At 35.3% G+C, this 126,052-nt stretch overlaps 6 protein-coding genes and 2 long non-coding RNA genes across 16 annotated transcripts in view; 4 read left to right on the forward strand and 4 right to left on the reverse strand.

The window, feature by feature from the left end:
- The window catches only part of LOC126824641 (uncharacterized), a 20,793-nt gene extending 1,473 nt beyond the window's left edge, over positions 1-19,320 (reverse strand). The window contains exons 1-9 of one of the 5 annotated variants that reach the window (XM_050553931.2): positions 19,063-19,320; positions 15,289-15,341; positions 8,826-8,934; positions 7,081-7,127; positions 5,010-5,041; positions 3,353-3,478; positions 1,138-1,398; positions 550-688; positions 1-223 (exon numbers count right to left, since the gene is read on the reverse strand). The exon at positions 1-223 is cut by the window's left edge and continues 280 nt beyond it. In XM_050553931.2, coding sequence (XP_050409888.1) covers positions 1-223; positions 550-688; positions 1,138-1,398; positions 3,353-3,478; positions 5,010-5,041; positions 7,081-7,127; positions 8,826-8,934; positions 15,289-15,335 — 984 coding nt within the window. In that variant the 5' untranslated portion in view covers positions 15,336-15,341; positions 19,063-19,320. Of the gene's footprint in view, positions 224-549; positions 689-1,137; positions 1,399-3,352; positions 3,479-5,009; positions 5,042-7,080; positions 7,128-7,905; positions 7,982-8,825; positions 8,938-12,990; positions 13,010-15,288; positions 15,342-19,062 lie in introns of those variants that run through there. The other 4 variants (XM_050553930.2, XM_050553934.2, XM_050553932.2 and 1 more) reach the window with 4 other exon arrangements.
- A 2,208-nt stretch (positions 19,321-21,528) lies between these two features.
- LOC126824651 (uncharacterized) lies at positions 21,529-24,442 on the forward strand. The gene is made up of 4 exons (XR_007681599.2): positions 21,529-21,641; positions 22,160-22,349; positions 22,789-22,884; positions 23,818-24,442. It is a non-coding gene; the product is annotated as an uncharacterized LOC126824651 (long non-coding RNA).
- A 4,359-nt stretch (positions 24,443-28,801) lies between these two features.
- Positions 28,802-31,302, forward strand: LOC126824649 (tRNA-specific adenosine deaminase 2-like). The gene has a single exon (XM_050553947.2). The coding sequence runs from the start codon at positions 30,782-30,784 to the stop codon at positions 31,292-31,294; it is 513 nt and encodes a 170-aa protein (XP_050409904.1). The 5' UTR covers positions 28,802-30,781; the 3' UTR covers positions 31,295-31,302.
- A 103-nt stretch (positions 31,303-31,405) lies between these two features.
- Positions 31,406-38,299, forward strand: LOC126824295 (uncharacterized). The gene is made up of 7 exons (XM_056101712.1): positions 31,406-31,842; positions 32,760-32,985; positions 33,440-33,610; positions 34,465-34,624; positions 35,016-35,146; positions 35,550-35,583; positions 38,289-38,299. Exons 1-7 carry the CDS (start codon positions 31,595-31,597, stop codon positions 38,297-38,299), a joined length of 981 nt encoding a protein of 326 aa, XP_055957687.1. The 5' UTR covers positions 31,406-31,594.
- Positions 38,300-38,522: 223 nt separating this feature from the next.
- Positions 38,523-55,143, reverse strand: LOC126824639 (AP-1 complex subunit beta-1). Of its 3 annotated transcripts, none has more exons than XM_050553924.2 (22): positions 55,073-55,143; positions 53,693-53,760; positions 53,223-53,328; positions 52,617-52,752; positions 51,886-52,131; positions 50,378-50,502; positions 49,732-49,800; positions 49,529-49,595; positions 48,556-48,710; positions 47,804-47,944; positions 47,088-47,253; positions 46,518-46,606; positions 46,010-46,112; positions 45,623-45,721; positions 44,876-45,132; positions 43,785-44,010; positions 42,407-42,499; positions 41,640-41,785; positions 41,074-41,203; positions 40,272-40,443; positions 39,427-39,581; positions 38,523-39,039 (listed from the first exon to the last, which is right to left on the reverse strand). In XM_050553924.2, the coding sequence occupies exons 2-22, from the start codon at positions 53,727-53,729 to the stop codon at positions 38,965-38,967; spliced, it is 2,793 nt and encodes a 930-aa protein (XP_050409881.1). In that variant the 5' UTR covers positions 53,730-53,760; positions 55,073-55,143; the 3' UTR covers positions 38,523-38,964. The 3 variants fall into 3 exon arrangements, with proteins under 3 accessions (XP_050409881.1, XP_050409879.1, XP_050409880.1); XM_050553922.2 differs by having other exon boundaries at positions 43,785-44,025; XM_050553923.2 differs by lacking the exon at positions 55,073-55,143 and adding an exon at positions 54,838-54,856 and having other exon boundaries at positions 43,785-44,025.
- Positions 55,123-64,923, forward strand: LOC126824643 (peroxisome assembly protein 12). 2 transcript variants are annotated; one of them, XM_050553939.2, is made up of 9 exons: positions 55,123-55,295; positions 56,409-56,542; positions 57,709-57,817; positions 58,804-58,907; positions 59,762-59,845; positions 61,049-61,266; positions 62,009-62,186; positions 63,517-63,605; positions 64,719-64,921. In XM_050553939.2, exons 2-9 carry the CDS (start codon positions 56,417-56,419, stop codon positions 64,834-64,836), a joined length of 1,026 nt encoding a protein of 341 aa, XP_050409896.1. In that variant the 5' UTR covers positions 55,123-55,295; positions 56,409-56,416; the 3' UTR covers positions 64,837-64,921. The 2 variants fall into 2 exon arrangements, with proteins under 2 accessions (XP_050409896.1, XP_050409897.1); XM_050553940.2 differs by lacking the exon at positions 55,123-55,295 and adding an exon at positions 55,369-55,513 and having other exon boundaries at positions 64,719-64,923.
- Positions 64,924-78,546: 13,623 nt separating this feature from the next.
- LOC126824296 (zinc finger MYM-type protein 3) lies at positions 78,547-80,365 on the reverse strand. Its single transcript, XM_050553495.1, has 2 exons — positions 79,428-80,365; positions 78,547-78,799 (listed from the first exon to the last, which is right to left on the reverse strand). The coding sequence occupies exons 1-2, from the start codon at positions 80,234-80,236 to the stop codon at positions 78,547-78,549; spliced, it is 1,062 nt and encodes a 353-aa protein (XP_050409452.1). The 5' UTR covers positions 80,237-80,365.
- Positions 80,366-105,050: 24,685 nt separating this feature from the next.
- Positions 105,051-119,655, reverse strand: LOC130010445 (uncharacterized). 2 transcript variants are annotated; one of them, XR_008788578.1, is made up of 5 exons: positions 119,616-119,655; positions 115,850-115,971; positions 112,321-112,500; positions 111,776-112,063; positions 105,051-110,362 (listed from the first exon to the last, which is right to left on the reverse strand). It is a non-coding gene; the product is annotated as an uncharacterized LOC130010445 (long non-coding RNA). The 2 variants fall into 2 exon arrangements; XR_008788577.1 differs by having other exon boundaries at positions 111,776-111,970; positions 119,616-119,643.
- Positions 119,656-126,052: the final 6,397 nt, after the last annotated feature.

Consider the following 126,052-nt stretch of genomic DNA (forward strand, 5'->3'; position numbering starts at 1 on the left):
GCTTGAACTACTACTACTGCCGCTACTACTGCTACTCCTGCTTCGGCTCCTAGAAGAGGTACTTCTATAGCTATCTGAACATGTGTCCTTGTCTCTTTGCTGATCATCGGGATCTTGGTTTTTTGATTCTGTTTCGTCGGAATTGTGTTTATTATCTTTTGCATCGACCAGATGATTGGTTTCCGGGGCGTCATTATCTCGACCTTTCTGATTATCTTCATTTCTACAAATAAATAAAGTTTAATATACTTTTCGAGTCCATCGGTAGTCCCTAGTAGTAATAACTGGTTACTGCGCGGGGTATAGGGCATACTTACCCTTTCCTGCTGCCACGCACAATTATGGGAATTTACGTGATTTTGCCGAATTTCTTCATTTAAGATCAAATGAATATAAAATCCCTCTGTTTAAGGTCCTCTCGGAAACAACTTTTATTTTATTAGGGGAGGGGGTGAAGAAAAAAAGAACACAGGTGAAATCCACACGTGTCTGCTTCTTGGCACGCACCCATGAATGCCGTACCAAATATAAAAGGAACTCCATACCAACCGTTTAATTTTCTTTTTTGATTTCTTCCTCTGTCTTAATGGAGTGAGGGAATAAGATGAGCGTCCAATACTAAGGTTTGTTTGTCTAGGTGATTTCAAGTATTTCCAATATTTGTCTATATCTCTCTTATTATACAAACCTGAAAACATAGAAAAGAATTAACTATAACCAATAGTTTTATTTCCAATACAGTTGACTTTAATTCTAAAGCCCCCCCCCCCCCCCAAAAAAAAAGAACCTTTTCAGTCCTAATATTTGATGAACATTGTCAAAATAATGGTTGTTTTTGTGTGTTTTACTTTTATTTTGTTTTAATTTTGATGCAACGGGCGAATCATAGGATTGTTATAAGTCGTATTCAAAGTCGCATTGCACTGCTCAAAAATGAATCCGTTTAGTTTATATCAATTTTTCGAACGCAATAACATAATAATCACATTTGCCCAGACTGCACGCTAATTCTATGATTAAAGACACAATAAATAAAACCATTAAATACTTAGTATGACAATATCTTAGAATTTATAATATCAACAGTTTAATTTCCTAAAGTCAACAAACAATAAAACTTTCTAAGATAATAATTACCCCTTCGTTCCTCTTTATCTAATACAGTGGCGTATTTATTCTGATTTATTGTCTGCAGGTTTTTTGTACTGTATATACGGGATATATTATATAGATAAAGGTTTTCACCATTCGTTAAATCAGGGCAATAGGCAACCGATTTGGATAAAACTTTCTCTGATAAAACTCGTTTCTTTCGCCTTCTAGGTTGTGTTAAGTTATAATCTATTGGATCGTGATGTTGACAGGACGTGTGACGTCTGTTATTAACAGCCGTATCATCTGTAAAATCAATAAAAGAAGTATAAATTAAAGGAGCAATCCCTGATTTCATCGAGTGTTTCTTAATACACGTTGGATCTAGATATGACGACATTTAAAGAAACAATCAATTTTATTTAATTTAATGACAATTGTCCCCAGTGTCATCCAATAAACGCCACTTTGTGTTACCTTTCTTAACGCATAAACTCTAGACATGTTCCTACCAGACACAAAATGGAAGCACTGGTCACCAACCACACATGAAAACTAACCATTATGTGTACTCCGTCGAAAAAGTTTAAACTGTTTCGTTGTCCAGTGCCTTACTAAAATCGGCACCAATTCGCCATCAAAATATAATTCCAAAGGCAAATATCTTTAAATCAAGAGTTTACCATTATTAGAAATTAAACAGCAGTTACATAATGAAATATAAGATGTTTTACTGCTCTTGACTGTTAGTTCTCCTTAATATCAATAATAAATACTTTATCCTATTGAACATAATTCATTTTACCGATAAAACAAAACCAGATAGCTACAACACAGCATTATTTACCACAGTATCGGAGGATTAAATTACCGAATATCGATCAGATCAGATAAGAATAAATTAATTATTAAACTACATAATCGTTTTCTTAGCAGTATTCAAAATATTTACAAATCGACGATTCTACTTTGTTCATAGGCACAGTAAGGAGGTATACAGGTTCGAATTTCATCGCTGATTGGGGAGGTTGAATGGCCGAATGGTTAGCACGTGCGCGCTGTATCATAAGGTCTGTCATTTGAATCAACTGTCGTGGTTTCGATTTCCCTGTTGTACGTGACAAGGAGTATGGTCGACTGTCCAACTTCGTCGGTTTTCTCCGGGTCCTTTGGTTTCCTCCCACTGCTTAAGAACCCTACGCGCAAGCGAATTAATGAAATAAAATTGAACCATATGTTAGTCCCAAAATGACCTAGTTTGTGTCGAGTGGACGTTAACCCCCCCCCCCCTCTCTCTCTCTCTCTCTGATTCCCGATTTCCACGTATTAATTCGCCATGTGCCTTTCCATACCATTTCTCTCGTAATTCCATTGACAAATAACCCCAATGTACTTTTGGACCTAATCGTTCAAAGACGAAAAATCTTTCTTTATCGACCAAGCGCCAAGACATATTGCTAAAGTGGCCATACCGTGACTCGAAACAGATTGGATATTTAAAAATAACATATCTTCTCAGTTTTTATTATGCAAGAGCTAAATCTGCCTATTGCAGGTCTTTCTTTAGGCCTGTAATATTTTCTAAAGTATTAATTAGACATTAATTAACTGATCCAGGCCTTAATCAACTCTCGATGGCATCAGATTTCTCCGATATTAAATAGATTAGAATGGTTCAGCGATACTTTGATTTAATCAAATATGGAGGACCGAGACTTAGCTTCGATCAACCAGTACGGTTGCACACGTCTGTCAAACCTTCAAAGGCTAATATCTTCGCTTGCCACAGAGTAATTTGAATGAAATTTTCAAATTATTCATTTTACATCATCTACTTTCGAACTATTATAGCAAGAATGGCTAGTTCTTTATCTAAATCTTACATAATGCATCTTTAATTGAAAAATGATATTTCTTTCTTAACACTGCATTAAGAAAGAGTCGCTGTATTTATAAAAACAGAAATATGGACCTTGAGGAATTGTACGCGCTCAAGTTTACCCAGTAGCAATGCGACCTCGGCATTAGGCGGGTGTGCAAAATAAAGTATTCGAAGATACGATTTGTCAAACAAAGGACATTTTCAGCCAAAAATAATATTTTTCGTGCAATAATGAGAGATTTATCGTGTCAAGGTACGATTTTCAGTTAATATTCATCATTCATTTTTAAAGAATTCCTTGAATCCACACCCCTTATATTATGTACTTGACATAAGAGATCACATATAGCTACAATGTCCGTGAAATAATTACTGTACCTGAGAACTTCATTGCTGGTCGTTGTGTATCATTAGTCCACGCTAAGGCAGTTTTGGGATGAGATTTCATCATTTCTGGATCTTCATTGAAACATTTCTGATGAACTCTTCTATCACAGGGGTATTCTATAAAAAGAAATAAGCAAAGTTCATAGATGAATTCTATAAAAGATCAAGAAAGTTCATTTAGTCTATTTCTAAGGTATTCTGTAAAATAGAACAAGTTCATTACACGGGTCTTTTATAAAGCAAAAACGATTTCATTTAGGCTATCACAGAGATATTCTATTACACAAGTTCATTTAGTCTATTTCAGGAGTATTTTATTACACAGAAACACAAGCTATATCAAATTCTTTACATGTATCCAATGAATGTTTGCTTAATCAAAAAATATGGATTTAAAATGAAAATATATCGCTAACAGTTGTTTTACACACTACATAGCACGAAATCCAATACCTGCTCTTTATCAGATGTCTAATACACAAATATCACAAAACGATTGATTAAATATGTATCAGTGTTTAAAATTTCTAAGCTATTAAAATAAGCAATACGTCGTCACAAAAACACTATTTAATATTTCTAAATCCATTAATTGCATGTATTTCGATATCCTTTTAAGTCTAAACTATTGCATATAGAAACGATAATTGTGAAACCCCGTACATAAACATTCGAAATGGTGAATTGCAGATAAGACAACACGTCTAGAAAATGGCCGTGTAGTTGAGCGGTTACTTTTATAATGAAATGAAATAAGAAGCCCTCTTTAAATAATTAATGGGTTACTTTGATATAATCACCCACTGAATAAAATACAGAGATATATAATTTAAAATTGATCTGTAGTTTCATGCAGAAGATTGATTCCATATAGTGTATTGCGATATATCAATAAAATACTTAAGTTTTTACATTGTTGTTCTGAATCCCAATGTAATAATGTTATCAACCATCCATGCATTACAGAAAGATATTGAATTTCTATATTGAAACGTCTTTATGACCAGAGATAAGCAAGTTTCGTCGAATTGACAAATTTTAAAGTTTCATCGCTGAACGCTTTCGTAGGAAAAACATTCACCGAACGAGAAACGATTTTAATATATTTTGTCATTTATTATTTTTCGTTATATGAGAAAATAAAATGAAGATAAACAATTGAAACGTATTTGAACAAGAGGGGACCAAGGCAGGAAAAGTGTTGAAATATATTGCTGAATGGTGCGAACCGCGAAAATCTTGAAGAATTACTTGGCCCCAGTGAAAAACACTACGCAAAGCGTCATCTAACTCTATAAAATTCTGAATTGTTTTCCTTTTTTGTTCTTGCTTGTTTCGTTTTTGTGTGTGGCATGGGTGTGGTGTTACGATGGGGTGGGAGGGAGGTGACAGAATGGTGGTTCCTGCTAATGTCCTCATTTACAATACATTTTTTTTTAGAACATGTGCGATTTACATCCAGAAAATCAGAATAGAAGCAGGAAGTTGTCTTAATATTACCATTAAAACAAATAGCCATTTTTCAAATTATGATTACTAACAATAAACAACTTTTACAGAATTCTGAAAAAAAACCCTTAAATATTTCTTTTCTGAAAAGAAATACAATAGGTCTTTTTTATATTGATTTGAATGTAGTTTCACTCACCCGTTGAAAAATGGCGGATTGGATCTGGAAGCCTGAAGTGAAAAGGTTGTCAAATATTGACGTAAAATAATAAAAAAGCTCTATTTAAAGTCAAAGATGTGAATTGAAAAAAACGAGTATATAGAAAATTAAATTAAATCAATTTCCAATTGAATAGAAACATCTTTTACAGTTTCTCAAATAAAATTACAAGATCATTACATGTAAAGATAGAGTCGGTCCTTATTGACATCTTTATAACTGCTTAGTGACCAAAAAGGATTTTCGAAAGAGTTTGGGGGGAAAAGAAGAGAGGCGGGGCGTCGTGTGTGGTGGTGGTGGTGATGGGGGGGGGGGGGGGGGGTAACCAGAACCCTGCTCAAGAACATTTAAAGGAGAATCACCCAGTATGACGAAGTAGAAGTTTTACGTCCGCTTCCACCTAACTGATATCGCAAACAAAAACCCCGTACGAAAGCATATTTTGATTTTGGCTATGTCTTTGGAAGTCTCAAAAGGGAGGGGGTAAGGTCAATTCCTGCACCTTTCTCGCTAAATGTGCCACTGGTTATAGTAGTTATACTTTATTTAGCCTTGGCGTATAATGGAATAGCCTTGATTGGGTCATATTGAAATCAATATACGATAATTTATATTTCAAGGGTAACGTGTGCAATGCGAAAGAGATAATTGAAGGTGATAATTGTACAAACAACGGGGTGTCTTCCTGCTGTCCAGGGATTTTGCATTACCAATTTTTTGCATAGAAACGTAACTAATGTGTTCCGAGATAAGATATAAGACTGCTTTACAAACCAGGAATGAAGTCTAGTAATAGGGTCAACAATAATATATATGTCTACATTTACATCTTGGAGGTAAACTCGCTTTAATTTTTATCAGAACTTTTACCTAGAACCTGATCGATTTATATTTGTGTTTTTTAAATCGAATCTTCAGCTGCTACTTTGGCAACTTGACTTGGCATGTTGATTGGCATGTTTATCAATACTTTCTCAATAGTTTTATCAGTATATTTAAGAGATAAGAGCTGCATTAAGTATGTACACATCAAATCGAATGTTAAATGATTCTAAAAATCGTTAAAGATGCATTATTGGAGATTAGATAAAGAGCTGGCAGTTCTCACTATAATAGTTAAAAACTAGATAATGTAAAGGGAATTTGCTGAAATCTTCAGTCAAATTGATCCACTCTGAACCGATAATTTAGCGATTGAATTTTAGGCCTAACCTCGATCATCATTACTAAAGACGGTACGATAAAAAAAAAACATAGTCTCGTTTATCTATTTTTTGATTTAATCATCAATGTGCGCTGAGCAGCAGATTGGATTCTAATCGAGTAAATATCGAAGGCAAGCGATGACATCGAGAGTTGATTATGGTCTGGATAAGTTAATTAATGTCTAATTAACAATTTAGATAAGATTTCAGACCTAAACAAAGACATGCAATAGGCAGATTTAGCTCTTGCATAATGTATGTTTAAAGTATCGTGCATAAATCAGGTTATTGATATAAGAATTATAAAGAGAGGGTTGAAGGGGGTGGTTTTGGTTGGGTGTTCGTTCGGGTTCTTTGATGCGGTGGTGTGGGGGAGGTGTGTGTGTGGGGGGGGGGGGGGGTCGGATGGTGTGTGTGTGGGGGGGGGGGGGCGCTGTTGGCCTAGGCGAGGAACGGGTAGACTTTAAAAAGTTACTATGTGTCTATGCAGATACAATTGGGATGGAACAGATACCTCCATCCCACTCCGTACACTGCTTCCGCCCCGGGAACCAAGACCTCTGTTAGTGAGTAGCCTTTTCCAAGATTAAATCAACACCGTTAATTCATTGGAAACGCAGAACGAGTCATGTGGATTGTTTCCTTCTTTAACAGTTTATTTCTGTGAGCTAGTATATGCATCCAGAAAGCGACTGGATATTTGGGATTATATATACTTGTAGGTAGAAAATATATAATCGCTGAAGGATTAAAGTATATATTGTAAGATTACGACACCCGGCGTTATTTCTTATGTAATAAATTTGATCTAGTAACCCAGTTGACAAGCAAACGAAAATACCTACACTATTGATCTTGATTTTGCAGATTGGCCACGAAGACGATTGTCATACTGAAAAATAAAAATAATCATAATATTCATTGTGGAATGCTTGCTTATTTACTGACGAGGGAGCGAAAGAGAGAGAGAGAGAGAGTGGGGGCGACCCGACGCCATGTGACGTACAAGTTAGGAATCTAAACCACAACAACTTGACTCAATGACAGCCCTTATGATCTAAAGCGCACTTGCTAGATCATTCGGTTCCCCTCACCCCCAAAATTTTCCCAGAATTCTCAAATGTGTATACCGCAGCTGTTAACTTTAATATCTGTTTTAGAATGAACATTTTCATTTAGTGCTGACTATAAAAAACTGTACGTCTATTATGAATTGAGATTCATGTAAGGAGGTAGAGAAATAAATTTATAGTAAAACCATGCTGATAAGTTCTGAAAAAATTTAGTTTTCCTTTTTAGCATTTCTATTACTTAGCATTACTTTTTACGTGGTGGTTGGATGATCGAGTGTTCTGTCGTATGCGCTGTAGATTATATATACAAGGCCTTTATATGTATGCAATGTTTTGACAAAGAGCATTGTCGTCTGTTTAACCATGTAAATCTTCTCTGGATACCCCACCCTACTTATTATATAACCTACAATAATATAAATTATCATACAAATGAAGGTAAACGTCCCCGTTGAAATATACCACAGTCTATTAGCAGCCTATTTTTCTCATACGTACAAGGACAGAGACTAAATCGCGACAATTCTTACGAAAACTGCCATTGCAAAGTGATTTCAGGTCCCTACATAATTATCTTGTTATTTCTAAAACACCTACCCTACTTTCTCTTCTCTTCGTCAACATTATTTATAAAATATATATAACTATAAAACACTTCCTGCGTTCTTCAATGTATTATAATATGTAATATTTGTTTATTTTAAACTCTATTGACAACCGCTGGGGTATAATTATATGATCTTGATTTAACGGTTGTTATGGTCGACTACAGTTATAAATAATCGCCAGGTAGAGGATAAATACACACCTGAAACCTGATCTGCTAGGTGTATCGTTATAATTGGATGTTATTTATCAAATAAGTCTCATGAAATGAAATGGGATTTTAACGTCCCACTATTTTTCTTCGGCTGGGCTAATAAAGACGGGCATACACCATACAGTGTACCATGACAGCAGCGCTACGGCCTACTCTTATAACGAATTCCAACTGCCAGGGGTTCTTTCGTCACACCCGAACGCCCTGTCCTGCACCACTGACAAGGGGGGAATCACGCCGGTAAATCCCGATGAACTTCCTTGGCCAACATAGATTCTTCAGGTCAGCTCACTCAGCCACCGCGGCTCCAAATATGTCTCATACATGTACATGCATATTATTCTGGATACAACAGTTTGTTAGGTAACGGAGAAGTTGTATAATGGTAGCACGCATACCGAACAGTGTGTACGGCACCCGTCACTACTTAAAGGCAGCATAACAATTTATTTTACTATACGAAAATAAAGATTTAACATATACAACGACTTACAACAGACGGGATAAAACAATGCGGGACTGCGAGGAAACGGTGAAAATGAAGGAAACCCATAGATTAGGTAGGTCACCTCGTTCCTTGTCACTTCAAAGTTTAGAATCAAACTCTCTACACTTATATCCAAGAAACTCACGAAATGGAGCCCCCTCCCCCCACATCCCATCCCCTTCTCACCCCACCCCTTACTAACAAACGTACCTTGCCACATCTATTATTAAGTAAGATAAGTTGTGTAGTGGTGTTTGATACATCATACACTGTTTGTATTGGTCTGTTCATATTCCTCCATTCTACATCATTATCAAACCTGCTGATATAAATATATAACATTTTGAATACTGTTTCGTACAAACGATACAGTTTATTACTACAAACAATACAATATATTAATACAAACAATACAATATATTACTACAAACAATACAGTTTATTACTACAAACAATACAATATATTAATACAAACAATACAATATATTAATACAAACAATATTATTTAATACAAATAATACTGAAAATTATAAACAATACAGTTTGATACAAACAGTACACTATGGCACAAACGGTACAATTTGATGCAAACCATTCTGGCACAATACACTTTCGTACAAACAATACCCTATGACAAAACATAATCTGATACAATTTAATTTTCTTTTTTTTCTTTTTTTAAAGCCAACTGATACAAACAATTTAATTTAATACAAACAATCTAATTTGATACAAATAGTTTGGGATAAACCATACTCCAATATCAGTTAGAGACTGACTTTAAAAGTTAAAAACCGTGTTCGTAACAATTATCCGTTTCGTCCTTTTTGTCTGAAAACCCTTCCTGTAAAAGATTCTAATAGAGACATTTGATTTTCTAGTATAAATATTTACACCACCTCTTTGTTCTGTTTTATTGATTAAATACAAATATTAGCTTTCCCATTACTTTATAATTGATCATAATAACAACATGAAAAGATACACAAAATTACACCATAATATAGAATTTCCTACTCTGTAATTGGCCATAATAACAAACATTAAAAGATACAAAAACTATACACCATAATATAAAAGTCCTACCGGGACAGAGGCAAGTGTGGTTTCTATTCATTTGAATTCTGTATCACATCACTGAATTGTCGATTTAGAATTTTTATTTTTTATTTGGGGCAACATGAAGCAGCGGCTGGGATTTGCTAGGGTCTTAAAAATTTAATCTCTAACATCTTCGAGAATGGAACACCTCTCCCTCTCGGCTACTTTTCTAAATGTTCTAAAGGAGTTCCGTGATTTTGGTAAAGCAGAACTTTAGCTATATGTTTGAGGGAAGTTCAAGAATAGATCTTTGTTCCGGGCATAAATGGTTAGAGAAAAGCATTGTGTTTGAAAAGGCTTCTAGTCAATATGGATTCAAAGTATAGACCATCTCTACACAAATATTAACATTTGATTGATTCGATGCTAAGTGGCCCAATCAGTATATATAATAGAACGGTAGTATATGCATACTCTTAGGTAATGGGACAGGAATGACCCGGGGTAGGTAATTATCACTCTCTGGCAGACTTGAAACTCTCCAATTAATTCAGATAGGATAGTTAGCAATGATTGATTGGGAAAGCAACATCAAACACAAAACATTAAAGACAATATACATTGAAACACAAACTAAGGGGTCGTCCACCCTTATTATCAAATTAACAAATTCATTTCTATCCAGATAGCTTGCAAACTAAATACATCAAACAATTATGACTGCGTTTAAATAAACATTATTTGTATGGGTTTTTTGGGTGCATGCTCTTAACAAGGCCGGATTTGTATTTTTTCAATGTTCGTACGCGGGGGAGGGCCGGATTTACATACTTGTGGGCCATAGGTCAAACTCGTCAGTTGGCCCCTAGATGATTCTGTATCCAATGTGCTGAAATTAGTTTCAGCGGACCCCCAGATACCCGCGGGTCCTAGGCTAATGGCCCACTATGCCTATTGGTAAAGCCGGCCTTGCAGTAGGCTATAATGGTTGAGGTTCAGAAAAAGGCATGATTGCGTCTTTAACCAAGCAACGCAGGCGAAAAAGAAACACGTCCCACTCGCTCTTCCGACCTGTAACCTAGGTAAAAGAAGAAGTTGAGGTTCAGAAAACGTGGAAGCAGACGTTAAACTATCAAGAGATAGATAACGGCTCAGAAACCCATTTAATAAGAAATAAAATGATATTTAACTATTGCCCTAGTGCAGCACTTATCTCTGCTTTACACTTTCGATAATCGATATTTTTAGCCGACTATAATTAACGATAAAAAAATTCAATCGGTAACAAGACTTAAATTTTAACGATAAAATAAAAACACGGAAAAAAATAAAAGCCATTATTCAGTTTCATATTGGTCAATATTTTCCTAGATTTTAACATGAGTTTCATGCTGATTTTATGATGATCAATACGAAATAAAAACAGTGAGATTATAAGAACTGTTTGTGTAAGGAAGGGTTTACATCAGTTCTTTAGAAATATATCAGTTATCTAACAATATGACCACATTTATATCAATAGTGAATATATAAAAGATCCAGTTAAGTCTCGGTACATTTCTAGTAAAAACCTGTATTGGTTCTATATAATTATATAATTATCGTCGACCATAATGAATAAAACTCTCTCCATTCAGACTTCGGGAATAGAAATATCTGACTGGCGTGTTGGAATAGATCATCCTCATGCACTTACTATTATAATATAATATAAAGAAAAGAGATAAGAGAAATGAGAAATGGGTGAGGGTGGGGTGTATACATACATTCAGAGTTATTTTCTGCTAATCAGTTTTATTTTCAAATAGATAATTCACAGACGTTTGGAAGATTCAGATAGTGATTATGTACAGGAAGTAATTAAAGCGGCTATTGATAAATAGAATGTTTGTCACATTGTTAAACTAAAAGTTTGTTGCATTGGGTAACAGAATGTTTGTTGGACTGAGTAACAGTATTTTGTAGCTTGAGTCACAGAAAAGCTATTAGATTTGGTAGTAGAATGTTCATTAAATTCAGCAAGTGTTTGCCAGATGAAGTACCATCTGGTTAAAATGGTTAAAGACGATTGTTAGATTGAGTAAAAGGGGTTTATAAAATTAAGCAACACAAGGATATTCAGAATGTTATTAGAGATTGTGTAAAATAATGTTTTAGTAAAAGAAACTTGTTGGACATTTGCTACAGTTTAAATTCGTTGCTGAATCGAAACCCGTATGGTTGTTAATCATAAATCGTTTTACGAAAGCCCAAATGGTTATAAGAAACAAAGAAAGCTAAAATTTATAGATTAATACAAATTGGGTTAAATTATGATATAATAGTTACTGGCACAGATCTGACATTTGATAATCTAAGAGATAATTCATACGTCCAGTGGATTTAGTATAGTAACCTATGTATCAAGTTACTGAGTAGTAATCAATACTCGTATGGACATTTAACATTATGTAGAGGAAGTACATCTTATTAATACATTGATTTCTACTTAATCTTATGTAAATAATTAGACATAGATTAATCGGAACAAATTGTCCTATTTCCCGTCTTTTAATTGAGTACTAACATTACATTGTTTTACTTGGAATGACAGCACTGACGGGAATACACAGTTGACATAGTGAGAAGCAAAGAACGTTTTAAAACTGAGCGTCAATAATAATTAGTTTTTCAGATTAAAACACTTGTATTGTGAACCGTTGTCGAAAAATAAACACTTTTAAACAAAGCAACAAAAGGATAACAGGTAATTTTAATATCATGGCCATACTTTTCTAATTATTGGCACTTAATTGCGATTCTAAAAAGAGATCTAAACAATCAATCAAATGTGAACTTGTGTTATTCAAAATGATCCCAAAGCATCGCGTTTCTTTAGTTATTCGTATTCACAATTCGCTATGATGCTGTTTCTTTGAAAATCGTTCATGTTGTTACATGAATGCATTCCTTTAGCTGTTCGTGTTAACAATTCCCATTCATAATCCCCGTTTCTCTGAAAAAAAGTTCATGTAGTGTTACATGGAGGCCGTGTGCACTGATATTTATGGGTATTTCTCACTTTACAGCATTGTTGTTGTTTTTTGTAATGATTGTAAAAGTATAATGAATGGAAGAATAATGACATTTTTCATTAATTTTCAGCGTTTGAACTATGTAATATTCTTTCAATTTCCTTCGTTTAATATGTCAATCATATTACCAAGAAACAACTTCTGAACGTGTGTGTTTCTGGCACACGGTGTTGATATTTTTAATATAAATCATAAAATGGACAGAATAAGTAGTTTCATGTAAATACTTATGTATATCATTAAATAAAATATATACATACCAGGAAAACAAATATATATCGTACCCAATACAAGACAAGACGGGCAAAGATGTATGCGTCGTGCCTAATAAAACTGTCAAAGTCGTAACTTAATTCGAAGCAATATTGAATTGAATAGTAAATCTTAATAATATATACACATACTTATGTATATCAGTAAATAAAGTATATATTACATACCAGGAAAACAAAGATCTATCGTACCCAATACAAGACAAGACAGACAAAGATATATATTGTGCCTAATAAAACAGTCAAAGTCGTAAATTAATTCGAAGCAATATTGAATTGAATAATAAATCTTAATAATATATACACATACTTTAAAAAATGAATGAACAACCTTGGAGTATATCAGTGAAAGGAGCCGTGAAGTAGTCGATTATTTGAGGTTAATTGACCGGCAGATTTATAATGTCAATCTGTTATACACTACTGTAAATGTGTAAAATTACACAATTAACTAATTAGCATATACACTATATTTATATATAGTATATTTTTGTGATTGAATAAAAAACATTATATTTTAGTTTTCAGAATTGTTTGTATACTACTATTGACTATAAAAAATATTATATCATACAAACCAATGTATTTTAATAACATATTGTCTGGCTATCGAATCATTCTATGCATTATAATATCTAAAGACGTCTATCAAGGGCAGACAGCTGGTTTAAAATTGGAATGAAGAAGTAAAAATTACAGATATCTTTTTTACCTTGCGGCTGTGTTTTATAATTCAATTTGACATGGAGACAAAAGCTGACGTTATGGGAGATTTAGTAAGACCCATTGTTTGATAATCGAAACAACGTTACCAAATCTTTATGCTTGAGGTAGTTCTATTTAACACGCGTAAATATAGCCCCAAATATCCAGGCAATATTTAGTTTACATTAATTAATTATTTGAAATAGCTGATATTTATATGATAAGGCGATATGCATAATATTAATCATTAATATTTATTCTCCATGTAGAGCAGAAAACAAAAATGACATAATATCAAATTCAGAAATCCAGCAATTCCCCTTTAAAACCCTATAACCTATTGTCTCATAATTCTTTCAAAGGGGGACTAAACTTCATTGTTATATAATATAGCGTGTGTATTTGTACTTATTGGTTGTGACGTATAATTTGTTTCCTAGCTTATAACAGACCACCAAATTCAATTTTTGAAGTGGATTTCATTAGTTTTCTGTAATAAGAGATTCAATTAAGCTTTCCGAACGCAAGTCGTAATGTCAAAATGTTTATTCAATAATACCCATTCATGCATTAAATGTTCTATCAATATTATCTAAAGTAGACGTTCACATTATTCAATACTGTATCGATATTAATACAATAACACCATTGACTATGTATTTTATGATTGACGGCACCTTGCTTCCCCATTAACCTGTTTCCGTATAGATTTAAAGTGTAATATCATATTTTAAAATTAACTAAAGCAACAAACCTCTGTTTAGACAAGGATATGTAAGTTTTAATTTTAATTCGTTTTTAGGCATATTCTAAAAAATCCCTATTATCTTTTTTTTTTCGTGTAGAAGAAACTTCATGGCACATTCATTTTAGTAAAGAAAGCGGATACAGTTTAAGCAATTTTTATGATGTGGAGATGTGGATGAAATTTTTTGCCCAGACAGCGGCATTTCGGAAATCTCTTTATTCAATCCCAGGGATCTTTTACGTGCGATAATTTGACGCGTCTGAAACATTGTGCCTACTTTCTTAGTCAAGATAAGTGAAATAAGGTTTAACGTCTTGCTTCAGTGGGGGAGCAATGTGGCTCAGTGAGTAAGACGCTGGCTCGCTAGCCTGGAATTTACGGGTTCGCTCCCGGTGTTGGCCGAGAAAGTTCATCGTGATATTCCGGCGTGATTTTCCCTTGTCAGTGGTGCAGGACAGCTGTCTAGTAGTTCGGATGGGACGACAAACGGAGGTCCAGTGTACACATTGCCGTGCACGTAAAAGATCCCTTGACAGCTGGAATTCGATATAAGAATCCCATATCGCCGCTGTCCGGGCATAATCTCCCTCATAGCACACTGTGTGGCGTATGCCCGTCTTCATTAGCCCATTTCTGACTTCACTCTACGAACTGGGATAATGAAGAAACGGACTGATAAGATAAAGTAAATCGATAAGGCAAACCAAATCGAATCTTACGTCAGCTTCAAAGTAAAAAAAAAACTATACCAAACAAAGACCTACACCGTTCACATATTTGAGTCGTGTTGTTCCGTAAGAGCTAAAACCTTTAAGGTAATTGGCAATGTTTACCTTTGATTTCTGTGTTTTTTTCTGTGATCAGATACAATTGTTGTCATGGTGACCTAAAATAATAAACAACAACACAATTAAAATCGCAAATTAAATTTGGCTAACATGAGATACGCTTCCACCACAATATATACCTTAAACGATTTTCCACTCCAAATTACCGGCGTTTGTGGTTGATTTCGGTTTGACATGTCTCATATGTCCCCTCCCATTCATCACAGGAAATGAAAGGGACATTTTATTACAATCTGAATAAAAATGAATAAAATAAGTACGTTGTCTGCGGTGTTGACAAGATTCAAACGCTTGAATGGAAGAAATAATAAAACTGTAAACGCTAATAGTTGCTCAGGTTCAGGGGCGTACATATCGATTATGTTTGGGAGGGGGCGGAGGTGTTAGCAAAAATGAGACCGACTGGTGCAAAGGCCCCTAATACGAGTAACGCAGCCACGAGCCGAATAACACAGATGTGAGCTCTGTAGGGCTACTCCTCCTGAGAAATTTTTGAACCTAGAGTCCCGGAAATGCCATTTCCGCTTAGTCAAATTTGACCACCGATCGGCGATTATGTCAAAATCGATCGTGTCCATCAGGTCAATTTCACACGCAACTCTATTGAGGAGTTCCTGTTTCATTCCTGAACGCATAGAAGTTACTAAATTGAGCTTTAAAAAACTGCCGCGTATTTTGATATATTCATACATATATTAATTATTTGGGGATTTTTTCCTTCTATTTTGGCATTGTACTCAACACAAACATCGTTTCGGACTCAGTTTGACGAGTTTTCGGACTTACTTGGCCACTTTTCTGACTCGGTTTCGGACTGAATAAAAGTTGAAAGACTGTATGTATATATTAGTAATAACTGTATTTTATTTCGTTTTAGGTGAGGCTGAAGACAGATCATTCACAATAAAAAAGAAATTAAACATTGTTAGTTTTCTTTTATTTATCCCTTAGAGACCCTACGCACTCGGTTTCGGACTCGATAAAAGACTTAGTAATAATTGTATTTTCTTTCGTTTTAGGTGAGACCGAAGAAAGATTATTCACAATGATAATTTATGTTTGATAAAATAAATGTATGTTTTATAAAATAAATCAAAGTCCGACTGAGGTTATCATTTCATCAAATGAATATGCCCGTTGTTATAAATCGTTGTTATCGTTTTATGCTATGTTATTTTTTTTCTAAATAGAATAGATTATAAAGTGAATTGACGTCAGTGTTCTATCATTCTATTAAACATACATTATGCAAGAGCTAAATCTGCCTATTGCAGGTCTGTTTTTAGGCCTGAAATGTTTTCTAAATTATTAATTAGACATTAATTAACTCATCTAGGCCATAATCATCTCTCGATGGCGACGGATTTCACCGATGTTAAATAGATTAGAACAGTTCAGCCATATTTTGATTTAAGCTAAAAATGGAGGAGCAAGACTTAGCTTCGAACAACCAATACGGTGGTTGAAATTATTGCACACGTCTTGTCAAACCTACAACGGCCAATATCTTCGCTCGCAATAGAGTAATTTAAATGAAATTTTCAAATTATTCATTTTACATTATCTATTTTAGCAAGAATGGCTAGCCCTTTATCTAAATCTTACATAATGTATCTTTAACTTGTCGAGGCCATATTTTTGGGAGTCCGAAATGACCCGGGACCGAAATGACATGGAATCGGTCACACCGCTGTCGTATCAGCCATATACGTACGAGGAAGATTTGTGACTAACGCTTCCAGTTTATTGTAATAAAATATTTAGGAAAACAACCGGAGTTGTAGTTGTAACTTAGTCACGGAAGAGAAAACAACGTGGAGATTAAAGACCCAGTGCTACACAAGAGATAATATGCAGTAAGAGTATTAAGCAGTTTTATTCAGAAATCGACCAAGACAGAGAGCTATTATTTTAACAATTAAATTTTTACAGTGCAGTTTAATGGTTCATAACTGCGTGTGGATAGTTGGGGGGGGGGGGTAAAGGGACTAAATCTCTTTTTTTCTGGCACCTAAAGATGGACACAAACGGGTCGTAACACATATGATAATGTAGGTGTAATATGAATGTATATAAACTGATTTACATTCAGTCGTGTCTGTTTTACTGTAATTTCTAATCAATTATGAATGACAGTCTTTGGCGTCTTGTTATTCCAGTCTACACAGGTAGCATTGGCACTCGAAAGCATTCTGGCATGCGATTCGTGTGCCAAATTTATTTTTGTTTAATTTTGTCTTAAACATTGGGTATCAGAAGCCCATCTTTTCACGGTAAGATAACAACATCCATGTTGATATAAATTGACCAATAAGTCGTGTTTGCAATGTTGCAGATTGTGTATGATATTGACTTTAAGGGCGTACAGCTCTATTTTTGGAACCTTGAAATAGACAAAAATGGTTCTAAAAGCACATTTTATTGTAATATGAATGTAAAGTTTATATTCAATTTTTGAAAAAAAATATTGTAATTTCTAATCAATTATGTTCGGTGAAATACGTGCTTAGTGCATTCGACACATTTTTAAAATTATTATTTTGTCGTTTGTGAATCAGCCTCTCCTAATTACTGCCACATTGTGTTGTAGGATATGTCTTAATTTGTTCATTACAAAATGGAACCCGAAATCATAGGGTACACAACTCGCGTACTGATTATAAAAAGTTAAGTGGGTCTTAAAATATTGGATATTAGATAACAACATCAACATTGACTGAAATAGATCAATATTGAATTCTAATTTCGAATATTATGGAAAATATTGAGTTAGAGCTCCTTTAAAGACTTGCCTCCTTTAAAACTGAGTTTTAGCGTCGTGTAGAGACAGGAATGTGATGGGGGTTTAATGTCTCGTCAATACAGTAATTCCGTCATTTTGAAACAAACCGGGGGTTGGATGGCACGTGCGCGCTGTATGATACGGTTTGTCATTAAGTCAACTGGCGTGGTTTCGATTCCCCGGTTGTACGTGACAAGGAGTAGGGTCGCCTGTCCAACCTCGGGGTTTTCTCCGGGTTCTCCGGTTTCCTCTCGTTGCTAAAGACCCCTACGCGCAAGCGAATTATTGAAATAAAATTGAAAAATGTGTTAGTCCCGAAATTACCTAGTATGTGTTGAGTGAACGTTAAACTCTCTCTCTCTCTCTCTCTTGAAACAAACCTGGCAAACGTGGTAATTGTATTGCCACTTTAACGATTTATTATGATATGTAATAGAGAATACTCATCTATCACTGGCTATGCACTCTCAGAAACAAACACTTATGTTCGTAATATGATCGCATGTGTAAGGCTCGATGAAATATTCGTCAATTTCAAGAGCTTGTGGGTATTGTTCGTTAAGGAGGTACTGGGAAAAATTCATGCAATTCGAATTCATCAGTGCCCTGACAAAAAATACTTAGGGTCTACTTTTTGAACATGCTCCCTAAGGCGGTAGTGTGGTTTTGTTTAGTCAACACACCTTGCATAACTCAATGCTCAATCAGTTAAATTGAAACCACTATGAAAGGCACAGCGACATTCTGACGATGGTAAATAAATATTATAACATTTGTAGTAGATCTATATGCATTTACATAGCAACACCACCCACCCCCTCCCCCCAGTTATATTACACGTTATAATCCTTAGTCTGATCATATATTCAGATATAAAAAGATACATATACTATATGATGTGTGATGTATTGATAGTATTACTAAAATTAAAACCATATCATTGAAATTATTACTTGAATTGAAATATTTCTACTTACTGAAAGTTTTATGTTAATCCCCTGAGCTGCTTTCAATAGGTGTGGATATCTTTAGTAATACCTCATAAATAATGATAATATATAACATATAGTCATGTAATGGTCGCTATAGGTGACGGTGAATGACTTACACTTCTAGTTTTGCTTAATACATATATATATACGCGGTACAATCACACGGATATTGCTAATATAACTGTCTAGAGTTTAACGTCTGTTTCTATTGCGGGTTATATCACTGGCAGTGTTCCCATCAAATGACATTTGTCCAAGACAGTCACTTAATAATACAACTGGAAACCTGCATAAAACACAGACACATTATAGGGCAGTGCTCTCAATACCAACTCTCATTACAAATGAAGAGTTAATAATAATAGTGGTAATATAAATGACTTCATGGATAACTATCTGTCTACTGCAATAATAGCACTGATTGCTCATTATATAAACTGTAGTCCCACCCATAAACAAAATAAGATTATAAGAATTAAATGATTAAACAACGACATATGGCTGAGATAGATCTATCTAAGCTTTCCGACAATTTGCCTTCTATTGCGTTGACTAATCAGCCTTTGTCAGGTTTTATGTTCATTAAAAGATTTATATCAGTCTATTACCTTGTATTGCTCATTATACGATCAGCAGGGAACTATGGTATTATAGTACAACATGCTATACCAGGTCGCTTTGTGGGAATAAATGCATGGATGAATGAAATGGTGGTTTTATTGAACGGCTTCACCAACCGGACTTTATTAAAACAAATATATGGCGATTTATACAAAACCGACAATTTTTTGTTGTTGTTTATATTTATTTACAGCATATTATAACAAATATGACAGATTACTAGTATATCAATTTATAACAAATTTCACAGATTACTATAATATTAATGTATAAGAAATGTATAAAAATATAATAAAATAAATATCATGTATTACTATAATATATCAAGGTATAACATGTATTTAAAGGGCGTATGGCCCTATTTTTGGAACCTTGAAATAGACAAAAATAGTTTGTAAATGCACATATGTAATATGAATGTATGTAAACTACAAAGTAATTTATATTCAATTTTTGAAAACAAATATTGTAATTTCTAATCAATTATGTTCGGTTAAATACGTGAACAGTTCAAATTGAACAGCACTCGTTTCCGCCAGCTCAATTAGTGCATTCTATAACACGTTTTTAAAATTATTATTTGTTCATTACAAGATGGCACCCGCAACCAAAGGGTACACGACTTGCGTACTGATTATAAAATGTTAACTGTGCCTTAAATATTAGGATCCTCTATATAGTTTCACGGCAAAATGATAACATCAATATTGATTGAAGTCTGATTTAATAGTCTACAGGGATGGGTCTATAGTATGGTTGAAATTGAATACCCCCCCCCCCCCACACCTCATTCCTCATTAAAATTTCCTTTGATGGCGGGATTGACCAACAGTCCAACCGGGGTGACCAAAATATACTTCCACGGTGTGTCGACATTATAACTAAATAAATAGTATTTGCAATGCATACGAGAACGATCACCCCGGATGGGTTTTCCCCTGTCAGTGATGCTGTGTTGGGGGTGGTGGTATCTGACAGGGAAATCGTGTATGTGTTCGTACGTGTTTAAGTTGCGCCAATAGAGACTTTTGGCAAGCGGAATTTTCCCATCCGTATCACGTATCCGTATCGTATACGTGATACGTTGCGTCAAAGTAGTTTTAGAGTTTTGGCAGATTTTTGCGTCGCGTACGTATGCGTCGATGAGCTGAGCTTAGTTCTATTATAACAGCATAGTGGCAGATATCTACCAAGATCACAATCAGTACTAGTCAAGTGCCTATTATAGTCTACAATTTCCCGGAGGGAATGAAGTCGCTCGGCAGTCGCCGAGCTATCAAACAAAATAAATGTCGAATCTTATTAAAAATCTTCGACTCGACTGTAATTTTTGGTTTCACTAATGTATCATTTCAGAAAGTTTTTACCCCTTTACCACAGAATAAAATCTTTTTGAGATTTGCAAGGTTCAGCCTCCCTAATTTTGCACGTAAATCAACCATCATGGTTAAAATCACATCAAATATACACCTTCGTGTTCTAGAATACACAAAGATTCATAATAACGCTATCATACAACATTTCAGCGTCTAAAAGTAGAAAAAAGACGGTAAAAAGACACGACAATGTTATACGGACCCTTTCCGTATGAAAGCTGTTCGATACGTTCTGCCGTATCCGTGTGCCGTATCACGTATGAGAAATACACACACATTGATGACGTCACACGCAAAATCCATACGGATACGCGATACGGACCAGAAATTTACGCTTGCCAAAAGTCTCTATTGGCAATCGGTTCACAGTAAACGCAATCCATGCCAAGGGAGGCCACTCCAGGATTATACTGTCGTCACGTTCTATTCAAAGCCAAATTTTCTTGCGTAATCACCTTGAAACAAATCGATTTCAACGTCTAGTTGCAATTCCATGGTTATTCCCATCAATAGTATATAAATAAATGAACAGAACCCTTTGTTTTGATGCTAGTCGTCACAGATAAGGTATGTTTCTTTGCATATATATTGTTAATACAGACTGACAATGATAATCTTTTAGGGGATCTTAACGGTTACTATAATTCGCAAATCTCTATATTTCCATTCTAGTCGGTTTACAAACAGAGATCGATGTGCATAAATCTATTTACATGAATTCGTTTAAACAATTCAATTCATTCATAACAGATTCCCTGGTTTATTTCGGTTTGGAGAAATGTTTTAGCAGTGACATCGTCGAAGGTAGCCTAGCTGCATGATCGGGTTCATTAAGTTAACTTTGATAGTCGTATGGGAAATATACCCCATTCTAATGATCACCAGTCCAATAATTCATCGATTCGTATTTGATGTGGCCCTACAAGTAAACGATTAGCCACAATCATTTAATTATCAGCATGAATAGTACTGTTGAAAGTGAAACTGGCCTTTTCGTACCATTTCAACGACCAGGTACTATTTGCCTTTTAGCCCCTTCTAAGACAAACTTTGAGACAGAAACGTACGGACCTTTTCTTTTTCAGTGAAAAATTATTATCAAAATGCGATATTTAGCGGCCTATGTTTTATCTGTACTGGGGGGTAAAGAATCTCCAACAGAAGAGAATATACAAACAATTCTAGGCAGTGTTGGCGTTGACTGTGATTCAGATAGAGTCAGTATGGTAATAAAACATCTCCAAGGAAAAAACATCGAGGAAATAATCAGTAATGGTACGTGGTTTTAAGTCAAATTTACAAGATGTATTGTGTTGGGTCCGGTAATTGGTCCGACGCCCTTTGATCGGATGATCATTGGTCAGACGCTTATATTGGTCTTCAGCTCATTGCTCTGACGCTTATTGATCTTTAGCTTTCTTCTGTACTTATTGGTCTTTGCACAGCTCATTGATCCCACGTTTATTGGTCTGGGACTCATTGCCCCGGCGTTTATTGGTCTCCAGCTCATTGTCCCCACGCTTATTGGTCTTTGAACAGCTCATTGGTCCTACGTTTATTGGTCTCGAGTTCATTGCTCCTACGGTCATTGGTCTGGCGTGCATTGCCCCTAAGTTTATGTCCGTCCGACGCTCATTAGTCCGATAAGGTAGGAGTGGAGAGCTGTAAAAGTGACGGGGCATGTCAGATGCTGATATTAATTTAATACTTACAGGTCAATCTTTGTTAGCTAATGTTTCTGGAGCTAGTTCTACACCTGTAACAATGTTAACAACAGAAGATGTGACAAAACCTCTTACAATAGCTAAAGGTATAGACGTTCATATAATAATTTGTTAATCCGAATGGATTTTATTAGACTTTCCAAATAATGAATGAATGATAATTAATGAAATTTGGGTAATTGATGGTATTGTTGGCAGAAACGAAACTTGCAAGACAACCACTGTAGCATCAACATTATAATCTAGCATTGAATCATACTGTTACACGATCGGTGATAAACATTATATTCCATCGCAAAGATCATTGGAATACATCGCAATACTAGCCACTGATATCCATTGTTGATTCTGATATCCATTGTTGTGGTTTTTTTAATGACAATTTGTCTCAACTGATATAAAGAGATTCGAAGGGGCCAAATTTGCCAGAATAAATGACATATAATTAACAAAACGTAGTCTCCCGTATTCATTAGTCAAATCGGTAAAGAAAAGTAGGACATCAAACCCCATTTCATTTCGCAAAACGTAATCTGTTGAAAAATTTTATTGGTCCAAAACGGCAGTTAAGGCCATGCCAAGTTTGCATTACTTTTTATGTACTTCACATCGCCGTCATTTTTTCTCTTGTAATTATCTGTCAATAAGTGATACCTTATTTACGAACATTGAGGCAAAGGTGATTTCTATCCTGATTCGTTTTGTTACATTGCTGTCAAATGAATACTTTTTAGTCCTCTTAGTGGCCTTCTCGTCACAGTGCGCATTTAGATTCTTCACATACTATTGACATTACTATATACGTCCTTAAGAACGTGAAAAGACACATGGTCACTTTATAGGGAGGCCGAGAAGCTTTTTGCTTAAAAAAGCAACAGTAACAATAAGTTTAAATTCTTTTCAAGGTGTTGCGATATTCCTAACAACACTTTTCCTCTCTTGTCGGTGTATTCTTTTGGGTTTGTTGTATTTTGGGGATTTTTTATTTAAATATGATGTTTTCTGTTTTGCTGTTTCAGAAGATGACAAGGGAGGTGACTCAGATGATTCCGATGACGGGGAAGGCCTGCTGAGTTTATTTGATGATTAACCAAAAAGATGTCGTCTATTAGCACACAGCAAACAAAAGAAGTTTATAAAATTATTGTAACCATGTGTTTCAGTTGCGAATCTCACCCAGAGATCTCTACGTACAGAGATTCTCTCGTGTAAACCTACTTGCTATCGAAGATTTTCTACATACATTTTATCATTCGATAAATGACTGCACATATATTATCTAAGTCTCTGCACAAAAATTGTATAGAAAAGCTGGTATTCGGTTTTCTATGAACTGATTGTAAGATTTAAGTAAACTTGAAGGTGTAAGCACAGATATGAGCTTAAGATATTTCAAAGCACTTATTCTTCCTGGAGCAGAGGTTTAGTAGAATAGTGAAAAGTTTTTCAATTAATTTTAGTAATCAATACGACTTTTACACAGAACAAATGATCCATTTGAATAATGTTCACTGTGCCTGGTACGATCCGAAACACCAAATTTGACTGTAAACCTAAATTTAATGCACAATCGTTTTTAATATGAAATATATCTCGTTTGTAAGTTTATTTTATAATTTTTTGGAATTAAAATGTGATGTCTTATTGTTAGTTTATTTTTATCTTTAAAGTTGAAACTATTGCCGTTATTAATGGGCCTGTAAAATTCCGAACAGCCTCAAACCTTCTGCCCATCTCATCCAAGGTCATTATGGAACTTACCCCGGACGTAGAATTTGATTTCTCGCAGAGCCTTGACCCACAATTATCAAACTCAGACACGGCGGAGTACGGGGTGGGGGCCCAATAATATCGAAAGGAAACAAGATCTTTGGGATATTAGTTTCATCAAAAGCGAATAAAAATATGAAATTCTAGAACAGTGATTCTAAACCTTTTTTTTGCCAACGGCACACATTGGAACGTGTGAAAAGAAACAGCGGCACACCTGGCGAAATATATATGAAAAATATTTGAATTTTGCAAAATAAAATCATGGTAAGTCAGACAGCATACAACTGTAGACAGACACATAGAAAGACTCAAACTAAATAAAGAAAAACACAGCTATGAACTTATCAGTAGATACCAGTCGATACACAGTTGGGATCACGTGGTTTTTCGCATTTCCTTAGTGTGCCGTTCAAAATTTCGCGGCACAAAGATCTCGCGGCACGTCTGTGTGTCGCGGAACACTGGTTGAGAATCGCTGCTCTAGAATATTCACAGCCTTGGTATTATTATGCATATATTTGTCCAGTTCAGCATTACATGAAACCACCATAGACTGTGTTTTCAAGGTAAGGGATTTAGAAAGGAATTGAACTTAACTTTATTGCTGAGTAATTTTATTAGTCAAAAATTGCTCACAAAGCGCCTTTGAGAATCTAGATTCCCGGGAGCTTCCGTGGCTTAGGTGGCCTGGGACCCTCGCCTAGGATGGTAGCCGGTCCTGTAAACTAAGATGTACTAAAGAACATAAGGTTCCACATGACATTTAACCCATCCCTACGAGAACGATAGTCATGGGCGTCACACATGGGGGGGGGGGGGCGTCTGAATATACCTGGACCCCCTAAAAATTTACATAGTAGGCCCAAACTCCTATATTTACAACAATTATTTGGATTAGTTAAGATTCTATATCTGTATAAAACCTGTATATATCCCAATATGGTTTACATTGCTAAAATAAAACACAGAGAGAATCATCCTGGAAACATGTGTGAAGTGAAAAGTAACTGTGTTCCATAAAATTGTGTCTAGTTAGCCTGTCGGTAATATTTTGCTAATTTTTTTCTGCCACTTTTCAGAGTGAATCGCATGTAGGTTCCCAAAAACATTACCCCCTAAACCAAATATTTATCAGCCAGCAACGTAACCATAATGCTTTTGCACGCGGTGTCTTGGTAGACAGCATGGCCACATGGTGTTTGTTTATATTTTTTAGGGGTTTTAAAAATGGGTTAGGGTTAGGGGTTAGGGTTGCGGCCCCCACCCCCACCCCCAATATATATTTCACGGCTACGCCTCTGACGACAGTGAGTTAAATTTATAGAAATCAGCCTTAAATAAAGTTATGTCAGTTTTGAATATCGTAGTTTTATTGCATTTTTGTAGAATACGCATGCCTCAACCTTAAAAGCTATGTTAGACCACCTATTTACAGATCATATCCAGATAACAGGAAAAGCTATACTTGTTGATTTATGAATGGGAAATACATTTCTATTTTAAATCCACAAGCACCATCTTTACAGTCGTCACATAGAGATATCTGAGTGTGTATTGTTAATAGCCTTTGGTTATTTTTTTTCGGTGACTACTGATATTTCATTTAAATTTTAAAACCTATTAGAAATTGGTATAACCCTGGTTTTAGCGAAATTAACTCCAAAATATTGACACTTTTCTGTCCAAGAAAATTGATTAGGCCTATTTGTTGAAAATATTGCAACAGAAAACTCCATCAAAATATTATTTAACAGGTAAAAGATGTCAAGTTACAGGGATGATGTGGAATACCTATATACATTAGAAATATGACCAACATTAGGACTACCAAAACGATCAAAACTAATATTAAATACATTGTTATTTATCGACCATGGACGATAATGCCTTTCTAAACGTGGGGGTCACGGTGGCTAAGTGCGGTAAGACGCTGGCTCGCTATAGCCTGGAGGTCGGGTGTTCGAACCCTGCACTGGCCGACAAAGTTCATCCAGATTTTCCGTACAATTTAGCTAGAGAATTCCAATCGAAAAACTCACTTCGTGTGAGATGGGAACGAATTTTCGGGCGAAGTGTGGCTCAACCGGTCCGAAATGATCTTTACCAAAACGTCTCTCCGTCTCTCCAATTACTCGCAGCGCCCCCTTACTTTCGCGTCTTATCACGTACGTTCCGCGCTACTACACGTACATGTAATAATAGTTTTACAGGCTTCTGCATACTTTTTTCCATCAGTAATTTAGCTTCAGAATTCCAAACCGAAAAACTCCATCGTGTGAGATGAGAATGAATGTTCGGTCGAAGTGTCGCTCAACCAAGGTCCGAAATGACCTTTTCCAAAAAAGTTTTTACGTTGATTCGCCAATTATTCGTAGCGCCCCCTTACGCACGAAAATATTGGCGTTGAGATAATAAAAATCGTCATCTTAGCGGTAAGTATTGGAAACATGTATATAATTTTAATAAATCATTGATAACCAATCAGAGAATATTGATTGGGGTTTATCATAAAGAATATCAAATGGTTCTAGTGATGAAATAGGATGGTAAATTGATCAATGCCAATGTGAATGAATGATGAAAAAGGTTGCAATTGATTGTATGATTGATGATGATGTCTGGCATGTGTCTTGAGAAATCTGTCCCATATCGACAAGAAAATAAACTTTGTGAAGAACGCAATAGTAATGATAATGGTCCTATTTTGGTTTGTATTGTTGTTTCTTGATAAGCCGATAAGGGCAAAGGCCATAAATTACAGTTAGGGCCTACTTGAAAAGTGATTTTAAACAAATTGACAATTGTTTAATTGATAGTACATACATACAATACATACATAGTATACTATATACTATTATATAGTATTATTTCAAATTTGTAAATTACACTTTTTAGTAAAGCAATCATGGACTATATGACTAGCTAAATTTGATTTCCAGAGTTCAACAGTGTTGACCAAGAAAGTTCCACAGGATTTTCCATTGTGGTTTCAGTGGTTCAGGACTAAGGGCCTGGGCCTTGCAAACTTGGAATAGTTCAACTCTGAATGTAGTCTTCTTACACTCACCCTCTATTCTCTATGTTCAGGAACAGGACTTTTGGCTCCTTCACTTGTAGTAAAGTTTACTGGGCAACTTTTTACTTCTAAACAGTCATGTGTCAGTAGGCAAGGAACAGCGTCTAGTTCTTGACAACTTTATGCACCTCTTTCAAAGATACATGTACTTCAAGATTATGGCCAATATATGGCTCACAAAATGAACAAGCCTGTGGCTAGGGTTTAATTGTCAATTTTTAAAACTTTTTGCCGGTGATATATTGGACATTTGTATAAATAAACCATAAACCTAAGGATAAAATCAACAGATTTGTCTCAAATTTTGGCTATTCTCAGTGCACCCAATCAAATACATGTGTTGTCGAATAGCATTGCATGTCTTGCTAGAAGAAATATCATGGGAGTAGAAGTGTATCGACTATTGTTTGCATTGAGTCTGATGAAAGGAGATTCCCCTGTTGTACGTGACAAGGAGTAGGGTCGCCTGTCCAACCTCGTGGGTTTTCTCGGGGTCCTCTGGTTTCCTCCCACTGCTAAAGGGCCCTAGGCCTACGCGCAAGCGAATTATTGAAATAAAAATTAATCCATATGTTAGTCCCGAAATGACCTAGTTTGTGTCGAATTGACTTAAACCCCATTTCTCTCTCTCTCTCTCTCTCTCTGATGAAAGGAATAAAGTATTTTGACAAATGCCATTGAGATTATTTCTTTGTATCAAACTTACTCTCTAGATATTCTTTGTCAGTGAATTGATTTGATGATGGTTTCATTGAATGATTAACTATACAAATGCCTTGAGATTAAATTCCAATATCATACAAAATTGATTGTTATGTGGCTTTGTCAAAATATTTTATTTCTTGCATTTCAGATCATTTTGAAAAGACAAGAATATAGACATTCTCAAAAAATGGGAAGAAGGAAGAAAGCCAATAAACCTCCACCAAAACGGAAGGCAATTGAACCTCTGCCAACTATGTTCAATTGCCCCTTTTGTAATCATGAGAAATCTTGTGAAGTGAAAATGGACCGACCAAGGAATACAGGGATAATAACGTGTACTGTGTGTTTAGAGGATTATCAGTCTACAATAAATTACTTATCAGAAGCAGTTGATGTGTACAGTGATTGGATAGATGCATGTGAAGCAGCCAATGCTTGATCTAGGATGAACAATTAGATGAACTTATTTAATTATTTTTCATCAATTGAAACTGGATGAGATTAACTAAGAATTCTTGAGTTGAAGAACACTATTAATGTGAAGAATGAAGAAGAATTCCTTTAATTGGATATATCTTCTTGAGAATTGTTCTGCAAAAAAAAATAAATAAATAACCAAATTTCTGTTTACTTGGTTTGAGGGTTAAATGGCGGAAACTTGTGTACAAGTTCTCATGTTAAGAATGAAGAAAGAACTCTTTGATTAATCAGCTACATCTTTACAAGAAATGTTCATAAAAAAAAGCAAAATACAAAACCAAATTTCTGTTTGTATAAAAACATTTATCTCAGTTCATTATTATCAAAAAACTAAACTAGTAATAGAAATTGCATTTGATGAGTTGGATATATACTTCATTTTTTTTCCTTAATTTTGTCACATTAATTGTACATTGACATTGTGTATGTTGCATTTTAGAACATTTCAATTACTTAAGGTTATAAGGTTATGATTTACATACGTATGTACATGTACTACACTATTGTACTGTAGTTAGCATGTCTTCACTGTATTTCACTGTATACATGTTTGCTTTTGTTTTTCTTTTTTTTTTTTGTAAAAAAAGACATTCATTAAATTAAAATAGAAAATATGTTATTATGAATGAAAAATTGTCATTTGGTTTACAAGCTTATTTTGTATGATGAATTAATTATGAATTAATGTCATGAAAGCTTTTAAGCTTAATTTTTATTTTTTGTGGCTTTAATGTTTGTAATTAAATAATGGATGTTTTCAGTGTTGAATAAGACAATAAAAAATTTATCATTGCATCATATTTTGACTTTGACTTGTGTTTTGCAATACTTGTTTTTAGTAGGCCCTTTCCAATGTAATTTGTATCAACTCTTGCTTAATTGGCCCAAAAAATGACTTTTGAGGTCTGTCAAAGTGTCTGTCAACAGTAGTTGGATTGAGATTTTCCAGTCTTTTTGTGTGTACATACATGTTCAGGAACATAGAAAGTATTGATGGGCCCTATGGTTGTCTGTAATTTCTGAACAAAATGGATATTTTGGAGGGCACACAGTAAAGTTCGGAGACATATTTCAGAACTAAACTGGTTGTACATGACAAGGAGTAGGGTCGCCTGTTCAACCTCGTGGGTTTTCTCCGGGTCTTATGCGCAAGCGAATTATTGAAATAAAATTGAACCATGTGTTAGTCCCGAAATGGCTTAGTTTGTGTTGAGTGAATGTTAAACCCCATTTCTCTATCTGTCTCTTTAAAGCCAGCTATGTGTTATTGGTAATGCCATTCGGCCTGACAATGTATGCATGTAGGCCTGCATTTATCGGACGGATTGGATTGGGATTTATATTTAAAATGAGCTCTGTCCTCCCATCCTAGTTTTTCTCCCGCCAGAGCATATCTCCTAAACCATTTAAGACATCTTTATGAAGCGTATACGCATATCCTATATGTCTTAGTAGTTGTCTCATTTGCTAATTAGAAATTTAATGGATTTGATGGTGGGTTGGATGGATGAATGGTTAGCATGTGCGCGCTGTATCATAAAGCCTGTCATTAAGTCTACTGGCGTGGTTTCGAATTCCCGGTTGTACGTGACAAGGAGTAGGGTTGCCTGTCCAACCTCATGGGTTTTCTCCGGGTCCTCCGGTTTCCTCCCACTGCTAAAGACCACTTTATTGAAATAAAATTAAACCGTATGTTAGTCCTGAAATGACCTAGTTTGTGTCGAGTGGACGTTAAACGCAATTTCTCTCTCTCTTTAATGGATTTGATACTTTTGTTAGAAACAAATTTGGTGTGGGGGTTTAATATACAGGGGCCATGGATGTTGATGACTCGGCCTGACTGTCTAATGTTAGTCTCAAAATGACCAAATTCTTGCAATGATCAGATGTTAGACACATTAATTTAAATAGTGACTCAAGTCTATAACTTAACTTTATTGAAGGATTTAATGGAGGATCATACAAGATGGATGAATCGTGCCATGGACTTGGCTCGTGAAGCTTTAAAAAATAAAGAAGTTCCAGTCGGATGTATTTTGGTTTATAAAGATCAGGAATTAGCACAGGGTAGAAATGAAGTAAATGAAACTAAAAATGCCACCAGACATGCTGAAATTGTTGCAATTGAGAAAGTGTTAAAATGGTGTGATGAAAATAATAAGAATTCTGATGAAATCTTTGAGAATATTACTTTATATGTGACTGTAGAACCATGTATTATGTGTGCAGCTGCATTACGTCAGATGAAAATTCCTCTCGTGGTTTATGGATGTGCTAATGATAGATTTGGCGGCTGTAAATCTATTTTACCTGTAGCAAGTGATGAGTTGCCTACCTTAGGTCCTAAATTAGTTTGTATATCAGGGCTTCTAGCAGAAGAGGCAGTAGATATATTGAAGGAGTTCTACAAGGGCGAAAATTTAAATGCTCCTGAAGATAAAAGAAAAATAAAACTGAATTGATTCTGGTAAAAATTCATGAAACTCTAGCTTAGATTATGGTTTATTAGTAGTATTGTAATTAGAACTTTTTTCATAGTTGACGAGTGTACTGAACATTATGCTCTTATTCTTACAGATTTGAAACAATATCCATGAATAGCCTATATTGAGGACAATTATTAAAAAAAATATTTTGATGTATGTGGCAATAAGTGACTTTGCTTATGGTTCACTGACAGTTAACCTATTTACATTTCATCACACAAATTTCACCTTTTTGAAATCCCATATACGTGTTGAATCTTTGGTAACATAAATAAAATGATATCGAGAAAAGCGCTATGGTGGATGCATGGAGCAGGTTCAACTATGAATATACAAAAATTTTCAACCACAAAAGTGATTCAAGAACGACAGAAATTAGTGATTTTAGGAACTGGTTGGGGAGGATATAGTGTATTAAAGAGTATAGATAAGAAAAAGTATGATGTTATTGTTGTAAGTCCGAGGAATCACTTTCTGTTTACACCACTACTGGCCAGTACAACTGTGGGGACACTGGAGTTCAGGTAAGCATTCGCTTTTATCACTGTTAAAAATACAGTACATCAGATATCAATAGAAACAGGGAACCACAATGGCTCAGTCATTAAGGAACTGGCTCACTAACCAAGAGGTCCCAGGTGCAATTCCAGTGGGTGGTCAAATGGTTAGTGGATGCGCGTTGTATTATAAGGCCTGTCATTGAGTCAACTGGCATTGTTTCGATTCCCTGGTTGTACGTGACAAGAAGTAGGGTCGCCTGTCCAACCTTAATTGTGGGTTTACTCCGGGTCCTCCAGTTTCCTCCCTAAGCTAAAGCGAATTATTGAAATAAGAATGGAACCATATGTTAGTCCTGAAATGACATACATGTAGTTTGTGTCGAGTGGACGTTAAAACCCATTTCTCTCTCTCTCTCGATTCCGGTGTTGGTTGAGTAAGTTCCTCAGGATATTCCAGCCAGGTTACCTGTGTCAATGATGCACAGAGGATCTGGCAAGGAACAGTGGGTAATCATTCAAATAAGATAAAAAAACATGGTTCTTCATATACATGTTTGGTTGGAATTTGATGAAGAGCAGGCAGAAACACTGCTGTCAGTGCATAAAAATATCCTCATAACACACTGCATGGTGTATGTCTGTTTTCATTAGTCTGGTTGGTGCATTTTTTTTCCAAAATTGCAACTACAGTACAATTAACTTATTGTTATTACAGTGGTTGAATTCAGTATTTAAAAATAATGCCTGAAGCCATAAAAAAAATCTTATTGTATTGTTAGCATACTTTGTTAAAATATAATGAAGTACATTCCTGTTTCTGACAGCAGTTATGAATGGAGTACATGTACATACCTGTTTCTGACAGGCAGAAGGTCCATTTCTTCTAAATTAATTTTGTTAATTGGCTACAACTAATCATGAAATATATCTTTCCATTATAGGTCAATTATTCAACCTGTTCGTGAATCCAGATTTCGAGATGCTACCCACTTTCACCTGTCTCATGCTACAAACCTTGATTTAGACAATAAAATTCTACATTGTCACAGTGTATTAAACCAAGAATTAAAATACACTATCAATTACGATAAATTGGTTATTGCTGTTGGTGCTTTAAGTAATACATTTGGTGTACCAGGAGTGGAAGAACATGCCTTCTTTTTAAAGGTACTGTAATGCGCCTTTACTTATTCATACTCTGTAACGTCCTTCCATTTTTGTGTTCACTAGATAGGCTAAAGATGAAATTTTGGTCGCTGTCTATTTATTTTTATAATATCCAACAATTACTTCCAGAGTTATTGCCCTTGTTTATTTTAAAAACTCTAGCAGATAGAATTGTAATCTGCTGTGGAATGGCTCAATGGATTCCATTAAAATTTGGTAGGAATCAAGAGAACAGAGGCACCACAATAGTTGTACTATATATATATATACTGGTTGTTTTGAGCCAGATGATATCTTCTTCGCCAGTAACCCTCAGTTTGGGAAATCCAAATGATCACTTCATTTAGCTATAAGTAGTAAGTAACTACACCGATTCAATTTCTAATTTCTGGACATTGCCAAAACGTTGGTTTAACCTATCTATTCAAACCATGTGTTCATTACCTTATTTTAGGAAGTGTTGGATGCACGAAAAATACGTAATCGTATATTGACTAATTTTGAGTTAGCAGTGGGACCTAAGATACAAGAATCTGAGTCCAAGAGATTACTTCATACAGTTATTGTAGGTGGTGGACCAACTGGAATAGAATTTGGTGCTGAATTATATGACTTTGTTCAACAGGTAATATAGCATAGGTCTACTAACATGTACTAGACCTTGCTTTTTTGTTTTAAAGTAGCTAAGTCTCTAACACAATATAATCGAAAATCTTTGACATTGAAAACATGAATTATTTGTCAATTTAATTCAACATTGATGTTGTGATCTTACCACGAAAAGATGGGCTTCTGATATCCAATATTTAAGACAAAATAAACATTATACGAATCATGTACCATAATGCGTTTCAGCGCCATTTGTAACAAGGGACTCGAAGAACGAGGCTAGACATATTCCAGAAGTCATGTCAAACGGTGTCGCCATTATTATTTGGAGAGCATGCGCAATAAGTACTATGTAGACTGGAATAACCACACGCTACATATTGCCATTCGATTGAGATTTCTGGTGTATTTCGCCGAACATAACTGATTTGAAATTAGAGTAAAGACAGAAACGATTGAATGTAAATCAGTTTATATACATTCATATTAGATTATTATATGCGTTGCGACCCATTTGTGTCAATTTCTAGGTACCAAATATTAGTGATTTAGCTCCTTTAGGTCTTAGCAGAAGTTATTGTTCCCGCAGTCTTTGACCACACTGATTTAAAGTTTCATTCTTCACGAATACCTATTAAGATTTTAAAATATTGGTTTTACGTTCTAGGTCTTGTGTGTACATGTATGTGGTTGGGAGTGGAGAGTTCAGAACATAAAGTACTTAATTGCTCTTCTCACAAGCTTTTGGTTTGAAAATTTTAAGTTTTTGAAATATTAAATAAATCAATGTTCACAAGACTCAAGTGGCTCTTTTTTATTGTCTGGTTAAATATGTTTTTATTAATTGTATTTTATCTCTGTTTTATTTAGGATGTAGCCAAATTATATAAAGAACAGCAAAAAGCTGTAACAGTAACATTGGTTGAATCAGATAAAATTCTTGCTTCTTTTGATAGTCGACTTCGTTCACATGCTGAGAATAAATTACGAGCTAGAGAGAGATTCACATTGATACAATCCTCTGTTACAGGTAAAATAGTTACAGCATTAATTAGTCTACTTTCTTTGATCTTGACATTCCAATGACAGCCTAACTCATGTTTTCACTTTGATAATCCAAAACCAGATTTATTTTGAATGTTACTATGGTATACAATATAAAAATTGTCTCAGGAATACAAATAATTGAAACGGACACTGTAGCTGGTAAATTAAGATATATCTAGAATTGACAAAAATCACCAACTCTTGTTTCTTGAAAATATAACTTGAATGGCAGTAAGATCCTTCTCAGCAGTTACTGCTTGATTCTTTTCTGTGATAGAAGGCCAGTTCTTGACACACTTTCATTTAACTATTAATTAGTCCCACTTCTCATTAGAGAGATAATTTATGGATTTACAATATTTCTGATTTTTCAGAAGTATTCAAGGATGGTGTTAAATTAAAAGATGGCACTATATTACCATGTGGTTTAGTTGTATGGAGTACAGGTCTTGCACCAAGATGGTTTACCGAAAATCTTAAAGTTGCGAAAAATACAAGAGGTCAGGTATGTATTTGTCCATTTCTTGTCAAATGGGATTGCAAATTTTTGAGGAATGGTTGAGTAACAGACGGTTATTATGGATTGTAACAGCATTTGGATGGGATGGAAACCGAGGTCCGGTGTACACATTGGCGTGCCGTGCAAATAAAAGAACCCTTGGCAGTTAGAATTTGATATAAGAGTAGGCCATAGTTCTGCTATTCAGGGAAAATTGCCCTCCTAGAACACTGTATGGCTTATACCCATCTTCAATAGCCCAGTTGGAGCAGAACAGTGGGACGTTAAACCCCATTTCATGTAACAGACAGCTACATGTATACTAATGTTATGGATTGTTACACACAGCTACATGTATATTAATATTGTGGATTGTAACAGACAGTAGACAGTTATATTAATATTATAGATTGTAACAGACAGTTATATAAATATTGTGAATAGTAACAAACAATTATATTAATATTATAAATAGTATGAAATGAAATGGGGTTTAAGTCCTACTGTTCTGATCCGAACTGGGCTAATGAAGACGGGCATACGCGATACAGTGTGCTATGAGGGAAATTTTGCCAGGACAGCGGCACTACGGCCTACTCTTATATCGAATTCCAACTGTCAAGGGATCTTTTACGTGCATGCCAATGTGTACACGGGATCTCGGTTTTTCGTCCCGAACGACTAGACAGCTGTCCTGCATCACTGACAAGGGGGAACCACGCCGGAAAATCTGGATGAACTTTCTCGGCCAATGCAGGGACCGAACACCTGACCTCCAGGCTAGTGAGCCAGCGTCTTACCCAATTAGTAGCAGACAGTTATATTAATGTTATGAAAAGTAACAGAAAGTTATATTAATGTTATGAATAGTAACAGACAGTTATATTAATGTTATGAATAGTAACAGACAGTCTGACAGTTATATTAATGTTATAGATTGTAACAGACGGGTACCGGTATAATAATCCTGTAGATAGTACCAGACAGTTATATTAATATTATAAATAGTGACAGTTATATTAATTTTGTAGATAGTAACAGACAAGTTATATTTATGTTATAGTAGTGACAGACAATCACATTACAGATAGTAACAGTTATATTAATTTTGTGACTAGTAAAAATTATATTATAGACAGTTCAGTTATATTAATGTTAAGGATTGTAACAGACAATTATATTAAAATTGTGGATAGTAACAGTTCAGTTATATTAATGTTATGGAATGTAACAGACAGTTATCTTAATATTCTGGATAGTAACAGACAGTTATATTAATTTATAGATAGTAAAAAAACCCATTTATATTAATTAGAGATAGTAACAGACAGTTATATTAATATTTTGGATAGTAACAGACAGATATATTAATTAGAGATAGTAACAGACAGTTATATTAATATTCTGGATAGTAACAGACAGATATTTTAATTAGAGATAGTAACAGACAGTTATATTAATATTGTAGATTGTAACAGACAGTTATTTACAAGTTATAGAAGATAAGAGTGGTAGTGTATATGCATTAGGTGATTGTGCTGATATAGCAGACGTGCCACTACCATGTACAGCTCAGGTAATATTGATACGTTTACATAACTACATACAAGTACCTCCTCTCAGATGGTTCCCCCCCCCCCACATTTGAGGTGTCTCTTCTTTTAATTTACACCCAGGGTATATAACTTACAGATGTAGTTATCTATAAACTTCCATTTTGATTGTTAACGTGAAGCTGCTAAGAACAAAGTAATTAATCAGGGTGTCATGTGATAGATTATTAACCCAGAATTAATTTATAACCTCTAGCTTTGTGTTTTCTCTTTGAATGCATCAGGTTTGATTTTTTTTTTAACCATTTCGGTTTATACTATAAGAGGAACTTAGATCTTCTAAGAAAGATTCCAAAGCCCACTGAAAACCCTTTATTTTCATCACAATCTTCAATTACTATTTGTAAACACAATATTTACCATTTTATTTCTAGGTTGCCGAGAGACAAGGGCGATATCTAACTGATGTTTTAAATGGAAAGAAAGATCCTAAAATTCCCTTTGAATTTAAAAATATGGGAATGTTGGCCTATATAGGAAGTTATGAAGCTCTTACAGATACTCCAGATGTTAAATTACAAGGTAGGCTGACCAATCATAAAATTCTATTTTAGACCACATTTGCCTTTCACGGGCAGCTTTTTAACTTTAGGATGTTGTGAATCTTTCAAAGAAGGTAAAAAATAAACTCCTTTTATTAAAATGCCAATATTTACAATTTTAAGACAGCCTACTCTTCTGAATGTAGTTATTCACAGTGAAAGAGGAACCGGTTTTGTTGTGCCATAGATTTGATAAGGATTTAAGTTTTTAATTTGCTTATTTCAGGCTTTACTTCCTGGTTGCTGTGGAGATCTGCTTATTTAACTCGCTTAGGAAGTTGGAGACTAAGAATGCAAGTTCCTATGGATTGGCTGAAGACATTAATGTTTGGACGGGACATATCAAGATTTGATTAGTTTATCTTTGAATATCATATTCATTCTGCATTTATTATCACATGACTAAAATATAATTATATTTGAATTATTTTTAAGAGAAATTTAATAATGCACTTTGGTGAACTCACCAGTCAAAATGGCCAGTATTTTCTTGACTTGATCGTTATAAAAAGTGCCTCTCTAACAGTATTAATACATGTAGATAAAATCAGATCTAAAAATGTTTTTTCTTTTATTTAAATTTCTCAACTACTCTTTGCTCAAATGTAGACATTGTGTGAGTGCTTAACTTTTTTAATATCTTTTTTTAATATCTTTTTATAAAAATATATCAATCTTTAGTTGGGTGGTGATAAGCAATATAACTTGACTGACGACTGCACTGTCAGGCATTGTTTGGAGCTTCCGTTTATAACATCATATCAAAACTATTTATCCGTTTAGCTATATATTTTTAGTAATCTTGTAGGATGTGCATCCCTCCCATAGAACACTTATTATCAGTTCCGGTATTTACGATGTTCATATAGTTATAAGATGTTGTAAAAGAGATTTTTTTGTGATATTATAATATTTATTACTTATATGTTACATGATAAATATACAATGATAAACTTTTTTAAATACATTTTTTTCTTCTTTTTCTTTTGTAAGCTAATCTATAAATAATTGTATGGAAATACAATCTTATCATTAAACATGAACAACATAATTCTTTAAAATCAACAATGGAATGTTTAGTGACAAGCACTAATATTCATTTATAGCATAATGTGCTCCATATTAAATACCTATCCTACTTTTAGAACAAGCAAGCTCTATTTTAGGGTGTGTTTGATTGCAGTGAATCCTAAATCAGATTTTTCCAAATTTATAATCCGTTTCGGACCAATTTCAAATCAGAATTCAGATATCTGAAACTGCAATTTGCTGGAGGGTATAAATTCTTTAGATTCAAAATAGTGGATATTCACAAATAATAACAGAATTTGTTTTCCACATAACTAATCTAGATTTTGAATTTACAACAATCAAAGTCATAAAATTATTTAACACCTACTGCAAGTCCGACACACAATCAGTGACAATAAAAATAATAAATTTCTTCTATGTCCCCAACTTAAAATGCCACAACATCTGAATCTAAGATAACATCCATTATAACATATAGAGCTAAGACATTAAGATTTAGCTGTTAATTCACACTGTTTAAAAATGAATGAATTGCTGTTTTTAAACTATGTAGTAATACATGTATAATTAATTATCTATATTTAAGAGACCCAAGTGAAATTAATCATGTCTTCAGTTATGTATAAGTTGTCATATTTTAATTATGTAATATCGTATCATAGGCTAACTGCACTCCAGAGTAGATATCCAAGGCTCGACACTTCAGTGACAACTGAAAAAGAAATTAGAAATACTTCTGAATTGCATTTTAGAATCAAATTCTCATATTCATTAGCCCAGTCGGAGTAGAACAGTAGGAAGTTAAACCCCATTTCATTTCATTTCATATTCTGAAGATTTAAAGATATAGACAATACAACAAGATTGCACAAAAAATAAGGTCTAGAAGGTATTAAGCTAATACTCAACAAAACCTAAATATAAAACTTGGGTCTATCAAAAATGAATTGTAATTTTGTACCATTATGGTTATTTTATGCCCTGTGAAAAGGCATCCAGTGAAAGGAACAATGGTTAGACAGAGCTGTGGTATTTTGGAAAGAACACTAGATTACGATACCACTTGTTGTTTGTAAAACCGGAATAGATTTCAACTTACCACAAAATTAGAATTTCCGGGTTGTATTTTCAGTTCTGCTAATACTTTAATTCCGTTGGTTAACTTCAATGATTGGTACAACATATCTTGTCCCTCTACATTACGTTTAGCGATTGTAAATATATTACTATTTCTTAATTTCTGGGATACAGTATCTGCAAAATACAAATGTATAACAATCTCAGAATTAACAAGAAGGGCGGGGGTGCAGTCTGTGTAGGCATATACAGATTTATTTAACAGACAAAGCAAAACAATCGGTACCATTAAATGAAATTTAGTTTAATGCCTTAGTTAAATTTCACTGCCCCTTACAGCGTTGCTACGGCTGTAATCCCCAATTTTTAATTGACAATAAACAAGCTTGTAACATGGACAGGAAATCTTCCTTTGTTCTTTTCATTGAATAAGCAGATTGTTTACCCTCTAGTAGATTGGGTGTAGCTTAACCGTGCAATAACTAGACATGTTCAATGTTATTGCCCTCTTTTGTTGGATTACACTGGTTTTAGTAGAAATCATATAGAGAAGTGGGGTGGGTTTTCTGTGCAATAACAACAAGCATGTTGAGCAGATGTCAATGTTACAAGTCATTTATAGCACGTTTCTGTCGTTAACAGGTTTAACATCTTGGCCTATGGCTTCAATGTTTAAACCTGTTAACTCATGAAAGCCGTGCTATAAATATAACTTGTAAATGACAGGGAATGAGATTATATTTTAACCAATAATGATCTAAATTCGATTAATGCAGCTATTGACAAGTTGAGCTGTGTATAATTATAAACTAAAATCTTTCTATCAAAGTACATCTATAAAAGATATTAGTGTAACTTAGAACTGACCTGCACTATGTTGTACATTAGAAATAGTATATTGTTCTTCATTTTGTGATGGGATTTCTTTCCATGTTGATAAAAAGTCTTTTTTATCCATTTCACCATCTTCAGTAAATAAAACATGTAATGGTGCTGTACAACTAAAATAAAATACACCAATATTGTTCTTTACGGCCGCCTGAAAAATAAACAGATTGTTTCAAAGTTTATTAGATACAAGTAACAAATACAGTATTTTATAAAAACAAGACTGATCTTATAAAGCAGTTGTCCACTAAGTGAAGCAAATATATCAACACGGCACCTGTGCATAAAACTGATTGGAGGTCGTCTTAATTGAAAAAAATTCACCAGAGGGATCAATTGGGAGTAGGAATCAATCATTTTAGGATCAGTGATTATTCAGTCATAGCAACCGAAAAAAAACAAAAGGTTCCTGGAACCTTGTTTACAGAATAAATCTAACAAACAAGTTTTTATCCTCTGGTAATAAATCTACATGTCATGATGCTCATCACGGAAACAATAGCTCAGTGACATGTAAATATTACTCAGGGTTCAAAATGATCAATGATCAGTCTCAGAGACCAATATTAAAACTTTGGACAATCTTCAGACATATGTATAATTTTATTCGTTTGTTAACATTCAATAAAATTTAAGTACTGCTTGTGCTGTACACATTCTGTGTTGAGTGAATGATTGGCATGTTTTAATGATAATCTTTGTATTGGGTGGAAGTGATGTGAACTCCTGTACCTACAGATGAAGTTTCAGTGTGAACAATGCTAGTTAATTATTATAATACCTGTAATGCCATTAATGGTTCCATTTTTTGTACTGCACCAGTGGTTGATAATGGTAAAGACGTACTAGCACTTTGATTAGGCGGTAATGGACTCTGTATACTTAGAGGTGAGGAAGGTGCTAAACCAAAACTGAAGAGAATATGATTTAAAAATCAAGCTGACAATATACACGTATGACCTGAACAAATAATGTAAAGAATAATCAAATAACTATTACTATGTTTAATTATACTGCACCATTTTAACAAGATTTCACAATTCGTTATCAAGAATATATACACAAATAAAAAACAAATTGTGTGTCCCAATTACTAAATGCTATTCTAGAATATCAAAGAGAATAACAATCTGTGAGTATTTAATTAATATCATTAGTGCCATTACAACTGACTAGGTGTCTTTAAATGATCAATTATATATTATTGTATACCAATGTTATTGTATAAAAACTGACTAGTCAATGTTATTGTATACCAACTGACAGGTCAATGATATTGTATACCAACTGATTTAAATGATACATTCTGTTATTGTTCATAACTGACTAGACACTTTGTAAACCTACCTGTTTTTATTAAATTGTATACCAAAATCTGCCATAGCCTGCATAGCTCTATTTGTAAATGTAAGTTCCATAAATACTTGATTATTTCTTCTGGCAAATGTTCCACTGATTTCTAAACCTTTTCCTTTACTGGCTGGTAAGAAAACCTGAAACAAGCAAAAATATTCACATAGAATATAAAATTACTGTGTAAGAGAGAGAGAGAGAGAGAGAGAGCTTAACCTCCACTCACACAAACTAGGTCATTTCGGGACTAACATATGGTTCAATCTTATTTCAATAATTTGCTTGCATGTAGGGGTCTTTAGCAGTTAATACCCGGAGAAAACCCACTAGGGTGGACAGGTGAATCAAAACCACACCAGTTGGTTCAATGACAGACCTTATGATACAGTGTGCATATGCTAACCATTCGGCCATCCAACTCCTCAAATTAATGTGTAACAAAATGAACAGGAATCAATCAAATCGTGCACATATGCATCTTAAGCAGCAGGTGGAAACCTGTGAAGTGGGACAGGTGATCCTACCCCTTGTCCTGTACAAGTGGGGAATCGAAACCACACCACTTGAGTCAATGACAGACCTTATGATCTAATCTGCACATGTTAAATCATTCAGCCACCCACACCCCCAAAGATATGTTAAAACTAAAGTATCAATTGGTGAAAGTAAGATGTCTCTTTAGATTTGACTTAAAATGAATCGGGTGAAGTGCACAGTTAAGTAAAACTAACTTGATACATTTACATATTATACTGACTTACTTCTTGTGGGGGTACATATGATGATGACTGGGCGCCACCAAATATATCACCTAATCCACCTAAAGCATCACCTGCTGTTGATCCTCCACCAAGCTATAACAATAAACAATATTCAATACATGTATTACAATTATATCAATATTACCCAAATTGAATATTGCCCAAATTATATCAATATTATCAAAATTAAAGATACTTTCCGGCGTACAAATTGTGTGATTTGATGAATAAATAAACTGTTGTTAGATGTCATGGCTGTCACCCTACTTCATCGTAGGTGGGTCCATTTTTCAGAATATATTTTTCATTACTTGATTGAGGCCTAAGCAAATTCTTAATTATTTTCTGTCAATTTCTTTTTCCGCCTTTTGTACGTTGACACCGCCTTACAATTTGATCAAGAAATAACAATGCTTCCTCAGTCAAGCTAGCACACAATAAGCTGGCAGACAACAGTTGGGTTGCCAGTTTGCCCAGTGCTTGCCCCATGGGTGTTTGTCGGGTATTCCAGAATTCTTCTAGTAAGACTGGGTGTCTATACTTTCCATATGTATCAAATTTGCCAAACTTTTTTTGGAAATAACCACCCGATAAATACTTTCGGACAATGTATCTTTAAAGGAATTTTACTGCATGGTTATCGGTAATATAGTTTGGACAGTATTACAAATTGTTATTATATCTTTTAATTTGACAAAAATTAAATGGCAGCGGTCCACCTAATATTTTAGATTTATCAAAATAATCTGTTTATGAATCAGTCATGAACTGTAAAACCTGTCAAATCAACAAGCCTTGAAATAAGGAACCTGTCACAGACATTGGCAAGTACAATCATTCTTGTGTCTGTCATTTTGTCGGGCAAAGATTTGTCTATTTGTAATGCTGTTAATGATATGTATATGAGATATTGTTTAACATCCACTTTACACAAACTAGGCCATTTTGGGACTAACATTTGGTTCAATTTTATTTCAATTATTCGCTTGTGTGTAGGGTTCTTTAGCAGTGAGAGAAAACTGGAGGACCCAGAGAACACCCATGAGGTTAGGCAGGCGACCACACTCCTTGTCAAGTACAATCAGGGGCTATAATTCAGGAATTTAGAGTCCGATATGCATGAAAATCGAAAGGAACCAAAATCTTTTGGATATAAACATATACTTTAAGTTCCATCAAAATCAGATAAAAATTGTGACTTCTAGAGGGTCCACAACCTTGGTAGTACATACAACAAGTAGCCATTTTGTCAGGCAGTTTTGGTCCAATTTACATGTTCCAGTCACACCAAGAAATTGCCCACTCAACAAAAGAGTTTTGATAGTTGAATCTCTGGCTATGGTTACATCAAGTTTTACTATCCAATATAAGTACTTACCAGACTATCTAAACCTTCTCCTAATAAATCTATCCCTGCAGTAGTCTGTACAGGTTGAGATGAGGGCGTTTGAAACATTTGATTTTGTTGATAAGCTGATGGACCACCCAGATCCATATCTAATAAATCACCAATCAATGAATCCGCACCAGGTATAACTGTAGCTTGAGGTGTACTTGATTGCATCTGTAAAACTTCAGCTGGCACTTCTTCTCCAACATTACCACTGAAAATAACACCACTGAAAATAATAATATTTACATCTATATTAAAAGTATTCCATAATTTTAACAAGTATTACATAACAGTTTTATCTATATTAAAAGTAATCCAGAACCTTATATATTAAAGTATTCCATAATTTTAACAGTTTTATCTATATTAAAAGTATTCCAGAACCTTATTTATTAAAGTATTCCATAATCTTAAAAGTATTCCAGAACCTTATATATTAAAAGTATTCCATAATTTTAACAAGTATTACATAACAATTTTTTCTATATTAAAAGTATTCCATAACCTTAAAAGCATTCCCTCATATTTACATTTATACTAAAAACAGTTCATAGTCTTAAAATCATTTAAAAGGCATTCCATAATCTTTACATTTATATTAAAGCATTAAATAATCTCTGAGAGACTTGAAAATGGCTGCCTTCGTTTAACCGATAAGTTCTCTATGGAAAATATTATTTTTTTGTCATTTAAATTTATATACTAAATTGATTAGTATTTAATGCGTTTTTCTTTTTAATATACATAATCATACAATATATTAAGAAACAACCAAGATTTATCTCAACAAAATTAGATTATTAATCTACAACTATAATTGAAGTGATATGCATTGTGATATCTCACTTAATATCACAATTTATCCCAATATAATTTTTCACTGTAAGCCCTATCTAATAACAATAGATTATATCAGGAACATACTTTAACTTTCTCGCATGACTCTGAAAGTGGCTAGAACACAGTTCACTTAACTTATTTATCAGATCCTCTTGGAGGGGAGATGGCATTACAATGTAGTGTTGGGAGATTTAATGATCTAATAATTGTATTAATTCTTTAAATTGAAATCTTACGAGGCTGATCTTGGTGGAAGAGATCTTCGCAAACTGGCGCGGCCTTCCACAAAGTTATTTGGTGGTCTGTGATAAACAGACGCCAAACTAGATATATGACAAATTAATTCATCTAATAGAGTTGGTTCAATTAAATCTGTTTCTTCTGATATCAATGGTTTTTCTGCCAGTACCACATCTTTGGCGGCAGCTGGATCCGTTGAGAGCAGACGCCAGTAAATATAACCTCTATCACGTAAGTCAGGATTATCACTGTCCTATTAAAATACAGATTCATTATTAATCAGCTAACAACAAACTATTGTTAAAAACAGCATAAAACATCTTATGTGATGGCATGACTACAAATATAAAAAATGCGATCAAGAAGAACTGGTTTCACAGGGACATTATACTTCGGTTATTGTGTCATATTAAGATCACAAGTAACATGAGACCATATGAGCAATAAGCATCACTTGATTTGTCAAAGAAAGAAGAGAAACAGAATTGCAATATTTTTTTATTTGCAAACCAGTGGATTGTTTTTTTCCTTCCAATCTAGAGATGTGTTTCCTGCCAGACCCTCAGTCCTGCAACAATGACAAGGCGAAATCTGACTGGCAAATCCTGAGGAATTTTCTCAGTCAACACTGGGATTGAACCCAGGCTAATACTTACTGAACCAATGCGGCTCTAATAGTTTAATATAAAGCTTTGATTCAAATTAATTTTATCATAAATATCATATAGAAACCTATATGTTACCTGTGTTGATAAACTAAGAACTTGTTGTACCAATTCTTGAGTATTTGTAGGTCTCTTGAGAAATAGTTTTACTATAGCTGTTAATAACTGTAGCTGTACCTAATATAAATAACATCAACAAATGTATTCCAAGTTAATATCAATTTATTTAAGTAAATACTCAATATACCCCTACATGAAATGTGGCCATATGAATCCTAGAGTTGTAAAAGAAGATGCATTTTAGCCGACTGTAAGCCATTCAAAATGTTTTCATAATGCTTCTAATTCTTACTTTACAGTGATAAATTCAAAGGCAATAATCTCATGCAGAAATTTTTTTTCACAAACTTTAATGGCTAAGTTAAAATCTATAAGGTCAGTGATAAAATCATGTTTAATTAATACCTGAGCATTTTCATCCTGGAATCCCTCTAAGAAACTTTCTAGCAATTCATCAGCATTATCAATACGTTCTGCATATTCCCCAATAATCCAGATCATAGATGCTCTAGAAACACATAATATATCTCATAAGTTACCCAATATCCAAATTAACAATAACCTTAACATGCATAAAATGAAAAAGGGGGTTTAAAATCCAACTTCTGCTCCGACTGGGCTATAATGAAGATGGGCAAACACCATTCAGTGTGTTATGAGGGAAATTTTACATGGATAGCAGCGCTACAGCCTATATTGAATTCTATTAAGTGTTCTTTTAAATGCACACAAATGTGTACAGGGTACCTTGTTTTTCATCCTATCTACACCACTGAAAAAGGAAACCACACTGGAAAATCCAGATGATTTTTCTTGGCTAAACGATGATCGGCCACTGGACCTCCAGGTTAGTGAGCCAAGGTCTTACACACTGAGCTACCATGGCCCCCTAATGTTATTTGAACATATTTACCTGGCTTCTGGTTCATCTAATGTATCCAAATTTTCACACAATGTTGCAATAATACTTTCGTATTTATTGGGATATTTACGGAAAATGTCCTGAAATATAAAACACAAATCTTCAATATTGTCACAAACCAGGGATGATGTTAATGATAAGTGATTCAAATATTCTTTGATTTCTTTCCAAAATTTATTTGATTGTTTTCCCAAATTTTATTGGATTTACCAAATTTCATTGGATTTAACAAATTTTATTGAAATTGAAATTAACAAATTTTATTGAAATTAACAAATTTTATTGAAATTAACAAATTTTATTGAAATTAACAAATTAACAAATTTTATTGAAATTAACAAATTTTATTGAAATTAACAAATTATTGGAATTAACAAATTTAACTGGACTTATTTACCAAATTTTGAATCAACTATGACTTTCATGAAATATGACTCTAGTTTGAGGGTCTAATACAAGTTCTGTAACGACTGTACGAGTTGGAAATTATTCTTTTGTTCAAATCAAATTTTACACTAATGATTGTTAGATTGAAGAAAAAATATTGAGAATTTATCTTACCTTAATAACAACAATAGCTTCTTGTACAACATAATTAACCTTTGTCTGTATCAAATCTAACAATGTACTAACACATCTCTCAGCTGCTTGTTCAACTTTTATAGCACAACGTCCGATAGCTCTCACAGATTTCCTTACAAAATCTACATCTACTTCTGTAGCGTATCTAAAATAAATATCACATAATAAACATCATACTATTACTATATATGGAGCTGATTGATTATAGAGTTTATCCTTGAATTAAGGTATTCTATCCTTTATCAAGACAATATCATTCAGCACTTAGTAAAATTATCCTTCATTTAGATAAAATTCTTCTTCATGTAGACAACATTATTCTTCATGTCCATAAAATTATCTATCATTTAAATACAATTATTATCCTTTGTTTAGATATAATTATTCTTCATTTAAACATAATTATTCTTCATATAGATAAAATTATTCTTCATTTAAGTATTATTCTTCATTTAGATAAAATTATCCTTTAATATAATTATTCTTCATACAGATAAAATTATTCTTCATATGGATAAAATTATTCTTCATATAGATAAAATTATTCTATAGCAATTGGTTGGAGTGCCAATATAATTGAAGTAATAAATTTAACTCATGTTTTTAATCTATTAATGTGTTTTCATAAACTCTCCAAATATCAAAATATACCAACAAAGTTTTTTTTCTAACATTATCTATTTATTAATACTTACTCCTTAAGTTCAGCTAGTACTTGTGCTATATTAGACTGATTTGTTAATCTAATCATAATATCTAGTTTCTCTAATTTAACATAGATTGGATCATTATACTTCACAAAAAATACTTTCATTTCATTCTTTAATATATCAGATCTACAAATAAAAAAAATGTAATACATGTAACTTTTACATCAATAATATATTAATTTCACTTCTTAATTTGATAGGAAATAAACAGGACTACTTAACTGCTAAACAAAACACAAAAGAAACAGTACATGAATATAGCACGGACAATCTTAACTGTCAAAGTAAACCAAGCTTTTAGCTATGGGAACCCGAACCTATACTTATTTTTTAAATATACTTTATTAAAACTGTCTTTCAAATAATTCTCAATCTTTATTGACTGGATCAAATACAGCTCACACAAATATTATAATCAACCAATATTTAAAAAAAACAACAGAAAAATATATTGATTTGAAATGTTCACAATTTCTAGGAATCTGAAAATGTATCAAAAACAAATCATTAGAATTGGGATTGAATATTCCTAAATGTAAAACCAGCGTTCGATGTGACCATTACAAGGGCATAAACTTTCAAAATAGAGTTAGGGTTCTTGTCTAATACAGTATTTTATGTTCTAGTTATTCCTCATTAATTATCATCCAAGTGTGTCAGACTTCCAATTTTAATCAAGATTGGACAACAGAAATACCCTTTCATCTTGTAGTATTTATAATCATTTTTTAGCTTACCTCTTCTGGACGATTAAGTTGATATTTCTTAAAGCGACATATTGAATCTCTGGTTCTGCAGAAAGCAGTGTGACCAATGGTGGAGCTAATTTCTTGACTAACATTGTAACATATTCACTTGTAGGATCCAGCATTTCCATATATTTCATTACAACCTGCCAAATATTTCAATCATTTTTAAATATATATACTTTTGCCGTTAAAATTTAAAATTACAGGATTGTATCTTCAAAGACAAGCCTGGAGAGAGAGAAATGGAGTTTAACGTCAACTTGACACCAACTATGTCATTTCAGGACGAACAGAGGATTCAATTTTATTTCAATAATTCGCTTGCGCATAGGGATCTTTAGCAGTGGGAGGAAACAAGAGGATCAGGGGAAAACCCACAAGGCTGGACAGATGACCCTATTTCTTGTCACATACAAGCAAGGAATCAAAAGCACACCACTTGACTCAATGACAGACCTTATTATCTAAAGTGCATGCAGTTCCCCCCACTAGTGAACTTGTATCTGACATTTTGAACTTTGGGTCAGACATGTATTAACAATATAAAAAAAAAACAAGAAAAAAGACAATCTGTGCTGTTCTGTCTGACAATGTCTGTAACAGGTGTCTTGTATTCACAGGTATGTTCATAGTTCATTAGAGTAAATGTTTTGTTTTTTTTAAATTAATCGAAATAATTCTGAACCTGAGTGATAATTATGGTGACCATTTAGTAAATTAAATTTCGTGACATCTACCCTTCCTAATTCCAAATGCCATGATATCTTTCATCTGAACTACCAACTGATACACGTAACTCCAGGTATTCGTTCCGTATGAAAGGACAGACATACTTTCCCTCATGGCACAAAACCCAGAACTTTCTTCTCGGGACACCATATGATTATGACAGACTCTTCGCAGATAAGGATGACCTTTGAACAAATGATGACAGTTCTTCAGTTATATAAATCTGACTCACCTTAATAGCTGAAAGTACTACAGCAGCATTAGCATGAGCTAATCTAGGTGTTACTCTTTCACTGATACTGTAAAAAAAATTGAAAAGTGTCTAATTATAATATGAAATAGTTTGATCGTTTTAAAAACATGTTTTTAAAAACCCCTAATTTTCTTTTGAATCTTTTGAAACCTACAACATTGTGAAAGGTGAATCTGACTTACCTCTGAGCCTCTTTATCATCTTTAGGTGTATAGTTAGATATGGAATCCAGAATAAACACTTGACCCCATCTGTAAAAAATCATTTAACAATTAAATTACTAAACATAATATCTGAACAGATCCTATAAACAAACCCTCTGATTTTATTTTAACTATCTAAAATTATACATTAATTTACAACATTTCTAGAACCATCAGTAGTTTTCAGTGCAAAACAACAATCTTAGTTGCTAAATCATTCCATGTTAACCATGTTTCAATCAATACAAGACAAATTCTCAACTGTTTGAATATAACAATGTCTAAAAGTATATTATGACGGATCACCAAACTCAAGAAAAACAGTAAGTGTGTTAATAAGTGGTGTTTATAATTAATTGTAAAACGTTTAAGTTAGTGATCCCTTGAACTCAAGAAAAACTGTTGCTTTGTTAATTAGTGGTGTTTATAATCAATCGTGATGTTTCGGTCTCCATTAACCTTCATAAGATTGATCTTCAAGAAAGCAGTCTTTAGCAGATATCATCTCTCTATTAACCCATACAGTTTTTAGGAGTTTTTCTACTGTATGTTATTCAATATTATTCATGTTGTTAGAAATTTTCCATAATAAATTAGAAATGGTTATATGTGTTTAAATACTTACTCAGTACATTCATTCAAGGCTGTCAATAGTTTATTGATGGTAATTGAATTCATCTCTAGAACTTGTTGAGCTGTGGGAGATGTATCTAATATCTCAGATATAGCTGCTACAGCATTAGCCACAACCTATAATATATACAATTAATAATACAATCACTACTTCAACATTCATTAAAACTCAAAACTTTATCAAAACCTCACAAAGTTTTAAACAGTTAGATTGTACATAAAATTTCAATTAAAGGAGTTATGATGATCCTTTGTTTAAGATCCCTTACTTTAACTAAGTCAGTAATTAGATCTTTGATAATTAGATAAGTTCAATATATCTGACATAATCAGATCTGTTCAAGAGTTACCCCCCCCACCCCTTTGACGAAAATCTTGTGAGAGCAATAGTCACTAGAGGCTATTTTTTTAAAAGATTCTTTTCAAATTTGGTGTGAAGCATAGTGGCCATAATATACTGTATATTTAATTACATTTCAGTGTCTCTTTAATCATTATACTGTACCAAATTTGAAAAAGGTTTAAAATTGGTCAATTTGACACAGATGACACAAACAGCTCTAAGATACTGAAATCACATGTGAGCAATTTGTTGCCCTTTTTTGTAACTGGATGGAATGGAATTTAACATTTTCATCAACACAACACTTTAAAGATGGGTTCCCGCATACAAACTGGGTGATTTAATGGTATATATGGACTAAAAACATAAGTAATGTGTCATAATTTTGCTTCATATCCTTCTCAAACATTGTAATTGCGAAGGAATTTCCCGCTATAAAAATTCGATCAAACCAGGTCATGTTTACGTCACGTGACTTAACCCTCTTGGAAGTCAGAGGAGAATTCATTGCATACATAAGACGATGTTGTCTTTAATCGCTTACTATTTATCACAAATATCAAATCTTAATTAAATGCTCGGATTATCAACTACCCGCGTCTTTTTCCGTCATTTTTATCTCAGAAAGTGTTGTATGTCTAACTCTTCATAAAGTTTATCAACTTGTACATCAATCGCTCAATGTTCGCGTGTGACCTTTGATATCACGCGTGCAGAAATTCCTAATCGTCAGGCTGTTGATTTGGGGAACCCCTACATTTTTGTCCTATATACGCTCCATGAGTGTTTTTCGGGGAATCCAGTATTTTTTTAGTAAGATTGGATATCTCTACTTTCCATATATACCAAAATCACCATACTTTTATTGGAAATAACCACCCGATAAATACTTTTCTGGGAACCCATCTTTAGCTATTTTAAGAATAACACATGATAAATGTCATTTTTATGACTACATGTCCAATGCGAGTTGGGAAATTTTTACGTGCACACCAATAGGAATAGTCAGCACCCCTGACGAATTGGAACCACCCTTGAAAAATCTCCAAAATTCTTAACAGCCCTTGCTCTGATTCAAACCCAAGATATTCTAATTGTGAAGTCATCAGTGCCTTACTGCTCAACTACCCGGCCTAAAGGAAACATTTAGCACTTACCATAGGATTAGAATCTGAGAGTAAATCTCTTAAGGCGTCTAAGAAACCTTGATCCTCTACTAATTGCGAGTTAATATCGTGCAACTTGGCTACACAAACAGCTGCTGTTTTACGTACATATGGATCTTCATCTTTCAAACATTTACGTAGAGGTTCACATAAATATTCTGTAATTTTATCAACTCTGATACAACCCATAGTTCTAACAGCTAAAGCTCGAATTAACGGATTGGCATCTTCACAATCCTGAAGAAAAGTTGTTTTTAAGAACATCTTTAATACACAGTACCAAACTTCTATCACCCTGAACCAGAGCCTACACTTCAAAGTTTTGCCAACAAGTCAACTTTCAGATGTAATTCCTTTACCTCAGAGTAACAAAATACTTTTTTGCAAAGAATGACAATTTTTAGCGTTGTCCCAATTTTTTACACTTAGAAATGACAAGTGTCAATTTAACTGTAATTTATGTGCTTTAAATTTAAACTCTTTGAAATTCCAATTTAATGGTACAAAAATTGACCAGTCAGTCAACAATGACTGAAATGGCAGTCCTGCCGAATAGAAAGACATTACCATTTTCTAGTGTTGAACAGTCATTGAAAGGTGAGTATATTAATAACGTTAAAGTTCCAAACAATACATAACTGACTAAATCTTTTATCTACGATACCTTAAAACAAAAATGAATATATCTACAAGTTTTATGGAATACGAATACAAAGGTTTACCTTGACAAATGTATTTACAGCCATGATAGCCATATCAGGTTGACTTTTAGCATAATTCATAAGATAAAGATAAACCAACTTCTTTAGTTCCAAATTATCAGTTTGCATACAGTTGACAACATCAGGAAACAGAGCACTGAAAATAAATAATTAAATAAAAATAATAAGAATATCATTCTTGTAAACATGGTTCCTTTCATCTTTTAAATAAAATTACTGTAGACTACCCAATAGTCACAAAAAACCTACATGTAGGTTTTAACACCTATAATTCATCTGAAAAATTCAGTGTACCTGTAGCTTGAATCCTGTAGTAGCTGTTTATGTTGTGATCTGGATACAGTAAATTAAGTTAGGAAAAAAGGTAAATTTTGCATTCTAATGATCTTATATAAATGAAATCAAAGAAGTTTAACGTCCTACTTTTCTGAGACCAAAAAGGCTAATGAAGATAGGCAGATGTCATATGGTGGGCTATGGGGACAATTTTGCTCAGACAGCAATGTTTCCGCTTACTCTTCATTGAATTGCAATTGTGGCTGACAATGATGTTTCATTAGTACTAATTTGTTATCGCCACATTAATCAAAGAGTAAGAAAACCTACCTGACATCTTTACCAACTGTCATAGAAGCTATCACCTTCTTTACAGCTTCTTTCTTCTTCTCTTTCTTATCACTGTTTAACTCAGCTTTTAATTCAAATATTTCACCTAAAATATAGATACAACAGGTAATTCTACCGAATATTGGCGAATAATAATCAAATAATATAAGCTACATTGTAGCCTAGGATAAATATTAACTTCATCAAATGGACCATAAATCAAATCTTATACGATACCGTACTACAAACAAATTTATGATGGTTCAGTAATTAGTTTCTAAATCTAAACTAAATGCAAATGTAAATTGTTAGGCAATGAATGGAACACATGCCCTTCAGACCAGTAACTGTGTATAAAAAATCATTGCAGATCAGAACACCACTGGCATAAATTAACCGGGAGGTAATTATTGAAAGAAAAACTCCATTATCACCAATTGTAATCACAATAATTCTACAAAAAAGCCTACCCTTTTTGGTGGTTGTGAAGTATTTTGAGTCTGTCATCTTTATTTGCTTGGGTAGAAATCAAGCCTACCTGAAAAAATATTGATCATTGATCATAACAGATTTCATACTGTAATTAATTGAGTCTACATAAGCCCAAGGAGAATTCAGTCAGGTACCATACTATATAAATATCTGTGTCACAGTTTGACTCACTATTCAGTATTTATATGATGGGGGGTAAGATGGTCGAATGGTCAAAATGGTACATGATAAGGAGAAGGGCGGTCAGTGCAACCTTGTGGGTTTCTTCCGAGTCCCCCAATCCACTGCTAAAGACCCTTATATGCGCAAACAAATTATTGAAACAGTTGAACCATATTATGTTAGTCCCAAAATGTGATGATACTTTAATTGTTTTAAAAGACACATATTTAACTTTAAGCAACTTATAAACCAAGTTGTGCTTGTAAATAAAATTAAGGCTAATATTATATTTAACTACGGTACACAATACCATATGTCGATCCTGGGAATGTTAACAATTCCTCCACTTTGTTGACTCCTTTTGATTAATAGTTACTTTAGGAACTACCTGAGTAATAGTGATTATGATGATGGACGCCAGGTGTCAATTTTTTAACACCATACTATGATACTACCATACTGTAATACATGTACGCTCAATATACCGTACTATGAAATTTAAACTGCTAATTTTACATATTACATAATGCTAACAGATCTGCACTTTTTGGACTTTGGGTCCTGGTCGTAGACTTGTTCATGTTGTTGGAAATGACATTGCTGTTCACTTTAGTTTTCAAATTTCAACTTCGATGACACCAGTGTTACGATCATTCATAGTTCTGATCGAGGTATAACTAGATAACTAGGACAAGACATACAGCACAAGCAACAAATATATTATACTTAATTAGTAGGCCTGATAATATTAAGGGCGCATTCAAATTTTAAGTATTACCATCACTATCATCAGTATGTTGATTGGGGGGTGTGGCATATCAGAAAAAACACAGAATAAGCAATTCTTTGTAAAATTAAGACATCAGGCTAACAAAAACAAAGAAAAGAAAGAAAAGAAACAACATACAATACAACCCCCTCCTTCCTATTTAATATTACAAAGTAATATCGGTTGAATTACCTAAAATCTGACAATATTTAGAAATATTTATTATGATGTGATTACCGGAAGTAAGTATTGTGACAGGAACTAGTTGGTCAAGTGACATTTGAAGGCGATTTCTGACTACAGACAAAATCTATTAATAAAATATACATAAAGTATCAAATTTGAAATCAATTTAATTTCCACTATTGTAAAAATTAACCTTTTTCATTGTCTATTAGAGAAGGATTGATGTGATTGAGAGTCTTACCGGTAGAATTGTCTTCGTCAATGGCTGCAAACCTGATGACCTTGACATTAAATTTGTCGAACTTTGACCCCAGAGCTAGAATTGGTTTTGGTGCTTGCAGTCAGGTTTTATGAAGTTTCCTTTAATTTTTCACCATATAAATGAAGTACATTGCATTTATATTTAATTCAAGTTCAAGTTGTGCTCAGAAACCACTGTAAAAGGTTTTATGACAAAAATAACGGTATGGTTATGGTGATATCTTAAAAATAATTGATCTACTTACATGTACTTTCGTTTTCTTTTTACACAAGTCATGTTAATTAATAATTTTAATTAAAACTGGCAAGGTATAAATAAGGCCTACTTCCAAAACTTCTTACATTACCCCCGTCAAGTGACTGTGGCCGAAACTAGAGAAGCCTAAAGTTTAAAGTAAAGGGGTGTAAAAGCAGATTCCAGGTAAAATTGAGTAGCCTAGACCGACCACACCACCCCGGTCCATACCTATAACCTAATGCATAATGACCCTTTTCCTGGCCTTTTCTTAATTCGGGGGCTATTTAAATTGTGATAATTGGCAGCCTGATAAGGTCCTGATTGGTATAGTAACAAGCAAACAAAAACAGATCTTTGGTCACAATTTGATTATGCATTTATTTTTTTTTTTCCATTACTGGTATATGCAATTGACATAGCATGTTTGATTGTTCTAAGGATGCCTAGATGTTCTTTCCTGTACATGTCAGTGTGTCACACATGTTTAAATATAAAGTTATGCTTCCTACTGACTTGGCTTTGGTTGTGGTGAATTCCCTTTGGTTTATTCAGTAGGGGTGTATGGAATGGATTCAATGCCTGGAGTTGCGGTTTATTTCCTTTCCAGACATTTAGCATCCTGTAAGACGTGAGACAAATTTACGAATTTAAATGAGAATGAAAATTCTCTATAATGTTATGCTAGTAAACAAAATACAAGCTTTTAACTATGTTTTATCCAATTTATGTTCATTTATAGTCAAATAAATGCACTGTTATATTGATATATATTTGTTATATTTGGATCAGTTTTGAGATTGACACCGTTTTAGCAACACTACCGTCATAGTTTGAATATCTTTATATCATTAATTCAAAGGGATCTTGAGCATATTGGTAGGAATCTAGAAAACAATATAGTCTTACTGCAATAATCGTAAACCTAATAACAAAATGACAGACCTTTGATTGTGGTTTTACAATTTGGCCTCCGAAGACCTTCATGTATATTTTGTGCATTTAAAACAGACTGATTAGGCATGTAAACTAGGCCAAACGTAGATACGTTAAATAATAATAATTTCTGTCATATTTTCAGATTGAATCATGGCTCAACATGGTGCCCACATAACATCTGTTAACCTCAGTGCTGACAGACCAACAGTTTTTGAGGTTTTAGCACAGGAAAGTTTGAGTACAACTATAAGACCAGCTGCTAAACATGCAGTAAAGGTAAAGTTTTTTGTAATCTTATTATTTATGTAGACCTAGTTACTACATCTTACTAGAACCCTGAGCCCACCTGGCTAAACATTGTAATAATTCTGAATATTATGTCATCTGGTTATATAGACAATCTCCTACGAGTCTTTTTTGATATCAAAAAAGACTCGTAGGAGATTTTATTTATCACACAATCCTTTCTTACATGCACAAATAAATAAATATAATTCTTTGCTATAGATTTCACTGTTACTGAACCTGATTACATTCCATCAAGGTCAATTAAATAAAAATTGTTTATTTTTAATTAAAAAAAAGAAGTTACTTTTAATAAAAAAAATGAACTGTTCTTTGAAAATAAAAAAAAGTAGTTCCTTTTTAACTGACCGCAGTAGATTATGAAAGTTGTCACACGAGCGATATCTACTGTAGAATGTATTATTGGGTGATAAACTTTTTTTTAAAGTCAAAGTACACTGTTGACAAATGTTGTTGAACGAGGGCTACATCTTGTGACAGGTTTTATGCTTGAGACATGGTTTGCTTAACTCTTTTCAAAACATGTATTATCACTTTTCGCCACCACATTCTCATCTGTCCTGTGACAGGTTCACATTCTGACAGTTTTCGAAATGTTATTTTAAAAATTTCTGCACTTTGGGCCATATGAAAAAATAATGTGGTTCTCAGATAATCCTATTTTATTTCAGTAAATAAAAAGTAAAAACAGTCTATTTAATTACCACACATAAATATTTTACCCGGGCACAAGAAGTAACCATAAAAATGTACTGTAGGCTCATTTATCAAGCAGGCACCTTGATAAATGTTACCGACAATCTTAAAATTGTGATACAACAATATGATGAGATAATTGTATTGCCTTGAAAAGTGATGTTTATGAGAAGTTGATTAGCCCAGTAATGATTCTTTGACAAAATAAAAACACAAGAATTAAAAAACCTCATTCTCGCATCAGATTTTTGGCCTTAAAATTGTTCCATCTTTTTTATGTAGTCTCTTTTTTACATCCGCGTGAAAGGAGTTGATATAGGATTGCCTGTTGCTGTGTTCATGTGATGTTATACATTTTGCTGGCCAGTTTGGCAGTTATGTTGCACTATTTGATAAGAATTTAAGGTTACCTCATTATGATAGAATTGGTTTCATTATAGGTCCTTGCAGAAAGTCGACCAGATAGATTTGGATGGATGTTACAGTTTTTTGATGAAGTTTACACTGTGTTAGAACTACTTGTTCAGAACTATTATTTACAGAGATATTGTAAGTACTTACTCTGCTAGCATTTGTGGCAAAAATATCATATTACTGTATTAAATGTAATAGATGCTTTGTCTTAATAAGGGGATCACGGTGGCTTAGTGGGTGAGATGCTAGCTCGCTAGCCTGGAGGTCAGATGTTCGATCCCTGCATTGGCCGAGAAAGTTCATCCAGATTTTCCCGCATGATTTCCCCCTTGTCAGTGATGCAGGAAGGAGGGCCTGACAAGGACAGCTGTCTAGTCGTTTGGATGGGATGGAAAACCGAGGTCCCATGTACAAATTGGCGTGTACGTAAAAGATCCCTTGACAGTTGGAATTTGATATAAATTTCCCTCATAGCACACTGTATGGTGTATATCCATCTTCATTAGCCCAGTTCGGAGCAGAACAGTAGGGCGTTAAACCCCATTTCATTTCATTTCTGTCTTAATAATAAACAACCACTTGTCACTTACTTTTAGATTTGTTCTAACCACCTTGTAATACCATAAATAAATTAAATTAGGTTAGCTGACTTCTATAATGAAATTGAATGTCTTACTTTTTATACACCATACAGTGTGCTATGGCAGAGAATCTTTAATGTATACAAAGGATCTCGGTTTTTCGTTTCATCCTAAGCACTCTTTAGTCATTCTTATGGGACGAAAAATCAAGATCCTGTGTATACCATTGGCAGCACATTAATGATTCCTTTTCCTTTTCAGACAATCCATCCTGCCCCCATTGACAAGCGGAAATTAAAAACATTACTCTTAAATAAACCATGAACTTGACATTAAAATAAACTTGTAAAGTATTTTCGGATTTGTTTGTTCAGTAATAAGCAGTGCAAGCACTCACTTTTTCAAACAAGTTTAGATACAGAGCTCTGATTGTGAGGACATCTTCCACATGTTCTGTAACTATGGGACATTATGACAAGTTTAGGCCGAAGTGTTACTTCAAGGAGTGGTATTGTTTCATTTGTTTGATATTTTATTCAGGTGGTTCATTTGCAGAGAATTTTTATGATCTTAGAAGAATTGTGTCTAAAACAAAATCTCCAGTTTTATCAAATGGATTAAGATGGAAATCACTAATATGTTTGGTAAGATTGGTTTAAGTCTTAAAGGACAATATTGGTGCCAGTCATTATCACATATGTGATAGAGCTGGTTAAACACATTCCAAATATAGTTTTAACACAGAGATCATTAGTGAGCAGAAATTCGCTCGTATATCCGTTATCACTCGTCACATGAGTCAGTTATATAGAGAGATGACTCGTGTTTTCCTTTGGCGTTCGTCACTTCCAATTCAGGAAACCTGTATTACTCAGCTATCGTAGCAATGATCTCTGTGTTAAAATTATATTTGGAATGTGTTTAACCAGCTCTATCACATATGTGATAATGACTGGCACCAATATTGTCCTTTAATTGAATGTGAAGTAATATAAAGGACAAGAACATTCACCCACAGCTTCCACTTCAAAATGATTTGCCTGTAAAGTTAGGGATATGGTAATGTACAGAAAAGGAATTGTGAACTTTGTGACATTTGAGATTTCTTGTGTAGGTTTCTTCATTTGTAAATCATATCTGCATATAAGATCTAATATTAACGACTTCTGTTTGGATTGGACGGCTGATGTTGACTGCACACAACTTGAATAAGTTTGTACATAGATCAATGGACATTGCCTAAGGCGTGAATTGAGCAGTTGCATTTTCAGTGGCTGTTTATAGAATTCTACCGATAACACGACATACCTGTAGTGATAAAATTGAGTCAGATAAAATACAAAATATGGACTATAAAACGAGAAAAAAAATTGACAAGCATCAGATGTTAATCCCAGTGATTCCTGCATGGTCTGATGGTAATCAGGATTTTAATTGTAGATTATAGATCAGAAAGTCTGGTTATTAAAGAACTAAAATATTCTATTTTCATTTCCAGGTGGTCCTTCCTTACCTTAAACAAAAACTTGATAAGTATTTTGAAGACATGAGACATAGATCCCATTTTATTTCATCACAAAAGGTAAATAATATTATATGAATTGTATACTGGTTCTAAAAATTATCTCCATGAATCGAATTGTCTGCACTACTGGTAAAATAAAATAAAATATACATGGTGTTGGAATGAGTTCTAATTTACATTTATTGCTCTGGAAAGCCTCATTGCTGTACAGTTAAAGCAGTATTATTGGTATTAATTGATATATAAAATATCATGTTCAGTCATTAATTCAAGTAAGATATACAATAAATGTAGCCATTTACAGCTTATTCTATCTTATTGTGTTTGAAAACTCAACAGATAAACAAGATATAGTATTTGAGAGGATTATGTGTAACTAAGTTTGAATTATTAGAAGTTCTAAAAAATGTATGTTTAACATTTGAGGCTGATTAATAATGACAAAATTTTCGGGCTTGCATGGACTCATCACTTCTTTAATTGAAACTAAGGATGAGATGTTAAGCTGAATTGACCATACTTTTTATACGCCCACATTTTCTTGTGAACGCTCTAACATCAAAAGTTATCATCCGATCTCTCTGAAATTTATATGCATTATTTAAATTAGTTATGGTCCTTGTTTCACTTTATTGAACCTTGTGAATGCTCTTACATCCAAAGTTATCTGCCGATCTATATGAAATTTGCATGCGTCATTTAAATTAGTAAAGAGAAGAATCCAATTGAATTTCAGCAATTTCCATTTATTACTTCTAGAGTTATGGCCCTTGTTTCACTTTGTTCAACCTTGTTAATGCTCGATTGATGAAAGTTATCATCCGATATGTATTAAATTTATATGCATCATTAAAATTTGTGAAACAGAGGTCTATTGAATTTCAGCAATTTCCGTCAATAATTATGGCGGTTGTGAACCTTTTGAACGTTTGAATGACAAAAGTGAACATCTGATCAGTATGAAATTTATATGCATTATTTAAATTAATAAAATGAAAAAGCCTGTCAAATTTAAACAATTTCTGTAGATTACTTCCAGAGTTGAGACCCTTGTTTCAGTTTGTAGAACCTTGTGAACCCTCAAACGGCAAAAATTATAATCTGATCTGTATGGAACTGCCTTGTAAAGGCCCCCAATTACCTACAAAGGAATATATATGCGACAACGCTTGTCGACCGCTCAGACGATTTAGCTGCTGTGGGCGTATGTTTTGTTGCCTGGCAACCTATCTTTTATGAAGTAATAATTTTGTCTTATAGGACTATAAGAGTCGTCTAAATAAAGCATTCTTGGCTGTGTATCCATATATCCATATGTTGTGGGAGGGATCTAATCTGTGGTTTCAATTAGCCTATATGTTTGGTAAATCAGACTGGCACTCCTGGTTACTCCGCTTCTCAGGTACAGAATTACGGAGAAAAACTGAAGACGAAGAAACCAGGATACAGAAAGACATCATGTCATGGCAGTCTAGAAGGTGAGAGTTTTAAAACACAATAAACATTTTAAAATCAGTACACAAGTGATGTATTCTATGCTTTAGGGCACCATTTGCAATGAACAAAGAAAAACATATCCTATAATTAATGCAGAAGTATCTATCAATGGCTGATCCACAAATGACAAACCCTTTTACCTGTAAACCTGAAATATTTAGTAATAGCTTTTGCTAGTTAATGAATTTTTAAGTCTTGTAATTCAACGGTGGGATGTTAGCATTCATCAGATTCCCAAAGAAATGTTAACTGTTGCTTCAGGAATACAATGATTCATTTGTCCTACCCAAGGGTGTCAGACCCATGAATATTAATTAGATTTGTATAACGTACATGCTGTGAGAGGATGCCTCTCATCATTATAGTTTTATGTGTATAGTCATGAAAGACAGAGGTAGGTCTGATAGCTGATAAAGAATATATGATTATAGTTAATCTCTATTTAACAATGGGTACCTTTTGTTATGGTTGTTTTACGTGCATGCCAATGTGTACACAGGATCTCAGCTTTTCATCTCATCCAAATGCCAGCCTGGAAAATCCTGATGAACTTTCTCAGCCAACTCCGGGAGCGAACACGGGACCTCAAGGCTAGCGAGCCAATGTCTTTCTCACTGAGCTACCACAGGTCCCATCAAGTGAGGGCGTCTGTGTAAGTTTTATCTAAGATCATGTTTTTATGCTGCAAACATTGATTTCATAAATTTGCTTTTTGTTTCATAGTGTTCAGCAGAAGATATATTTTATATTGTATAAAACAGTGGACATGTTGGCTGTTACCATGTCGACAGGCTTGTCTGTTGGTGTGTTCTTTCTCCAATTTTTAGAGTGGTGGTATCAGAGAGAAGAGAAAGCAGTGTCTTTAACAGCTCTACCTATACCAGAACCACCAAAGGAACAGGTATGTTAAAGCCAGAACAATTGGTCTTCGTAAATCAGCTTTTAATCATAGTAATTGTTGAATATGCATATTAATTTAGAAATTCTAATATTTTAAGCTCTGGAAACCTATTACAGCCTTCTTGCAATCTTAACTTCTTGCTTCTTCATCCTTCTTACTTATTGTGTTTGAAAATCCTTGCCTTCTCGAACCACGACTTCTCGCTCGCAACTCATTGATTCAATTTGTGAGAAATCGAGACATGGCCACAACAGGCTTCAAGATTAGAGTTTTCAAACGTTGTACTTCAGGTTTTGTAAGGTGCAATAAGTTTTCAGATGACCAACCATAATATAGCATGTTTTAACTCTTGTACAAAAATAGGAGGTGGTTGGATTTTTATATGCCCACATTGAAATGTAGTATATTGTCGTTGTCCCCTTATTGACTGACAATTTATACACAGTGTTTAAGGTCATGAGATGAAGAATCCTATTCATTTTCAACATTTTCTGAGAATTACTGCCAGAGTTATGGCCCTGGATCTCTTTAAACAATCTTGTGGATCTAGAGGCTATAGATAATATCCGATTTAAATTATATTTATACACAGTTTTTAACGTCATAAGACAAAGAAGTATGTATATTGATTTTCATGGATTTCCAATAATTACTGCCAGAGTTATGACCCTTGATCACTTTGAAATATTTTGTGGGTGCTCTAGAGGCTAAAGTTAATATCGGATTGACTTTAAATTTATATACTTTGTTTAAAGTCATGAGGCGTGTCTTTCTTTGCCTGGCAACCTATCTTTATAAATTAATAACAATGTTGCTTCTTTAACGTTTGTTTATTTTTAACTAGTCTAAGGTTGCAGTTTTAGTCTACACCCCTATGAAGTGTACCATTTCTAGATTGGGCTCCTCTCCCTGCCCTGAACTATCAAACAATCCTCTAACAAAATTTTCTGTTATTTGACATTTTAAAGCTGTTTATTGTCAGATGGGGAATTTTTAATCGGATTGATTTGATATTTTGATTAGGTTTTCATTTTCTTAATTAAATGTTAGATAATCAATTTAGAACATTTTAGTGTAAATATACTTGATCTTATTTTATGTTTGTAGCAGTGATTACTTTGTTGGTAATAGGCAGTTTATTCTGGAATTTGCACAAATGTATATGCCTGTAATCCAGGATTACTGCATGCCAAAATATAGACAGAACAAAACATAAAGACAGTAACATTAAATACAAATTCCTAATAATATAAAATACATGAAAAACATCTGTGACTGACATAAGAGCCACCTTAAAATAAGAATGAATTTAAAATTATTTATTTTGCAGTCACCAGACAATGTGAATAGGGACTGGTACAACTCCTGTCCAATATGTGAACAAACAAGACAAAATGATACTGCTCTTTCTGTTTCTGGGTAAGTTTAAAATCGCTCATATATGATATGTGTTAGATATTTTTGTGTTTAACTCCATATTAATTCCATGTAATTTTTATATACCCACTTTGAAATGTGGTTTATATTGTTGTCACCCCCCATCCGTGTGGATCTTTGTTTTTATATTTGCTTGTGGGCCTCTAGAAGCTAATGCTACCATGGATTGATTTTACATTTCTATGCACTGTTTATGTTCATTTGAGGAAGAATCCTATTGATTTCCTGATAATTACCAATCAATAAAAACACTAAAATACCCCCCACAAAGATTGTCTGAAAAGCAGAATGATTTTTTTGTACCGCCTCTCCAAAGTGTTTATGTTCATGAAGCGAAGACACTTAATGGTTTTCACCAATTTCCAACCAGAGACAATGTGGGTCTTATACGAGATACCAGATGTTTTTCCCAATCAAACTGAAATGTTCGACCATGAATTAGTCAAGATAATACATAGGGTTGAGAGTTCACACCGGTCTGTGGTTTATCGGCTATGGTCCGAGGTCCAAGTCTGGACTTATCAGCGCTGGTGCGAGGTCCAAGACCAGCAGCGACAGTCTGTAGCTTATCAACACCGGTATGGAGCTTATCAATTATAATCGACACCGCTTTGGACTTGAAATGGCAGCTTTATATTAATCAGAAATGACATATATGGTGTAAGATATCCTTATCATTGTAGATAAATGTAAGTTTCATATAGCTGTAAGAGAGAAAGAAACACGAAAAGAGTGGAATATATGTTGCCATGTTCATTTGTTGACGGAGTTCTGTCGCCCGCAGTCGTAATCAGTAATTGTATAAGTGCGGCACCGATTTTGGTGGCTCGCTCAAGTGGCATCGTTTTTGATGATTCGCCAGTTTTGGTGGAACCTAAAGAGCAGCACCTGTTTTTAGGTTGGCCCCTTATCTGTTTGTTGGTCCCACCTCATCCCTGATTGAAACAGTTAAATATTGGACATTTTTTTTTTACTTCTTCTTAACCAATTCCAACTAGTGTTTCATGTTCTTAGTGTAATTTGTGTGAAATAACAGTTAAGGCTCTTGGAATTCTTGTTGTTGAATTTTTATTTTTATTAACTTTCTGTCTTCAGGTATGTGTTTTGTTTCCGATGTATCCATAGTTACATAAAGAAACATGGTTGTTGTCCAATTACCCATTATCCAGCTCAAATTGACTGCTTGATTAAAATATATCCACCGGACACTTGATTGATTTTATAGATTAAAAAATAAATATATTTTTTGTATATAATTGTTTATTATCAATAACCTCTGGCATTCAAAAATAAAGTGACCTCCCCTGGAATATCAGTATTTTTAAGCTTGAATGGGATTAACAAGTTTAGAATATAACCAAGGCGTGTATGGGAAAGTTGTTCGCAGCATAACCAAAGTTTTAGACTCCTGAAATAATATCAACATCAAAACATCAGTAAATTTGAGTCAATGATGAAAATATATTTTATGTTTACCATAGGTACTTGGAATAAAAGTTTGTCTAGATGGTATAACAATCTCAAGTGTGAGTTTGCTAAGGGGCTGTAAACATACTCCTTCGGCCAAAATGCTTCACTCCAGATTTAAAATAAATCCATTAAAAACCATGTGAATGAGATATAGGCTTCATTTTTAACAAATATTTTTCAAATTTGGTGGGAAGCATTGGGGTTATGAACGGGTTAACCCTATTCATTCTCAGTGTTCTGCGACCTTTTTCAAGAGAGGACAAACCCTATCGATATTCAGTTATTGACTTTCCGTTCCAGAGTTGTCCTCACTTTGCCGAAAATCTTGTGAACACGATAGATTCTAATTTTTAATGGATGATTTTCAAATTTGGGTTGAAGCATTGTGGACAAACCTATGGATATTCAGTGATCCTCGACTATCCGTTCCAGAGTTTCCCGCCTCTTTGCCGAAAATCTTTTGAACATTTTAGAGGTTTTAGATTTTAGGGATGTTTTTCAAATCTGGTTGTTATCATTGGGGTCATAAGATGATGAACCCTATTAATTTTTAGCATTCTGCAACATTTCGTTCCGGAGTTATCCCCCTTTACTGAAAACATTGTGAAGGTGATAGAGGCTGTAGTTTTTAACAAGTGGTTTTTTTTTTAATTTGTGGGGAAGAATTGAGGTCATGAATGGATGGACACTATTGATATTCAGCTTGTTCTCTATCCATCTCTTGAAAAATGTGGGCGTATCTTGAGTGGCAACCGCTGGTTATCCGATTTTGACAAAACTTGAAATATAGATTTATCTCCCAAAGATCTCGGTTCGATATTGGCATGAAACGCAAAAGCGGCTATAGTTTTTATACCCCACATTTCAATGTTAACGTATACTGTCGTTGCATCTGTCCGTCCATAATTTGTTTGTGGACCTTCTTCAACTTGGCTTTGCAGGTTTGACGAGACGTGTGCAATAATTTCAATCACCGTACTGGTTGTTCGAAGCTAAGTCTCGCTGCTCCATTTTTATACGCCCACATAGAAATGTGGACGCATATTGACGTCGCCCCCGTCCGTCCGTCCGTCCGTCCGTCAATTGTCCACAGTTTCTTGTGAACGCTCTAACGCCAAAAGTTATCATCCAGTTGTTTTAAAATTGATATATGTTGTTTGCATTAGTGAGATGAAGAAGCCTATTTAATTTCAATAATTTCCGTTTATTACGTCTAGAGTTATGGCCCTTGTTTCACTTTGTTGAACCTTGTGAACACTGTAATGCCAAAAGTTAACATCTGATCTTTGTGAAATTTATATGTAATATTTAAATTAGGGAAACGAAGAATCCTATTGAATTTCAGCAATTTCCGTTTATTACTTCTAGAGCTATGGCCCTTGTTTCACTTTGTTTAACCTTGTGAACGCTCTAACGCCAAAAGTTATCATCTTATCTTTCTGGAATTTATATGCATTATTTAAATTAGTGAAACGAAGACTCCTATTGAATTTCAGCAATTTCCGTTTATTACGTCAAGAGTTATGGCCCTCGTTTCACTTTATTGAACCTTGTGAACGCTCTAACGCCAAAAGTAATCACCCAATCTTTGTGAAATTTATATGCATGATTTAAATTAGTGAAACGAAGAAGCCTATTTATTTTCAATAATTTCTGTTCATTACGTCCAGAGTTATGGCCCTTGTTTCACTTTTTTGAACATTGTGAACGCTTTAACGCCAAAAGTTATCTTCCGATCTTTGTGAAATTTATATGCATTATTTAAATTAGTGAAACGAAGAATCCTATCGAATTTCAGCAATTTCCATTTATTACCTCTAGAGTTATGGCCCTTGTTTCGCCTTACTGAACCTTGTGAACGCTTTAACATGAAAAGTTATCTGCCCATCTGTATGAAATTTGCATGCATTATTTAAATTAGTAAAGAGAAGAATCCCATTGAATGTCACCAATTTCTGTTTATTATTTCTAGAGTTATGGCCCTTGTTTCACCTGGTTAATGCTCGATTGATGAAAGTTATCATCCGATATGTATGCAGTTTATATGCATCATTTAAATTTGTGAGATCTATTGAATTTCAGCAATTTCCGTCAATAATTTCTAGAGTTATGAACCTTGTGACAAAAGTGATCATCTAATCTGTATGAAATTTATATGCATTATTTAAATTAGTAAAACGAAAAAGCCTGTCAAATTTCAACAATTTCCAGAGTTGAGACCCTTGTTTCAGTTTGTAGAACCTTGTGAACCCTCAAACGGGAAAAATTATAATCTGATCTGTATAGAACTGTCTTGTAAAGGCCCCCAGTTACCTACAAAGGAATAAATACGCCATAACTGGCAACCCTTATCGACCGCTTGGACGATTTAGCTGCTGTGGGCGTAAGTTTCGTTGCCTGGCAACCTATCTTTAAATTAAATCAAAATATGGCTGAACCGTTCTAATCTATTTAATATCGGAGAAATCCGATGCTATTGAGAGTTGATTATGGCCTAGATCAGTTAAATAATGTCTAATTAATAATGTAAAAAAACATTTCAGACCTAAAGAAAGAACTGCAATAGGCATATTTAGCTCTTGCATAATGTATGTTTAAGTAATGGGGTTATATGGTCATATTTTCTGGTTGAAAATAAAAGTCTTGCTACTGAGTTCTGTACATGTTGAAGTTGTTGGATGAGATAATTCGGGAGTTTGTATAAAATGCGTTGTGGCAATCTAGTCTATTAGTAACAAAGGAGTGGATAAGAAGTTCTTTAGATTGAGGAGATCTCGGTTCCTTTCGATATTGGCATGTGTCGGACCGTAACTTCATGGATTATGACCCCTGAGTGTACGATTAATGCTTCCCAGTAACAGTGAAAGAATAGCGTTAGAAACTAAAACATCTATTTCGTTTACAAGGTAGATGTCCAATATCAAGAGCAACCGAGATCTTTTTTAAATTTGAGTAAAATTGGATAAAAACTGGGATCTGTAAGAGTGTCCACGGGCTAAGCAAGGGCGACGGCATATTACGTTCACATGGAAATGTGGGCATATAAAAATTATCATCCAAGCAAATATCCTTGGTGCAAACAGTTGTTGGAATTTTACCAGTCTAATTAAAATTATATTTTCATTTCGTACCGTCTTTATGGTTCTAATTTTGGAGTACATTAACATTTAAATATACTATTCAGAAAAAGTAGGGGATATTTGATTTTGGGGGCATAATACTAAAATATGCAAATGACTACGAAAAAAGTCACTATAGAACCTAACAGAAGAAACATTTCCAGTTACATGTGACGCCCAAACGCACCAATAGCTACCGCATGGAATGCAGGTGATGCTTGGGATCATCATGGGGGTCCAACCCAAGATTTGCACGACTCTGACTTTGAATGTTACAGTCATTGTGGCATTGAATTCCAGGGTGGAAACATCAGTTTAATTGTTTTAGTGACCAGAAAACAAATTTTGATATGCGTCGGCTTACCCAAAATGAAAGGTTACGTGCCCTTGGCATGCTACAGATCGGCACAACACAGGCGGTTGTGGCGCGGACGATGAATGTTTCTCAGTCTGTCATAAGCAGGCTATGGTCCAGATACCGTGATACACAATCTGTACAGGACAGACCACGCTCAGGTCGACCAAGGGCGACAACTCAAGCCCAGGATCGATTTATCCGTACCTTGGCCTTGAGAAATCGTGTCATCACAGCAAATCAGATCAGCGCTCGTCTTCAAACAGACACTGGTGTGAGAGTGAGTGGCCAGACGATTCGGAATCGACTGCATAGGGGTCACCTTCGCGCCCGACGTCCTCGCGTGATCCCTTGTTTGAGAGATCATCACATTCAGGCAAGACGTCGTTGGTGTAGGGATCGTCAACACTGGGATAATCGACGCTGGAGCAATGTGATGTTTTCAGATGAGTCAAGGTTCACTGTTGATTTTTTGGACAGACGTAGGAGGGTGTGGCGTCGTCGAAACGAGCGCTTCCAAGACGTTAACGTCATCAGACATGATCGATTTGGGGGTGGTTCTGTTATGGCGTGGGGAGGCATCACTGTTGCTGGAAGAACGGCTTTACATGTTGTTGCAGGGCGTGTTACAGGCCAGTACTACCGTGACAACATCTTGGCAGTCCATGTTGTGCCGTTCGCACGACGTCATGGCCGCCGTTTCATCTTCCAGGATGACAACGCAAGATGTCACAGGGCCAGGATCGTTACAGGTTACCTCCAACAACAGAACATCACCACATTACCTTGGCCAGCACCGAGTCCCGACCTCTCCCCCATCGAGCATGTCTGGGACATGCTTGGACAGAGGTTACGTCAACGTCAACAACGTCCTGCCAATGTCCAAGAACTTGCTGCTGCGTTGCAACAGGAATGGGACAATCTGGACCAAAATGACCTTAGACGTCTCATTAGGAGTATGCCACGTCGGATCAATGCTTGTTTAGCAAACAGAGGACCCGTTACTGACTTGGTTGTGATGCTGTGGTAACTTTGCTGTTTGACCCCGGGTATCATTTTACCCTTATAATGGTCAGTCTGTGCCTTACTTAGTCTAACAATCATTTGGAATAAATCGATGAATGTGAACTTCATTTCATTTTGTCATTTGTTTCTTCGTCAGTTTCATTAGGTGACTTTAATAACACTTAAAAATCAAATATCCCCTACTTTTTTTGAATAGTATATTATGGAATATTATAAGGAAAGAAATCATAATCAAATGGGACCAATCTGTTTCACAAATGGAACAACTTTGCTTGTTTTCCGAGTAAATAAATATTATAAAAAAATCCATTTTATTACTTAAAATTATTATGTTACAGAAAATATAATCATTATGTTACAGAAAGTATAATCATGTTACACAAAATATAATCATTATGTTACATAAATATAACTATTAGGTTACCGAAAATATAATTAATGTGTTGCAGAAAATATAACTATTATGTTACCGAAAATATAATTATTATGTTACATAAAATATAATTTTGTTACATAAAATATAATTATTATGTTACAGAATATAACAAGATTACTGTAGCTAAATAATTTCTTTTTTTTATGATATGCAACTATACAATAAATAACAAGTGTTGAAAAATATCACAATAGCTTCATGAAACGCTTAATATAAAACAAAAACAAGAAATATTCATGTAAAAAATTCAGCAGACTATGCCGCAAGAATAGTACCATTGTACAAGTTAAGAATGAGGAGAGAGATTGATTGTTTGGCCAGAGATCACCTAAGCGGTCAATCTCGCGCTTTTAAATTAATGTTCTATTGAATTAAACAAAGAAATCGATTGAGCATCTTTTCGGATTCCTCAGCCCCCACGTGTTATTAGCAAATATTCAACCTGTTGTGAATCGTAAATCAGAAAAATATTGCATTTTGTATATCTAGTTTCAACTATTTTTAGTCCGTGGTAGCATATATCTGGCGGAGCAACTGTAACTTGGTGGTGCGGCCTGTACAGACAATGTATCATAGCTTGGTGGTAAGGTATGTATAGACAATGTGTCGTAGCTTGGCGGAGGTTGCGTAACCATATCGTAATTAGGCGGATCAGAATCCGGTGGTGGTTCAATCGGGCGATCTAAAAATAAAAAAGGGTCGTAAAATTTAAAATAAGTTATTGGCTTATATACTGAACGACGAAGGGACTGACCTCCATCTTTAAAAGTTAAAATAAACTGCATTTAATGCAAACCTTAGATATAAATAAGAATCATCTAACACTTATATTTCTCATCAAATATTCGGATTTTCATTTGCCTGGTAACTTGCAATAATCGTTGCTTTCGCCTTCCAGAACATTCCATGGCCTTTCTAAAGATTTCTTGCTGGAGCCAATCGTACAATAGTCTGGCGACAGGTGCTTATTTTTCACACGTATTTAGAAAATATACAATTCCAATGCGAAACAAGAATGAAACGAACAGTTTGTTAATCAGTATATAGCAGTGTATTCGAGAAACTGAACCTTTGTTGTCAAAATTATCAGTTTCTTTTAAAAATATAACAATAATTCAGGTTAAAAGTATTAAAAAGTAAAAGATACGCCAACACAAGCTTGTTTCAGATATAAACCAGTGAACTAAATATTTTGTGGCATAAATTATAGCAATGTCTTACCCTCTACTTTCGTTTGTTCGTTTGTTCGATTGTTGCAAACCAGTAGGACGTTACCCATATTTCATTACATTTCATTTCTTACCCTTTTCATTCATAAAGAATCTTACAGATTTTTAATATTGGAAACACTTACCACGTAAGTAATGATTAAAAGACAGACTATTATTAGATTCCCTAAATATAACGTCCCCTCTAAGGTTTTGAACGATACATGTTGTAGATGCTGGTACAGATCCTGGTACAGATGCTGGTACAGATCCTGGTACAGATGCTGGTCCAGTTTTCTTCTTTCTAAATCTACGAAAGATGCACCAAGCAAAAACGGAGATGCCTAAAGTAAAACCAATACCTATAACCAGAGCCATTATATCTCCAATTGGCCAACCTTAAAAAAAAAAAATAATAATAACTGTGATGCATTTACGACGGGTTTCACCGTTGACCACTAAATCATGCTCTTCCTACTGCAATGAAATATTTCTAAAAATATCCAGAACTATTCCTTAAACTTATATTCATTTTCTGAACAGGGTGCCTGAGAGAGCACAGAGAGCACAGAGTTTGACAAAAATTGAATCAAATCCGGAGTCGAACGTCTTTTAAAATGACTACTGAAAAACTATTCCATACGATTGTGATAGCTGTTATGATTCAGTAGTATTTTGCATAGTCATCAACTGCAGTTTATCTGAAAGGAAAAGTTGGATGTCGATCTAATTTGATCTTTTAAGAATTTTAATCTCTATCGTGTTCACTAGATTTTCCGAACACTCTTTTACTGATGATGAATATCGGTTCAAAAAGGGCATTTTTCAAAAAGGTTCACACTGAAAATTAATGTAGATAACAAAGAAAAACTTAACCACAGTGACAATGCCAAACTATACGAATGCAAGACCGATGAGATAATGAGCTAGTCCAAGATATCCATCCTATATCTCTAAAGTGAACACGTTAAAATGCATTTGCATAGGCACCACAAAGCCAACATGTCTACAAATACTACGACGTGAATATTATCATAATCTATACTGTATAACATGAATATTATCGTAATTCTATGACTTGAACATATAATGCGACATAAATATTATCAGAAATATGATATCTATAATATGATCTAATATTAAAATAGTTCTGGATTTTTTTATTTAAATGTTAAATAGCGCTTTTATATAAATACTGAAGCAAACAAAATACGTACCAGATTTTTCATCTTTTGAAGCCGCGGCAATAGTATAATATTGTATTTTAAATCCTCTATTTCCCTCATATCGATTTGATATAAACTGAACTGTAACCTGGGGTCCATCGCTTGTGTAATTTGGTTTTTCTTGGCCAAAGAATCTTCCTAATAGAGTGTGAAACTTACCAGCTGTGAATAAAACCGACATGTAAATTAACTTTGTCTTTTAATTATTATTTTCTGTGTTAATCATGGGAGGTCTGGATGGGACGGGGTGCGACATTTCCTAGTGCAGCCTTTCTGCCCGCATCTTATCCAACGAGCCATTTTCAATCCAAGAAATGGGAATATTCATTTATAATTTTGTTGAAGCATGATTAAGAAGTTGCGAAATCAAATTTCTTTCTTCAACTTTCAATCTAAATAATCAATACCAATACCCTATGGGGTCGAAAACGTGATTTTATTTTAAAAAATAAAATCATCACAACCACTACACATGTCGAAAATATTCATGTTCAATAAATAACAACTGAGAAATTAACAAAGCAGAGGGGCATCTTAAAAATCAATGACCAACACTCGCCTTCGAACATTTTTACTTAAAATCAATCTGATTAAAATACAGATCTATATTTCGTTTCGTTTTTTTATACTTGCGATTGCCTACACTACATGCAGTTCTGACCGGTTGTAAATGGCAGGGTCAAGTCTGAGGTCATACAAACGGCTTTTGACCGTATTGATTGACACAATTGATTAACCAATCAGCGTTGACGTTTCTAGTGGAATACCCACAGTTCCGTGCACCGTACGCCAAGAACTCGCAGTAACAGACCGTTTCATTGGCTAACCTTACATCAACCAAAACACGGGTTATATTACAACTCTTCCAGACAGATCCTAGTGTAGTAAAGACAAGTAAAACGAAATTTTGAACTATAAAAAACGAAACGAAATAGGATCTGTGTTTTAATCAGATTGACTTAAAATAAGAAATACTGACATACTTACAATTTTTAACAACCACTTGATCTGATTTCGCATCACTATTACTTAGTGTGAGGTCACAATCAATTACCTTCACTACCACTTTGCTAGAACTGATGTTAGATTTTATTATCCACCTATAGTTTAAATTGCTGTGGAAAGACAAAATTAGGGTCATCTTAAAATCGTGGATCATCTTAACGAAAACCGCCGAATCTTGTATACAAAATGGAGTTATATATATTGTTATAATATCTACATCAAACACAATGACGTGGCTACGAATTTGGACCAGAGGAGCGAAGACAGTAAGGCATAAAGTGATATTACAGAGCGCAGCGAGGAATTTTTGTGACCTTTACTGCTTTTAATATTATTCCATGTATAAGATAAATGATATGTCCAATTGGGATAAGTCAAAGCCTTCTTAATCTCTTTCAAATAATTAATACATATAAAAGAAACGAAAAACATTCTAGCCAATGTTTTAGTTTTGAATGACATCGCTAGTTTAACGGCGCTAATATGTTTCAGTCTCTTCTTTGAGCGGCATTTAGCAATATAGACATACGTAATACAAAAACATGAAACATCGCTTTAATTAAAATAAAGGATTTAAATACAGACATGTTCACGTGATTTGAACACAAGCGTAACGATAAGATGTAAATGGAGGGACACATCACTTCTGATCAATCCATTGTTGATGGGGCTAATGCGACAATCATTCTGCATACATTATAAATTTTAATCAAAACTACAATAAAGTAATGTGTATTGTTCAAGTTAAGTTCCAGGGCGATATGGGTAAAATAGTTAAAAATTCACAAAGGTAGAATCTTCATATTTATCAACACTTACAGTCACAAGTTATGGAATTGCCAAGATAAGGGAATTATTAAAATAGGCTAAAAAATCACAAAGATATAACGAGAAACATTTCAACTGGACAGCACGTCCCGTCAGATGTTACGGATTTCGTCAAGTACCTTAAATTTGCCAAGTTTTAAATGATACAGGTTCACCAGACAGTACGGTATAGGTATGAAAGTTTTAATATTTATTATCACCTCCGCTCAGATGTTACGGATTTTGCCAAGAATCTTAAAGTAACGATAAACATTCTACTCTCAGCGATCAATTGCAAATTGTGAATGATTTTTATAGATAAATTTTAAAGGTCGACTTACATGTTCGAAATGTCGGAAATTCCGGTTTATTTTGACTTTCTGCCCGAATCAATCTTCGCCGAATTCATTCAGTCAATTGAATGGACACACTAAGCAAAATATTTGCCCGATTCAACAGCCTACATGCGTATGTCACCAGATAATGTCAACTAGTTGTAATGTCAACTAAATTACATGTTTCCAAGATAGTCGCCACATCACAATACTTTCTCGACATGAGTGATTGGCTAATGAATACTACACTCGGCCGATGTATTCGGCGAACAGGGCGCACTATAGGCGAATATTAACGCTGCCAATGAAAATTCGACTGAAAATATCAAACATGTTTGAATCGAGCGAATTATTCGGGCGAATGCAAATTCGGCACTAGACGAAATTCAGCGTTGATTGATAAGGCCAATGATTCGCCTATAGAGTGTTTAAATAAAACGTAATCGAAAATCTGATCTCGTTTTTCAAAGGGAGATGAAGTGTTAGACATTTATTGAGCTCTTGATCTTTAGGTGGTATAGCATCTATAGTAGGACTATGTACTTTTAAGCAAATTTGTGATGTATCCGTAAAATCGTAGTCTTTATCGTGCGCACAAGGTTTTCGGGAAAAGGGGGATAAGTTCCAGCTCCGAAAGTCTCGGAACACAATGCTTCACACCAAATTATAGAAATACTGTAGCCCTCTCACTCCCGGGTACCGTTGCTACGGGAGATCTATGGGGTTCGTTCACTAATGACCACAGCACTATACACATTTGAAATGAATCGGTTACAAACTATACTCATGATGGGATACTCGATTGTTAGTCCGGAATGTCCCGAATTGTGAGAATTGCAATCAAGTGATACGGAATTCAGCCCTGTGACAGTTCTGCCAGTCCCAACAGCTGAGTTGGTGTGAGTATAATCGTGACGTATTTTAAAAAAAACAAATATATTTCAGCAGTCATGATTGGTTGAGATGATATTTTTTATTCAGTCGGCACAGTCATGTGTTGTACTCCGAAATTCTCCTTTTCACTCGATTGACAGTATTTTGAAATTGAGAGAATTTAATTCTGGAACGTTCAATCGAGTATCCCCTAAGTTTTCGTAAAAGGGGGATAACTCCAGTTCGGAACGTCGGTTAAAACTGTAGCCTCCATCGCGTTCACAGGGGACATAATTTTGGGACGAAAGGTCGCGGAACGCTGAATGTCGATAGGGGTCGATACCTCAATGCTTCCCGCCAAACTTGAAAATGATCCGTCAAAGACAATAGCCTCTATCACTATTGTTGACGGACGGACAGGGAGACGTCTGTTTACCCCCAAACTACGCGTGGACGTATAAAATGGTATATACGACGTATCATTTGTTTGTGTAACATGATTTCTGCAGACAGATACGTGTTCATCAGCCAAAGACAAGTAAGTTAGATACAACCAACAACCCACTTGATTCTCGGTCTATGTCTGACCTGGTTGTTGACAATCAAACCGTTCACTTACCTTCCATATTGGTAGGGATAGTTAGGTGAAGTAAAATTCTGATGGTCAGGTTGTGCTTTTAGGTACAATGTTTTGAATTTAGGGCGTAGTCGACGGTCTTAAAAATAGAACAAAATGTAATGAATACAAATTATTTGTAGTGGTCAAGTATCTACCAGCTTGCAGCTTGGTGGTATTTAGCAATCACTGATAAGGTATGATGAATTGTACTTTATTCTAAATAGGGACACGTCCACCATAACATCTGTTTACACCACACAGCACTGATATTTCAATGTAGGCCGCTTAGAAACCAATTAGGAAGCACGGGCACATTTATTTAAGGCGGACATGTCGCTAGGGCTGGGTATTTTGATACTCGATTAGGATATAATATAAACTGACATCTATGGAATACATTTCAATTCTACATTTTAAGAGCCTGCAATTCCTTGTGCTTCACCATTCGCTGGTCAATCACCTATACGCTATTATATTAATATGTAAGTCTTAGGTGGAATAGAGTAATGTGCAAATATGTATGCCAGACGAAAAATCAAGTAATAACATATGGCTTTTGGATCGTTTGTCCGACCTGCTCAGAAAACAGTACAAGTACACGTATATGACGCCTGTCTACTTACCCGAAGATTTTGCTAGGTAATATCTGATCCGAAACCCTCCATTGCGATAAACCTGGGCTGCTGTAAGAAGTCGTATAAACATGTTATTTTCAGCTAGATACGTCATATTGTTCCCTTCAGTAATGTTTCCACAAAACGTTCCTAACCTTCGGCTGTCATCACTTCTCAAACCTATAAAAATGAAAACATATATAAACGCCTTTTCAAAACATGGAGATAGTAATACTTTCTTCAGATAAAGTATACACCAAATAACTTCCATGTCTGTCCTATATCGCATTTTAATGTTTTTAAGAAGGTTATATAATGTTAAATGGTTATAATTTTGATTTACTCAAGGGTAGTACCTCAAATTAAGCTCAAGCTTGAAGCCACGTGTAATATACCAGATACAAGTTACTACAATGAAACATAATCTATAATCATTGATACTAGAGCCCATGGCATCCAATCGAACTCTTAAGGGTGAATTTAGAATCAGCCCCCTCCCTTCTGCATCTTGCATGACGGGTCTTATAATAAAGATATCGTGTTGTAATTACATTCACACAATGAATCGCACGAAACGCGAACGAGATCTGTATCAAACCCTAAAGAAACCGGCGGTTGCCATTTAAGATACGCCCACATTTTGCAAGAGATGAAGAGAGAACGAGCGATTTTTGTAAACTCAGGGGCCATAATCCAGTATAAGTGACTTATACTGTTATATTACTTACATCCCACTTCTACCTCGTTGCCACTGGCAACCTTTGATAAAACTATCCTGTTTATTTCCAATACAGGCATAAAAGTATCCGTGTATCAGAAATGAACAGTACACTTTATAAAAAGAGTACTGTTCATTTCCGACAAACGAACACTTTTTTTTATACAAGCATTGAAAATAAGCAGAATGAAAACAAACGCCTAGAAAGTCATAAATTTTATTACAAATAAATTTCTACGGATGAACCATCCGCCGATGCACACTTCACCAGGATTGAACCACGTTTTGTGGTGTCCTTTACATTACGTTTTGGCGATGTGGTCTGCTCTACTTTCAGATCAACTAACTGTGGAGTGGGCAGTTTTGGCGATGTGGTCTGCTCTACTATCAGATCAACTAACTGTGGAGTGGGCAGTTTTTGCGATGTGGTCTGCTCTACTTTCAGATCAACTAACTGTGGAGTGAGCAGTTTTGGCGATGCGGTCTGCTCTATTTTCAGATCATCTTCCTCTTGGGCTGGTCGTTTAGGCGGTGGCGGCTGTAATACATCCGATATCTCCTTTTGCTGAGATGTAGAAGTACGTTTGTAAACTCTTACGGCGTTGCTCCGATGTCCCGTCCTTTCCATTACAAGCTGTTCTTCATAACCTTCTTGAAATAGGGTCGTGGCCAAAGTAACCTACAAAAAGCAGTACGAACATCCGTCAAAATGAAGTGAAATGGGGTTTAACGTCCTACTGTTCTGATCCGGACTGGGCTAACGAAGACGGGTATACGCCATACAGTGTGCTATGAGGGAAATTTAGCCAGGAAAGCGGCACTACGACCTACTCTTATATCAAATGAAATGGGATTTAACTTCCTACTTTTTGTTGTACAATTTGGGCTAATGAAAAAGGCCAAAAGCCATGCAGTGTGCCATGTGTGAATTTTGATAGGACAGCGTCCATTACGTCTACTCTTTTACGCACTGACAATTACATACACGGGACCATGGTTTTCATCCCATCCGAACGACCAGGCGATTTTCCGTACGAGGCCCTTAAATAACATGGGGAAAACGAACAATCCCGATGGAACCTGGGGACCGCGGCTCAAGAAAATAAATTTAATCAAAAGAAACTTGCTTTTCCTGAATGACCTGTAAAGCGTCCTTCAAGACCAGCTTGATTACACATTGTGCTGAACAATTTCTGGATGGTGGGTAATCCAAGCTTTTGCTGAGAAAACCTTGCTGACCTTTCTTCGTTTGGTGAAAGTGCTCGTCTATAGAAGGGTCCTTCTGAGGGTATGTTGCTTAAATAAGTCTTCAACAGTGCAACTACACATCGTTCATTACCCGGATGTGCATACTGCTTAATTTCTCTACAAAAGAAAGAATTATTAACGCATTTAACACAAACTTCCCGAGCTATCGGCAAAAAAATATACTCATATACTTAGAATAATTAAAGGAGCTAAATCGCTAATATTTGGGACCTAGAAATTGACCCAAATGGGTCGCAACGCATATAATATTGTAATCTGATTGTATATGAACTGATTTACATTCAATTGTTTCCGTTTTGACTCTAATTTCAAATATCAGTTATGTCCAGCGAAATACGATATGAGTCTCAACCGAATAGAAATTTCTAGCGTATGCTCTCCAGATAAGTTATGGCGTCGCCGTTTGACATGAGTTGTGGAATATGTCTAGCCCCGTTCTTTCAGGTCACTTGTTACAAATGACGCTGAAACGCACTATGGTACACGATTCGTGTACCAATAGTAAAATGTTTATTTTGTCTCAAATATTGGATATCAGAAGCCTACCTTTTCAAGGGAAGATAACAACATCAATGTTGAGTTGATTTGAATTGACAAATAATTCCTGTTTTCAACGTGTAAGGCTTTGGATGATATTGAGTTAGAGACTTATAACTACTTTAAATCGTAAACTGCAGTAGCAAAAAAAAATTAATGTAAATAAAAATAAATAAATCACCCTTACTTGAACTGTACCTTCCCGCTTTGTCCAAGACCGCCCTGATTGTTTTTCGTTTTTCTGCCTTGAAATCGAACAAATTCACCCTTGTTATCCTCTCCAAATGCAAATTGAGAAACTTCAAGATTACGGTGCTCATCTGCAGCCCGCAGACCAAACACCTTACAATTATAAAAATAAACAGCATTGAGTAATCCCCTAGAATTGTTCAAAGCAAACGTTCCAGAATCCCACAATTTCTGCTCATCTGTGCGTGTCACAGGATCAGCACGTTTTGTATGCGTTCCTATGCCTTGGCTGTTTAACTGTTTCATTACTGCATCTAATGTACTCCGGAAATTGACAAAATGATTATTATTGTTGTCCATAAAATTCAGGTCATACCGTGTGCATGTGTTGCAAATAAATCTCCAAATACCAATACATATACTTTTAAGAGACAAAGCAGGGTAGTAACTGCCGTCTTGCCTTCTAGCTTCACACACAAATCTGCACATCCAGTAATCCAGACATTCTGCTGTTATTTCTGAAGACAGAGGTGCCACAAAACAGTATTTTTCACTTTCTTGGACGCCATTCGAAGTCACAGATGAATTTCTCTGCAAGGCCCACGAATCATAAACTTTGACACACCACCGAGTATTTCGTTTGGTCTCAGTTGGAATTCTACTTTCCTGCATCGTTTCAATATAACTACCACTTACAGGTTTAGCAAACCTATTTTTTTCTTGCTCTTTGGTTAGATTAAAGTCCTCTATATCGTCAAGTGGAATTTGTGACAGGATCAAGTCACCGACTTCGTCAAACACCTCCATCTTTCATGACGGAGTGCAGTCTAAACAACACGTGACTGTTTTACGCTTAGAGTAAGGAAGCGAGACGCACGTGCAAATACAATACTACTCAGGTCGTTTCTCCACTGCGAAATGTAACGTGAGGCTCAGAAATGGATAAATAATGAAGAAGCAGAAAATATTTGTCATTTTTCGGTTGAAACGACTCGATAATAAATACTATTTTTCACATGTTGGTTCACAATACTCGATAGAAATGTGATGTAAGTAACTTATTAGCACCTTTCCTCGGTGTATCGGTGAATATCAGGACAGTTTTGGTCGGGGGCCGCCTCGGCTGGGCCCCTCGACCAAAACTGTCCTGATATTCACCGATACACCTCGGAAAGGGCGCTAATAACTACTACATACTTTTACACTATTTGCGTACACGAAGCAGCCATTTTGTCCGACAGTTTCGGCCTGATTTTCAAGAAATTCGAACCCAACCATCATTAAGGTGTAACGGTGATATGTTTAAACGTTTTGGGTTTTTTTTAAATAGGATAAATATTGTGACCTAAAAACGTACCATTAACCGAATTGCATGAAACGCGAACGTGAATTTTATCAAAACCTAAAGAAATCAGCGGTTGCAACGCAAGATACATCCACATTTTGCAAAAAGATGGACAGAGAATGAGCGACTTTGGCCATAATCCAGGAAGTGACAAATACTCTTATATTACATACTTTTACACTATTTGCGTACAAGAAGCAGACATTTTGTCGGTCAGTTTCGGGAATATTTTTACGAAATTCTAACTAAACCATCATTAGGATGTAACGGTGATATATTTAAAATTTTTGTTACTCGGATAAAAATTGTGAGCTCTAGAGGGTCCACAAGCTAAAAACGTAATTTTTCGTACAATCAGGAATCCAGATATCTGTTGGATATAAACCTATATTTCAAGTTTCATAAAAATCGGATAAAAATTGTGACCTCTACAGGGTCCACATTATCTTGGTATTACCCACTTTTACACTATTTGCGTACGAGGAGCGGCTATTTTGTTGAGCAGTTTCGGTCAGATTTTCACGAAAATTGAACTTAACCGTCATTTATGTGTAACGATGGTATATTTGAACATTTTTTTTAAATTGGATAAAAATTGTGACCTCTAGAGGGTCCACAAGCTAAAATCTAGATTTTTTGTACAACCAGGGGTCACAGTCCAGGAGGTTACGGTCCCATATGCGCGAATATCGAAAGAAATCGAAATCTCTGGGTTATAAATATACATTTCAAGTTTCATCATAATCAGATAAAAAATGTGACCTTTACAATGTCCACTTACTAAAAATACGACTTTTCCAACAATCAGGGGCCATAATTCATAAAGTTACGGTCCGATAATGCCAATATCGACAGAAATCGAAATATTTGGGTTATAAACCTACTTTTCCAATTTTTTGCAGATCGGATATAAATAATGACCAGTAGAGAGTCCACAAACAAATTTTGGACGGATGGACGGACATCCGGGCGGACAGGGGCGACGACAATATACGTCCACATGAAAATGTGAGCGTATAAAAGGAAAATTAAACGCCATTTGTTCGAACCACTCTGCCCTCTTACAGCTATGGGTGTTTAGTAATTTGCCCTAGAGTGGATCTCATCATGTAAGGAATGTCGTGATGGGAGCGAAGCATCCTGAGACTATTGCTGAGCAATACAATATGTCTCCTACTAGCCCCAACAAATTTTACATTGCAAGCATTTATAAGTGGCAGATACTGATAACAGCATTTCTCAGACTATATAATCCAAAATACGTATAGATAATTAAATTGTGCGACAGTGTCAAGTCAACAAAGAATAAGAATTCAGAAAACACGATCCATTTCGTCTAGAACCCCGTGGTTTCCCTAAAACTTCGTCAAGTTGAGGCAAAGAACGGCTGGTTGCCGTAACAAACGACCACTCCACAGGAAATGAAGAGAAGAGAACGCGAGCGCTGTCTAAATCGCGTATGTTACTAACACCATGGGATGAAAAACAAATTAACGGAAATCTACGAAATGCGAACATGAAATGTAACTCTGCAATATACATCAATGTGCCACCCTTCCATCAAATACCTCAGTCTAACCTAAAATAATTCCAGAAAACATAATTTTTATTGATTTCAATTCAACAAAGAGACAGAATTCATTAAGCAATTAACGGAATCACACGAAGAGAAATTTATCTGTAACTCTGCTATATACGATAGTTAAAAAATATCACAGTTAAATAAAACAAAATCACAAGCGAGCGGACAGATAGAAAACATGTAGCCTTCCAGGGATTAATGACCCACCGCTTACTCGATATCCGATTAAACTATGGCTGAAATTTGGGATTTAACTATAATCACGAGTCGGGAACAATAACTGTGGGTTACTCTGCTGGTGGATATTTTATGTCCCCGAGATTTACCTGAAACCCAGTAGCTTTATAGTTACATGTTAAGTACAAATAACCAATATATTTTACCGAGATTTCGCCTAATAGTTTGGATTCAGCTATGACAGGGTGTGGCGCCAGGCAGGGTAAGCTTACTCTTCCGGACACCTGTTACCACTGTTTGTCGTGTTTTTTGTATAAGGTGAACAGTCCATATGCTGATTACACTATTTTGCCTTTACCGTTTTTTAGGACTTCGAATTTTGTCTAATGGTTTGGATTGTTCGTTTTTGGTTTTATTTTATTTCGAGGTACTTTGGTTAATATACCTAAATGCCACAGAGACCACCTGTAGCCAAATAAGAATTGTGCAGTGAGAGAGTACGGATACGATAATGTATGTTTATCAACAAGATCACACACGTATTGCCAGATTTATTATCAATGACTGATGTGATTTTTGATAAATAAAACAAATAATCTGGTCAGGATGTTCAGATAATCTTTAAAAGGGACGCCATGGAATCAATATTGCGCAATAATACTTCATGGAGTTATTTCTTTGGCCACGAAATCCTGCTGGTCAAAGAACAACGGGTCAAAAAGCTTTAAAAAGACTTCTTGTTAAGTCTTTTCATAGAATAATTTGGATAGCCACAGCGAAGTTCAAGGTTACGCCTCTTTTGTTCGTTCTTTAGCTGAAATGTTTACTGTTTACATCATATCATACTCATTCACATAGCTGCCATGGAGTCGACTTCATTGCTGGATAGAGCAATGTTTTATATCCGTAATAGATTTAACCGACAATACTTCAGCTCCGAAGATCTACCCACCTTCATATAAAGCAACACGATTATTTGTACATCTTCGGGATACTGGATCGAGTCCGGGTAATCTTGCCTCAACCACCTCTGCTACAATTACATAATATCTGGACGGCAATGATTTAACCAAAGTGAAATCACACACATTTTCTCTGAAATGACAAAATCCTCACTGAATTATATGGAGTATATTTTATAGCATAGGAATCATACGACTTGGTACTCTTGCCTGTATGTGGCAATACAATCAAATCAATCACACAGTTGGCTAAAAGTGTTTATGTTTTTTTTTGTACAAGTGAGTATTCCACTTCTCCTTTTGTTTTCATGTCATTATATATGCTACTATATGGGAACTGGTGTCATGAATGGGATGTGGTTATAACATAGCCAAAATTCAAATTGTTCAAAGCGTCATAATTTGGTAATACTGGCAAATATTTGGACATGACGACCAAATACTTGGACATGACACCAATAACTAGACATAGCGGTCAAAATTTGGGCCAAAACGGACATAATTTGGTCAGAGCGTCCAAAAATATACCTACCACATTTAATTTGCAAGATTTTACCTTGTATAGTTATTACTGTTGTAGTAGTTCTTGGGCTGGAAATAATTTGGATATTTGTGAACCAAAAGAGTTGAACTACAGGAACCTGTAAATAAATACACGGTTTAATTGAAAATTCTTGATTTGTGTAAATTGGCTTCCAAACCTAGCTGAATTCTATCTAGCTTTCCAGTTTCAGAAAAGATCATAATCTGGGCTATACTATATACCGGAAACACCATATAATACTGAATACCGGAAAACACCGGAAAAACACTAAATACCGGAAAACACCCTAAATAGGTAACCCGGAGAAGGGTTATGCTATAAACCGTTCCGGTATTTAGTGTTTTTCCGGTGTTTTCCGGTATTCAGTATAAAATGGTGTTTTCCGGTATTTCCCGGTGTTTTCCGATTGTTTTCCGTTGTTTTCCGGTATATAGTATTGCTGTTATAATCTTGGTTTTTCATTTGTCAATAATCTTGTGTCAAATATTATTAAGTTTTTTTTAGCGAAAACACAGAAATTTAAAATTATACTCCAAGAATCAAAATAATATCTGTATATTAATGATATTGGATGTAACTGACATGACATTTTGACTAGGATATAAGTTCTGCACCACGGGCCAGTCTATGATAAACATTACTTCCATAAACGAGAGGGGTCAATCTATTCTTGGTGACGAGGGACCGGCGGTTCCCTGACGTGCAATTCCATGTGATCGCGGATTCATCATAGAGCTTTTTTTTCGCATTGCCTTCAGATCTGTGGACCGATAGACCGATTAAGCCACAACATTTTACTTCGGAGCTACCGTAGGAAATAGATTATAAAATACTTTGACAAAAATAGAGTAAATGAACTTTCGTGCAGTATCATAAAGGTTATAACTTAGGTTGAAACCTCTTTCTACGAAATCATTGTCACTTTTAAAATCTACTACTAAATAGGTAACCCGGAGAAGGGTTATACTATAAACCGTTCCGGTATTTAGTGTTTTTCCGGTGTTTTCCGGTATTCAGTATAAAATGGTGTTTTCCGGTATTTCCCGGTGTTTTCCGTTGTTTTCCGGTATATAGTATTGCTGTTATAATCTTGGTTTTTCATTTGTCAATAATCTTGTGTCAAATATTATTAAGTTTATTTTAGCGAAAACCCAGAAATTTAAAATTATACTCCAAGAATCAAAATAATATCTGTATATTAATGAGATTGGATGTAACTGACATGACATTTTGACTAGGATATAAGTTCTGCACCACTGGCCAGTCTATGATAAACATTACTTCCATAAACGAGAGGGGTCAATCTATTCTTGGTGACGAGGGACCGGCGGTTCCCTGACGTGCAATTCCATGTGATCGCGGATTCATCATAGAGCTTTCTTTTCGCATTGCCTTCAGATCTGTGGACCGATAGACCGATTAAGCTACAACATTTTACTTCGGAGCTACCGTATGAAATAGATTATAAAATACTTTGACAAAAATAGAGTAAATGAACTTACGTGCAGTATCATAAAGGTAATAACTTAGGTTGAAACCTCTTTCTACGAAATCATTGTCACTTTTAAAATCTACTACTGCGATGTCGTTGAAAATTTGATAGGTTTTTTGAGCGCCATTGAAATTAATTACATCCCTACATAAATGCGCCAGCAACGGGCTACCAATATGTCCTAGAAAATAAGTTATACTGGACAAGTTAAATATGAAATAGCTAAATTGATTTACTACTTGTTATCAAATGAACTAGAACAAAATCAGATCACTTTTAACTCACAATGTACAGTATTCCTTCCCAGATTACATTCCCCGCCCCCTTGCTATTCCTCCACTGGCTAAAATTCAAATACCGATTGTCAACACCGCATGTGAAAAGAAAATTGGCATTTCTTCGAAAAAGTATCATTTACATAGCAAATATTCGATCTTGCACTGTTGATGTGGCTTTTTATTGTCCTTTGGGCTTCGAGCCCGGTCAACTTTTACTCCTACTGGTAAAATCAGATCATATTATTATAAGGGGTAATTCTCATCCCTAATTACAAATAACGCCCGATACTTACCCTTTGTTATATTAAGATAATCACCACAATCGCTGCTTTTCACTCGAGGTAAATCTAGAAATTCTACTGTCACGATGATGGATTGGGTAGGCAAACTAGTGGTTTTATTTACACCAATTTCCCATCTACAATTCATTCCACTAAAGCAACAATAATGGTATAGTGTATTGGACAACAATTAATTATATTATCTGTAATGTAGTTCCCAGAAGAAATTTGTTGTAACAAAGACTCCTTACACAAAGAAAATTTCAATTTGATTAAAATCAGAAGTGAATTTCGTTTTTTTTTAAAATGTTGGACTACATTGACACCTGAAATATGTCCCTTGATATGGGCGTTTAGATCACGCGAACTTATTTATAAATGAAATGAAATAGGGTTTAATGTCCTATTGTTTTGCCCCGACTGGGCTAATGAAGATGGACATAAGCTATACAGTGTGTTAAGAGGGAAATTTAAATTTTGCCCCGACAGCGGCGCAATAACCTAAAGAATTCCAACTACCAAAGGATCTTTTAGGTGCACGCCAATCTCTATACGGGACCTCGGTCTTTCGTTCTATCCAAACAACTATTCGTTCTCACTTGTCAGGCATTCTGTCATGCACCATTGATGGGGGGGGGGGGCGCCGGATAATCCCGATGAACTTTCTAGGCCAATGCAGGGATCAACACGGGCCCTTCTCGTTAGCGAGCCAAAGTCTTACTCACTTAGCCACCCACCGTGGCTCACAATTTTTTTCATTGAAATTATCTGTGTTGCCATGGAAGATACGCCCACATTTTGCACGGGTTGGGTTGAGAATACTGAACATTGATAGGGCTAATCCTATCATTGTCAATGCTTCACATCGAATATGAAAAAAATCGTTAGAAATTGTAGCCTCAATCACGTTCACAAGGTTTTCGTACAAAGGGGATAACCCCAAAAAGCAATGCTGAATATCGATAGGCTTGGCCTTCGCGTGACCCCACATCACACTAAATTTGAAATTAATTTGTTAAAAACTGTAGCCTCTAAGGTTTTCGGCAAGGGGATTCGGAGGGATAACTCTAGAATGGAAGGCCGGAGGTTGCGGACCGTTGAATATCAATAGCGTTCGTACCCTCATGATCCTAATGCTTCAGACTGTATTTTTCCAAAAAAACCAACCCAAAACCAACTGTTAGAAATTCTAACCGCTATCGTATTTATAATGTTTTAAAGATGCATTGGATAAGAATTGGGTAAACAGATGACGGTTCTTGTCACATTATTTCATTCAAATCTTTTCTTTATACTGAGAGAAATTATGGGCGTTTAAAGTTTTGATAAACTTGTAGCGTAGATTGGTTATCATCGTAGCAACGACCCTTGACAATCGCGACTAAGTATCGACTATCTATTTTATCGTTAAACACTTAAACGGCCGTGCTGTTCTAATGTCTAGTCATGTTAATACATGTATAAATAATATGTTTTAAACTTTTGAAGCCAGAAAATAAACCCGCAATAGCTAAATTTGACTCTTACACAATGCATCTTTAAGAAAGGGTAACTATGGAACGGAAGGTCCGATCTGTACCAAAATCAAAATCACCTAGGGTCTTTAGATTCATAACATGATTCATAACATATAATTTAAGTTTATTTAAATTTGGCAAAAACAAACACTGTGTCCTTCGGAGGACCCACAACCTTGGTATATATATATATATTACAGGCTTATACACTATTTGCGTAAAGGGGAAGTTCTCTTTGAGCGGGAAGTTACGGTCCGGTTTCAACTAAATTTGCACTTGTGATGTTTAGTTCGAGGGTCTACAAGATATGTGGGTGATTTCCGTACAATTAAGGACAAAAATAATCCAGGAAGCTCCTCCAAAAATAGGACCCATCAAAGATCTAAACAAACCGTTATTACTAAAATTAGAGATTTTGTAAATGATTAATCTCTACCGCGAATGAACAACCCAAAATGTAGAACGCAAAATACTTACTTAGGGTAACTGCCTGGATAATTTGGCGATGTCAGATACTGAACCCCAGGTACAGCCGTCAGAAAGCGATAACCACAAGTAACTGTAACCAAAATATAAGTTATAACGTCTATAAGTCCTATGAATAAGCCGCAACAAAATTAATGGTCATAATCTCGATCCGCTGCAAAGTCGCTTCACTATGAGTTAACAGCAAGAAGGAAAGAAAAAATCAGTGCAATGTCAAGAAGCCGAGTTCCTTTTTGCTTTCGCTTTCATATTAGTCTAAAATCAGAAAGTGAAGCTGCAATATTCGACAAGAAGCCTAGGAGTGATTTTACATCTTGTGCGGTCCTCGAGAAACCGAAAGTTGAAGTATAACAAAGGCAGATCGGAAAGTCAAGTGAAATGACTTTCACCCTCTTAACTTAGCGAAAGAAAGCTTAGATGTGATCCGACTTCGTGGCTTCACACTAATTATTTCTTTCCTTCGCACGGATTGCTATGCAAACAATGCAAATTTTTTTAGTGCCGATGGACAATAAGGCTTTTGAGGTCAGAAATGCCAACTTCTTTATGGGTAGCTTAATAGGTTGAAAACTGTAATGTCTGTAAATCTTGCACATGGTTTTGGTAACAATAGAAATTGCTGGTCTGTAAATTACCGTTATAAAACAAGATTGAAATGTTAAATTACGTACCTTTTGGTCTAACTGTTAGATATATCTTAAATCTTGCAGTTCCCAGGATTCTGAATGAAATAAAAAGGATTTGCAGCGTGTTCTTTGTTGTTACATAGCTTTGTTTAACTCCAAACCACAGGTCTAAATAGTTTGCATCTGTGCCATTCACTGCCAATGGCATTCCTGTTGTAAGATAAAAGTAAATTTTTATGGCTCAAAAATATTGCTGATCGCTTAATAAATGCAGTTTGTGTTTGTTGGTTTTATTCTTATGTATCAATTCCGTTAGGGTAGCTAGGAGTTGTGGATGACAGATAAATGATTTGACTGAACAAATAATTATTACTTCATATATCTCTACGAATTTTGAACATACCCATATCAAACATCATTCCGTGATGAATTCTGGCTATTTCTCGATAAATATTTACGAAGATGTGTGATAATTTGATGTTTTTAGTTCCAAAGTTAGAAGTAGTTAGTTCCAAAGTAGGAGGGAGCCACGCTGGCTAGGTGGTTAAGACGCTGGCTCGCTAGCCCGGAGGTCGGGTGTTCGATCCCTGCATTGGCCGAGAAAGTTCATCTGGATTTTCCGACGTGGTTTCCCCTTGTCAGTGAAGCAGAACGGAGGGCCTGAGAAGGACAGCTGTCTAGTCCTTCGGATGAGACGAAAAACCGAGGTCCCGTGTATACATTGGAATGCACGTAAAAGATCCCTTGGCAGTTGGAATTCGATATAAGAGTAGGCGATAGTGCCGCTGCCCGGGCAAAATTTCCCTCATAGCACACTGTATGGCGTATGCCCGTCTTCATAAGCCCAGTATAGGAGCAGAATAGTAAGACATTAAACCCCATTTCATTTCATTACCAAAGTAAGAAGTAGTTGAGCCCCGAACCCTTGTCACAAGACAACCTGTGCAAGAATGGTCCTTAGAAAAAAAGTCCCAGTTAAGTGCCAAGCGATAACAAGTGCCAGTTATGCGTCGAAAACCTTTTAATAGGATAGGAACATATTATATTTTGTGTAATAACTGTTAGTGAGAAACAATCTGGACCGTCAGATTCAGCAGTTCATAGTCAATAAAGATGTATTTATTTCGAGAATGGGTATACAAAAAAGCATTTATACTACAATAAGATACGTGGCCAAACCACGAAATAACAACGAATTTAGCGCAAGCAGCTGCAAATTGGAGCTGTGTTTGATTATCCCCACATTGCCGAGAGCCCTGTGAACAAGATAGAGGCTACGGTTTTTAACGGATTTTTTTTTTCAAATTTGGTGCTACTTTCAGTTTTGGGGTTAATCCCCTTTGCAGAAAACCCCGTGAACATTGATTATTTTAAAATTTGGTTTCACCCCTTTGCTGAAAACATTGTGAACGGCATAGAGTTTATAGCTTTTAACATAATTATATTCAAATTTCTTGATATTCAACATTGCACCATGTTCCATTCTGGATTTATCCCTCTTGCAGAAAATTCTGTGAACATAATAGAGGCTATAGATTTTAACTGCCATTTTTCAAACGTTCCGTTCCGGAGCTATCCCTCTTGCAGAAAACCTTGTGAACATAATAGAGGCTATAGGTTTTAACTGCATTTTTTTAAACTTGTGAACAAGATAGAGATCAGATCTCTTGAGATCAGATTTCCTTTCCAAGTTTTTCTTTCGGATAAGCTTCTTTCCAGACATGGCATTTCCACACTTTGTGTGGCTATATTTGCGAACAAAAAACGAGTAGACTATTGTCTAACAATAGTCATCTTCAATAAAAGGCTTGATCTCGCTTTAACACTGTGCATCTTATCAAGCCCTTTACGTAATACCCTGCATATTTCGTTACTAATGTCTATTGGCTACTGACCCAGCTGGGAACCTCCCAGATTCTACGATAGAAAGTATCATCGCGGATATCAAGTCTCGCGCTTTCCAGCTAAAATATCTACCCGTGACAATCGAGTTGCAAAGTTCAAGGTTCGTTCAATGTCAAGGTTTGCGTGGAGGACGCCATGTTTGATTTGAGTGTGTTTGTGTCATGACCACTGAATAGACAACGCTATTGTTTGCATGTCTGCGGTAAAGAGAGATGAGGTCGTGAATTTCAGACTATTCTAGCCACGACTAGATGTTGCAAAACTCACAGTAGTTGCATCAGGAACATGAAAAATAGTGATTATTACGAACGGCTGACAGAAAGTAAATCACTTTCGGTCAATGTAATCGGCAGTTATATGAAGAGCGGTCAATTTCCAGACCGGGGCTTAATTCATTGTCATCATTTTTTTTCTTTTTTAAACATACATTATGCGAAGGCTAAATCTTCCTATTGCAGATCTTTCTTTATGCCTGAAATGTTATCTAAATTATTAATTAGACACTAATTAACTTATCCAGACACGAATCAACTCTCGATGTCATCGCTAGCCTGCGATATTTAGCGGATTGGAATACATTTGTTGAAAAATAATTTAACGTTAAAATGGAAAATCGAGACTTTGTTATTTTTATTGTACCGACTTAGGCCTAAAAATCAATCGCTAATATCTCGGTTCAGAGTGGAGCAATTTGACTGAAATTTTCAGCATATTCTATTTACGGTATCCATTTTTAACTATTATAGCGGGAATTGTCAACTCTTTATCTAATCTCCCATAATGCCCCATTAACTATATAATTACACTATATTATATAATATAATATCTCTTTTGATGAAGGTTTTGTTTTGAAAATTGTCGTCAGAATTACTTACCTTCAGCTAAATAAATTGTAGCACCATAAGCAGGAGAGCTTATGGGCTCCATGTTTACGTCTATAACATTATTATCGTCAAATGTCGTAATTAACCAATGGCACATAATGCTCCTAAAATAATAGAAATATCACAAATAATTTAAGATGCATTATATAAGATTTAGATAAAGAACTGGCAGTTCTCGCTATAATAGCTAACAACTAGGTTGAAAGTTTCATTCAAATTTACTTCTCGCCCCTAGAACACGATATTATTTTACCTCGAGTCCCCGTCTTTCTCTCGCACAATTTAGCCTAACCCACACAAATCTACATAAATCCATAATAATCTGATAATATTCCAACTCAAATCACATAAATTACCATCATATTTCGTTATTTTAACGTTCCTGGTGACATTATGTTATTTTGTTTGTTAGAAACTATAGTGTTTCTATACGCCCACGAAAAGCCGAGGTCCCGTTTATACGTGCATGTTATGGAACCTATAACAGTTGGAATTTGAAATAAGAGTAAGCCGTAAAGTTGCTGGCTGAGCAAGATTTTACTGACAGCACCCTGCATAGCGTATGCCCGTCTTTTTTGGTGCAGAAAAGTAGCTTGCTTGATAAACTATGCAGTAGTTTAAATAATCGTGGTCTGTTCCCAAAAACTTTATTTTGGGTCTTTTAAGACTATTTGTCACCTGGAAAATCAAATGTTCCCGGCTGAGGGAGATCGAATAATTTGACTGATTGTAGCTGTTAAATACATATTCCGTTTTTTATTATCAGAAGTTAACACAACATACTAAACAGGATTGGGCATAAAACAGATCCCTGTGGTACTCTTTGAAACAGTCAGCCTTATTTTATGTAAAGTCATTCACTAGAACGAAAACGCAATATTTCATAATGAAAACGTGGAAAAGTCAGTTTTGAATTTTGCCCGAGGACTCAAAATAACATCCAATAAAGTACTGTATTGGGACAGTAATATTCGGCACACTAATAAATGAACACTATTCAGGACGCCGCATGTCTGGTGGATCATCATATTTAGTATTGGCTGTTTAAGAGTACATACCCGGAATGGCTTGAGCTTATAACTTCAGTTGTATTTCCCAGTGTGATATTTTTGACATTTCTAGTACAGATACCTTAAAAAAAACCCAAACAAACATACGATTACTTTATGTCATTATAATGTATATACTTAAAGATGCCTTCCCACCTACAAACGGTGTGATTTTATGATTTATTTGCACTAAAAACATACCAAACTAACTTATAAATCAAAAATTTGCTTCAAATCCCTCTCATGATTTTGATCTGAAGAAAAACTGCCCCATGCCAAGATAACCTATTTCTATCAGCCTTGTATGCGTCACTTGCTTGATGCGCAAAACAGAATATATTTCTAGCTGGTATTTGTTGTTAGTCGCTGTCTGTATTTAACATAAATATGGAAGCCTAAGTAAATTCTTGGATTACCCTCTGCCAACATCTTTTTCCGTCGTTTAATCGCAGTCTACTCGAGGTTTAATTCTCTCAAAGGTTCTCACAACCGTTAGTCATTAGATCAACACGAAGCATTCTTTTAGGGCTGCCATCACATTTTTGTCTTGTGAGCACCTCATGGGGTGTTTCTCAAGGAATGTAGTATTTTTCGAGAAAGAATGGGTGTCTCTATACTTCCCATATATACCAAATTGGCCAAACTTTTATTGCAAATAACAATCCATAAATACTTTTGTGGGAATGTATCTTTAAATACCCAGATAAAGTCAGCAACGTCAAAATATAAGCGCCAATATTAGTTTGATATCTAATTTGCCGACAGAATTAACTGATAATTATTTTGAATAAATTGGAAATCGTTGGAACTGAATTTAAAATTGTTTTCATAGTTTTCATCTCCCCCATTAATTCGGCCTTCACCTGCTGCAACCAAACGGATATTGTGTACTGTGAGATTCGATATTTGCTTGATAGGTCCACACTGACCACAGTGGCTAAGTTGGCCTGGCACTGCCTCACTAACCACGAAGTTCCGGGCTCGACCTCGGTGTCCTGGTAAGGAAACGCGTCTAGTTCGGAAGGGACAAAAAACGTGGTTGGGTGTACCCCAATTGTAGTACCATATTACAACCCTGCCTTCCCTCACAGTTTGAAATTAAAATAAGAGTAGGTCGTGAGTCCGTCGCCATTAGCCCGGATGGGGCAAACATAAAATGTAAGACGTGGAACGTCGTTTCATTTCATTTGTATTGGTAAATAGAGAGAGAGAGAGAAATGGGGTTTAACGTCCACTCGACACAAACTAGGTCATTTCGGGACTAACACATAGTTTAATTTTATTTCAATAATTCGCTTGCGCGTAGGGGTCTTTAGCAGTGGAAGGAAACCGGAGGACCCGGAGAAAACCCACGAGGTTGGACAGGCGACCCTACTCCTTGTCACGTACAACTGGGGATTCGAAACCCCACCAGTTGACTCAATAACAGACCGTATGATACAGCGCGCGCGTGCTAATCATTCGGCCATCCAACCCCCCTGTATTGGTAAATATAACAAGATATGCAACAATTATTAGAACTAAAACCAGAACAGGCTCTTTCGAGGCGAAAAATGACTGTGCGTCTTCAGTAATGTAGAAGACAGAAGAGATTAAAACCACTTGGTAATAAGCACGTGTTCCCCATCTTTTAGGAAAATAATCTACAAAACTCTTTCTCAAAATAGTATATGGTTTGTCGATATTTTATAATAATCATATTTTTAAAATTTTTCTTACTTGACATTTCTGCTTTAATCCATATTCCATTTCTCCAATTTGTCATCACGACCATCATAGTACCTTTAATGTTGATAGCCTCGTAGTCACCAAAACCACAAGCACTTCCTCCTATTGTGAATTTCCCAGGTTCTAAATAGAGAACAACGCACAACATTAACAATGACACCTAATTATTTCCAGATGTTTAATTGTTTACAAAAAAAAAAATGCTGAAATACGTACCTGCATATGCCGTGATATAATCTGCAATATTTTGTACTTTTGAAAGAGTGCCTGTCAGTCCAGTGACAACAACACATTTCTCTGATTCAAAAGTGACACTGAAAATAATAATGACATTAAGTTCTCAGAATCTCTATTTTAAGATTGCCGTTTATTATAGAATTTCCTCAAAATGAAAGCTAATAAATAAAATAGCCGGTGTTTTTTGGAAGATATACTGGATCAGCCAAAATATCTTCCTCTATTGGAGTTGGTGGATGACAATACATGTACAGATTGTTATACCAAGTTACAAACTTTAATTTAAAAAAAAAACACCAAAAACTGGATTCAGTATCCTTTTTTTACGAATTACACTCCAATTAAAAATAAAATACCTCACAGCGAATGCCTAGCGAGAACCTATAATTGTTCGTAAAATAGTGAACAAGAATCTTCTTATTAGAATCCGGTTTAACGCGGATCTGTCATATGGATATGGTTTTGATCACAGCCCCCCCCCCCTCTCTTTCTCTCTCTCCCTCTCTGAAGATTTCAAGTTCTTAGTATTGTTACCATGTTTTGATAATACAACATCGCCTTTGTAGTAACTTACTTGTTGTTAAGTACCGCGGGAAACCAAATATAAATAGGAAGTTCTGTTACTTTCACGGTCGTCTCCTGTATGAGGTTAAATGTAGCTGAAAAAGATATGAATAAGCATCATTCACATTTGATCATAAGATATACTATAAAGTTACAGATTTTAGAAAGAAACACTATTTTCCATTTAGCTATGGCGGATCAGATTTACCCCTGACCTTCATTGTACGAACATGAGCCGGTAATGTACGCACCTCAGATACCCCAAGACATTATGCCGGCATTCGCACTTTATGCCGGCACGCGATTTAGACTTGTAAGGATTCAAGTGTGGTTAACGACCATTATTTCTAGAGATTATAAACTGTAGAGTAGACATTGTTATAATCATTTATTTTATGATGGTTGTCCCAATCATATTATTCATGAATAACGTGACACGGATTTTAGGTATGGAAGCACAACGTGAAGACGAAAAAAAAACCCAACCCTATCCAAAATAATATCCAATCATGGTCTGCACTATATAGTGTCACAGGTCGAAACATTTAAGGGCATGAATTGATTCTAATTGTTCAGCAAATGTGTTTATAAATCAAACTTAACAAAACAATTTTTCACCACCGAAAATATATTGCAACGAATTGTGTATACAGAAGTAATTATTCTCCACAACCGAAACATTTATCGGAGAAGAAATCCTGGACATCGAGCTTTACAACAGTCAACCACGAATAGTTCACATAATTCTTCTTGACATACATTGCCCATTTACTTAAATCCCAAGAAAAATGGTTAATAATGATTGATCGCTATGAAAATGTATAAATATATCTGAACTATATCGGAAGTATTGGTAGCAATGATAGAATATGCACCATATGGATATACTATATTAACTACAACCATTGACATTATTGTGGGACTTTAAAGTATCTGATGACTCAATATAATAATACCATTGTTTATACTGTAGAATCTAAATTTAAATGAAGCATTTTCTTGAAAATATAAAGAAGAATCTTTTATCTTGACTGAAATTTTAGATGAAGCTGAACGATAATATCTTGCTGTCTCATTTATACAAGTATACTCCTCCATAGGACTCCCGACATAACCAGCTGTAATATAAGAACAAAATTATATCAATATTACCTCTTTACAAAAAGAAATCAAATAGTCAGGTTGCTTAGGTCGATTTTTTCATAGAATCATTCATTTTTTGATAAAATCTTTATAGATTCTCTTTTGAATAAGAGCGGGACGTACTCGATCTACGGTCGTAACTACGGCCATTTGGCACTTATTCAAAATTGAAATCGAAAACTACCTACATGCCAATTTTCATACTTGTGTCAAGTTTAACGTCCACTCGACACAAACAAGATCATTTCGGGACTAAAATATGTAGCGATATTGCTAGAATTTTTGCTCTTGAAATTAAGGATAGCATTATATTGTATTAATTAATATATTTGGCAAATTATTAGATTCACATATTTGTACTTAAATCAAGTTAGCGAATGAATGACATATTGTTATATAAAAAGAGTCATAATGTGCTAATCGTTCAATTCTAGGTTGATAACATATATCGTGTTAGAAATTTCTCCGGTAAATTTCCACTTTCCATATAAGGGTGGGTTTCGATATGTAGTAAGAAAAGATCCATGGGTCATACGTAGGATGTGGCGACCGGATTTGGTTCCCCGCTCTCCACGTCTGACAAAACACCCATGGTGCTACACATTATGTCAGACCTAGAGAGAGAGAGAGAGAGAGAGAGAGAGAGAGAGAGAGAGAGATGGGGTTTAACATCCACTCGACACAAACTAGGTCATTTCGGGACTAACACATGGTTCAATTTTATTTTAATAATTCGCTAGCGCGTAGGGGTCTTTAGCAGTGGGAGGAAACCGAAGTACCCGGAGAAAACTCACAAGGCTGGACAGACGACCCTTATCCTTGTCACGTACAACCAGGGAATCAAAACCCCGCCAGTTGACTCAATGACAGACCTTATGATACCACGCGCACACGCTAACCATTCTGGCCCCCCCTTCACCCAAGCGACCTCGATTATAAGATCTGCAGAGTCGTTACAATCCTGAATCGTTCTATAGAATATATTCACAATAACTCGAGATCCTGCAGATTATCGAAAATCCAAGTATCATTGAGTAGTATTAAGATTGGATTTTTTTTGACACCAATATTTTCAAGCTCTAATTCCGAGATTTGTAGCGCTCCCTACAACTGAACAAAACAAAAATGTCATGTCCTTAAAGGCAAAACTACAGATACCTTCTTCAGTAATGGCGACTTTTAAATCACAATATTCGATTCTTGGAGAAACTAATAGTTCGTATATGATAACATCAAATAGACCGATTGTCGAGATCGTCCAATTATAGGCGGCATTTTCTCTGAAAAAAAATAACGTAATAACTATTTTAGATTAAAAGAGTAAATAAAGTGGAATTTGAACGGGTTTGGGTGTGGGGTGAGTCATCAAAATTAATTAAATAAGAATAAATGATAATTAAAGTCCCGATGCGCCATTGTCATGTGTCGTTAAAGGCTCAATACCACTCTTGTTGTAACTGAATAATATGTCCCAATCTTTAATCTGGTCAACAAATTGTACTATTTTACAATATTTCAATTAATTGATAATACAACACACCTTATTTAAAAATTTTGAAAAATTCAACATAATGGTTTGAAACGTCTAACGTAAACCTTTTCAAATGAAACTTCAATTTAAAATAATTGTCGAACCCTCTGGACAAGTAAAATAGGATGTAATGGATAATTTACACAACAGGTAGGACACTTAAACATCTAGTACTTAGATAGAGATATTATTTATTTTCTGGAGCTTTCAAGCCAGCAAGAGTGTTATTGTCCCTTTAAAATATCAAATTTCTCACGGCCTTAATCCATGTTAGTATGTACTCAGATTGATATTTAACATTCAATTAAAAAATAAAATTAAAATACCAACGCTAAATAATATTCCGACTTGGATTCAAGCAGATTTAAAACAGGTTTATCAACAAAATGGCGTCGGGCATATGGCATAGATTCATGAAATTTCAATTCAACATATCTTTGTAAATCGGACCATTAAACATTCATCTTTCACAATATTGTAGTGTGCGAGTGATTGCTTTTGCTTACAATGGCGAATTATGTAAGTTTACATAAAGAGCCGACAGTTCTCGCTAAATAGTTAAAAAGTAGATACTGAAACGGGAATATATTGAACATTTCAGTCAAATTACTTCATTCTAAGCTGAGTTTTCGCCGTTGGAAGGACAATGTAGCCTCGATCGTCATTGCTACCCTTGTTAAGATAATAAACAAAGTCCCGAGTATCCATTTTTAAATTAAGTCATTAACTGTCAATCGTATTTAAATCTGTTGAAAATATCCATCATCCGATGGCATCGAGAGTTGATTATGGTCCTAGTAAGTTAATTAATGTCTAATTAATAATTTATATAACATTTAAGGCATAAAGAGAGACCTGCAATAGGTAGATTACTTTAGAGCAATATGTGTAGTGTAACTTACTGGATCGTCTTGGTAACAACTTGCCGTTGTTCATTCACTGCTGTTAAATCGACTGCGGCCACATATCCATTATTTCCTATTTGGTAAAACACAATGTTATAGATATGACGGAATGACGTAATGCGGTAACTAATCATCTGTATATTATACTGGTCCGAGGTATATAATCACCCTTTAGTATTGTGCTATAATTAATGATTTTGCTTTGTGAAAACATGAATTCACACAAAAAACTTGTTTGGGAGGATTTCATAGAAGACATCAAAGAGTAAACCAAACATTTTCAAAAACATAGTTAAAACGTTATCTTAATCTGAACATAATTCTGTTGAAACATTAGTCGAAAATATCTAGCGCAGATCGGCTAACATTTTTGTTGGCGTATAACAAAACTAATTTTTTAATTGTTTTTTTTTTTAATTTCCCGCAAACGAAGAATGTTTCAAGCTCACCACAGACCGACTAGCATTTGTTGGCGTCAAACAAAACAAATGTTTTATGAAGTTTTTAAATTTCCTGCAAAGGAAGAATGTTCAATACAACCGACCAACATTTGTTCAAAAGAGACTGGCGTTAATGTCACAAGATTGGCCAAACATCACGTGGTCACAAAATGGCGTCACCATCCATTTCTCTACCACGGGATCGTTGAAGAAATACTGATTGGGTGTCCGTATAAAATGCTTCGATGTTTGTTGAAATTCAACGCAAACGAGACCAACACTAACATTTGTTGGCCGAACAAAGATTTTGAAATCTAACAAGTTTGGTCTAGCGCCTAAGGGGCCAAGTATCTTCTAGTGAGCAAGCCTAAATAAAGGCAACACACACACGTACAACATTAGCTAAATGTGGCGACATATATCTGTATAACGGTATAAGAGAGAACTGATATAAATAAACGAAATGCTTGTCTTTGTCCTTTGGTAATATAGTTAGTCTGTTTATAGCTATTCTCCCTTCCCCCCTTATAGCACCATTTGGATGTCAATCTTTGTTGACATTTTGGTCCAGGTTTCTGTGAATATTCATGATTAAGAGACGGAGGGAAATAAACAGACATGCAATGACGCCACGGCCAAAAATTTATTCGATCAGGCATAGGGAAAAACCGAAACTATCAACATTCTTCAACATTTTTATCAGATAATTGTGGCATGTTGGAATTTTTATAGATAAGAAAGGAACGGAATGTTCAAAAAGCTGTAATTGGTCAAGAAAACTCTTAGATTTAACATTGAATCAACGGAGAGAGAATTACTGTTCTTATATTAGTCCAGAATGAAACCAACTCATTGGTTTGATTTGGAGTGATCGTTCCTTATCTTTTATTCTAAAATATTGCTAATGATATGCAGAAGCTTTCACGTGATTTCCTTAATAGGTTATACCAGTAGGTTTAATAAATTTGGGAGAAATTCTGCGAAAGCAATTGGTGACTTGAATTAGAAATTCTGCCGATAAAAGTAGAATTCTGACGACTTGAAGTTGAAAAGGTAGACGTTTTATTACTTTTGATTTTCTGGTTTTTACTTTAGATCGCATTTTGGACCTGATGGGTTCGCCCGTGTCAGTGGTGTAGGACGGAGGGTGTGACAAGGACAGTGTCTGGTTGTTCGGATTGGACGAACAAACGAGGCCGCGCTCACACATTGGCTTGACAGCAATTTGATTAAAATACAGATCTAAATTTTGTTTCGTTTTTTTATACTTTCGATTGCCTACACTACATGAATATCTGACAAGTTATAGCGATAGGTCACGTCAGGGGTCAAAAGACCGACTTATGACCCTATGACATGATGTTATACATTTGATTAACCAATCAGCATTGATGTTACTAGTGGATTACACACAGTTCAGTGCAAAACACGGCTAAAGCTCGCCGTGATAGACCGTTTCATTGGCTTATCCCTGACACCAATCAGAAAACGAGTTAAATAACAACTCTTCCAGATCCAAGTGTAGTAAAGACAAGTAAAACAAAATTTTGAACTATAAAAACGAAACGAAATAGGATCTGTGTTTTAACTAGGTTGGCTTGATAGTTGAGCCTCAATTTACAAGTAGACCGCCGTTCGGGCAAAATTTCCCTGATAGCGATCGTTGCGATTACGTGGGCCATTAAACATCATCTAATTTTCAAAGCCGATCCGGTTAAACCTGCAAAATGGTTCAGTACTCACCTACACTGATGATTATAAGTATAACATAACATAAGCTCAGCATCATCTACAACATAAAACAAAACCAGTAGTATCTTTAAATTTATAAACAGAATCAATCACATTGGTGAATAATGTCGTGCTTGTTATCTCTTTTTCATTTAATTTTCAGAAACCTTGTTTTAAGCGACGAAGGACTTTTTGCGGTTATTAAAAATATAATAGAAGTATGAATAGTGGTAACCCAAAAAGTGTCCAATCAATAATACCGCAAAATAAACAATTAATGTTGGGTAATATTATTATTTATTTTGAAGTTTGAGTATTCCCAACCCATGTTTATATTTATCTTGAAGATTGATTAATCCCTGCTATGTTTATATTTATCTTGATGTATTCCCAGCCAATGTATATATTATATCTTGAAGATTATTTTTCCCAGTCGAGTATTCCCAGCCCATATTTACATTTATCTGGAAGTTTGCATATTCCCAACCAATGTTTATATTTACCTTGAAGTTTGCATATTCCCAACCAATGTTTATATTTTCTTGAAGTTTGAGGATTCCTGGCCAATGTTTATATTAATGGTAAAGTCCGAGAGTTCCCAGCTAATGTGTATATATTTTAGACTGCATGGCATTAGACAAATCTTTATTTTGTGTATCTGTTTATTTTCTTCTTCAAATAAATCAGTCCACATTTCTTCTCCAAGTGGTTAGAGGATGTCCATATTTCATATTATGACATGGGGAACACGGTCACCAAAACGTAATTAAATTTTGGTACAATATAGTTACCGCACTACGTCATTCCATCATATCTATAATATTGTGTTTAACCAAATAGGAAATAATGGATATGTGGCCTCAGTCGATTTAACAGCAGTGAATGAACAACGGCAAGTTGTTACCAAGACGATCTAGTAAGTTACATTGCACATATTACACTAAAGTAATATTACATTAACAGGCATTATGCATGATCTAAATAATGACTACTGGACTGATGACATTTTCAAATGAAAAAAAAAACTGTTTAAACTGACGGGTGTTTTGGATGATCTATTTATATTGACCAAAATGTGTAATTATTAATTTTGACATATTCCTATTGTCAATTTTACATTTGGCGTTATGGTCTCATTTGTGCCGCAAATATAACGTTTTTTGAGAGTGATTTATAATGAATAAACCTAATTATATATTTAGTTAAATATGAATCAGAGTGGTATAGCTGTAGGGTATAGAATAGTTCATCGAAATCTGTGTGTAATGGGCATGATTATCGGTTAGGTGTAGCTCTTATACACCTGGTGTTAAGTTTTATACTACTTATAGTTATTAATTGCATCCACCTTTCACAGTGTAATGTTTTAAAATAATAAATCGTAGCAGACTTTGATTTACTTATACCAGGATGTAATCAAGACTCTAATTCACTGTCTTTCCTACCTTTCTCCCCTTTTCTGATCCCATAGCAGTACATTACCAACTGATAGCCTCTCGAAGTCCTCTCAATAATATATAACAACATTTCGTTTTCGGAGGGATTGTCAGTATCATTAAGTGAATAATTGACTGTCTATTCATGCGCCTCCTTCCGAATCATTAAACCGTGATAACCGATACCGTAGCAAATATCCCCATGTATATATTATATATAGGTCATATTAGAATAAATATGTCATTCGGCTTACTTCGCTGAAACTGTTAAGCCTCGGTAGTGGACAGACATACAGGTCTAGTAAGCCAGTTCAGTCTTCGCCCTTTTTTATTTTGTTTTATTCTGTATTACAAATATTTGGTTATATTCAATAAATCTTACCTTGGTAAACATAAGTTATCAGCCATATCCTGTTCGATTAACAGGTGTGTTTTGCAATACCAATGCGTATTACAGGTAAATGTCAACATTTTCCTGGTTATCACTCTATTAATAGAGTATATAAACTGGTTGGTTGAGACAACATTCTGTTGATCGTAAATCCACCAGAGCGTGTCTTAAAATTCGAGAAAGGTGTGTACATAGCGAAAAAGTGCAAAGTCATTGTAGAAGGGATATATGAACGAGACGGGTCATATTTTGTAAAGGGTTCTTTTACGAGAAAACAAATCGGTTTCGATTACCTATCTCGTTTTGTCTAAACGACCAGGTGCAATATCCTGGTTCTTTCAGCCCAGGCTGTTACTCTAGTGAGGATTTTTTTTACGACGAACTATTTAAAGATATTTTCAATAGAGGTTAATAAAACCACCTAGTTCACGCTAAAAACTTATTTCTATGATTTTAACTATGAAAAACATAATATGGGATACAATTACTATTGTTTAAAATGTATGTCCAATTGTATGAAAAATCACGTATTTAGCTTGTGGTCCCCATCTAGAGGTAGAGGTCATAATTTTTATACGCATATAAGACCGTAACTTCCCGGATTATGGCACCTGATTTTTATTTGGACGTATGTTGACGTCGCTCCTGTCCGTGTTTGTGGTCACTCAATAGGTTACAATTTTTATCCGATTTTGACGAAACTTAAAAGATGGGGTTATCTCCTGACGATCTTGGTTGCTTTCGATATTGGCATGTTTTATAAAATAACCACTTGTAAAATATGGAAAACCAAACAGCTCTTTATTTGGTGTTCTTAATTCTTAGTTCTTAATTCATAGCCCTTAATTCATATCTCTTCATCTGTTGTCGCATATTCCGACACTTGTACACAAAAATTAACATTTGTATCTATAAATCAATATTTATTTTACAAATCAGACATTTGTCATATCAGATTTGTAAATTGTATCTTTGTTTAATTTAATTGTAGTTAATATAATCTATACTAATATTTGTGACTGTCGTTTGTCTGGCTGTCTGTCTGTTCGGGGTTGGCGGCTACACTAGGTCTGCCCCGAGTCTGAAATTTGGGGTATAGGGGTAGCTCGGACCGGGGAGTAACATAGGCCAGTCTAATCTACCACTTCCGGTTTCGGAGTTATGACCCCCGAGCGAAGCTGGGTATCTGTCTGTCTGTCTGTTCGGGGTTGACGGCTACTCTAGGTCTGCCCCGAGTCTGAAATTTGGGGTATAGGGGTAACTCGGACCGGGGAATAACATAGGCCAGGTGGCGTTAGTCTACCACTTCCGGTTTCGGAGTTATGACCTCCGAGCGAAGCCGGTCTGTTCGGGGTTAGCGGCTACACTAGGTCTGCCCCGAGTCTGAAATTTGGGGTAAAGGAGTAGCTCGGACCGGGGAGTAACATAGGCCAGGTGGCGTTAGTCAACCACTCCCGGTTCCGGAGTTATGACCCCCGAGCGAAGAAAGGTATCCTGCTAGTATAAAAATAAAATTTAATTGAGAAAATCAAAAAAATAGCTTGCATTTACATTTCATCAGAGACATACAATGAAAAACAAATCTCGAACATCAAATTTCCAAATACAAATTTCCAAACACAAATCTTGCAAAACATTTCTCCAAAAACATTTCTCGAAATCCATCGAACCGGAACATTACGACGACATGTTAATTTTAGTGTACATAAATGTCGGAATACAACAGATGAAGAGATATGAATTAAGGGCTATGAATTAAGGGCTATGAATTAAGAATTAAGAACACTAAATAAAGAGCTGTTTGGATTTCCATATTTACCAAGTGGTTATTTTATAAAACACTGTCAAGATTCTCGTGTGGAGGAGGTGTTGCCCCTTTTATTTACATCGTCATTAAATGTTACCGCACTAAAACATCATGTTAGTTAGAATATATCGAATGCATTTTTACCAACCATACTATGAAAATCAGAATTATTGTTCTATATCGTGCACCGAGTGAGAAACAATTCCCATGTTTTCAAGATGATTTCTCGTCTTTATTAAATAATCTTACCTCATCTGGTCCTGAGTTATTAATTGTTGGCGACTTTAACTGTCACGTTGACGACCATAGAACCTTTCTGCGAAACGTTCTAGTAATTTGTTACAGATGTATACCCTACGTCAACCTATTGCTAATCCTACCGTAGACATATTCTAGATCTAGTCATTTCAAGAGCGAATGAATTCTCGCCTACAAATGTCACCGCCTCTGATCAAAAACAACGACCTCTTCGGGCGGGGGGGGGGGGCAAAAGAAAGCCATTCTTTTGAAAAACACCACTCGCTACTTAATTCTAAATAAGAGAATATCATACGATATAATAAATCACAAAACTCCGGCGATTAATTCGGTTTTTTTTTAATTAATTACCAAATATAAAAGCTAACGATATAAACAAGTTTATCCTTATATACTTAGTTAACTTTATGCATATTTTGTTTTTTAATATTTGTAATACTGTAATATACAAAGGCTGCAAGGCCAATGGTGAAACATATAACATGATGTAACGTGAACGGAATAACAAAACAAAACAATAGCAGGTCGTTAAAAAATAAATGAAACCACTAAAACACAAATGTTGCGTCTTGAACCTAATAATGTCCCTACAGCAACACGCTCAAAATGACAAACGTTTTAAAAACGACAAATTATTTCATCATTGGTCACATACATTCATTGGTTCACTTGAAGAAAACAAATTGAATACACCTTAAATACCAAAATGACACGACTTCTATGATTTGAGTTAAAATATAATATATAAGTATATATTTGATTGTGTTTATTTGTCCGTAATAGAAATACTAACAGAGGACACAGCATAATGTTTCTGCCTAGAGTTGTGTTGAAACTTGAAACTTAGTACAACTACAAGTTATGATCCATACCTGTCATTATTTAGAATAACAGAAAGTGTAATAAATAATCATAATAGGAGGGGTTCATTACACTGATCATTATATTGGGCTTGGAAATAAAATATTACTATAATAGTATTCAAATCAGCATATTGGGATCTCAGGTTTTAAAGTTTTATTGGCGTACACAAACACATGTAACATAATAGATATCTTTTCATTCGAGTCGATCCACTCGACAGAATAATCCATGGTTTTGTTGGGAATCGGGCCACGCTTCATTAGTTTTACGAATTAGAACCTGGCCGTAAATGATTCCTGTCAGTTCTGGTAATAACTCCAACAACGGCTATTATCGATCTACATAATGTGTATTTTCTGTTTGATAAAAGTCAAATATTTATGCGGGAATAAATCCTACATATATATTTAGACACAGAGGACGTCGTTCTTGCTATAATAGTTCAAAAATAGATAATGGTTGAAAATTTCATTTAAATTACTTTATTCTGAGCGAAGCATGGTTGTTGGAAGATGTAGCGCAGATTGTTTACTATCGTAGCAACGTTAATTGTTTATCGCAATTCAGCCTCCCTTCTCAATTTTTAAGTTTCAATCTGTTTTAGTTTCCCCCCATCTGATGATCTAGAGAGTTTCTTATAGCCTTGCCATGTGAATAATAAATGTCTAAATAATAATTTATATAACATTTGAAGCCCAAATAAAAACCTTCAATGGACAGATTTATCTCTTACATAATGCATCTTTAATGTAATGCAGACCAACAAATTCCAAAATTTATCGGCGAAAAGTATTTAAACATGCGATTCCTTTCAAAATATTTAAATTCACCCCTTCACTATTATGCAAATACGTATAATCAACAATATTGTGTTTGATAAAGTCAAATAGTTATGCAAGATAAAACCCATCATATAACGCAGTTTATTAATGTATAGGGCATTTAACAGAGATATAGACAGGTTTCTGAAAGCTGACCTTACAAACAGAATAATTACATTTACATGTTAACTATTATGCAAATACGTGTATTCAACAATTTCTTTAAATAATATTTTCTACATAAAAACACATCTTTGGATTTAAAGGATTTTCGCTGATTTATACAAGGAAGATATGTTTTAATTTACAAATCCATATAAAACTTGGACGAATTGTTAAGATATAGTGGAATGGAATAATTTGGGTGATTGATTTGATTGTCAATGCCTGTCACTTCCCTTTCGTCTACTATAAAAGCTAAGACTTCTTGGCTGCCTATGGACTGGGTTGAATCGTTACGCCTTCGTACGCTGAACTGTTGTGGATACCTTGAGTAGTAGGGGTTGAACTTGGTTACGGATTGGACCTAATCAGTGTTGACGCATAGTTTTGTTGTATAAATAGAGTATCTATTGTTCTCTGAATAATGAAATATGAATGATAGGTAAATTATCTATTGTGTTAGAGATCAGCTGTTTATCTAGAGAATATTATTTGAATCTGACGGTGATATCAAAGACAACTTTTAAACTGCGATAATGAATTTTTTTATGTTCTAGGTCTGAATGTATATCCGGTTTCCTCCCACTGCTAAAGACCCCTACGCGCAAGCGAATTATTGAAATAAAATTAAACCATATGTTAGTCCCGAAACGACCTAGTTTGTGTCGAGTGGACTTTAACCCATCTCTCTCTCTCTCTCTCTCTCTCTCTCTCTCTCTGAATGTTTATAATCGACGATTAAATTTCTTAAACTTCACAATTCAATTAACTAATAGAAGTTGCATTGAAGTAATATATAGAACTAATGAATGATAATGTTGTATTTTTGGCTGGTTGCAAAAAAGATGTTTTAATTAATAGAGTAAAGAATAGTAATAAAGCATTTCGTGAATACAATCAACCATGAGTTTGCACAGATAATACAAAACAGAAATGTTTTCTGACAATATCAACCAAAATATTATATATACATATATTTCAAATGTTTATGTATAAACATATGGGATCAGATTTATAAAAGGGCATTTACTCACGAGTTGAATCTACCAAACCATAATCAAGAAATACATGGGGAAAAAGAGAATAATTTTTATTTTAGATGAAATGGAAATCTCGCGCATATTCAATTTGAGCAAAAATAAGCGGTAACTATAGATTACGGAACTTTCATTTTAAATACATACATAAAATAACTGATAGCAAAGAACATAAGAAGTAATAATTGTAATGGGGATGCTCATAATAATTATACCGTTATTAAAGTACTTATTAAATTTAAGGTGTATTCCCACGAAGGCGCAGTTACAGAGCGTGACCAAAATTAATCCTTCCCACGAAGGCGCAGATGTCGGCTTTCGTTTGAAGAGGGGCATGTTGTTATTAGGACCTAATTAACGGTGTTAAAGATTTTATGAATTTATGATCACTCTGAATTTTATTCACCAATTGGCAACTAATGATTAAAATCATTAAATTATCCAAGTATTCAATATGAATCTTAATCACCAATTGAATGATGAATATCATCAAATCACTCTCAATCAGTGTCATATTTAAAGATGTATAAAATTCCGTTACACTATCCGAAATTCTGTGCTAAAGGATTTGTTTTAACTAACTTTTATAATATGGAAAGAACCACACGGCCATATTCATATGTAAATACTCCACGGATCCAGCTATGTGGTTTTCACTGCGAGAACTTCGCTTTTCCACATTAAACAGTGGATTCTTTTTCCCACAAGGTTTTTTCGATCCGCTGCGATGGCATCAAACAGCTGGATCTCCCATTTTAACTTTCATTATGACAAAGTGAGAAGATGACCCGCCCTCTCTTTCCGCGACAACGATTTTAAAACCATTTTTAAAACCGTGTTTTAAAGTGATTTTTAGATATACAAGAACTTTTAATCATTTTAAATCTGTTTTAAAGTGACGTTTAGATATACAAGAACTTTTTATTATTTAGTGCTTTTACCTAACTTCTATATTTTACTCATTCAGATGTAAATAACTTAATTAAATCAACCTGTCCATAATATAATACATTATGTATTGGACGTTAAATTTGTAATAAACAACAACAACAACAACCGAAATTCAGCTTTGTACCTACAAGTCGCGGAGGACGATATCAGTGGGACCACTACGACACAGGGGAGCACAGAATCAACAGCACTCTGGAAGGATGGCATGCAAGAATCAAGAAGCTAGTAGGAAAAGCCCATCCGAATGTTTTTGAAATGATCACATTTTTACAACAAGAACAAAATATTAATGCGATTAGAATCGTTCAGTATGCTAGGGGAAAGGAACCACCAAGAAAAAGATATAAATATGCTCAAATCCAAAGCCCGCTTCAGAAATTAAAAGGAAGACACGAGAAAGAGGAATAGATTTTAGTCGAGTATTTAGACAGGGTGTCATATTTGGCGAAATTAAATTAATTTTTGTTATAGTGTAGTTATATTTGTATTTCTTATTCCAAAAACGATGCTAAAATCTTGGTTAATTAGTTACATTGGGTACTATTTAAAGTGTAAATTCTTATCATAACAATCTATAACACCATTGTTACGTTTTTAATCAATTTTAATCCCTAGGAGCTGGATTCCCACGAAGGCGTCGAAAACGACCTACTGTCAATAACTGCGCCTTCGTGGGAATAAACCAAATTTAATGTTATAGACGTTTAAAGTATTTAAGCAGAAGGTCCCTAGAAACAATATACAAAGCTTTTATATTACCATTATTCGACTACGTGGACGTAATCTGAAATAATTGTACTAAAAACGAAGGCACTGTACCTGAAAACGTAAATCTTGATGTCCTTAGAACAATCACTGGATTAGTGAGAGTTACATCTTATGATCTATTGTATATTGAATCAAGGGTTTACTTCGCTTGAAATTAGACGATATCACTATAAACTAACCTTATTTTACATAATGATGTATTAACTGACTCCATTTGTCTATTCTAGTTCGTCCCAAATCCTCTGATATAAACCAATGCACAGTTATGTGATACTAGAGAGAGATAGGGTTTAACCACCACTCGACATCAAACTAAGCCATTTCGGGACTAACATATGACACAATTATATTTCAATTAGCAGTGAGGGGAGACACCGGAATACGCGATGGAAACCCATGAAAGAGAAATGGGGGTTCACGTCCACTCGACATGGAACTTAGCCATTTTGTGACTAAAGTGTGGTTTAATTTTATTTCATTAATTCGCTTGCTCGTTGGGATCGTTAGCACTGGAAGGAAACCTACGAGAGAGAAATGGGGTTTAACGTCCACTCGACATCAAACTAAGTCATTTTGGGACTGAAGAAACCAGAGAACTCAGAGAAAACCCGCGAGGTTGGACAGGCGCCCTTATGACCTTATGATGCAACACGAACGCAGGTCAATCTTAGGACAGCCACCTGACATCTTAACACAATAGATATTTAGCTATCATTCTTATTCCATTGTTCAGAAAACAATAGATATTCTATTTATACATGTAGGATAGAACAATGCATCAACACTGATTAGGTCCAATCCGTAGCCAAGAGGTACCTCTGTCCTCTACTACTCCCTTGCTATCTGCCGTTGTGGTTCTGGTACCGGATTTTGCTCTGGGTGGCTTCTAGTTTCAGGTATTTCATATTTGGCTGAGTCTTCATAGGCTGGTAATTCGGAATAAGGTGGTGGTGGTACTGAGGGTATGTTTCCAGGATAGTAAGGTGCTGCGATATTATATTCTGGATTAGATGGTGGGGGTGATGACGTATCTATAATATAGAATATAAATATACATAGTTTGTATTTTACTTCTGGGATTGTTCTATTATTAAAGCAGTGGTTTAAACATTTTTGATGTTTTCTGCATCTTCGCGTATGCTTGTTACTGGTACAATCGCACATTGATTGACGGACTTCCATTTTTGATATGGTGTCACAATTCCAAGATGGCGATGATGACATCATGCTCGGTTCCTGGTCTATAGTGCGCTCGTACTTAGCTAAGCAGTGGCATAAATTTGTTATATAAAAAAAGAAAATATCTTTTTATTGTATTAGGCGTCGTAGTTAATCGTCATAATTTTACAAACTATATTTCAATAAGCAATTTAGCATAGTCAAAATGAAATGAAATGAAATGGGGTTTAACGTCCTATTACTCTGCTCCGATTCGGCTAATGAAGACGGCCCGACGACCTACTCTAATGTCGAATTCCCACTGCTAAGGGTTTTTCCCCCGTGCACATCAATGTGTAGACAGGGCCTCGGTGTTATGCCCCATCCGAACGACTATAAATTGTCCCTTGTCAAGCCCTCCGCCAACACCGGAATAGAACACGGTACCCCTAGCTTAGCTAGTCAACTACTTACTCACTGAGCCACTGCACCTCCTCTAACATCACCAAGGAACAGCAGTGGAAATGAACTTTTAATTAATGTCAGTCATGTAAACTACAATATTGTGCACGTGTAATCTTTAATAGGAATATCTGTCGAAGAATGGCTCAATTCCGTTCAGTATTTACAGAGTCTTGATTAATTGAAATTTTATCGGTCTATGCTACTGGTAGCGGGGAAATCTAATGGGTCGGTTTAAATCCGATTGAATCTAAGCCAGGAGATTATCTAGCGTTGATAATCTGTTTTCTTAATTCAAGATACATTATGGGAGATTAGATAAAGAGCTGTCAGTTCTCACTATAATAATTAAAAACTAGATAATGCAAAGGGGATTTGCTGAAAATTTCAGTCAAATTGATCCACCCTGAACCGAGAATTTAGCGATTGAATTTTTGGCCTAGCCTCGATCGTCATTACTCAAGTCGGTACGATAAAAAAAACATAATCTTGATTATCCATTTTTTGATTTAATCATCAATGAGCGTTGGGCAGCAGATCGGATTCTAATCCAGTAAATATCGCAGACTAACGATGGCATTGAGAATCGAGTAGGGCCTGGATAAGTTAATTAATGTCTAATTAATAATTTAGATAACATTTCAGGCCTAAAGAAAGACCTGCAATTGGCAGATTTAGCTCTTGCATAATGTAAGTTTAAATGTTAAAAGATAAATCTAGGTATATATCTAGCTTTTAAGCCGTCAGAATTTTGATAGTTTAGCGAAAATGCAAATGACCAATCGAGTCTATAATAGTCTATTACATATATTTCAAGTACTTACTGTTTGCATCATAAACTGGTGGAACAACAAATACGGTATTATTGGAAGTGTTAAAGTGGACACTTTGGCTGTTCAATCGCGATTGTCTCAGGATTTTGTTTTTTCTATCCATCCAGAAAATACATATGAATACAAATATAAAGATACCCAACAATGTAACGACGCCAATTATTCCACCTAAAATCCCAGGTTCTTCTGAAATAATCACAGAAAAGTACATTTTTTTTCAAATTTCCATACATATATCGTCGTGATTACCAAGGCAGGGTATATGTTTGACTATCTGATCTGGAATAATAAGGTTATAAAATCGATACGCTACTATGAATTTCTATAGAGTTCCCCCTCATACCATTGAAAACACAAATTCTAACGTGTTTTGCAAAACAATCACTGGAGTGACGACAATATACGTCCAGAATTAAATAGTAAGTGAAAAGTACTTTGTTTAGCGCTGATGAAATTAGTTTTTTAATGATAAAAAGCTGAATTTAACACTTCTATAATTGCTAAAATGCCATTCAAAAAAATCAATGTGAACTTACTTGATGAGCTACCTTCCCCTGGTACAATATCTGACATCGTGAAATATTTTACTTTAAACCCTTTATAACCACCATTCGAATTGGATAAAAATTCAATATAAAGATAGGAACCAGAGCTGAATAATGTCGGTGCATATGTACTGTTCAGTTTACCCAAAAGGTTGCGATATCTATCATAACCTAGAAAAAAGATATTACTTACAGTATCTGTTACTTAAAACCAGTAGTGTGCAGGGGAGAGGACGGGTGGGGTGTGTGTGGGTGTTGCCAGTTTTAAGCTCGTTCAAAACCATTGGCCAAGTCCTCCACAAGGTATTTGTTATGTCGTCTACAACTACCAGTTGATTCGTACACTCGTTAATTATATGGAATAAATAAGTTTTACTTAACAATTGTTTATTATTGTTTTATTTACCCAACAATCGGTAAGCTTGATTGACCGATCACTGCCGAGATTAGTTCACCAATGTTTTTGTAATAAAGTAGCCTCGTATAGATCGTTGATTTAACACATAATAATGACAAGATTATTTCATGATGTCTAACATCGTTTATCTTCTTTATAAAAAGGTATTTTACACTTACACTGACAGCTTAATCGCTTGCCAAAATGTATCAGGGACTCCACGTATTATCAGATGTTTGTGTTATTTATGTCCATGAACCCCGTGCAATTTTTGAGCCAAATCTAACCTATGTTAATACGTCCGTAGTGTACAATGCCTTAACATGGCATGAAATCGGATGTGGTAATAGAATTCACAAGCTTTGAATGGCGGAGAAATGATAGCGATCTATTCTTATGCATAGTCATCGGATAATTCCATATTCGCCATGAATTTCAAATGGAATCGTGACAAAATGTGTTCTTTATAAAATGTATAGGGACCTACTCACTATGAACAATAACCGTGTATATTTACGGGGGTTATCAAATTTACCGTTAGACGGTTTTCGGTTAAACTGCGGAGTGATATATTGTATTTCTAAATACTTATGTCGCCCTATACGACGGGACGAAACTGACGGCAACTAACAACAACTGACGGCCACTGAGAGCTTATGTCGCTACGACTGAATTTATCCACCACGACTGGACGCAATCAGAGCAACCAGCTGATTATAGTCGTAAGCGCTCACATGTCGTCCGGCGTAGAATTGGAGCCACAACTGATCACATGACTGCCACGTGATAACCTTCAAAATGGCGACGGCCATGCTGAAAGAGGCGAGTTCCACATCACGCACTATTATTACTGTAATAAAAGGGGTACGCTCGTCCTAGTGTTCATTTATCCGAACAGTGTGTGGTATTGGCATGTTTTTTTTCTTAAACAGATTGGTTTTTAAGCTTATTAAATTAGTAATGCCTGAGAAAAAATCAACCAAATACCTCACTGTTTACTTCATAAATAGACATAGTAAGAGTAGTAGTAGTAGCCTGACCAGATTATATACCCGAGTCCATCGTACGATTGTATAATGAGGGACATATTTCTGAAGCAATGGCCCGAGAAATCCCTCCGATTTAGACCAGTCGTAAGCGTGCCCAGGTCGCCCAGGTAGTTACGACTGATCAGTTCCACTTGATCGTAACCAGTCGCCGATTTCGAGTTGCCGTCAGTTTTATCGCCAGTAACAAACTTAGACGTCACGAGTGGCAGGGCGAGTCAACCAATGCCGTGTGGGCGACTCAACCAATGTATTTTGATATTTGTGGACGACCTGAATAGACTTTTCGTGTTGACAAGTTTGTTTGTAGGCGAGTTTGCGTTAAAATGCCGTAAAACATCCAAAATTAAACGAAACAGGGACAATAAAATAACATTTTATTTAACAGAATTTGAAATGTAAAATAAGTGGAAAACTTAATATTTGATACAAACATATGAATATCTAAAATTTCAATATATACTATTCAAAAAAGTAGGGGATATTTGATTTTGGGGGCATAATACTAAAATATGCAAATGACTACGAAAAAAGTCACTTTAGAACCTAACAGAAGAAACATTTCCAGTTACATGTGACGCCCAAACGCACCAATAGCTACCGCATGGAATGCATGTGATGCTTGGGATCATCATGGGGGTCCAACCCAAGATTTGCACGACTCTGACTTTGAATGTTACAGTCATTGTGGCATTGAATTCCAGGGTGGAAACATCAGTTTAATTGTTTTAGTGACCAGAAAACAAATTTTGATATGCGTCGGCTTACCCAAAATGAAAGGTTACGTGCCCTTGGCATGCTACAGATCGGCACAACACAGGCGGTTGTGGCGCGGACGATGAATGTTTCTCAGTCTGTCATAAGCAGGCTATGGTCCAGATACCGTGATACACAATCTGTACAGGACAGACCACGCTCAGGTCGACCAAGGGCGACAACTCAAGCCCAGGATCGATTTATCCGTACCTTGGCCTTGAGAAATCGTGTCATCACAGCAAATCAGATCAGCGCTCGTCTTCAAACAGACACTGGTGTGAGAGTGAGTGGCCAGACGATTCGGAATCGACTGCATAGGGGTCACCTTCGCGCCCGACGTCCTCGCGTGATCTCTTGTTTGAGAGATCATCACATTCAGGCAAGACGTCGTTGGTGTAGGGATCGTCAACACTGGGATAATCGACGCTGGAGCAATGTGATGTTTTCAGATGAGTCAAGGTTCACTGTTGATTCTTTGGACAGACGTAGGAGGGTGTGGCGTCGTCGAAACGAGCGCTTCCAAGACGTTAACGTCATCAGACATGATCGATTTGGGGGTGGTTCTGTTATGGTGTGGGGAGGCATCACTGTTGCTGGAAGAACGGCTTTACATGTTGTTGCAGGGCGTGTTACAGGCCAGTACTACCGGGACAACATCTTGGCAGTCCATGTTGTGCCGTTTGCACGACGTCATGGCCGCCGTTTCATCTTCCAGGATGACAACGCAAGATGTCACAGGGCCAGGATCGTTACAGGTTACCTCCAACAACAGAACATCACCACATTACCTTGGCCAGCACTGAGTCCCGACCTCTCCCCCATCGAGCATGTCTGGGACATGCTTGGACAGAGGTTACGTCAACGTCAACAACGTCCTGCCAATGTCCAAGAACTTGCTGCTGCGTTGCAACAGGAATGGGACAATCTGGACCAAAATGACCTTAGACGTCTCATTAGGAGTATGCCACGTCGGATCAATGCTTGTTTGGCAAACAGAGGAGGATTTACCCGTTACTGACTTGGTTGTGATGCTGTGGTAACTTTGCTGTTTGACAACGGGTATCATTTTACCCTTATAATGGTCAGTCTGTGCCTTACTTAGTCTAACGATCATTTGGAATAAATCGATGAATGTGAACTTCATTTCATTTTGTCATTTGTTTCTTCGTCAGTTTCATTAGGTGACTTTAATAACACTTAAAAACAAATATCCCCTACTTTTTTTGAATAGTATATGAAGGGGATCAATATTACAATGCGAAATGTACTCTTATTAGAAACATATTAAAATCAGTGCTTTCATGAGATGTTCGTTGCTTACCGTCATAGACCTTGGCATAATCTTCGTCGCCATAGGCAGGTTTAGGCCCTAAATCGGAATCAATCACTTCAAATCGAATAACTTTATAATTGGAAGATATACGCCACTGACAGTACTCATGACTGTAAAATATAAACATGTATCAAATAAACATTTATATATAACATCAATCTAATGGTATGAACAGTTTAACGCGTGCGTTTTAGATAATAAGGTCTGTCATTGAGTCAAGTGGCGTGGTTTCGACTCCGATCTTGTACGTGACAAGCAGTAGAATCACCTGCCCAATATCGAGGGTTTGTTCCGTGTCCTCCGGTTTCCTCCCACTGCTAAAGACCCCTACGCGCAAGCGAATTATGGAAATAAAATTGAACCATATGTTAGTCCCGAAATGACCTAGTTTGTGTCGAGTGGACGTTAAACCCCATTTCTCTCGCTCCCCCTCCCATTTTGCCTACTTCCCATTTCGACTACAGTTTATAACAACAGATTATATGGTCTGGTGGTTTTAGTATCCCTACTTACATGTATATACCCTCTCTATAGCTAAAATAGATTCTTCCATAATTTAGGCTACAGCGAATAACAGATAACATCAAAATAAACAGAAAAAAGAATGAAAAATTAATTATTTCTTCTATACAAAGTTATTGTTAATGAATAAATAAACAAATATTTCTACTTCTATTCCCGAATTTGAAGATAAACACCATATTTGTTATAAAGGAATTCTAATAAGATAACAAAAATTTTGAATGAATGATAGTGAACTTGAAGAATAAATATACAAAATTTTAAACAATTCATCTGATATAGATAAGCAAGTATTAAACTCAATGTAATCTCCAAATATGACAAATATTTGTCAAAACAAAAATGTACACTTGGCGTTGATATTTTTGCTTTGATGTTAAGGAAAACAAGCTATAAGATATAATGAATAAGCTATTTTAACAATAATCATTACCTTAATTACATCTCTTAATCAGTGGAACAGTTCAATGCTGATAATTAGTTGGGGTTCGGGATTTTGAGGGTAATAAAATTTGTAGTCGAAATGGGGTGTAGTCGAAATGGTCCAAATATTTATTTATTATACTACAATCGTTTGGTTCCCTTAATAAACGTAATTACTGATTAATAAATCATTGACTTTGTATTCGAAGTTAGTTTCGGCCTTTTCACACATTAATGTTGTACCACATAATTATTGAATGACTTATATATAAACATTTTACAGTATACGCACGTGAAGCTTATGGTGGCTTTATAACCTTTAATTAACTTTTATTTAAATCTGAAGAATTCAATGTCAAATGTTCACACCAGAAGTAATCATCGAACTAGAGCGGTATTCTCGAATACGCATTGACGTCAAATTTAGGATGATCAAAATATGGCTCAAATCATATACTAGAAATGCTAAACAATTACTATCATTAGCCATTACAGAAACGGAAAGAAATAATTTAACTACATGTAGTTCAATGAAATTCAGACAATATTGACTGAGGCAGGAATGGTTGAAATTTTACAGAATAGACAAAAATTGATAGAAATGAAATTGCATAATATTCATATTCAGTTTTGAAAATGCACTGACAGGAGCAAGTCTATTCAAGATTAAAATTAAAATATATCAACTATATAACAGAATTTTGATTATTCTGCAATAAATGATAAAACAGTGAAGATATATATATGTATTCCAAGTAAAATTCGAACCCTCTAGTGCCGCGTTGTCAAAACCTTTGTGGAAATTAGGGTTTTAATGTAGTTTAAGACGAATGTATTCCCATTATTTGATTGAAGGTTTGTACTCTGCTAAATATAGAAGAGTAACAGATCAGATTCCTCTTCCTGTGGGTTTCATTCCTTTCAATATTTACCGAATTATGGCTCTTTATTGACTTAAAATTTATAAATATTCTGTTTTCTGGAAGTATTTTTTAGGTTAAACATTAAGGTATTAGTGTAGCACCATGACTCTTTCTGTCAGATGTGGAGAGTGGAGAAAATGCTAAAACCGGTCGCCACATCCTGCGTATGACCCATGCATCTTTTCTTACTACACATCTTAGTAGCCGTGTGATCGTCTAGTATTTTTACTTGTCGTCTTTGCTTCCCCTTCACGTTGTGTATTCTCTTCTTCTTAGCTAAATAGTTAAGACGTTTGTCTTCTCAGTAGTTAAGACGCTTGACTTACCAGGAATAACAATGCAACAGTTCGTTTTTACATTTTATATCTCATAGCTGGAGACATATAAGCATACTTTACAATAGATTGCAATAATAAAGTCATTATCTCAAACCCTATCCAGCCAGACTAGCTAGGACGAGTCTGCTGATAGAAATTGCTACATCTCTTCCCTTCCAGAATCAAGCTACTATCTTACGATCACCCTAACGCCGGATTAACCATGGGGCACAGGCCCCAGGGCCCCCCACATTAGAGGGCCCCCCACAAAAATCTCAGTTGCGTCCAGCCCCCTCCTCTAGAAATGTCATCATTTCATAGCACTCGCATTGATTGGTCCACTGAAATAACGCCAGAATGCGCTAATTTTGTGGCAGAATTTTATTTTTTTCTGGGGTAGGTACTTCTAAACGGCTCCACACAAGTGCCTGAAATGCCAGGAAATCACGTTTCCGGCCTCCAATTTCTGAAAAATTCCCGGGGGGAGACCCCCTTGCGGGGCTTCGCGACTTTGGCGCTCGCGGTGGCCGGCCCGGCCACAGCTCTGCGGTCGGTGATCAGGGGCCCCCACATGTTCCAGGCCCCAGGGCCCCCACCATGGTTAATCCGGCGTTGGATCACCCACAAATATGATAGTTTTGTAGCTTTGGGTTTTGGATCTTCAATTATCTAATTGGTCAAATATGATGTAAATGATTATAGAGATTGGTTAAATAAGCCAAATGATGAAATCGTAATTTTCCGATCACATGTTTTTAGACACAGAATCTGTCCTTGAACTTAGACCCCCTTTCCTGTTATTCTCACACTATTTCATGAACAATTTAATTTGCGTTTTAAATATACGCATACCATAGCGAATATACTGACAATGGAGAATAATGCTATTAACTAAAAGAGCAAAAATTCTACAAAGGTCTTACATTAGATATAGACCAATTCATATTTCGTGAGATTCTGTCTAGTCTTGAGTGAATTATATCCTAGAAGATTCAGATTTACTGAACCTATTCTATACAGATTTGTATTATACATTTATAGAAATATATTTGCAGTTTCAGGCTCTTATAAATGAATACATTATACAAATTTGTAGGGGTTGTATTGATTCATCAATTGGGTTCATAATTTAATCTTAAGTCGTTCAATTGTAATTATATTAGAGATACAAAAACATGTTTTGTGCATCGAAACGATGTCCTAGTTACGTTCGAAGGAACATATCTTTAAACCTAGATTATTTACATTCAAACGCATTAAACATCTTTAAAACTATTTTCATATTTTGCTTAATTCAAGTAATTTAACTATTTATTATAATTTATTTATATATTATAATTCACTCACCTGAATTTATACTGATAAATATCCACACCAAACACAGGCGTACCCCATAACTCCTACCACCCCAGTTAATTACATTTTGCCTACACCGTTTTTTGTTAGGACTTCGAATTTTGTCCAATGGTTTGGATTGTTCGTACTTGGTTTTATTTTATTTAAAAGAATTAAACATCTTTCAAGTAATTTATCTTTCTATTGTAATTAGTAATTTAAAAAATTACTTACCTATAATTATACTGATAAATATCAACAAAACATAAAATACAACCGACATCATCTAGACAATAGATAAATAGTATAATTACAATGTGCAATCAAAATTGATATTACCAAAATAAGTTATATATCGCCATTTTTTTATATGAAATCTACCCGGTTCGATCCCTGAATTGGCCGAGAAAGTTCATTTCATTTTTTCATTTGGATTCCTCCTTGGCAGTGGTGCAGGACTGAAGGTCTGGCAAGGGACAGCGTATAGTCGTTCGGGTAGGGCAAAAAAGCCGGGGCCCCTTGTACACATTTTGCATGTACGTAAAATATCAACTTGGCAGTTGGAATTCGATATAATTTCCCTCATAGCACACTGGCGTATGCCCGCTTTCATTAGCCCAGTTGGATGGGGTTTAATGTCCATTCGACAAAAACTAGGTCATTTCAGAGCTAACACACGGTTGGACAGGAGACTCTACTCCTTGTCACGCACGACCGGGGAATCGAAACCACCCTAGTTGAGAGAGAGAGAGAGAGAGAGGGGGGTGGGTAACGTGCACTCGACACAAACTAGGTCATTTGGGACTAACATTTCAATAATTCACTTGCGCGTAGGGATCCTTAGCAGTGCGATGAAACTAGAGGACCCGGAGAAAACAACCCACGAGGATGGACAGGCGACCCTACTCCTTGTCACGTACAACCAATCGGGGAATCGAAACTGGGTTGACTCAATGACAGACCTTGTTATTCAACGCACACGCGCTAACCATTCGCCCCCCCCCCCCCCACAGCGGATATGAGAAACGTTCATCATTTGCCACCTTTGACACATGAACGCGGTATTTAATTAAATATCCTTATCATGTCAGCTGTCATTTATGACATTTAGTTGAGTTATGTAGTGTCCGTTTCTTGCAAGGTAATTTTTGCAGAAAGCTTAATCTGGCATTATGTAACAGCCCAGCTGTACAATCTTGACATCTGACAATGGCACAAAGGTATAAAGAAGGGATCAGGAAGTTGGTCAGTAAGAAGTTAAGTTAAGACCAGAGCACGGACAACATGATTTAGTTGGGAATAGGTTTTGAATCCAGACTCAGACCAGACAAAGTCCAGGCCAGGGATCAAAGTTAGCACCAGGGCCCCCTCAAGACAAGCTAACTAAGAAGTCGTTAACTAAGTAGTCTTTTGCATTATATGTTTCGAAGAATAATAATACATGTATGAAATAAAACCAGTATTGTCATCAAGAACCTGAAGAACTAATAGTGTAACACCTCTGCGGGCTTATTTCCACGCTCTGCATGGCGAACTTTTAAAATTTAACGTTCCCACAACTATAACTCACTAAATGAAATAGACCCAATAAATGTATTCGATATTCAGCAACATCCGACATTGTGTTATTGCAGACGTCAAATGCTGTAATGGGTGAGCAACGCAAGTGTTGTTTTCTTTTTTATAAATGTAATTTTTCCACAAGTGCAACCCACTAAAAGAGCTTCACATAATAAATGTAATCAAAATTAATGACTACTGAGTAGTGGATATTAATGTCTGTTTTGGATGATCTACACCCGTACAAGAGTTATATTTCGTTTAATCCTATACAATGTCAATTGTACACTGGGCGTTTTTGTAAAATATCACTACATTTGGTGTTATAATCTCATTTGTAAAGCGAGAGAGAGGGAGAGAGATGGGGTTTAACGTCCACTCGACACAGACTAGGTCATTTTGGGACTAACATATGGTTTTAATTTTATTTCAATAATTCGTTTGTGCGCAGGGGTCTTCAGCAGTGGGAGGAAACCGGAGGACCCGGAAGTAAACCCACGATGTTGGACGGGCAACCCATTTGTAAAGCATGTATAACGTATTGCAGAGTGTTTACTCGTAGCAAATTTATATGTTCCAAAATATTATTGTATATTATGTCTTAATTAATTACTCTTAACACCTCCAGTATAATTACATATTTTTTAGCGTGTTTACAGGTAATGAAGTGTAAATTTTCCAAAATATTATCGTCTAGTATATCTTAATTAATGAATAAACCACATTATAGCTGTCCATTTATACGTATTCATTGTAGACCAAGATTTATATTCATTCTGAACATCAGTTAAAAATTTGAATCGGACTAGAGAATATTTGTAAGGAGTAGTTTATCGAAATCTGTGTGTTTTTAATTGCAACCAGTTTTCACTGTGTAGTAGTTTAATTATGTTATAGAATTATAAATCGTTGTAGACTGTATTATTTATATCTGAATAGACTGTACCTATCGTTTATAATATGAGCACAAATGTAATCAAGAAGCACTGTCTTTCTTATTTTCTGATCTTATAGCAGTCAGTTTCGAACTGATATCCTCTAAGAGTCCTTTCGATATAGCAACTTTTCGTCCTCAAAGGAATTGTGAATTCAATAAAAATTCATTATGTAAGATTTAGATAAAGAGCTGGCAGGTCTCGCTATAATAGTTAAAACATGGATAATGAAAAGGGAATATGTTTAAATTTTCAGTCAAATTACTTCATTCTGAGTGGCGTTATAGTCGATTACAGAACAGTGTAGTTAAGAGTGTCATTGCTATCGTTGTTACGATAAAAAACAAAGTTTCGATTATCCACTTTTAAATTAAATCATTAACTGCAAATCATATTTAAATCTATTGAAAATCTATAGCATCCGACGGCATCGACAGTTAATTATGGTCTTGGTAAGTTAATAAATGTCCAATTAATAATTTATGTAACATTTAAGGCCACAAAAAGACCTGCAATAGGCCGATTTAGCTCTTACATAATACATCTTTAAAGGAGCTAAGTCGCGAATACTTGGGACCTAGAAATTGACACAAATGGGTCGCAACACATGCAATAATGTAATATGAATGTATAGAAATTGATTTACATTCAATCGTTTCTGTTTTTACTGTGATTTTTAATCAGTTAGGTTCGGCGAAATACGCCAGTATTCTCAATCGAATTTCAATCTCTAGCGTCTGGTTATTCCAGTCTACGCCGATATTATTTGTTGGGCTTGTTCTCCAGATAAGAATATAGCGTCACCGTTTGACATGACTTGTGGAATATGCCTAGCCTCGTTTTTAGAGTCCCTTATTACAAATAGCGATGAAACGTATTGTGGTACACGATTCGTGTATCAATTGTAAAATGTTTATTTTGTCTTAAATATTGGATATCAGGAGGCCATCTTTTCCCGGTTAGATCACAACATCAATGTTGATTTAAACCGACAAATAAATCGTGTTTTCAATGTCGAAGATTTTGGATGATATTGAGTTAGAGACTTAGCTACTTTAAATGAGCTGAATATCTTATCTATGGCGGTTCACTCTGCCTCCGTAACTGGCTGTCTTTCCACACGTCTTTTCCGGAATCATTAAATTGTGGTAACCGATAACCGTAGCAAACCTCCCCATGTTAACGTTATACATGTATATGGGGCATTTCACTGATAAGATATGATTTTCATTACAATGGTATAGTATCAATATGTCATGCGGCTTACTTGGCTGAAACTATACATGTAGTAAGCCAGTCCAGACCTCGCCATCTTTAATCTGGTTTGATTTCGCATATAAAGTTTTATTTACTTTCAATAAATCTTACCTTCGTAAACTTAAGTTATCAGCCATAGCCTGTCCGGTTAACAGTCATGTTGCGCAATAACATTTTTCTTGTAAGCCGTCTATAAATAAAGTAAATAAATTTATTGAATGACACAATCCACCAGAGCGTGTATTTATTATTCGAGAAAGGTGTGTACATAGCAAAACAGTGCAAAGTCACTGTTATATAAACCATTATACTCCTTTTGGAAAACTCTATGTGCAATCGTTCCTATTAAAGAGGCTTTGACACATTCGTCAAGAACATAAATTCTATTTTCGTCTCATCCAAACGACTAGGTGCTATATCCTGTCTGTCACATTTATGCCAGATTCCCACCATCTGCACTAAATATTCTTAATTTGGAATATATACTAAGCGCCATGGAAAATGCATCACTTTTTTTCCCAAATATTTTATTACTAGGTGGTTTTGTATGTATAATATTATGCAATAATATGAACTATTGTTTCACACAATGCTCCCAAACGCAAAAAATATCGGCCCGTGTGCACACAAAAAAAATTGCACGAGATGCACATGAAAAACCCAATATTCACGTGCAGCATTGTGTGTGAGCCCTTTAAAAGCATGTTTTCAACTTAATGTGCAGTACATGAACTGTGAAACGTCAGTCTGTCGTAATTTGTTGTTGGACGTGTGAAGGAATCGAGCTAGAGATGCCGAGACTTACTGAAAATCAACGGAATGAAGCCATGGGAATGTCCCGGGCTGGCATGTCTACACGTGCTATTGCCAGACACTTCAATTGTCATCAGTCCACTATTGTAAGGTTGGTGGAACGTGTTCGAGTTACTGGATCAACACGTGACCGTCAACGTCCTGGTCCACAACGCATTACAACCCAGGCTCAAGACCGCTACATGCGGGTCAATCATCTGCGTGACAGATTCCGCCCAGCGACTCGAACAGGTGCTGCAGTCGTCGGAAGACAAGGACCAGTAAGTCCAAACACCGAAAGACGTCGTCTAAGAGAAGTAGGACTCCGTGCACGACGACCTTATGTTGGAGCTATCCTCAGGGATCATCACTGTCAGCGGCGTTTGATATGGGCTCAAGGACACCAGACATGGAGAAGAGTACACTGGCAAAGTGTGCTCTTCAGTGATGAGAGTCGCTTTCATCTTTATCACGCTGATGGCCGTCAACGTGTGTGGAGACGTCTTGGGGAACGTCTTGCAGACTGCTGCGTCTACGAAACGAATCGATGGGGTGGGGAAGTGTAATGGTATGGGGAGGCTTCACATTTCATCACCGGACCGCCCTACACATTTGCAGGGGTCGTGCTAATGCTGTAGTCTACCGTGATGATGTCTTGCAACCAGTTGTTGTTCCGATGTTTCGAGCTCACCCAGAACTTCAGCACTTCCAACAGGATAATGCACGTCCGCATACCGCCGGTTTTAGTATGGACTACCTGACTGCTAACAACATCAATGTCTTGGATTTGCCAGCCATGTCTCCGGACATGGCACAGATACAACATGTCTGGGATGAGATTGGACGCCGTCTGTATCCGTAACCATAGATGCACACCATTGCTGCTTTAGAAGCTGCTCTTGTCCAAGAATGGAACGATTTGCCCCAGGCCTTCTTTCAAACATTTGTTAATTCCATGCGACGTCGCTGCACAGCGTGCGTAAGAGCCCGTGGAGGACACACGCGCTACTGACATCTGTGTCGTACTTTTGGTTTTGACCCCTCTGACTTTGTACTGTTGATTACAGATTAAACATCCATAAGTGTACAAATGTGTTGTTATTGATGTGTTCCCATTTGAATATTGTTCACAATAAGAAGCAAAATAAATAACATATGTTTACAGGATCATTATACGAAAAACTAAGTGATGCTTTTTCCATGGCGCTCAGTATACATATTTCTATCTTAAAAATATAATGTGCTTTGGGGAGTGCTAACCTTCGGTGGATTATGGTGCGTAATACTTGCCTTGCCCGGGCACCGGTCAACCACGCTGTGCCACTGTGTATATGGATTATGACTTGGGGTTAAACCACAGATTGACTACGTTTACCAGTAACGCGATTGGCAATTATCCGAAGATATATACCTTGTGTTGTGTTTTGTTATGAATAGTTAACCGTATTTCTAGATGTCATTTCAATAATTAAATGGGTTGTTGTTCGACTAGTATAGCTTGTGTACCTTAAAGAAGCCATGTCTTTAACTCAATATCATCCAACGTCTTCGACATTGAAAGCACGCATTATTTGTCAATTCAAATCAACAATGATGTTGAGATCTCACGAGATCAGATGGGCTTCTGATATCCATTATTTAAGACAAAATAAACATATTACCATTCGTACACGAATCGTGTACCATAATGCGTTCAGCGCCATGTGTAACACGGGACTCGAAGAACGAGGCTAGACATATTCCACAAGTCATGACAAGCGGTGACGGCATATTCTTATATCGACGCCAAATACTATGGATGTAGACTGGAATTAACAGAAGCTAGAGATGTTATGATTTGAAATTAGGGTAAACACTGAAACGATTGAATGTAAATCAGTTTATATACATTCATATAACATTATTATATGCGTTGCGATCAATTTGTGTCAATTACTAGGTCCCAAATATTAGCGATTTAGCTGTTTAAATAAAAGGTATAGTAATGTAATTTCACGATTTAGGAAGTATAATAGTGACCTAATTTAAAGTAGCTAAGTCTCTAACTCAGTATCATCCAAAACCTTCGACATTGAAAACACGAATTATTTGTCAATTTTAATCAACATTGGTGTTGTGATCTTACCG

This window comes from Patella vulgata, chromosome 6, assembly GCF_932274485.2.
Source record: "Patella vulgata chromosome 6, xgPatVulg1.2, whole genome shotgun sequence".
In the NCBI taxonomy this organism is placed as follows: Eukaryota; Metazoa; Mollusca; class Gastropoda; family Patellidae; genus Patella; species Patella vulgata.

Excerpts from the sequence above, each read along its gene's own strand:
- LOC126824649 (XM_050553947.2), top strand. The coding sequence starts at position 30,782 with ATGGAGGATCATACAAGATGGATGAATCGTGCCATGGACTTGGCTCGT.
- LOC126824295 (XM_056101712.1), top strand. The coding sequence starts at position 31,595 with ATGATATCGAGAAAAGCGCTATGGTGGATGCATGGAGCAGGTTCAACT. Across the intron at positions 31,843-32,759 it reads GTGGGGACACTGGAGTTCAG|GTCAATTATTCAACCTGTTC; the intron begins GTAAGCATTCGC and ends TTTCCATTATAG. Across the intron at positions 32,986-33,439 it reads AACATGCCTTCTTTTTAAAG|GAAGTGTTGGATGCACGAAA; the intron begins GTACTGTAATGC and ends ACCTTATTTTAG.
- LOC126824639 (XM_050553922.2), bottom strand. The coding sequence starts at position 53,729 with ATGACAGACTCAAAATACTTCACAACCACCAAAAAGG. Across the intron at positions 50,503-51,885 it reads TCTCAGATTCTAATCCTATG|GTTGTGGCTAATGCTGTAGC; the intron begins GTAAGTGCTAAA and ends TATATATTATAG. Across the intron at positions 39,582-40,271 it reads TAATGTACAACATAGTGCAG|ATACTGTATCCCAGAAATTA; the intron begins GTCAGTTCTAAG and ends TGTATTTTGCAG.
- LOC126824643 (XM_050553939.2), top strand. The coding sequence starts at position 56,417 with ATGGCTCAACATGGTGCCCACATAACATCTGTTAACCTCAGTGCTGAC. Across the intron at positions 57,818-58,803 it reads CTATTATTTACAGAGATATT|GTGGTTCATTTGCAGAGAAT; the intron begins GTAAGTACTTAC and ends TATTTTATTCAG. Across the intron at positions 59,846-61,048 it reads ATTTTATTTCATCACAAAAG|GACTATAAGAGTCGTCTAAA; the intron begins GTAAATAATATT and ends TTTGTCTTATAG.
- LOC126824296 (XM_050553495.1), bottom strand. The coding sequence starts at position 80,236 with ATGGAGGTGTTTGACGAAGTCGGTGACTTGATCCTGTCACAAATTCCA. Across the intron at positions 78,800-79,427 it reads AGCGGGAAGGTACAGTTCAA|AGAAATTAAGCAGTATGCAC; the intron begins GTAAGGGTGATT and ends TTTCTTTTGTAG.